Source organism: Danio rerio, chromosome 2 (assembly GCF_049306965.1).
Source record: "Danio rerio strain Tuebingen ecotype United States chromosome 2, GRCz12tu, whole genome shotgun sequence".
Lineage (NCBI taxonomy): Eukaryota > Metazoa > Chordata > Actinopteri > Cypriniformes > Danionidae > Danio > Danio rerio.
In genome coordinates, this window is record NC_133177.1 from 13800104 (window position 1) to 13944282 (window position 144179).

The 144179-nt window shown below is 38.3% G+C and overlaps 2 protein-coding genes and 1 long non-coding RNA gene across 9 annotated transcripts in view; 2 read left to right on the top strand and 1 right to left on the bottom strand.

Moving 5' to 3' along the window:
- Nucleotides 1-7345: 7345 nt before the first annotated feature.
- nmur1b (neuromedin U receptor 1b) lies at nt 7346-50496 on the bottom strand. Its single transcript, XM_693381.7, has 3 exons — nt 50293-50496; nt 13308-14193; nt 7346-7890 (listed from the first exon to the last, which is right to left on the bottom strand). Exons 2-3 carry the CDS (start codon nt 14170-14172, stop codon nt 7541-7543), a joined length of 1215 nt encoding a protein of 404 aa, XP_698473.4. The 5' UTR covers nt 14173-14193; nt 50293-50496; the 3' UTR covers nt 7346-7540.
- Nucleotides 50497-86895: 36399 nt separating this feature from the next.
- LOC141379233 (uncharacterized) lies at nt 86896-90472 on the top strand. 2 transcript variants are annotated; one of them, XR_012395672.1, is made up of 8 exons: nt 86896-86982; nt 87084-87140; nt 87266-87321; nt 87733-87792; nt 87896-88015; nt 88392-88506; nt 89158-89269; nt 90228-90472. It is a non-coding gene; the product is annotated as an uncharacterized lncRNA (long non-coding RNA). The 2 variants fall into 2 exon arrangements; XR_012395673.1 differs by lacking the exons at nt 87084-87140; nt 87896-88015; nt 88392-88506; nt 89158-89269; nt 90228-90472 and having other exon boundaries at nt 86949-86982.
- A 3421-nt stretch (nt 90473-93893) lies between these two features.
- Nucleotides 93894-144179, top strand: part of cfap57 (cilia and flagella associated protein 57) — a 328197-nt gene continuing 277911 nt past the window's right edge. For all 6 annotated transcript variants that reach the window (XM_073923815.1, XM_073923822.1, XM_073923828.1 and 3 more), the window contains exons 1-6: nt 93894-94147; nt 97631-97941; nt 125374-125624; nt 130368-130533; nt 130625-130777; nt 143007-143146. In XM_073923815.1, the coding sequence (XP_073779916.1) occupies nt 93994-94147; nt 97631-97941; nt 125374-125624; nt 130368-130533; nt 130625-130777; nt 143007-143146 (1175 nt within the window). In that variant the 5' untranslated portion in view covers nt 93894-93993. The remainder of the gene's footprint in view (nt 94148-97630; nt 97942-125373; nt 125625-130367; nt 130534-130624; nt 130778-143006; nt 143147-144179) is intronic.

The following is a 144179-nucleotide window of genomic DNA, read 5'->3' on the forward strand; positions in this document are numbered from 1 at the left end:
GTCAAAGGCAACAAGTCTCAAGTCAAGTCCAAAGTCCTATAGTTTGATTTTCGAGTCTTTTCGAGTCTTTTTAACAGAAAAATAAAATGTAAAAAGATTATGTATGCCTCAATGAGGCAGCATTAGACCAACAACTCCTGTATGCTGCAAAGTAAAATTGAGTGAACTTGGTATTTTGTCAATTGAATCTCGTGTGTGCTGAAGAGATGGAGATGCAAATTTGTCTAGCAGCAATGTAAAATTGTGGCACATATTGTCAATGAAGTAGGCTACTTCATACAAACAATAACGTTTTCTTCACATAACAATGAAGAACTTATTAATAATTAACTTATTAATAAGAATTTATTAACAATAACCAAAATACTAAATCAGACTTACATATTACATTTTTTATCTAATAAACCATAACATTTTGGCTGTATGTTATATGATGAGATATTTCCAGTTACAAACACTTAAAGACACAGAAAATAGATGTTGGATGTAAAGAATGCATTTTGTTTTACAAACATTTATTAAACATCCAAAAGGTGCACCTTTCTAATCAAATAAAAAAAACATTTAAACCAAAATATAACTAACGCAAGCAGAAATGTAACTGTGATAAAAATAAGGAAAAACTTGATTAGGTATTATAGCCTACTGTACTATTCACTCTTTAAATAAATCTCATTTTCAATCCCATTTTATCATGTCAACTAAAATAAAGTGAACACGTCTCTGCTGTCTTCCACATTATTGATGAGATTGTGGAGGACATTTTCCATGTCATCCTCTTCATTTTGAGGAAAAGCTGTTCCACAGGGCCACTGAACACATCTATTGGCATGGACAGTGTTTTGAACAGTACTATAGTAAAGTACTTTAATTAATCTGTTGGGGTCATATTATAGTTGCTATGGTAACACAAGTGTTATATAAACAAATGACCCAGTGCTGTAGTTTTTTTTACAATATAGGGTATATTATACTACAATTCACCACACTTTACTGTAGAAAAACTACACTGTATTTTATTTTATCAGTTCACTATTCCTAATACTAAAGTATGCTAAAGCTTTCATTAACAACTTGTAAATAATACTAGCCTAAAACAGTATACCTAACTCTCAAAAACATTAGTATTTATTATAGAATTTAACTTAACCTCATAGTTTTTTGTGTATTGTTACTAAATAGTGTAGCAATATATAAACCATATCAACATTCTGGAATAATCAATTTACCATGAGGATCTCTGGAGAGCAAAAGCAGGAAAGGTTTGAGGCGCCAGTGTGGACAAAAGTCAAGCAAACGCAGAGAGACTGAATACGCGTGCGAGAGACCAGCCAATGAGATTGAAGTACCTGCCCACTGGTGAAAGTAATGCCAGAGCCAATCAGATTTTTCTTTCTTTTTATAAAGAACGGGGTTCGAATCCCACTTAGGCACTTGTAAACTATAATTTTAGACCATTTTGTCAAAAATCACTACTGAAAAAACAGCTTGAATCAGCCTAGGCTGGTTGGCTGGTTTTAGCTGGTCGACCAGGCTGGTTTTAGAGGGGTTTTGGCCATTTCCAGGCTGGTTTTCAGCCATTTCCAGCCTGGTCTTAACTGGTCAGACTGGGAGATGACCAGCTAAAACCAGCTTGACCAGCCTAGCCAGGCTGGGAGCCCAGCCAAAACCAGCTATGTCCAGCTTAAACCAGGCTGGTCAAGCTGGTTTTAGCTGGATTTTGCTGGTCAGTTTCCAGCCTGTTTCACCACGCCCTCAGCCCTTGGAACGACCCCTCGTTCCTACAGGCCAGTGTGCCTCTAGGACAGGCGTCCAGCCATGTTGTTGTTTCAACAGATGCTTCCAACACGGGTTGGGGGGCCGTGTGTCGCGGGCATGCAGCTGCGGGCCTGTGGAAGGGTGCCCAGTTGCATTGGCATATCAATCGCCTAGAGCTGTTGGCAGTGTTCCTCGCTCTCCACCGCTTTTTACCGGTGCTGGAGCGGCAACACGTGCTGGTCAGGACGGACAGTATGGCGGCGGCGTCATATATCAACCGCATGGGGGGTATGCGCTCTCGCCGAATGTCTCAGCTCACCCGCCGTCTGCTCCTCTGGAGTCACCCGCGGCTGAAATCACTGCACACCATTCACGTTCCAGGCACGCTCAATCGTGCGGCCGATGCACTCTCACGACAGCTGTTATGCCCTGGAGAATGGAGACTCCACCCCGAGTCTGTTCAGCTGATATGGGCGCGGTTCGGGGAGGCCCAGATCGATCTGTTTGCTTCCCCCGAGAACGCTCATTGCCAGTTGTTTTTTTCCCTGACCGAGGGCTCTCTCGGCACGGATGCACTGGCCCACAGCTGGCCTCGGGGCATGCGCAAGTATGCATTTCCCCCAGTGAGCCTGCTCGCGCAGTTACTGTGCAAGGTCAGGGAGGATGAGGAACAGGTTCTGCTAGTTGCGCCCCGTTGGCCCAACCGGACCTGGATATCAGAGCTCTCACTCCTCGCGACGGCCCTCCCCTGGCGGATCCCTTTGAGAGAGGACCTACTCTCTCAGGAACAGGGCACCATCTGGCACCCTCGCCCCGATCTTTGGAACCTCCACGTGTGGTCCTTAGACGCGAGGAAGACTTAGGTAACCTACCGACTCTGGTGGTTAATACCATCACTCAGGCTACAGCCCCCTCCACGAGGCGCGCCTACGCCCTGAAGTGGAGTCTATTCACTGAATGGTGCGTCTCTCGCAGAGAAGACCCCCGAAACTGCCAGGTTAGTGTTGTGCTCTCTTTCCTTCAAGAGAAGTTGGACAGCAGGCTGTCGCCCTCCACTCTCAAGGTTTATGTGGCTGCCATCTCCGCTTATCATAATGCGGTAGCTGGCGGCACCGTGGGAAAGCATAACCTCATCATCCGGTTCCTAAGGTGTGCTAGGCGAATTAATCCATCTCGCCCCCCTCTTATGCCCTCTTGGGATCTCGCCCTCGTTCTCACGAGTTTGCGAGCCAATCCCTTTGAGCCTCTCGAATCAGTATCTCTAAGATTTCTGTCCCTGAAGACAGCTCTGCTGGTTGCGTTGGCCTCCATCAAGAGGGTCGGGGACCTGGAGGCATTTTCGGTCAGTGACTCGTGCCTGGAATTCGGGCCGGATTACTCTCACGTCATCCTGAGACCCCACACGGGTTATGTGCCCAAGGTCTCCTTTAGAGATCAGGTAGTGAACCTGCAAGCGCTGCCCCTGGAGGAGGCAGACCCAGCCCTTTCTTTACTTTGTCCAGTTCGCGCTCTGCGCATTTATGTGGACCGTACTCAGAATTTTAGATCATCTGAGCAGCTCTTTGTCTGTTATGGCGGTCGGCAGCATGGAAGTGCTGTATCGAAACAAAGATTATCCCACTGGATTGTGGATGCCATTTCACTCGCTTATTCGAGTCGAGGTCAGCCGTGTCCCCCGGGAGTGCGTGCACACTCCACTCGGAGCGTTGCATCCTCATGGGCGCGTGCACGCGGCGCCTCTCTAACAGACATCTGTAGAGCTGCGGGCTGGGCAACACCCAACACGCAAGGTTTTACAATCTGCGAGTGGAGCCGGTTTCCTCAAGGGTATTAGGTAACCCTTTGGTGATTGAGGAAAAAACACGGTAGGGTGTTGAGACACGCTTGCTGCGCCATTTTCCCTAACACGGAGATACGTGCGCCCTTTTATCAGTCAGTAAAGTTCCCCGTCAGGTGAGCCCTGCCGATTCCTCCGTGGCCCCCAGCACTGACTCAGCGAAGGAGTCACTTGCTGGCCCACTACGTTGTAGGTCTGCCCGCTGGTCAGCCCGCGTTTTGGGTATAGGTGCCTGCTATGCGTGATCCTCACTAGGCGATCCCATATGCTTGTTCCGCCACGGCTAAGTCCCCCCCCTGGGCGGACCCGTGTCTTCCCTCTGCGCTAACCACTCTTTTGTTATGCGTACTCCCCCTTTTTAGGGCTAGTCCATATGTAAATCCTGCCATCTATCCCCCCTTGGGTAACGGATGGCCTCCGCAGCGTTCTCCCTATCGGGATTGCACGCTTCCCAACGTAATGTCGTATTTTCCTAGAATTATCTAGATGCTCACGACTTACCAAAAAATATATCTAAATCCGTAAGACTTCTATTGAAGTAGAATAAATTAGGGCCAGGGACACGTTGGAGGACCGTGCCTCCCATGATGTGGGTGCGTCACGCTTGCTTGACTATCCCCTCATCGGGGGCGTTGGTAAGCTGCAGTCATTATGGCGATTTCCATACTTCTCCCATTCGTGGATTTCAATCAATCCACTCTATGGCACTGAAGTTCCCCAACCGAAGGGTAACGTTCGAGGTTACAGAACGGAACGGGAACGGGAACGGAAGTGCCATACTCCGTCGCCTTAATGACTGTCCCTTAGCTGTTTGAATGTCTCCTTAGCTTAAAAGGATGGTGTTTGCTCGCTTCAGGTGTGCTTATATGCTGGGATAATTGGCGATGCAGCACACCTGCGCAAGCTTACGCTGCCAATTCATTTTCTTTCATTGGCCTCAATACTCTCCAGACAAGCAGCTTCTGATCCGAATCTCCCATTCGTGGATTTCAATCAATCCACTCTATGGCACTTCCGTTCCCCTCCTCGGGGAACGAAAGGTTACTTCTGTAACCTCGAACTATCTCATTGAGTGATGGAATAATAAAGGTAAAACTTTAATTGAATGATCAGTCAAGTGTTTCCAAATGAAATCTGTTAAAATAAGAGTCCTACAAAACAGGAACAAAGACACTCATGAAACAAATGTGATTGTAAATTGTATTTTTTATTAGATGGTTGGTTTTAAGTACTTTAAAAATAGTCGATAATCCTTAAATATAGAGGGAGAAATAAAGAAAAACAAACAGAAATTCAACAATATAGATGCATTACATTACAATCTCACAATACAAATTTTATTAAAAACCATATAGAGGACTAAAATATTGCTAAAAGGCATAACATCAAAAATAATACAAATACCTTTAAGGTTTTAATTACTAAATAAAATTAATAGTATCAATCCAAAATATGAAAAATGTAACACTTTACAATAAGGTTGTATTAATTAAGTTTATGTATGTACTAATGTGAACAAACAATGCAGTGCAGTTCATTACAGTATTCGTTATTTTATGCTTTAATTAATGGAAATAAAATTATTGGTTAATTCTTGTTAAATCACAGTGCATTAACATTAATGTTAACAAGCATACCTTTAAATTGTAATAATGCAATAGTAAAAGTGAAACTATAATTAATAAAGGTTTAAAAGTATAGTTCATTATTAGTTCATGTTAGTACATAGATTAACTAAAAAAACCTTATTGCAAAATGTCACCAAAAATAACAATAACACTTTTTTCACAGTTTTAAGAGCTTTAAAAATAAATGATATATATATATATATATATATATATATATATATATATATATATATATATATATATATATATATATATATATATATATATATATATATATATATATATATCTAGTTATTATGGCATGTTACTACTAATTAAATAGTTAGAAAATACTGTCAGAGGATACTGTCAGAGCAAAACACAAAAATAAAACTTAATATGCGCATTGACACAAACGACCTAGTGCAAAAACATAAATTACAGCCATGTTCATTCATAATTATGTGAAATAAATCACGAGAGGGTAAATTTGGTTTAAAAAAAACTGAAGTTCATTGACTTATGCACAACAGTAAAACAATGCTTTTGCACAACAATAACACATTGCGAGTAGTAAAGTCTCTTTCCTTTGACAGATGTTGTAAATCCGCTGAATAAAACAAAAGAAGCAGATCTCGGATGTGTTTATTTCACTCTCCAAGTCAGAATGAAAATGGCATCTTCAAATTTCCCGCTGGTGCAAAAACACGGAAGTGCGCCACAAAGCACTGGTCGAAAGTATGCGCGCATGCTCTCTGTCTCACACACAGACACACACACACACATACACACACACACACACAAACACACACACGCAGAGATAGAGCGTTCCGTGTCAACATACTTTTTATCTTTGGGCTTTTTATAGAAAGTAGCAAGTCTTTACAAGTCAATAGGCGCAAGTCCAAGTAAAAGTCTGAGTCATTCATGTTCAAGTCCAAGTCGAGTTGCAAGTCTTTTCATATTTTGTCAAGTCGAGTCTGAAGTCATCAAATTCATGACTCGAGTCTGACTCGAGTCCAAGTCACATGACTCGAGTCCACACCTCTGCCGCATTAACATGCTGGACCCCCAGACTTGCAACGCAGTGCTTGTGCCCATCATCCAGGGACAGGAAATCACCGCATCCAGAAACAAACGGTCGGAGCACCATCCTGATAAGGACGTGCTGCATGACTGTGCTGCGTTTTTAGAAAATTTGCAACTTTATACGCACCGCTCTGGAGGACCAGACCCAAAGAACGACAGGCAAAGGAGAAGCCCAGCTCGATTGCTGCCGCCGCGTGTACACACTCTGGACAGGGAGACCACTCTCGTTCGCTTGAAATCGCAGGATAACAATAGGAGGAACTCTCATCGACTCTCTCAGAAGGCTGTAGAAGTCTCTGAAGCAAAAAGGGTGTCTCATCTTGCTTTTACTGTGCTTTTATGCTAAATTGATTGCAACAATCATCAGGTACGCAAGCTGACGCTGCCAGTTCATTTGAAATTTCATTGGCCCATTTACATACTCTTTCAGATGATTGGCTTTCTGAACGAAATCCCCATACGTGGATTAAAAATCCACTATAGCATTGAATATCCCCATCAAAAGGGGAATGCATGTTTTCTCTGAGTTCACGTGGGTTTCCTCCAGGTTCTCCGGTTTCCCCCACAGTCCAAAGACATGCAGTACAGGTGAATTGGGTAGGCTAAATTATTTGTAGTGTATGAGTGTGTGTGTGAATGGATGTTTCCCAGAGATGGGTTGCGGCTGGAAGGGCATCCGCTGCATAAAAACGTGCTGAATAAGTTAGGGGTTCATTCCGTTGTGGCCACCCCGGATTGATAAAGGGACTAAACCAAAAAGAAAATTAATGAAATTAATGAATATTCAATATTCTGTGCTAAAGCATACAACCACTTAGCTATTCTCATATATAAATCATATAATTTGTTTATGGTTATTATTTACTATAGGCTATTTATTAAGAAAAGCAATAATAATAATTAATAATAATAACAACAACAATATCAAATATATATAATACAAATATATATATATATATATATATATATATATGTGTGTGTGTGTGTGTGTGTGTTTGTGTTTTACTGTTTTTATTGTATTTCTGCATAAATCAATGCAGATGCACATTTTGTTGCATAAGAACATTATAAGATTTTTAATCTGTATAATTTTTTCTTCTTCTTGTAAACGCACCCACTGACGTTATTAATCTTTTTCTTGCTTGCTTGCTTACATAAACAGTCATTAATTTAACTTCAAATAAAACATTTTGACATCAGCACTATAAGTGCGTTGGTATTCAGAAACTGCAAGAATACCTTGCATTTTTTAGAGTGTGTGTGGCAGCTCACGTGGGTTGAACTTTACAGAAAATGAGACTGTATTGGAGGCAGAAAAAGAGGCAGAAACAACACTACGTAATGTGACCCTACTCATTGAGAGCTGACGATGGTCTTTTTGACACACCACCTCACGGAACATTTCTCTGAAGCGCGAAGACATGAGGTTATACAGGATGGGATTGACCACTGAGCTCAAGTAGAAGAAGACACCAGATAGAAGATGCACATACTCAAAGATGTGGTGGTTCTCTGCAGTCCAGTCATCAATATAGCTCCACATTACACGATCAATGTGAAAGGGAGCCCAGCAGATTCCAAACACAATCACCAATGCACCTGTGAAAGAGTCAGCACAAAAAAGTAACTGTAATATAAATTACATCAATATACTATGTAAAAAAGTTTGTTTTTATATTTTTGAAAGAAGTATTCTAGATTTACCAAAACTATTTTTATTTAATAAAATATACAGTATAAACAGAATACTTAAATATATATTATATTATTTTATGCTATATTAGACTGCATCTGGAAACTATTCACAGAGCTTTAATTTAACCATATTTTGTTCTTCTTACAGCTTTTTTTAAAATATATGAAATTAATTATTTTTCTCACATCATGGAGATAGCGTGAAAGATTCGCAAATATATTAAAATGGATGGGGAGCATCAGGGGATAACTGTTTTCAGATCTCTCGAGAGAAATCAGGCTCTGGGCTACACAAGGACAATCACAAATCCTCCACAGCCACTCCTTTTTTATATTGGATGTGCTTGAGGCTGTTGTCATCTTAAATGATGTCCTAGTCTTAGCAGGTTTTTAGGTTTTCATTAATGATCTCTGTACATTAATTACTGCTTTTATCTTCCCCTAAATCCACTGAAAAACTTCTTCACATCATGATGACAGCACTATGTTTCACTGTAGGGCTTGCATTGGCCAAGTGATGCTTAATTACTCTAGACAAGGTGTTCAATTGTTGTTTTAAAGACCAAAAATATCTGTTTATCATGGTATGAGTGTCCTTACGGCAACTTTTTGGCAAACTGTAGGTGGCTGTGCCTTTTACTCAGGAGTGATTTCTGTGATTTCCATCTACTATACAGGCATGAATGGTGGATTAATGTGGAAATGGTTCTTCTGGGAGATTCTTATCGTAGAGAATTATTCAAGCTCTTTTAAAGTGACTGTAGGATTCTTGGTAGGGTTGTGTGATAAATTAAAATCAAAATTGTTTTGAAATCTAGATTTATCAAAGCTGCAATTATCAGACTCATAAAAATATGTAGATTTTTTTACTTGTTCAAAATACTTAAATAAAATGAGCTTATACAACACAAATCTTCTACAGCTACTCCACAGCTATACTGATGACACTCAGATCTACTTAGCCTTACTGCCTAATGACTTCAGCCCCATTGACACCCTCTGCTAATGCATTGATGAAATTAACAGTTTGATGTGCCAAAACTCTCTTTAGTTAAACAAAGAAAACTGAAGTCATTGCATTTGGGAACAGATAGGACATTCTTAAGGTGAATGCGTATTGACCTAAAAACAAGGTCAAGAATCTTGGTGTTATTCTAGAGACAGATATGAGTATCAAAGCAGTAATTAAATCAGCAAACCATCTCAAAAACATTGCAAGAATTAGATGCTTTGTCTCCAGTGAAGACTAAGAGAAACTTGTTCATGCTTTTATCACCAGCAGTGTGGATAACTTTATTGGACTCATTACCGGAGGAAACGACAGTAAGACAGTTAAAGCTCATCCAGAACTTCATTCATTGATTTTCTTTTCGGCTTAATCCCTTTAATCCGGAGTCGCCACAGCGGAATGAACCGCCACTTATCCAGCATGTTTTTAAGCAGGGGATACCCTTCCAGCCGCAACCCATCCCTAGGAATAATCCACACACACTCATACCCTACAGACAATTTAGCCTACCCAATTCCCACGCAAATGCCAGCGACCTTCTTACTACGAGGTGACAGCACTCCCTACTGCGCCACTGTCACCCACTATACTATATTATATTTATTATATCATATTATATTACATTATATTATTTTATATTATATTAGATTATTTTATATCATATTATATTACGAACAGAATCCAAGTCTAATAAAGGCCACCAAACCACAGTTAGTCGCTAAAACACTTTAGCATAATTGGTTTGCAGATGTGTTTTACAAAGCAAAATATTATCATATTTTTAAGAGTGACTCGAGTGTCCAGGAACACTCGTAAAATGTTTATTTCTATAAAACAAACTGCTACCCCTGGAATGTATCTGTGGTGTTTATGAATTTTAGAATGCTTGACTAGATCTAAAATATTTTGTTTATATCTGAGTACCAAAGTACTTGCTAGAATTTTTGAGGATGGCCACACAGTGTAGTGCTGACCCATGGTTACAATAAGCCAGATGTAGTCTCTTGCTGTTCCTAAATCAGATCCTCTTTGTATTTACAATAACATGACACGAGGCTGATAAAACACAGATGAGTATTTTTTGTTTATCATTACAGATTATTCTTAACAAAGTTTCATGAGGTTTCTTCAGCTATAAAACCTTGCACACAGCACAAGAATGTGCCATTGTTACGAGTAAACTAAACATAGATTTTTATTTGTTTCGCACATGTAGGCTACTTGCTGAATTATTTCAAGGAATAAATTGCAATATTTCAAGAAGAATTAATTAAATGAATAAAAACTACATTATTTCATTTATCAGAAACAAAAATTTAACATTACACTGAATTCATAATTTTTTTTGTGTGCCACCCCAAGATTTGGTGCGGCCTCTTCTGGCCACCCCTAAGAAATTTTTCTGGGGGCGCCACTGGTGAAAACAAAAAAACATATAGCCTAGCATACGTTAATGCTTTTAATTTATAGTAGGTTATTTATTAAGTATCTGTACTGTATGACATGGTCCTGTTGGTTAGAACATTTCTGCAGCGGTTTGCACAAGTCAAACTGTAAAAGTAGACTTTTCAAAAAATAAACAATATCCTATTTAATCATCATCATCATTAATATTAAAAATAAAATAAGATTTTTTTCATTTCCTAATAAATAGTAAATATTAAATTTCATTTCCCAACAAATTGTCTCATTATTTACTTATTTTTATGATTTTTAAATAATATTAGAATACGTGTTAGCTTTTGTAAGTGATTTATGTTTTAGAATAGAATATGTAATGTTCTCAATAATATTAGTAAAGGAAACTGAGAAATTATGGCTATTAGTATTATTAGTAATATACTTCTATAAAGAAGTTACCACCCCTTTTAGAGCATCATTATGAGTGTTTTATGTTAAACCTAATGTGATTTATCTGCGACAGAGAAACAGAACGACACTATCGTTCTTTTCTCAAATAATGCATCGTACTATGATAGTTCAGCCACGAGTTACGTCATTGTTTGGGAAACGCACCATAGGCTAATTTTTACGAATTTGTAGGAGTTCTCTCATATGAAAATGTACAATTTTAAAAAAGGTGTGGCACCAAACCCCACCCTTACACCCAGCAAGCAAATTGTACTAAAGTATATAGTAAAGATTTTACGTATTCATATGAATTAGCCACTAAATTAAAAAGTTACGAATTGCTGTGATCGTGAATCATTGTGTTGTGTCAGTGCCTTATTCAAAGGTAGCTTGCACTTCTGAGATGACATCATCAATTCTGAAAAGTAAATAAGAGATTTTAAAGCACAATATGCTGCCTTCTTTTCCAGGGACGTCCATGCATAAATCAACAAGACAATGCAAAACCACGTTCTGCACACATTACAAAGTCCTGGCTGCAAAGGAAGAGTATACTGGTTGTAAGAGGCTAAATTATCAAAAAGTTTGTTTATAAGACAAAACAATTCTTTTTGACTCAAGAAGGTCCATACTGACTCCAAAGAGAGATAGTGATAACATCAGGGCCTGGTGTGTGGACTTTGGGGGTTTTATGATGTGGTCACATGTTGATTGGTCAGTTTAGAAGTCTCAGCATTTGGGTTTTAGTCACATTGTCAAGAAATATACAAAATAGGTGTAAAACCCTGCTCTGTCTATTTTCCTGACCTGTCTTTTCCTGGTCTGCTTCTCTCCTGTTCTGCTCCTCTCCTCCTCTGGAGTCTATCTTCTCTGACTCTACTGCAATTAAGCTAACTTCTGAGCCTGCTCTCTTTGTCTCTCTCTCTCTCTCTCTCTCTCTCTCTCTCCCCCTGTGTCTCTTCTTCTACCTCTGGTAACTTTAATTTTGAGTACTGAATTTGAGAACAATTTCTATCATATGTTTTATCATAGGCGAGGCAGTGGCGCAGTAGGTAGTGCTGTTGCCTCACAGCAGAAAGGTTGCTGCGTCGCTGGTTCGAACCTGGGCTCAGTTGGCATTTCTGTGTGGAGTTTTCATGTTCTCCCTGCCTTCGCGTGGGTTTCCTCCAGGTGCTCCAGTTTCCCCCAAAGTCCAAATGCGGTACAGGTGAATTGGATAGGCTAAATTGTCCGTAGTGTATGAGTGTGTGTGTGGATGTTTCCCACAGATGGGTTGCGGCTGGAAGGGCATCCGCTACGTAAAAACTAGCTGGATAAGTTGGCAGTTCATTCCGCTGTGGCGACCCTGAATTAATAAAGGGACTAAGCCGACAAAAAATGAATGAATGAATGAATAAATGTTTTATCATTTCATATTTTATCATTTTATACAGTTATTTTGTAATTAATTCAGTTGTAACTATAGAGAATTATTGTAATTAAACCATCTCATTTTCAAGTATTTGTGAATTACTTTCGATTTAACATCAACATTTAATTGTTCCATATTGCAATACAATACAATCACATAATATCAATGCTCTCCCACATATATAGCTATTAATACTGCCCTTATTTTTGTTTTTGGTATAAGATTGCAGAGGAATGATTTGAGAAGAATGTACAGTTTTTTACTATCATACTGATAACTTTTTAGTCATTCGGCAGAACTACATTTCAAACCGCTGTGGTTAAAACCCATTACTACAAGGTATATTGAGACAATGGTACAATGCTACTTTTACTGAGAACTACTTACACTTCTGTTTGTCCAAACCAAACCAGATTTTAAGAGTACAATAAATTTAAACAATAAATTAAATACTAAAATTTCTAATCTAGACTTTTTCACATTAAATATAAATACAATTTGGAATTCTAAAAATAAGGCAAATCAGGGTTTAGAAAAGTTAAAAGGGTTAAAAGACATCCCACCAAAAGACCACCAACTCTTAACTGACCTAAAACATGATTGTTATGTTTTTTTTAGAAGGATGTGCTCTAAAAGAGCGTATTTATATTTTGCTGCATTTTACCAAAACAAACATAATAATCAAAACAATCAATCTGTTCTGATTCCATTTCATTTGAACAAGGTTTAAAATGAACAGGCTTTGTTCATTCAGCAGTACTCTTGTGTGTTACACCGAATCCTCACTTGTGGTGAAGTGCATGCCATAATTAGAGTTTTGAATTAATCTTATCCCACGTCACATTTGAACTAAGGGTGTTGAACAATAATACAGATGCACTCTACTACTATAGTGTAAACAGGACGTCAGCTTAAAAAAGGTCACAATCTTACCAGATAAAAATTGTTTTGTGTCTCAGTTAGTATATAATAAAATAATTGATATAAAAAATAAAGTTCATCATTAAAATGCACAAATCTTAACAGCAGTTATGCTGAAATAAGACTTACAAAGCATTTTTGTGACTTGTCGATGACGTGCCCTCTGATTGACCCCATCCTGATTGAGCACGATCTTTGAATCAAAGCACTCCCTTTCCCGGTGCAGCTGTAGGCCAATCAGCACATACAGCACACTGATAGTCAGCATCGGCAGTATGAAGAACAGCAGTGCTGTCACTTGCACCAGCAGGTTGTAGATCCACCTATCGTGTACCACTGTACACACACCTGATTCTGGGAAAGTAAGTCCAAAACGGGGTTTTAACATCTCCACACCATGAATACTGGTATTGGGCAAGGCACACAATAGAGAGACAGCCCATAACACAAGGATAACACGCTTTGCATGAGCACTCGTCGCAACATGTTTGGTGTGCAGAGGATGAATGATAGCTCTATAACGTTCTGCACTTAAGGCTGTAACATTGAGAACAGAGGCAAAGCAGACTGTCTCAAAGAGACAGGTTTTGAAGTAGCAGCCAGAAATTCCAAACAGAAAAGGATAGTTGCTCCAGAGCTCATAAAGCTCCAGCGGGAGGCCAAGCAACAGCACAAGGAGGTCAGAAATGGCCAGGCTGAACAGGTAGTAGTTTGTCGTTGTGCGCATGATGCGATGACGGGTAATGACAATACAAGTTAGGATGTTGCCCACCACACCTACTACAAAGATGAGCAGGTAGGTGACACATATAGGCAGAAAGAAAGGTGAACGACAGGGTCCAAGGTATTTCTCCAGGTAGGCACTGCGGGATAGACAGAGGTCTGATAGGTTTGCTGTTCTGTTTTGACATTCTTCTTCTTTGGTGGAGCACCATGACGTGTTCACAACAACTGTGAACAGTGAACTTGGAGAGGAGCAGTTGTACTGTATCATTGATTATCAGATGAAAATTACCTATAGGGTTACAAAAAAAGACATACAGGTCAAATGCTTAAACTGTTATGTTCCACAATTTCAACAAAATATCATGTGGCACTTCAAATAATAATGAAATGAAATAACTTGCATTTCAAAAATTTATTTTGATTGATTTTAAAAAATCCTAATATTATTCACTCTTATTTTATTTATTTAGATTTTCAATTATATATTATTTTATAATTATATACTTATATTGATCGTTGATCATGCTAACTAATTAACCAGGTTGACACATGGAACCCTACAAAAATAACTAAACGGGTAAAATTTCACATCGAAAAAAAAAAAAACAATGAATTCAAAAGCAAGGTACTGGAACTTTCTACATATACACTTGCATATTTTTACATTATTTGTCATTTGTAATAATACATATACATGTTATATTTCAATTGCATAGTTTCTAGTTTTGAATAGGATAAAATGTACTGTCATTATATTGCATTATTTTTATATGTATTTAATTTCCGTCAAATTCATAAAACAAAGTGCAGTACAAAATTTAAAATACAGTACATTGTGCCCTATTTTATATATATATATATATATATATATATATATATATATATATATATATATATATATATATATATATATATATATATATATATATAAACTAATAATTCATAGGCCCCCTCTTTATGGTCTTCCTGCAGTGTAAACTCATTCTATTCCTGTCTACTATTAAAAGTCATGAGGTAGTTTAATGAGAACATAAACACTGCATGTTGGTAGAGTCTTAGTTTTGTTCACAGTCCTGCAAGGCACCAGGGTGCATAGTTTTTTTGAGAGAACACAATGTACGCCACAACAGTGCTATCATTTCAGTCACTGTGTGTACATTATAAACAGTAACAACTATGTCTTTTGTGTACTTTCATGTAAGTTTCATAAACTGAGCAAAACAAACTGAATAAACATATTAATTCATGATTTGAGTTATTTAATATGTGATGCTACAGAGTCCAGGGCTTGTCCTGAAGTGTCGGGTAGTGGATAGCTATAAAAAGCTCAGCAAGTTGCTTACATTTTGTTATTGAAATGCTACATTTGTTCCAATTATGTAGGTTGACTCTTAACTGTCTGGGGTGCATTTCCAAAACAATGACGTAGCTTGTGGGTGAACTACCATAGTCGGATGCATATTTGGGAAATAAATAATTTAGTTCTAAGTGTTTCCCTAAATCATACTCTTTCACAAAACCATTGGTTTAAACCATGTAAAATAAGGCATTAGAAGACATGTGATCAGCTTTTACTGTTATGCAGATGATATCTGGTTGTATAATACAACAAAACCTGATGAACCTGATGGCCGGCAGCTAGCTCTCTGCAACTCTCACATGGTCGCCCACTGAAGCTAAGCAGGGCTGCGCCCGGTCAGTACCTGGATGGGAGACCACATGGGAAAGCTAGGTTGCTGCTGGAAGTGGTGTTAGTGAGGCCAGCAGGGGGCGCCCAACCTGTGGTCTGTGTGGGTCCTAATGCCCCAGTATAGTGACAGGGACGCTATACTGCTCAGTGAGCGCCGTCTTTCGGATGAGACGTTAAACCGAGGTCCCGACTCTCTGTGGTCGTTAAAAATCCCAGGATGTCCTTCGAAAAAGAGTAGGGGTTTAACCCCGGCATCCTGGCCAAATCTGCCCACTGGCCTTTGATGGCCATGATGGCCTCCTAACCATCCCCATATTCAATTGGCTTCATCACTGTCTCCTCTCCACCAATTAGCTGGTGTGTGGTGTGCGGTCTGGCGCAAAATGGCTGCCGTCGCGTCATCCAGGTGGATGCTGCACACTGGAGGTGGATGAGGAGATTCCCCCCACTGTGTAAAGCACTTTGAGTGCCCAGAAAAGTGCTATATAAATGTAAGGAATTATTAATTATTATTATTATTATTATGTCTGAAATGTGTAAGTTAACTAAGTGTATTAAAGATGTTAAAAACTGGATGACCTACAAATTATTATTATTATTATTTTTTAATTTAGACAAAACGGAAGTATTACTTATTGGCCCTAAATCCTTTACACAGTAGATCACAGAAACTTAACTTTTGAAAATCATATCTCCCATGTCACAAAAACCACCTACCTGAGAAATATCGCTAGTTATGAAGTATATTTATTTCAGATGCAGAAAAGCGAGTTCATGCCTTTATGACTTCTTAGCTGGATTACAGTAATGCTATGTTTGTTGGTTTCCTAGCATCCTCTAATAATAAATTTCAGTTAGTGCAAAATGTATCTGCCAGAGTTCTTACCAGGTCTAGAAATATGATCATATCACCCCAAATTTTATCCTCCTTACACTGGGAGCCTGTTAACTTCCGTATTGGTTATAAAATATTGTTTATGTAACCAACCTTCTGTCTGGCTATACTTGAACCGGCTCTTTAAGATCTCAAAACTCAGGGCTTCTGGTAATACCCAGAATAGCAAAGTCTACTAAAGGAGATCGAGCCTTCACATTTATAGCTCCAAAACTCTGGAATAGCCTTCCTGACAATGTCTAAGGCTCAGACATACTCCCTCAGTTTAAAAACAGATTAAAGACCTAATGATCTTTTTAGTAAAGCAAACACGCAATGCATCACATTACAGTATGATGCATGAGTAGGCTCCATGGACGTCTTAATGCACTAGACATTTTGTTAGAAATACTCATTTGCTTTATGTTTTTGTTTCTATGTTTGTTTATATAACTACTAATCTCGAGGCCACACACACACACAAACACACACACACACACACACACACACACACACACACACACACACACACACACACACACACACACACACACACACACACACACACACACATTCGCACACACACATACAGTTAAAGTCAGAATTATAAGCCCCCTTTGATTTTTTTTCCTTTTTTTTATATTTCCCATGTGATGTTTAACAGCGCAAGGACATTTTCACAGTATGTCTGATTTTTTTTTTCTTCTGGAGAAAGTTCTATTTGTTTTATTTCGGCTAGAATAAAAGCAGTTTAAAATTTTTAAGGGCAGAATTATCTGCCCCTTTGAGCTATATATTTTTTTCATCATTATACTGTATGTATTATTTTTCATCATTATACAATAACTTGCCTAATTAGCCCAACCTGCCTAATTAACTTAATTACAGATTTTACAATTGCTATGACACTTTTTTCAATACATTTAACAAGTTTCCTAAACTCTTAACACAGTTAGCACAACATCCGTCTTCGTGGGCTATAGAATTAACACATTTCTTTTTGTTTTGAAACACAAAATGCATTCAGTTAACACAAATTTAAAATGCTTTAACTTCTTTTACACACAAGCACAACCAAGAACAAAACAATGTAATTTTACAGTCAAATTTACAAATGCTTTAACACAGTATGTCAGAACAGATAACACCATGTTCTAAACAGAAATTATATAGGATAAAGTCAAAGTGAACAGCTGTTCTAATTGTGAATTGAAACACATATATATTCCCTGTATTTTATTCAATTGCCAATGAGAAACAGCATATTGCGGTCATATAAATAAATAAATAAATTTATATGTATATATATATATATATATATATATATATATATATATATATATATATATATATATATATATATATATATATATATATATATATTTTTTTTTTTTTTTTTACAGTTATTAATGAGAAACAGAATATTGCGGTTATATAAATAAAAAAAAATATATATATATATATAAGGAATATATATATATATATATATATATATATATATATATATATATATATATATATATATATATATATAATATGCTGTTTCTCATTGGCAACTGTAAAAAAAAATTATATATATATATATATATATATATATATATATATATATATATATATATATATATATATATATATATATACATTTATTTATTTACTGATTCCCATCTAGAAAGCACACTCATGTCTTGTTTTGGTTTTTCCAATCACATGATCATATGTTGTAATAGAGGACTCTTGAGGTTTTTGAAAGGAACAGTGAGCACATCAAATAACTCTGTCACCAATTCGTCCATGTAAGATTATGCAATACAGTCATTACTGTACTATACACAGTGTGTTTTGCAGTAAACTACTCTTTAAACATGGAGTTCATTAGAACATACAGTACATATACAGTGCAGCATTTGCATACACTGTGTCTAATTACTTTCAGAGAGTCATGAAGTTGGAGGCCAATCAAGTACCACATGAAATTTTCAATGTTGACAAGGCTGGGGATGTCGCCGTAGGAAAAACATAATAGGCCAAAGGGCCACAGTTACCATGCAGGGCCACAGAAGATATCAAGTATAATGTGGATGAGAACATGTGGCAAGAATAGAAGATTACTTTGTTATTTTATTATAATTGTGGTGCTTTTTCTGTTTGCAGTGATGTCCCTCTGCAAAAAAAGTCTGTACTGCAGCAATTCTGTGTCTGTATTTTTTTTAACATAAACTACACTTTATAAAGCAATTTTTTTTTCTTCGTTTTATATAGAATTTTTGCAGTAAAAGAAAGAAAATGCATGCATTTACTTAACCCAACGAAACAAAACTGTAACAAAACTTCAAATATAAGGGCAGAGCTGACACATTAACTAATGGAGTTTCTGTAATGTCAGCTGATGATAGTGTTTTTATTGTCAGTGTATTCTGATTGACTGAATGTTTATGTTGGAAGAGAACATGTGTTTGTGTTTTGAACAATAATTTCATTTTGAAAAATGTTGGCAGTGTTTTGTTAGACATTGTGTAGTGTGTTCGTTTATTATTGTATTTTGAAAAGTAGTTTAGAGGTTTAGTTTATAATGTGTGATTTTGAGCATGAAATTAACTGTTTTGCCAATTGTGTATTTTAGGTGTGTTGCTGCGTTAAGAGTTTAGCAAACTTGTTAAATGTATTGAAAAAAGTGTCATAGCCATTGTAAAAAACTGTAAGCAAGTTAAGTCTTTAAATGTCACTTTAAGCTGTAAAGAAGTGTCTTGAAAAATATCTAGTAACATGTTTAGAAATGTGTTGAAAAAATCTCTCTATTAAACAGAAATTGGAGGGGGGGGGGGGGGGTAAACAGGGTGGCTAATAATTCAGGGGGCTAATAATTCTGACTTTAACTGTATACTATAGATCCCACACAGATATTATAATTATATTATCATCTTGCAACAATGCAAAATTTAATATCATGTTATTATATGCAATAATATTTTGTATATTCAATGTGAGATAATAAATGACAGCATTTAAGCAGTTTATTAAAATACACATTTTAAAAATATTTCCCAAGTGCTGTTTCTAAGCGCTTTAGCTTCTGTAAGTAATTTCAATGGTTTTAAAGGGCACCTAGGTTACCCCTTTTTCCAGATTTAATATAAGTCTTTTGTGTCTCTGTCTCCAGAACATGTCTGTAAGGTTTCAGCTCAAAAGACACATCAGATTATTATACCTTTCATAAGTTTCTATTTTATAGCTCTGAGCAGCAGGTTGCGATTTTGGTGTACTGGGCCTTTAAGGCTAGTCCTTCACGCCCACTATTTCCACCTGCCTGTCAGCGTGCCTTAAAGGGCCATTTTTTTTTTTTTTAAATGTATCATAATGGGCATTGAGCTCTGTTATCAGAGGCAGGAGTAGGCGGGGCCAGCAGAGCAGGGAAGAAGGAGGTGAGCGAACAACTGTTGTCAGTCAGCTCACAAAAAGACATAAACCGTGAGGAGACCCATGATTTTATAGTTCACAAAGTTAAAATGTAAAGAAATAAATCGTATTTTAATGCCCTGCTACATTTGTTATTCATGGTTTCATAAACACACATCCACAATTTATATCATTATAAAGGTAATCGTGTTCATATAAACCAAGCGGCAACCTCCCGCTCTCCCTCAGGAAGCCAATACGGAAGTAACTAAAACTGCAATTCATTCGAAATTCCGCTAGTCCTGGCCGCTCCTGGCTCCAAAACAGAGCAAATTTCAATTGAGCCCACTGTTAGAATGGCCAACTTTACAGCAGAAAAAAAGGTGTTTACAGCCTGGTACAAAAAAAGATTTTGGTTAATACAGGTAATATTACCCTTTATGACAACTGTGAGGGGGGTGAATTTTTTTATAACTCATCCGTTTCCTTTATTTTAAGTTATATTAAGTTTGCATAATTAAGGGCGTGGTCACTTGATTGACAGCTAGGTCTCGCTGGTCGCCGTCACGTCACCTCTGAACTCGGCATATTTATCGTATTTCTGTGTTGTTTTATATGGCTTTACACAGTCAACTGCCTTTTGGACTTGTTTCCCACAATTATTAGATGGCATAGCATGCTGAGGGCCTCCGTTTCCCATGTGAGTAAAGTTATATACTTATCTACCATCTCTATACATGTATTTGTTTTATTTAAGATCATTTATCGTTTATATTTATATTTAGAGCTGTTAATGCACTCCAGAATCTGTCAGATTGATTAGCTGTAGGCTCTAGAACAGTCATTAGGGGCCTCATGTACGAAGACTTGCGTGAAAATCTTACTAAAACATTGCGTACGCACAAAGCTGTAAATGTGCGTACGCAGAAAAAAATTCAGATGTATGAAACACTACGTACGCCGAATCTCACGCATATTCTTTTGTACATCCAATTGAACGTGAAACTGAGCGCAACATGCACGAGCACAAAACCCCTCCCTGCCTCCTCCCCCGTATGAATATGCTAATGACTATGCTAATGGCAAAACCCAACGAAAAAGCAATGGCAAAAGCAAGCAAAAAGAGAAACATTGAACAGAATGTGAATTGGAGGTGCTGCTTTCGGAGGTAGACCGGAGAAAAGCGGTGTTATTTGCAACTTTGTTCTCCGGAATTAACAACAAAAGAAAAAAATAGAGTGGGAGAGTTTAGCTGATGCGGTCAACACAGTTGGGTCTGAACATTTCGCACTGAATGCATTAAAAAAAGGACATAGTGTGGTTTATATCTGTAAAATGTTGCAGTATGCTTAACAGTCTCAGTGGCGCGCTTGTTAGACGCATGTGATCATGAATAGATACGTTCGAGCATGAACTCGGTTCGATTCCAGCGTCTGATAAACTCTTTCTTGTTTTTCCCCCCGCTATATATCAGATTTTGCCAACTATTTATCACGAGAAAGACAAGTAGGAATCATCAATAAGTTCATATCAATAAGCATCATATTTTATTTGCACATTTATTAAATGGAAATGTTTCTGATTCACGCATGCAAATTCATCTTCAGATAGTGTCTTTATAGCAATGTGTGTGCGGTAGATCGCTCAGATTACATTGGGAAAACAGGCGACTGCTGCAAATTGTGCTTTAATGTTTAGCTGGTCAAATGTATGGTATGGAAACCTTATATACCTGCTGAACCGTCTCATACAGCTGCCATTGCAAGGCTCAGACACTTTGTAGAGAGGAATTTAACACAACTGCCTCTAGGAGTCGCCAATGGAAATAAAACAGACACGCACAAAAAATGTGCGTACGCCTGCCAGAAAGCTGCCGTGAAGCTGCGCACATTCTTACGTTCAGTTCATTGTTAGTAAATCCAAACGTGAGCGATTCTGAGCGTGAAACCTGGCGTACGCAAAGTTTTTGTGCGTACGCAGCGTTGATACATGAGGCCCCTGAAGCGTTGTCATACAGTGTTATGCTGGATTTTATCAATAGTCTTACAGTAACTAACACAGACTATATCTGAAGTGTTAGTAAGTAATTCGCGTTTTCCTCCTGTTGAAAAACGTCATAAGAACAATGTTTAGTGGCTCAATGTATTACAGCAGTGTTTTTAAAAGTCTAAACACTTTATTGATATAGTGTACAACCAAGCACAAGTGGTCAGAATACAAACGAGTCACTGGTGATAAAGCATTAAGCATTTCTCCCAAAGTAAAGTGTGTCTGAACGGTCTGAACCAGGTCCAAGCTAAATGCTAGCAGGTGTCTGTAGCTCCGCTCACTCTCCGCCTCTTTGCCCTTGTTTGGTATCCCGCCGTGGGTGTGATGACGCGTGACCAAAATGGCGACGGTTGGCCGCGCCTACTTGTGGCTTCTTTTGCGCTCTTCAGAAACCTATGGGTGACGTCACGGATACTACGTCCATATATTTTACAGTCTATGATATAAACACTATAAATGAGGACTACTCCCTCAATCCCAGGGTCTGAATGCAGACTCAGTGCAGTAGGTCTCTTGCCCTGCCTGTTTCAACCATTAGCCCTGCTGGTAATCTGGAGGATTTAGGCGAACACAGCAGCACGGCGATGTGTCTAAATCAGAATGAACTACACTGATAAAGGACAAAGTCCGCTATTCTCCACCATACTCATACTGATCTCCCAACAAAAATGCTTGCTGCACACAAACAGCTTTGCTGTATTGGCCCTGACAGGATCGCGGGGGAAAGGATGCAACAAACCCCGTTGATCATGGAGATAAACACATACGAGTGTTCATAAACGGCTAAATACTGTGTGCCGTGTGTCCGTGGACGCAGTCTTACCCAGTCATCAACATAGGGTTTCACAGCTTGGCACTGCCAGGTCTGACTGTGTCTTGCCTTCGGCTCTTCTTGTAGGATAAGAAAACTCAGCTATAATGAGAACTCGACGTGTCATCTTTGCAACTTGCAGTTTTGCACTGCGTCACCAATTTTAAACCCGCTCCTAAAATCATTTTAAACCTGAAAGGTGAAATTAGCTGACAAAAGCTCAAAATTATCCAGTTTTCCCCACAATTAAAGCTGACAGGTGCTAACATTGTCTGATCCTCAACACACACAAATCTGTTAAAATCCCCAAAAAAGTACTCAAGTTTCTTGAACCTTTAATCTTCTTCTTCGGCTGCATCAGACAACAGACAGATATGAAGTAAGAAGATCTCATGTAACTGTTGTGTTCAGTTACAAAGAAGTTCCACAAGGGGGAGCTGTAATAGTAAAATTTAGAAATGTAGAATAAAGAGAGGAGAAGAAGTGAAGACTGAGAAAGCTCATTTATTCATTCATTTTCTTGTCAGCTTAGTCCCTTTATTAATCCGGGGTTGCCACAGTGGAATAAGCCGCCAACTCATCCAGCACGTTTTTACACAGCGGATGCCCTTCCAGCCGCAACCCATCTCTAGGAAACATCCACAAACACATTCACACAAACACCCATACACTAGAGAAAATTTTGCCTACCCAATTAACCTGTCCCGCATGTCTTTGGACTTTGGGGAAAACCGAAGCTGAGGGGGATGACTGGCCTAATACTAGAAAGCGTGCTTATTTGCTTCATTGCCTTGGGACAGAAACCCAGCGAATCTTCTACACTCTTCCAAATTCGCGTATGACATATTCGTCTGCTCTAGCTGCACTCACTGCACATTTCGTCCCGAAAGTTCATATTATTGCAGAAAGTCACAAGTTCAGAATGAGAGAGCAAAGACATGATGAAAATATTATGCAATATGTGGCTGCGCTCCGTGATATAGTGTCTTTGTGTGCATTTGCTGATAAAGAAGAGGAAATGTTGTGGGACTAAATTGTTAAAAAAGTGCATAACAGCCGAATTCGGGAACGTTTATTACTTGAATCCAATTTAACTTTGGATAAAGCTATACAAATCGCAAACCAGCTGGTAAATGTAATGGCCATTGCAAACGAGTTTACAAAACATGCTGAAATACCGGTACAGAGACTGTATGTGGAAAAAAGAGAAGCAAATGCGCACGAGCACACATTAAAGCAATAGAGTTGGATGAGAGCACAGCACGAACGCAGATGCTACCGCTGCAATTCAAGCAGTCATTTAGCAAACTCCAAACAGTGCCCGGCTATAGGTAAAACATGCAAAGCTTACAGTAAAATGGGACATTTTGCAAAAGTATGCTGGTCAGGACGGAAACAAGAGATCAGAGAAATTAAAATCCCTGAGCTGACTGTTCTGTATATGACCAGCACATCTCCAGCACCAAACAAAATGTTATGTAATGTTCAAATGAGCACACTGTCCAGCACAACAATGCAAGATCTGATTGTGGATACAGGATCCTCTGTATCTTTGTTGCCAGAGTGTATATACAAGCAATACTTTTCTGATTTGCTGATGTACGTCACAAATTCTAAGGATAATCCTCCTGTGCTGGGATGCATTAAAACTCAGGCAACACACAGAAATCGCTCAGTACTTGCTACATTCATGGTTATGGACTTAAAATCTTCCTTGGATCTGTGTATAAAGGGAAACATTCGAGGTTACAGAAGTAACCCTTCGTTCCCCGAGGAGGGGAACGTAAGTGCTATAAGTGGATTTGATATTTGTGAAAATCCACGAAATGGGAGGATTCGGATCAGAAGCCGCTTGTCTGGAAAGTACTGAACGGGCCAATGAATGAAATGAATTGGTAGCGTAAGCTTGCGCAGGTGTGCTGCATTGCCAATTATCCCAGCATATAAGCACACCTGGAGCGAGCAAACGCCATCCTTTTAAGCTGAAGAGACTTTCAAACAGCTAAGGGACAGTCATTAAAGCGACGGAGTATAGCACTTCCGTTCCCCTCCTCGGGAAACGAAGGGTTACTTCTGTAACCTCGAACGTTTCCCTTCGGTTGGGGAACTCCAGTGCTATAAGTGGATTTGATCTTTGTGAAAATCCACGAAATGGGAGAACTATGGAAAGCGCCATTATGACTGCACCTTACCAACGCCCCCGATGAGGGGATAGTCAAGCAAGCGTGACGCACCCACATCATAGGAGGCGCGGTCCTCCAACATGTCCCTGGCCCTAATTTATCCTACTTCAACAGAAGTCTTACGGATTTAGATATATTTTTTTGGGAAGTTGTGAGCATCTAAATAATTCTAGGAAAATATGACAGTACGTTGGGAAGCGTGCAATCCCGATAGGGAGGACGCTGCGGAGGCCATCCGTTACCCAAGGGGGGATAGATGGCAGAATTTACATATGGACTAGCCCTAAAAAGGGGGAGTACACATAGCAAAAGAGTGGTTAGCGGAGAGGGAAGACACGGGTCCGCCCAGGGGGGGACTTAACCATGGCGGAATAAGCATATGGGATCGCCTAGTGGGGATCACGCATAACAGGCACCTATACCCAAAACGCAGGCTGACCAGCGGGCAGACCTACAACGTAGTGGGCCAGCAAGTGACTCCTCCGCTGAGTCAGTGCTGGGGGCCATGGAGGAATCTGCAGGGCTCACCTGACGGGGAAATTTACTGACAGATAAAAAGGCGCACGTATCTCCGTGTTAGGGAAAATGGCGCAGCAGGCGTGTCTCAACACCCTACCGAGTTGTTTCCTCAATCACCAAAGGGTTACCTAATACCCTTAAGGAAACCGGCTCCACTCGCAGATTGTAAAACCTTGCAAATGTGTTTTGTGTCACCCAGCCTGCAGCTCTACAGATGTCTGTTAGAGAGACGCCGCGTGCACGTGCCCAAGAGGATGCAACGCTCCGAGTGGAGTGTGCAAGCACTCCCGGGAGATACGGCAGACCTTGACTCGAATAAGCGAGTGAAATGGCATCCACAATCCAGTGGGATAATCTTTGTTTCGATACGGCACTTCCCTGCTGCCGACCGCCATAACAGACAAAGAGCTGCTCAGATGATCTAAAATTCTGAGTACGGTCCACATAAATGCGCAAAACTTGTACTGCCACGCTCGACCCTCGAACGCAAACCGCAGAAATTGGCGGTGGCGTGGAAGAATGGAGACATGGAAATACGCGTCCTTCAGGTCTATGGCTGCAAACCAATCCCGAGGACGAACGCATCGGTGAATGCGCCTCTGCGTGAGCATTCTGAACAGCAGCTTGTGCAGACAGCGGTTCAAAACGCGCAGATCTAGGATTGGTCGTGACCCACCGCACTTTTTGGGTACGATGAAGTATGGGCTGTAAAACTCTCGGCTGGAGGAACTGGCTCGATTGCACCCTTCGCCAAGAGGGCAGCAATCTCCTCTGGCAAGACAGGGGCGGACAGGGGGTTGCCCCTGGAGAAATATACGCCCGTGAACTTGGGGGGCCGTTTCGCAAACTGAATCACATAACCGAGTCTGATTGTGCGTATGAGCCACCGGGAGGGGCTGGCCCGGGCTAACCAGGCAGGCAGAGCCCTCGCTATTGGAGTCATCGCTACAATCGCTGACGTACCAGCCGTGGGGCAGCGCGGAGTGGGTGGGCTGATCCGCGAAGCACGAGGGTCCCGCGGAAGAGCTGGAGGAGAGCGATTCGCTCTGGTTCCGCACCCTGACTCCGGAGAGGGGGCTGGAGGGCTGAGGGAAGGGAGACCGTCCCCCCAGCCCTCGTGAGCCACTGGCGAAGCACGTAGAATCTGCGAGCCGGAAGGCAGCGCGTCCTGGACTGGCAGAGTTCGTGCTGTCACATCCGGCGAAGGGGAAAAGTGCTCTTTCATTGATGTTTTGGTGGCACTGAAAAGTACCGTTGTAATCGGGGCCCTGCCCTCCAGTTGGTAAAGAGCAAGTTTCCTCTTCTCCGGATGGCCTGTCTCAGGGACGCTTCGCGGTCCGTTTACTTAACGGCGCCCTGGGCAGGGGGGGCTGCCTGCTTTCGAGGTGTACGCCGCGCCAGGGGCGGCAGGCAGGGGCGGGGCAGCACTCGTTGGGGGGCGCCCTCGGCGAGGAGCAGCGAAGTGGATGGCACGGCGGGCGGAGCAGGCTTACGGCCACGCCGATAGATGACATTGCCCATCGCATCCAACTACTCTTTCACCGCCTTGAATTCCTGGGTGAATTCACTGACGGTGGCACCAAACAGGCCAGCCTGGGATATGGGTGGGTCAAGAAAGCGAACTTTGTCAACATCGCGCATATCGGCCAGGTTTAGCCAGAGGTGGCGTTCCTGAACCACAAGTGTGGACATTGTCCTCCCCAGCACACACGTGGCGGACTTAGTAGTCTGAAGAGCATAGTCGGTCGCGGTGCGCAGCTCATGTAGTAAGCCTGGGTTGGACCCACCCTCGTGCAGCTCGGCCACGCTTGCGCTTGGTAGCGATGGTAGGTGGCCATCGAGTGCAAAGCAGAAGCAGCCTGGCCCGCAGCCTTATAAGCTCTGGCTCCGAGGGAGGCAGACAACTTACAGGCTTTGGACGGGAGGCGGGGCAAACCCCGCCACGTAGAGGCGCCATGCGGACAAAGATTGACCGCGATAGCGCGCTCCACTGACGGGATCGCCTCGTACCCCCTGGCAGCTCCGCCATCAAGGGCGGTGAGAGCAGAGGGACACGCAGCTCGGGCAGAGAAAGGTGCCCTCCAAGACTGCGTGAGCCTACTGTGCACTTCCGAGAAGAAGGGGACGAGAGGATTCGAAGGCTTCGCCTTCTGGTCCTCTACGTAGCACCCATCTAGTCGGTCCGGCCGCGGAGCTGGGGGATGAACCAGCTCCAACCCCACGGCCGAAGCAGCCCGGGAAAGCACGGCTAACATGTCTGGTTCAGGATCCGATTTGATGGCGCTCACCTGCCCGGAGGGGGCGAGCGGGTCCGGATCTTCGTCGGACAGTGAAAGCCCACCCTCCGATGCCGTGGAGGACATCTGATCTCCGGTGTCAGCGAGCGTGAGAGCTACCATCTGGTTAGACGGATCACTCCCACTGCCCGAAGCTTGGATGGAGCGCCGTGAGGAGCGAGAGGTCCACGAGCCCGTGGGCGGCGGATTATCTCCCACTGGAACCCCCAGATCTGTCCGAGCGCCCGCTGCTTTTTTAGAACAGGAGGCAACTGGGGTGGCTCACTCTCTTACGAAAGTTAGCCGCGTTCTTAGCTGTGCAACGGTCATAGCATCGCCCGCGAGCACCGCATTAACATGCTGGACCCCCAAACATGCAATGCAGTGATCGTGTCCATCATCCGGAGCCAGGAAACCCCCGCATCCAGAAACGCACAGTCGGAGCGCCATCCTGAAAAGGACGTGCTTCACGACTATGTTGCTCTTTTAGGAAAGTTGCAACAATATGCACCGCTCTGGAGGACCGGACCCAAAGAACCTCAGGCAAGGGAGAAACCCAGCTCGACCGTCTGCCGCCCACTCTGGACCGGGAGACACTCGTTCGCTCTGAAGTGCTGAATAGCAAGAGGAACCCTCATCAACTCACTCAGAAAGGATCTGAAGCGAAATGGATGGCGTTTGCTCGCTCCAGGTGTGCTTATATGCTGGGATAATTGGCAATGCAGCACATCTGCACAAGCTTACGCTGCCAATTCATTTCATTCATTGGCCCATTCAATACTCTCCAGACAAGCAGCTTCTGATCCGAATCCTCCCATTTCGTGAATTTTCACAAAGATCAAATCCACTTATAGCACTGGAGTTCCCCAACCGAAGGGGAACACAGTACTTGCAGCTAATGAATCTGTGTTACAGGTGTCAAACTCCACATCAGCAGCTTTTGGATGTGCTAGGAAGTTTGTGCATAAAGTGAAATTGCGTGACAATGTAACTCCTGTGCAACAAAAACTGCGTCGATTACCGTTTTCTGTGAGAGATGCTGTGTCAAAGGAACTGCACTGTTTGCTTCCAGCAGATGTCATCGAAAGAGTAAATGCTTCACCTTGGGTATAACCAATTGTAGTGACCCAGAAGAAATCTTGAGATATCAGAATGTGCGTGGATCTTAGCGAACCGAACAAAGCAATTGTTGTGGACAGTTACCCCATTCGACACATGGATAGACTGCTTAAATGATTATTTCTTTCTGAAGTTTGAGCCATTTGTCTTAATTTTTTCTGCTGCACTGACTTTTCTATAACTGAATCAAATGTTTTTTTTTAGTGAATCGATTCAGTCTCGATCGAACCGACCTGATGAACTGACTGTGCTGAACTCTATTATTTGAAGTGAAGTCATCGAACTTATCTGTTTTAACTGTTTTACGTGAACTAAATCTAATGCTGTGTTCACACCAGACACGGAACGCGCGGATTTTTTAAAGAAAATAACAGTGTTTATGTGTTTTATGAAGGCTGAAAAACAGCAATGATACGTTTAGGGCCGTGTCAGAGTCCACTAGATCCTTTCAGAGGTGAATCCACCTCTATGAGCTCATAAACTCCTCCAGAAACATAACCTGGACGATGGAGGCTTTCAGCAGTGCTTTTGACTGAGCCCAGCTCAGTTTGAAGCACTGTTGTGGTGTCGGCTGGAGGATTTCCCACAGGACACCAACAACAAGCGTACATCACAATTACGGCCCCACAAAAGCAAGCTCCTGATTGGTTAATGCAGCGCGAATGTCCACTTAAGTTAAGATTTTTGAACTCGAACGATTCATGCCGTGCCATTCGTGCAATCCGTGTCATTTGCACCGCGCCATTCGCGCTTATCGCACTGCAGGTTGTCTATTTGCGCGTTTGAATTGATTTAACATGTAAATCACTTGCGTATGAACGCAGCAAGAGGAATCATTTACACAAACTGAATCTTTTTTTTCTTTTCTTTAACTGGATCTCTTACATTTACTACACACTTACTGAACTTAACCTTGTGATTTATAATCTCCTGAATGGATAATTTTTAAACACATTAAAGTTGTAAAAGGTATATTTGAACTGTTTTGATGTTTTAAGTTCCTTCTGTCAGTCTGTTATCGTAGTGTTATAGTGGTGGGTGCACCCAGTAGTTGTCAATGAATAATTCATGTTTATTGCTTAGAAACTGTACATTATTGTGATTTAATTCACAAAATGACACAATTGTAAATTAATTACACATTGTATTTTCATTTAATTCCAAGAATTCAACACAAATTTCAATACAGATTTATTCATAAAAGTTTAAGTTGTCTAATTGCATCTCCTAAGACAAACCTACTGGCCTATAGTTAAAATTAGCATAAAGTGTACATTATTGACATGAGTGCTACACACGCACACACACACAGACGGCGTGCACGTATAACTTTGTACTCTTTTTGGATGCAAATTTGACAAGATACAGGTTAACATCCACTGCTGTATGGATATCTGTTGTGTTAATGTACAAAATAAACCCGATTTAATGTCCATAAACCGAGATTAAAGCATTTTCTTTTATAATTGGTCTGACGCAGCTGTGTTGATAAGGTAAATCTGAAGTAAATCGCTGTAATTCATTACAAACATGCATTGTCTTCAAAACATTTTAAACTTGTAAAACCCACTCTTGATCACATTTGATGATGATTGATGATCCTAGCAAACTGAACAGATCTTTTATTCCAGGTTCCTTTGTGCACATCCTGTCTTGATGATTTGATTATACGCATTACTACAGAGACATGTTTATACTCAGCTGTCAATCAATATTGGTGGCCAGGGGGACCGCACTCCTACGTCAAGTTACGGTCGGCCTCAAAACTGCTCCAATTGGTCCACCGTTTTTATGATGTTAAATTGAAAAATTAAAAACTTTTTAAACAAACTTCATTCTTAAAGTCAGATATATGTAATATTTTTGCTGGAAAAGTGAAAAAAACAACAACAACAATATTACTATATTGTAATCAATATCACGTTTGCTCTAGTTCGGTTCAGCACTCGAGTGACACTGAATAAGATTGAACCGTATTGAACCATTTGCTTAGGAATTATTTTATCACATGTTCACGAGCACATTCAGCAATATGCAATTGGTGTATAAATGCAGTATAACAAAACAAAATGGTAATGAATCATATTGTTGTGTCTTACAATATTATATAAATAAGAATCGGTTTTAGGCGGATTTGGCTCTTTACTGTACACTAAGGGAACCGATTCATAGAACCGAGCCGACTCGACTTGACCTTCACCACGCAATTAAAAAAAACAAGCCAATAAAATAACCATATTTGTGAAACTGGAGCACAAAGCCAGTATTATGTTCTTAGCAATAGCAAAAAATTTTATATAAAAAAATCTGACATTGTGAATTTTATTCATTTTTTTGCAATTATAGTAGGCCTACGATATACTGTACATTATCTGTGAATTACACCAAATAAATTAATAGCGCTAGAAAGATTCACTTCTCACTATTAGCAAACAATTAACTATGACTTTTGCTTCAATAAACTCCAAATTTGCTCCTTATTAATAGATATTAAGGTGGCTTAGGTATTGGGCCTCTGTCATCTGTCAGCACGTTAGTGATTTCAGAAGGCGTGGCTTTGGACGACAGGGGAGGGATTTTATAACCTGTTATCATTCGCCTGGGAAGTTGAGCAGTGAAGCCGAAATCATGTCGCGTTTCCACTGTCGGGCTAGTAGCTCGCAGCGCATCACGCAAACCTCGCCCCCAGAACATCCTCCAAATCAAATGTCACACAACCCGCCCACTTCAATGCGAATCAGGCAGATAAAGCACACCATCACATCATCACGAGAGCATTAAAATTAAGACAACTTGACAACAAGACAATTTAATTAATATCATCGTATCCAAATACTTTATAAATAATATTTCAAACCTTCTCCATTGTTTATTGTTTTTAGAAAATATCTAAAATCTTTTTTTTTTCAGATTGGCCTTTGTAAAATGAAAGTTTAATATGGCCTAATATGGTTTATGTAGGCCTACATATCTAAATTGTTATAGCTAGCTTTTGTTTGTTTTATATGGGTTTATTTATTTAATGCGGTTTTATTGTATCGGATATTTGTAATTCTTTAAATTATATTTCAATATAGCTTAGGCTATTTTATCAAGATCTGGCACTATTGTTTTGAGTCTGCAAAAGTGGACACTTAATTTGTTAAGATTTATGTATTTCTGATGTATTAATATTGTGTATTATCTACAAAACAAAACAAAAAAAAAAGAAAGAAGCCGCTCGCGGTGGAAACGTAACTAGCCCTGGCTTGCCCTGGCTCGCTCGCTTTAGGCGCTATAGTGGAAATGCGGCCAGTGGTAGGAAGTCTGAGGGGCCAGCCGGCTGAGGATTCCATTTGGTCATAAAACTTAGTTATTTTCAATATTTTCTGATGACATAGCAGTAAACAAATCGGGACAAGGAGGCTCATAAACACAGAACAAAAAAGTCAAATTCTGGACCTCTTGCAGTGGGTGATTGTTTTAATCAGTAACATTCGCCTAAATCACAAGAGAAACTTCTTTGGCTCTCGGCGAAGGCGGTCGCTCTTCTTCCCGCTCCGTCCCATATCTCTCCTTGCTAGCACCTCTTGTCTCGTCTTATTCTATCTCTGAGGCTCTCCTTGTCCTGCTTTCCAAACAAAAAAGGAATTATGGATTTGATCAACTGGTCTCTGAATGCAATTCACACTATCTTCTCAATGAGATAGCTGGGCTCCGGGGAATCCAGCTGTCCTGCGGGGACGCTCGCAGCTAGATACGTGATGGACGGGTGGGAGAAGTGGAGAGTCCTGTGTCTAGCTGCTCTGTCTCTGGAGGATATTGAAGATATCTACCTATTCGGAACTTTGATAACAGGGTTTCTGCTGATGGGCTTATGCGGGGCCCTGGGATATCGGAAACTGATAAAAGCAGTCAGCGGAGCTCAAAACCCCACCAGACTGGCTGGCTTGATTGAAACACTGATGGGTTGGGTTGCGAATCAGACTATGGTCCTTGACCGCAAATTGGAAACAATCGAGGTGAAGCTTGCGGCTCTGCAACAAATTTTGGCCAGATCGAGAGACGAGTGATGGACATTAAATATCTGTGAAATTGGCAGATATTGACCTAAAGTTGAAGTATCTTACTGTCTTTTTTTTCGGCTCTCCTCTTACTCCTGCCAGACGGCCTCGGCTGGAAGTAAACAACTCCCTGGGATAAGCAAGATAAGCGGACGCTCTGAAATTCCTGCCCCTGTCAAGGACACCTGCGGGACTCTGGACTATGCAGGCTCACACACACACAAACATATCTACAGATAAACATTCACCACCGATCCCCATCCATATGCCTTTGTGTGCTTTTACCCACGTGGGGCATGGGTGGGACTGTGACTTGCGCCTTGAAATAGCTGCTGGACCGGTTGGCTGCCCGCACTCAACGGACTGTTTTCCATTACCCCTGTTTCCATCCCCTGTGTCTATGTTGTGTCTTGCCGGTGTGCTTATGCTAAGATAGGGCTGTTTTTCTCCCTTTTCTCACTTTGTCCTAATCAAGGGCAAGCTGAGGGGGTGTTTTGGAACTGTCCAAATGTATCTTTCTTCGTTTCTAAATGCTACCTCCTTTGATCTGTCTCCCCTGAAAAGTGTGATGTTTTGTGTATGGTCTGGGGGGTCCAACTTCGCTATATGAAACTGTAGTGACAAATAAAGGCTTGATTGATTGATTGATTGATTGATTGATTGATTGATTGATTGAGAAACAAACCTGCTTATCCGCTCAACTGTCACATTTTTAACTGACCATACCTCAAGCCACAATCCAGTAGGTCTATGCCTAGACGTGTATTCGATAAATATTTATATTTAAAGCTATTTAAAAAAATCTGACTATTCAGGGCCGACATAACCAGTCTAAAATTTTTCAGCAACGCAGGAAGTGCAGTATTTACTGATAGAGTAAGCCTCAAGTTAGCATTAATTTCCCGCTAGTTAGGTTAACATTAGCCATTGTGGCAAATTGTTTTAATATGTAATTATTTAGGGCATTAATGACTTACTGTATGAGCAAAAAAAAGATCAGAAATTTATTACTTACATCATTACGCTTCCTTATTTTCGGATATCTGAAAAAAATTCAGCAAATTGAGCTGCCTTTTCATGGCTGCCTACAACACAGCATCCGATTTGTTGTTGAAGTGTGCGGTGGGCACAGGTGTCACTATCACTATCAGTGGTGGGAGTGGGCTTTATATCCAGGGTCTTTAGGATTTCATACTACCTCAGCTTGCTAAATTATTTTTATACTATTTCATTGGGACAATTTATCTCTCTAAATCATTAATTTTTCTTAAAATTTTTATATTAAATGCCTAAAAATAAAATAAATATAGACTTGCAAACATAAGTAAAAAGTGAGATCCTCTTCCACTTGCATTGTAGCCTACCCTTCCCTTCAAAGGTACTCGTAAAGGTAGTCAAGGCTACTTTTTATGTAATTTAAATATTAGGCCTGCTAGAGTTCTTTTTTTTTTTTAATCGCCATAAAGATGTGTTATACGGTACGGGAGTATGCTCAAAGAAAAGTAGCCAGTTAGTTTTTACTTTTTAAAAACCCATTTGGTTTGTTGGAAAAATCCTTTTTTTTTTTTTTAAACAATTTTTGTTTGGTATAAGTTTTATAGGCCTATTTAGTGTATTTTTTGTTCAGGTTTCAACAAAAGCAACGAAACATTTGAGGTGAGTTATTCAAGACATATTCTCTTGCTTCTAAACAAAAGGCCAGAACTTATTGTCAGGATTTGTTTAAATAATTAAATAAGCTATCACTGTGGAAGTCGGTTAACATTTAGCATAGGCTTATATTCTACTATCATTTTAAAGGCAAAACAATATTTATGTTATTATTAAAGTGTTTTATTTTTCTATCTTGTAATAGGCAGAGAGTTAACTAAATATTGTTTAGCAAAGCGGCATATAGCCTAACATCAACTAGCTGTGCTTATGAGACATCCGCTGCAAATTCACTCATGCACAAATTTATAACACTGAAAACCTGACATCACAGGCTGACTTTCACCTTTTATTTGCAAATTTCACCAATTATTTGTTTTAATAAATCTTATTTGTTAATTGTCAAAATCTTATTTGTTGTTTACATCAACCTTTCATATATTCACTTATGTAAGTTTTATTTTATTTTTTTAAATTAGGCTACATTTGAAAGAAAATTGGGCATTTTATTGAGATTTTTTGTGAAACAAAAACTAGTTAAAATGTGATTCTAAACGTCTTAAAATATGTAATTAGGCCTATTTGTATGCAGCCCCTCTTCTTGGTGTAAAGTTTATTTCTTGTTAAAGATGCGGGCGAAAGAGAGATTGCATGCTGCAGATGACCATGCAAAAACAGAATTATATACAAATGCCTGTCATCAATTCAGATTTTGAATATACCTATTTAAACCTGAACTAGCCTACATTGTCATAGAAAACGAAACCACAATCTATGGTGAATCGTGCCTCTGTAGCCTAATGTACCAGTTGGTTTTCATTCAGTGTTCAAAGAAAGTTTAGTTATATACATTTACGAGTGACGTGACGGCGAACTTAAATTTGCGTCATCATGAGTTGAAAAATAACTTTTTTCGACTCTCGAGGGGAAATTATAGCATGAAGTATATCTAAAAACAAAGTGAGAGGGACATGTCCCCCTGTCCCCTCTGGGAATTGCACCGCTGTCGGTAATTGTTTAAAAGTTAAATTCTGTCCGTTAAAGGATTGTTTTGTATAAATTTATGTGTAGTGTGTTTAATTTAAAATAATTAACCAAGTAACTTTAGCTGTAGGTTCTTATGTCACACTATTGGTTAACAAATGGTTTGAGCGCTGTATTTTAAACTAGAAATAACATATGCCAGGCGTTCATTGCAGTGTTTGCAAGGTATTAAATAGTTTAAAGAGTATTAAAGAGTTTATCTTGAGTGAGTTTTGACCATAGTAATGTTACCTGAAAAAAAAACAAAAAAACATCATACATCAGTTTTATGACTAATGCTTGACACTTGAATTGAAGGTATAGTTCACCCAAAAATGAAAATAATTATAATAATAACTATTTCAAAATAGTTAGTTTTTTTTTTTTTTTCTGTTGAACACAAACCCAGATATTTTTTGAAGAAATTTGGTTTAAATATGGATGTCAGTAGTCACTGGTTTCTAAATACTTCTTCAAAATATCTAATAAAAATATCAAAATACCCTTTTAAATATTTTATTCTGAGACTTTTATTTATATTTGTCTTGTCATATAGTCCTTCTAGCTCAGATTGTGATGGACCTGGGGCCTGTTTCAGAAAGGAGGTTAACTGAAAACTCAGAGTATTTTAACCCTGAAATAAGAGAAACTCTGGGTTTTCCGTTTCAAAATGGCAGGTTTGTTAAACTCGAGAAATCAGGGTAAGTCAAGCCTGTTTCTAAAAGAGAGTTAACTTTAACTCAGAGTCAGTTACTGTGGTAACTTACTCTGTGAATCTAACCTGGTCAGAAGCAGGTTTTATTCTCTAAACTCAGAGTTTCTGTCTGTCTCCTCCCCTTTTTTTAAAGATGAAGCGGTATTTCTCACCTTAGCCTTACGTTTCCACCCACCTATTTTAATGCTCATTTTGGATACGTGCATAAAAACGATTGATAGAAACGTCATGATGCACATAACTTTTTAAAATATGCATAAAAAACGCACATAACTGAGTAGGATAAACTTTTATTCGATAGAAAATGTGCGCATAAACTACGATGGAAACACTTTTACTGAACAAATTACAGTATGTACATTAAAAAAAAGATCATGATCATATGATAATGAAAATGTGTGTAAATGGAGGCTGAGAACACTGTAACACGTCTTAAATATTGTTTTAGTCATTCTAAAATGCCTTTACTGTTTCAGTATTAGTGTATATTATTAATTACCTCCGAACGTCTGGTGCGTGTCAAGAGTCTCCGCGTCTCATGGCTTCAAACGCCCCCACGTGTTCATTGTGTTTCAGCATTGTCTTCTGACATCGAGGCACAAGTACATTAATTAGGCTAAATAAAGAATTAATTGACGCAGCTTCTTCTACCACAGTAAATTCTGTTTTTACTGTTGATATTTGGTGCCAGTTAAATCAGGAAATGACAATTTTTTTTCTTTTTGACTCGTTGGATGGAATTTTATTCGCATCTTTTATGCAATATTCCAGTTTTGCACATAAATTTATGTAATATATTTGGATGGAAACATAGCTATTGCCTTCATTTTAGTCATACACAGAAGAACTGTATTAGAATGGCTTATGCTTTTTTAATAAATGATTAAATTGAATTTACCTTCGATATGCACTGTAACTAGATTAATGGGATTATTATTCTTTCTAAAAATTATTTTTAGTACTGCTTACCTTCTAAATGTTATATTAACCTCTATCACTTGATCAATAAAAAAGGCAGACACACAAGTGCACTGTTAAATCATTTAAAACTAATAAATGTATAAAAAAAAGTTTAGAAAAAAATATATAAACTTCACAAATTACATTACTTATTTTATTATACTTAAATATTTAAATACTTAAAAAGTTAAATTAGGCATTATCTTGAGCAGCTGTTTTCCCACGCTAACTGGTTGATGGCTGCTTCTTTTCAAATATATACACTCATATTTGCTATAACTTTGCATGAGAACATCAAGTTCAGCTGGAGAAAGAAATGGTGATCTCTTTTATAACATATTGCCATAGTCACTCGTAATGTCTGCGCTCCACTGATAATGCCTTTTTATAGTCACGGTGTGCGCGCTTAACTCAGAGTTGGTCTACTCGAAGTTGATTGACCCAACTCAGATCAGCTGTTCTGAAACCGAAAACTCAGAGTTTTTAATCTCTCGGTAAATCAACTAAGAGTTCAAGTTTAAACTCTGAGTTGTTTGAACCTCCTTACTGAAACAGGACCCTGGAATGCGACACCAGTTACTCTTAAGTCAAGAACCAAATAAAGTAGTAATTTGAGGGATCTGCAGCTAAACTAACTGAGGGAGGGAACCTTTAGGTAAAAGCACCTGCTTTATTTAGATAAGTATTTTATTTGAGAGAGTTATTATTTTTTTATTATCTAATAAATTATTATCTAATTTTGTTTTATGTATATACTGAATAGAAGTCATTTAAATTTACCAACAAAAGATTGAACATAAAATATCTATAAATTGTTGGTCTTATTTTACTTGTCTTAAACAGGGGTGCTCAACCCTGTCCTGGAGATTTACTTTCCTGCAATTTTAGCAATTTTGAGTTTAGCTCCAACCCTGATCAAACGCAACAAAACCAACTAAATAGGATCTGAAGGAGCACTTGGTAATTAAAGACAGGTGTGTTTGATCAAGGTTGCAGGTGAGCTCTGCAGGCAGGTAGATCTCTAGGAACAAGGTTGAGCACCCCTGCACTGTAAAAAATTGCTGTTAAAAAACGGTCAGATTCTACGGTAAAATAATGTTTTTTCACTAAAACAGTAATATTCTGTTAAAAACAGTGCATTCTGTGTAAAATTTTTGTTTTCGAGAAAATAACCAGCAGCAGAAAACTGTGAGCTAACAGAGTTCAGATTCGACATTTTGAAGTCTGTGTTTAAAATCACACTTTGTGCCCTTGTTCACTATTCCATCAACTAGTTCACCAATATAGTTCACCTGACAGAGTTAATGAACACTAATGAGTGAATTCAGACACTGATGAACACCTGCTGTTAATAATCACAATTACTGAAGGAAAGAGAGACAAGAAACACAAACAACACTTGAGTTACAACACTAAATAAAATAGAGTAAAATAAAACACTTTTAGTCTCAGCAGAGGATCATTAAACAACTCCACAAACAACAGCAGACACACTTATTACTGACTGATTTGACTTCCATACTATTCTCATTGAGATCCAACAGAAATTAAGGTGTTTTTCGTGTCACCGTAATGGAGTGAGGGGCTGGTTTAGTTGGGCTCTTCACCCTTGAACTTATTAATTCAGACTCTCCAATTACTATAATAAAGAGTTTACAAAGTGCTTGTATTATAGTAATCAAGTTGGAAAGTCAATAAATAGAGAAATCTATTTGTCTGAAATTAGTTCTGATAAATGTTTTGTTATAAATCTGGAAGGAGGGCCCCATCCAATAGATTTTATGCTTAGTTGCAGGTATTAATTTAATTGATAAGAAGTGAAAACAGAAAAGATACCTCCGTAATTACTTAACAGTTAGGAAATAACATACAAAAACAGTTCAGTTATGACAACTACACACTCAGACCTCATGAATCTGACCTTGTATCTCAACAATGGTAACATCTCAAATGTTTCATGCTGCAATGCATGCTGGGAGTGGCACGGTACAAATATCCCAGCATGCATTGCGGTATAAATAAATGTTGTATAATGGTCTAACAGTTTTCTTTATTTGTGTTTGATTCTGCTTTTGTTTATGTTTCGACTTTCAGTTGCCTGTTTGTGAGTTAAACTGTTAATTTTGTTAGTTGTCACCATTATTGAGGTTCATACGCTGATTATTGATGTCTCTTTGAGTGCGATTTACACCATAGAGCAGTGTTATTGTCCAAGATATACTTAAAAACTTCCAGAAATCATTGCCATATATAGAAATATAATATAAAACAGTAGATTTAACATTGAATAGGAGCAGTAAATTTTATTATACTAAATGAGAACAGACTCTGCCATTTATTAGCAACATGAACATCACCAAATCTTATTTAGGTTTTTGGCTGACTTGCCACAACAAAGGAGCTTTTTAAACAAAGTTCTTAACAATTGCAGCAGCCAAGACATATAAATGTTAAAAATGACAGGACTAAGAGCCCAACTAAAGCAAACTCTGTTCTCCATGATGGTGACGTAAAACTTTAACTTTTTCTCAAGAAGAACTTTAGAAGATGTTATACAAAAATACATGTATTAAGTAATAAGTGTAGCTGGTGATGATGTTTGTAGAGTTGTTTAATCATCCGCTGATCATTTAAATGATTAAATCATTTGTTGTTCTTCAGGTTATTTCATTATAAAGCTGTGACTAAAGTTTTGTACGTTCTGTTCTTGTTTTTTCCTTTCAGTATTTCTTCATTTGTTCATCGTTAATCCTCAATTATCATTTAATTAGTCAGTTAATTAATGAATTTACTTCAGCTTTGCTACATGTTTCTTGAACACTCAGTAGTGTGGACACTTCAATAAAAACTGAAATATATGCTCTGGGGTTTAAAGGTGTGAGAGGTACAAACACAGTGTAAAAATGTATTTTAACAGTAATATACTGTTAATTTACACTACGGAAATAGACTGTAAAAAAACAGTAGATTGCTGGCAACCACAGCTGCCAGTAGATTACCGTTAAATCAAGGAAAAAACAGTATTTTACTGTAAAACCTGAAGCTAATTTCTTCTGTGTGTCACCGTTGTGGAGGAGAGTAGAGCCAGTGTATGAGTTAAAGATGAACAATGAACTGCTGATGTTATACTGCATGTTTCTTTATTTAAAAACATCAGCTGTTTAGTTGCTGATGCAGTCAGAATCTATCTGGGGATTCCAGATTTACATGTATGTGTGCTGTTGTGAAAAATAAGACATTAGAGTTAAACTAAACTTTTCTAATTAACTAAAATAAGTGATCATTATAAGTATGCTTCTAAGCATATATAGCACATTACTTCATAAACTCATTCAGCAGTTGACCAAGTTGAGGCAGTTGCTTTCAGTGAGCAAAATGAGTTAACTTGAGTATTGTGTAAATCAATGTAGTCCATGTATTTTTACAGCAACATACTGTAAAATAACAGTACATTGCTGGCAACTGCAGCTGCCAGTATTTTACTGTTTTTTAACGGGACAATTTTTAACAGTGTGGTCTAAAAGCTCAAATATGCTGTTTCCGAGTCAAGGCTAGATGTAGTTCAGAAATAGATTCATTAGGATCAATGCTTAAAGTAAATGTTTTCTTCTCTCTGTAGACTAAACATGCTTAGTATCTCTCATATTTTAGTAAATTGTTTCTTTTGGTTACTTTTCACATCTATATGTGGGTAAGCATGTATTTAATTAATAAAATTATTTTAAACAACTTGACTTAACCAACTGACTCTGTTATCTAGCTGCTGGAAAAAAAACCCTGTAAAATAACAGATTTTCTATTTTTTTACAGTGTGGGTGAATATATTACCTTGATGTCCAACAAAGGCTGCACAAGAGCTCATTTGATAGCACATATTCTGTCCTGTCTACATCTCTGACGACCTGGAAGTGCTTCGACAACAGTGAGTAACACTCGCAATTTAGATCTTAATCATAAAATTCGCTAGATATTTGTCTCTCCTACTTAGGGTGAACAAACCCTTTATACATTTATACAAACAAAACTGCTTTAAAATGTGCTGTCCCTCGAGCATCCGCCTGTTGTTTGTAGCTTTAGCCTGCTAGCGTCGCTGGTCAGCTAAAGCTACCGACCTCTTTTACCATACACTTTTGACTTACTGGCCTTGCTCTTTACCCTGTAAAATGTCGCTTGTGTCTCTGTCCTTGTGTGCAGGAGAAGCATCGATGGAGGCGTTGGAGCTGGAAGAAATGGAGTCCCAGATCCGCACTCTTACGGTGAGGCGGACGCGGCTGCAGGAACAACGGGCTCTGCTTGTTGTGCCTAACGCTAAGGCCGCCTCATCATCTAGGGTAAGTGGAAATTACAACCACATCACTCCCTCTACCTCAACCCCGCGTCCTTCTCTGTCCAGGCCCAGCGCACCCGGGGCGCGGCATGGCCAGCCGTCGTTCACGCCGACACCCGGCTACCACGGCGCCTGGGTGTAGCCGCGTAAGGTGCTTGCCAGATCCCGGGGCAGAACGTCTCCTCCTCCCGTGTTCGAGATCTCCACTGAGAACCGCTTCTGCCCTCTCCACGAGACGGGTCCCGATGTGGCCATCATCGGTGACTCGATCGTTCGTCACGTCCATGCCGCCTCCTCCAAAGGTAATAAAGTACGTACTTTCTGCTTTCCTGGTGCCCGTGTAAGAAATATTTCTACACAGATTTCAACTATCCTGGGCGCTGCCGAGAGCCCTGGTGCCAACCTGATCGGGACGGTTCGACGCACCTCGCCTGCCACGCAGATCATCATTTCTGGGCCGCTTCCTACCTACCGCCGAGGAAATTAAAGGACTTTTTGCTCTGAATGAATGGCTATTAACACGGTGTAAAGAACAGAAATTGCTCTTTGCTAATAACTGGAATCTTTTCTGGGAGCGTCCTAGGCTCTTCCGTGCTGATGGCCTGCACCCCAGTCGAGCCGGAGCTGAACTCCTGTCGGACAACATCTCCAGATTACTTCGCACCATCTGACAAGCAGGTAAAAATTCACAAAATTATTTATTTATTTATTATTATAGCCACATAGACTCTTGTTCGTCTCACTTAAATATCAGTAATGCATATCTGGCGAATCCTATAGAGACTGTGTCTGTTCCTTGTATTATTAGATTAAGAAATAAACGTACTGTGTGCTCCAGAAAATATCTATTAAGAATCAAACCAGAAAAACCGGTAAAAAGTGAAAATACAAATTTCGTAAAGCTTGGTCTCCTAAACATCAGGTCACTTGCACCTAAAGCACTTATCATAAATGAAATAATAACAGATAACAATCTTAATGCACTCTGTCTCACTGAAACCTGGCTGAAACAAAATGACTATATTAACTTAAATGAAGCAACTCCTCCAGGATTCTTATATAAACATGAGGCTCGTCAAACTGGTCGTGGTGGTGGAGTTGCATCAATCTTTAGTGATTTCCTTAATGTTAATCAGAGAAACGGACTTATGTTTAGCTCCTTTGAAGTATTAGCGCTTAATGTTCAGCTTCCAGATACTATGCAAAAACCTATGTTATCTCTCGCTTTAATCACCATATATAGACCGCTAGGACCCTACGTCAAATTTCTAAAAGAGTTTTCTGATTTTATTTCTGACTAACTAGTCAAAACTGATAAAATGCTTATTGCTAATTTAACATCCACATAGATGACGCTAACGATACATTAGGGCTCGCGTTTATGGATTTAATACACTCACTTGGGATAAAGCAAAACGTTGTAGGTCCAACCCATCGCTTAAAGCATACATTAGATCTAATTCTGTCTTATGGAATTGAGGTTATTGATGTAGACATTATACCACAAAGTGATAATATTACAGACCACTACCTCTTACTATATAAGCTGTGTTTACCTGAAATTAGCAAACCCCCTCCAATACTCCGCCCTAGTATAACTATTGTTCCTTCAACCAAAGATGAATTTATAAATAACTTTCCTGATCTTTCTCTATTTCGTAATGCACCCGCAAACTCAATTGACCTTGATGTAGTAACCTGCAGTATGGATGCCATCTTTACTAGCACACTAAATACTGTGGCACCCATCAAATTAAAAAAGGCTAGTGAGATTAAAATTACACCCTGGTATAATAGTCATACTTGTGCGCTCAAAACAGCAACCCGCGCCCTGGAAAGTAAATGGTAAAAAACTAATTTAGAGGTGTTTATAATTGCGTACAAAGACAGTTTGTCCAGCTATAGGAGGGCTCTAAAATCTGCCAGGACCGAGCACCTGCGTAAACTGATAGAAAATAATCATAACAATCCTAGATTTTTATTTAACACCATCTCTAAATAAGCAAATAATCAGTCATCCTTGGAACAAATTGTTCCACGGCAAATTAGTAGTGATGACTTCATGAATTTTTTCAGTGATAAAATAGAAAGCTTTAGACAGAAAATAGGAGATGCCAAAGTTTCTGCACCAGCTTATACTTCAAATCCTGTAAATATTTCATTGAATCATAATAATAACCTACACTGCTTCAAAATCATAGAACAGGAAGAGCTAGATAAAATTATAAATAGCTCTAAACCAGCTACGGGTATGCTGGACTCAATTCCAACAAAATTACTGAAAGAGCTGCTACCTGCTATAGAAGAACCTCTTCTTAACATTATCAACTCTTCTTTATCTATAGGCCATGTTCCAAACTCTTACAAGCTAGCTGGTATTAAGCCTTTTATTAAGAAACCGCAACTGGACCCCAACAACTTAGCTAACTATAGGCCTATTTCAAATCTTCCATTTATGTCTGAAATACTAGAAAAAGTTGTTTCTACTCAATTATGCTGCTTTCTGCAGATGGACAAAATTTTTGAAGTGTTTCAGTCAGGTTTCAGGGCTCATCACAGTACAGAAACCGCATTAGTGGAAATAACCAATGATTTACTCTTAGCTGCTGACCAAGGGTGCATCTCGCTATTAGTTTTACTCGATCTTAGTGCGGTATTTGACAAAATTGACCACAATATCCTCATAAATCGCTTAAAGTCTACAGGTGTCCAGCGACAGGCTCTACAATAGTTTAAGTCATACTTAACTGACCGTTACCAGTTGTGAATATTAATGGACAGCCTGCACAAGTCAGCCCAGTAAAGTATGGGGTGCCTCAAGGATCAGTTTTAGGCCCTTTGCTGTTTACAATTTACATGCTACCACTGGGAGACATTATTAGAAGACAAGGGATCAGCTTTCACTGCTATGCAGATGATACTCAATTATATATTTCAACTAAACCTGACGAGACGCCTGAACTGTCTAAACTAACTGAGTGTATCAAAGACATTAAAGACTGGATGACCAACAATTTTCTTCTCTTAAACTCCGACAAAACAGAATTATTACTTATTGGGCCTAAATCTAGTACACAGCAGATCTCATAACTCAATCTACAATTAGAGGGATACAAAGTTAGCGTTAGCTCTACTATAAAACATCTGGGTGTCATATTAGACAGCAATCTAACTTTTGAAAACCATATATCCCATGTAACAAAAACTGCCTTCTTTCATCTGAGAAATATAGCTAAATTACGAAATATGCTATCCATCTCAGATGCAGAAAAGCTAGTCCATGCTTTTATGACTTCGAGGCTGGATTACTGTAATGCTCTATTTGCTGGCTGCCCAGCATCCCCTGTTAACAAACTTCAATTAGTACAAAATACAGAATCCAGAGTTCTTACCAGGTCTAGAAAATATGATCATATCACCCCAATTTTATCCTCCTTACACTGGCTGCCTGTTAAGTTTCGTATAGAATTTAAAATATTACTTCTCACCTATAAAACTCTAAATAATCTAGCTCCTGTTTATCTAACCAACCTTCTGTCTCGCTACAATCCAACTTGCTCTTTAAGATCTCAAAACTCAGGGCTTCTGGTAGTACCTAGAATAGAAAAATCGAGTAAAGGAGGTCGAGCCTTCTCCTTTATGGCTCCTACAATCTGGAATAGCCTTCCTGATAACGTCCGAGGCTCAGACACACTCTCCCAGTTCAAAACTAGATTAAAGACCTATCTGTTTAGTAAAGCATACACTCAATGCATCACCTAGCGGGTTCCACACAGGCTTCTGCATCTTGCTTATATACACTATGAACTGCAGCTATGCTAATTATTCTCTTTATTCTCTATTTTCAACTGGGGATACTCATCCTGAGGTCCTCAGATTATGCAGAGTCACTGATTGGATCCAAGACCAGCAACGAGATGATCCCAAGGTTTCCATATCCGGGACCAGACCATATCCTGAGCTGCTGCTGCTGCTGCTGCTGCTGCTGCTGCTGCTGCTGCTGCGCTGATGGTCATGGGGAGTGGAGAACATGAGTCTGTTTCCAGCGACGCTCCAGGGACAGACGAGTCTTCGCTGAGGCCAGCTTCCAGCCTCCACCGCGGTGACTGAAGCTCTGCACAAGACTTTTGACCAGCGGAAAAATTAAAATGGTTGTGCCCAACTGAGTCTGGTTCTCTCAAGGTTTTTTTCTTCACTCTCCTATCAGGTGAAGTTTTTTCCCTCTCCGCTGTCGCCACTGGCTCGCATGGTTCAGGATTGGTAGAGCTACGCATCGATGAATTTGCTCTTCAGTGTTTGAACTCTCAGTAATGATTTTAAATCACACTGAACTGAGCTAAACTGAACTGAACTGAACTTAAACACTAAAAACTGAACTACACTGTTCCAGTTACTATGACCATTTATGTGAAGCTGCTTTGACACAATCTACATTGTAAAAGCGCTATACAAATAAAGCTGAATTGAATTAATACATCTTCATATTATCATGCAAACAGGATTTCTGTAAGCCTATCTTTAATGTAAGTTTGTAATTAGCAGTGATTGTTTTAGAAAAATAAGTATTTTAATTATACTTAACGTTTTACTGATGCTGCGCACAGTAACGTCATAATAATTTAATTGAGGAAATGTCACTGGAAAGCTGTTCGTAAAAAAAAAAAATGAACAAAATGACTTGATAAAAGATTTGATTGTCTCACTGACAAGCCATCATTGCTGCATAGTGAAATACAGTAATACGAATTGACCGCAAAATATGACCACAAACATTTTATGAAGTAGGCTAGACTACTCTTCAGTTCTCTGCTTAACTTTAACACATTTGATTGTGTCCACCTCTCGGCAGATTTTGCCAAAAATAATGGTTTGTGATTACTTTGTTTTATGCAAACCAATTTTCAGTAACTAATCGTTAGCATTATTTAAAAAAAAACACCTACAGCTTTCATGTTCTCTAATGTAATCTTGTCTGTAAGTTAGAAGTGGATTAATACGTGTTAAGCTCAAAAGTACTTAATTAACATGAGTCACGTTAAATTCGATTATTTTATTTATTTATTTTAAATATGTAGCCTCTTAAAGTTAGAATGAACAGTGTTAACCTGTCTGAAATCCATGGAAGCGCTAGTAGTGTGGTCATGGAATCAGATATTCAAGCTATACAGAGTCAGACACTTGTTATTAAAGTTAAGATAAGACTGTGTTTTACACACCTGTGTGGACACTTGACTAGTGACCTTCCAGAACAATGATGTTTTCCTCATTAACATTAGTGTAATTGTGAATTGACAACAAACTGTATTTCACCAACAAAAACTGTGTTTTATATATATATAAAACAGCAGTGCGGTGTTTTGTTTCTAAATGAATTAAATTGTTTGAGAGGTGATTAGTTTTTATTCCAGGGATTGATTTTGCTTGACGTTTTTGCAGGATCATCAAAAGTGCTGCTGCCCTTTTTTACTTTTCCTTTTCCATAACGTCATCTGGCCTTTATCATTTATAAAAGACAGGTCTTGTAGCAGTATTTTCACCTGTATCTAAAAGACTCTCTGCCCTCCACACTGGACCCACATCAGTTTGCCTACCGTGGCAACAGGAGCACAGATGATGCAGTCTCTATAGCACTGCACTCTGTACTCACACACCTGGACAATAAAAACACTTATGCACGAATGCATGTTTGTGGACTTCAGCTCAGCATTCAACACTGTCATACCCTCCAAGTTACTGATCAAACTAAGAGACCTGGATATCGACACATCACTCTGCAACTGGATTATGGACTTTCTGACTAACAGACCTCAGAATGTTAGATCAGGTCACATCTGCTCCACCACCGTCACACTCAACACTGGTGTACCACAGGGCTGTGTGCTGAGCCCCTTCCTCTACTCCCTTTTTACCGTTGACTGTAAGCCTGTTAATAGATCCAACACCATCATCAAATTTGCAGATGACACCACAGTAATTGGTCTAATCAGCAACAATGACGAGACGGCCTACAGGGAGGAGATACAGCATCTGGCCACTTGGTGCACCGACAATAATCTGCTCCTTAACACCAACAAGACCAAGGAGCTCATTGTGGACTTCAGAAAGGGACGAACAGGCTCACATGATCCCATCCACATCAATGGGATGGCCGTTGAGCCTGTCTCATCCTTTAAGTTCCTGGGGACCCACATCTCAAAGGACCTTTCCTGGACCACCAACACCTCCAGCCTGATCAAGAAGGCTCACCAGCGCCTATTCTTCTTAAGGCAACTGAAGAAGAACCAGCTTTCATCAGCCGTCTTGGTGAACTTCACAATAGAAATAGAACAATAGAAAGCATCTTGACCAGCTGTGTCACAGTCTGGTATGGAAGCTGCTCTGTTGCTGAGCGTAAGGCCCTGCAGCGGGTGGTGAAAACTGCCCAACGCATCACAGGGACCACACTGCCAGCCATAGAGGTCATCCAGAAGAAACACTGTTTGCGCCGAGCACGCAGTATTCTGAAGGACACCTCTCACCCTGCTCACAGACTGTTTTCTCTCCTGCCCTCCGGCAGGCGCTTCAGGCTCCCCCGGACAAAAACCAGCAGACTGAGGAACAGCTTTTTCCCCAGAGCTGTCTCCCTCCTGAACTCTGCCCCACACTGACTCTTCTGCCCCCCCAATACACCCCCCACTCTCCTCTAACTTAAACTCCTCGCAATAACTGCACTGTTTAACATTTGCACATTTAAAGTTTGCACATATTCACTGCACCACATTGAACTGTTTACTTATTGAACTGTACATATCCACTGCATATGGACATTTGTAATTATGTACACACCCACCATACATATACACTTGTAATCATGCTTATTTATCTGCATACTACTGACTATTAATAGCAACCTGTACATATATTCATATATTGTAACATATACACTTGTAATCATGTTCATCTATCCCTGTACATATATTCATATATTGTAACATATACACTTGTAATCATGTTCATTTATCTGCACACTACTGATTATTAATAGCAACCTGCACATATATTCATATATTGTAAATCTGCTCATAGCTTATCTAACCTGTATATAATTTTGATAGTACATCCATCTGTAAATATCATCATAGTTTTTCTATAACTGCACTTTATAACTTATTCCTGTATCCTGCAGTTGCTGCTATTGCACTGCTGGTTAGACCTAAACTGCATTTCGTTGCATTGTACTTGACATTGTAATGACAATAAAGTTGAATCTAATCTAATCTAATCTAATTAAAATTGTAATACTTTTTGATGCATTAATGCATAATGCGTTGAATGGTTTTAAATATTAATTGTTCATTAGTGTTCTGTTACTCTGTTATATTGAATTATTGTTACTGTTTTAGCATGGTTTACAAAAACTTTTATAAGTTTAAAGTCAATTTTTTAAAAATTTTTTTCTCATTATAAAATGTTACTATTAAATAAAATAAAATAACATTTATTAACTGTAAAATACTATACAGTAATGAAAATAATGTTAAAATACTTTAGTCATGAATAGTAAAAATGTACAATAAAATACTGTTTTCAGTTTTGCAGTATGTGTACCACTACTGTAATTAGTGTTACAGTAAAAAAAAAAAAAACTGAAAAATTATGTATTATATTTTACAGTAAATGTAATACCATTGTAATTAATATTACAGTAATTCTACTGTTTTATGAAACGCAGCAGCTACTGGATCATTGTTGCCAGTAACTTACTGTTAATTTAACAAGATTTTTTTTTCAATGAAATCGTAGTATTCATAATTTAAAGGCTTAACTATTTTATCAAAGGTAAGTAGGCAAGTTATGTTAATTAGGAAAATAATTGGACAACAGGAAGGAAGCACCATAGAATATAGCCAAGGAAATATGCTTTTAACAACAGATTTAGAAGTAGTTTCAACCAAACAAGTTTGTGACACTATTTGTTTCCAATGTTCATTGGCATGATGGATTTAGGAAAAACAAGAACTTGTGATCGTGTTGGCTATATTGTTTTGTGTAATGCACCCCGATTAGGGAAATTTTAAAATGTGTAATAAAACATTAAGTATTCTATATGTCATATTTCAAATATTATACCATAATTTTTATATTTGAATAATATAAATTTAATTTGTACATTTTACATTGATAGTTTAGTTTCTAGTTTTAGACAAAACTGCACTTTCAAAAGGACTACTGCAAAAGAAGGACAAGGTTTAATTTAATTTAAACCCAAGAGACAACACAATTACAGTTTAAATGAAAATACAAAAAAATAATAATAATAATACAGTAATACAGTTTAAATCCTGTAAAACAAAGCCATTTTTTATTTGGTAACAGTACATAGCATAATGTATATTTTAAAAGTACATTTTAAAAAATGACAATGTAACTTTCTATTTTACATTGCATGAAACTACATTTTATTTTATTTTTTTTATTTAATTGATTGATTTTCATAAACAAATATATATATTGTAAAATATTTTAGTTTTTTTCTCTTTACTTTGTTGTCAGGTATTTAAAATGGTATTTCCATCTAAAATCCTTTACCGTTATTCTAATACAAAATAGACAACCCACTGCCTAAATTGTTAAAGTTTATTATTTAACAGTTAAAGAATTAAATATTAAATTAACTATTAAATAAACTTATTAATATACAAATTAGATGAAAAAATAAAAGAATATAAAACTGTATCTTAACCAGTATCTGTAATTGATGTTGCAATGTAACCTACCTTATTAAAATGTTGTTTCTCAGACGTATTCCTAAAGGACTGCTTCTAATGACTGTCTTGCCTTTCAGTTCGTCCTCACATATCCCTCCTGTTTCATGCTGTAATCTGACATTGTGCTGTAACGCAATGAAAAGAAACAATACATACACATGTAGACTTCCTTGACTTGCTCTCTTACTCACTGTTTCCTTCTCGGTGTAGTGAGATGAATGATCTGTCAAGCCTCTTATACGCGTTATGAACTGAACTTTCAGTGTGTAATATTTCACTAAAGCAAATGCTCTAGTGACGTAGTCATTCACTGGCTTTAAACAAAGAACAGTACACATTTATTCTCACCCTGTTATGGCATCCATGTTTATATATAGTGGGGCTCAATTTTTTAATGATTAAAAAAATTAAGATCTAAAATAAAAAAATGATAGTTAGCAAACATAAAATTCTTCTTATTTTTTCTGCTTATTATTATTAAATGTAATATATAGGATTGTACATTTGTTTATTAAATTATATTAAAAGCCAAAAGATAGTTAGGATATTATATTATATAATTCTGAGCACATCACTTGCTAAACCTAATCAACTCTTTTAGTCCACTTGACAGATCAAATAGCCCTTTTCATAAAAAATAAGTGGATTTGAACACTCAGTGCAGCAGAAGGAATGCTGTTTGCACTTTGATGATTGGTCAAATATTAGACTTCTTGGTCAGACCATCTGATAGTTATTTACCAATTAGTGAACTCTCTATTAGTATTAAAAAGCATTTTTATTTCTAACATGTATACAACCATCACTTTAATTCAATAATAATTACTAAGAATTGTACAGTTTTCACATCTCACAGAGAGAGGATTGTGGATGCCATCTTGTGGTAAAACAAATAAATTCATACAGGTATTTCTAACTGTTGAGAACATGAGCTGAACACTCATTGCAGTGGAGTGTGGGATTGATTTAGTGCACTTCAGAATGTCCACTACGGTTTTGGACACCAGTTCAAATGGCTGCTCCAGCAATTGCAAGGGTATTGGGGTATAGCACTATTTAAGGGTATTGGGGCAATTTCGGATACAGATCCAGTCACTCAGGATCCTTCTTATTATACTTCCTCATTTCCTCATTTCAAGTCATGAGCAAGTTTAAACACACTTGTATGATGTATGTTTTGCTAAAATGCTTTTAAATGTGCCAGCTGTTAATATCTGAATAATTCAATGTTATGAATAAATGGCAAGATAAAAAAATTACAAATCTGGTGTTTTGTGGAGCGCGAACTAATTACTATAGAAATAACTATCATTGGGCAGCATGGCAGCACAGTGGTTAACGCTGTTGTCTCACAGCTAGAAGGTGGCTGCTTCAAGCCTTGGCTGGGTCAGTTGGCATTTCTGTGTGAAGTGTACATGTTCTACCCGTGTTCACGTGGGTTTCCTCTGGGTCCTGACATGCAAGCAAAATCAGTGGTGTAGAATATTTAATTCCTCTGTCCTCGCATCTTTTCTGTCTGTCTTTCCCTTGCAATGCGAGGAAACAAGGATGCACAAATAAGAATTAACCCACCTGTGAAAAAAAAATCCCAATGGTTTTTCATCTTAAAAATTTGGCGAATTTTTCTAAAATCACTTCAACATTAGAAAAAAGTCTGTTTTCATATTTTCATGAAGGCTGTTCACATTTAGGGTACAACAATTGTACTTCTGGATAATTTTAACCATGCTTTATTTTAGAGGTTTAGTGAAGGCAGTTTATTTTCGACCCGAAGGGCAAACTATGTGTACAGAATTCTAGGACAACACAAGGGTTAAGAAGCATCTTTAATGTTCTGCTGTCAACTTACCTGACACTCTTCATGATCATTTTATGTTTTTGAAGTTCCTTGTCTTCAGTGCCCTCCTCTTCATCTCAACGGCAATAGACTATAAGATTAGCAATCTTTTAATAAGGTCTATTATTATCTGCATGTCATTTCATTAACTGTTCAATTAATGGCTTTATCCACTATATCCTGTCTCCAGTCCTAAAATGTGAAAGTTTTCTGCATAATTTTAATGGGAGGTCAACATATGGTATCAGAATGCCTTTGTTTCTGTTACACAGAGCTTTTCTTTCATGACATCATTCAAACACATGAGACTCCACAAGTTCAAAACCTGATGATCCATGGTTGATGTACTCTGCATGATTTCAGGATGACTCGAAAGCTTCAAAGAAGCAAACCTACACTTTGTTCAAAGGAGTTCATGTGCGCAGTCTAAGTAAAATTAGTTGCTTTTAATTTGTAAATAATACTTTTCCTTTGTATTGAACAAGCATAATTATTTAGTTTGTTAACTAATATACTTAAAAAAGATTTGATTGTCATTTTAACTTTTTGATTTGTTGTTTCATTTAATATATTATCTTACATCTTAAATATTCTAAAAGTGTATAATGTGTACTTTTTTTTACAAGTGTAAAACTAATAATAAAACTATATATCACAATTAAATAGAATCAATTAAATGAACACAAAATTTGGTCTGATTGCAAAAAAGTTGATATGTCTGTAGAATAGGTAATGTGCTTAAACTGCACTGACGAAACTAGAAGACTCTTTGTGATATTTAATAACCCTATAAGGAAGCTTGCAGCAGGCTGGCCGGGTCTTGGAAACTCTCCAGCACTTTAGCACAAGCAGTGGAAAAAACAGACAGACACTGTGCTCTGACAAAGGCTTGACTGCATGTTGGACACTATACAAGCTCTGACAGTAAACTTCATCTTCTTGAAGCAGTAAGGATACAAAATAATCTGTATTGTATGATTTCTGTAATCCAGCATGGCTCGTAAAAATGATAAATTGTTCATTTCAATGTTAATATAGCTAGGACCAGATTTATGAACCACTTGCATCAATATAAAAACTCTTTTTTTAGGATTTTCAAAAGACACAATGAATAATTAAGCCATGGTCACAAATTAGAGGGATGAAAGACTATCATGTGTTAAGAATGCATGTTTGTCTTTTGTTGTATTTACAGTACATGGTTTTGACTATCAGTTGTCCCACAACTGAACTAGGTGTTAAAGGCTTGGTATTTGCATGAGAACAGAGTGTTAATGTGTAGCTTGTAAAGTTTTTACCAGCTCTTATGTGAGTAAAGTAAGACAAGCAAGCTGGTTGCTTGTGGTGAACACACACACACACACACACACACACACACACACACACACACACACACACACACGTGTATATATATATATATATATATATATATATATATATCAAAATCAAATCACTTTTATTGTCACATCATCAGCAGCACGTGTGCTATGATGAGTAAAAAAGCTTAGGTGCTGGCTCCAGACGGTACAAAATACAGACAGTGCAAATACAACGACAGTGCAAAATACAGACAGTGCAAACACAACGACAGTGCAAAATACAGACAGTGCAAAATAAAATGACAGTGCAAAATACAACAGCATACTCTCCCTATGTTGTAAATGAGGGCGATGCCAACCCTCTTGTGCACCACCAGAGGGAACCATCGCCAGAATTCTGATTCGACTCACGGACTCAAAATCCCATAAGCCCTGCTACCTGGCACTGATTACGGTCCAGGTGCAACTCATCAGCTCTCGTGTATATATACCGCACTCACGCTCCGGTTCGTTGCGAAGTTTTGATTTGCCTGGCTGTCATTTCTGAGCGTTCCATACTCCCTGCTTCGGACTGATCTGTGTTTCTGACCCTGTGCTTGTTCTACGATTACGAAAGACATCTGCCTGCCCCTGATCTCCAGCCTGTTATTCTGACCAGTAAGATATCTGCCTGCCTTTGAACTTTTGCCTGTCCCACGTTCTGTCTCCTGGATTGCCCCTTTGTGTTTGTTTGTATGTGTGCTCTTAATAAAGCTTGCAAATGGATTCAATGCCTTCTGACTCATCACAACAGAAGACTTCGCCACTACAGAATCCAGCAGCTTTAGCACAAGTCTCGACTGAACTTTCCGCTCAAGCCACTCAGTTAGCCACCCATCATCAACAACTCACCCATCTAACTTCTCTCACGGAGGAACTGGTGAGAGCTATGCAGCAACTCCGCCATCCGAATCCTGCAGTTACCCCGCCTGCTACCATGACAGCTTCTCAACCAACGCATGTCTCCAATGCTCCGGCTACCGTAAGTCCCCGATTAGCTTTTCCTGAAAAGTTTGATGGGTCACCTTCTCGCTGCAAAGGCTTCTTATTGCAATGCAAACTATTTGTTAACCAACAACCTGCATTATATCCCACTGATTCTAGTCGGGTGGCTTTTGTATGCAACCTATTAACGGGGAAAGCGCTGGAATGGGCTACAGCGATATGGAAGGAGGAGGAATGTAACTATCCCACATTTGAAACTTTTCTCAAGCAATTTCGGGAAGTGTTCGAGCACCCAGCAGATGGGAGAAGCCCCGGTGAGCAGTTACTTTCTCTTACACAGGGGCGTAACACAGCTGCAGAATACGCCCTGTCATTTCGCACTCTCGCCGCTCAAACTAACTGGGTTGAGGATACACTGAAGACACTATTCAGACGGGGTCTGAATACCAATCTACAATCTGAATTGGCTTGCCGTGACGAAGGAAAGAAATTGAACGAACTCATTGAACTTACCATCCGTCTTGATCATCTGATTCGCAGCCGTAGAAATCCTCGCACACAGCTCCATGTTTCAAGTGACACGCCCCCTGATGAACCCATGCAACTGGGTTTCACCCGTCTCACCCATGAAGAAAGAATGCATCGATTGCAAAATCATCTATGCCTGTACTGCGGTCAATTAGGGCACAGGAAATCCACCTGCAGCGTACGACCTCAGACACCAGTTCAATCGGTGAGTCCTTCCCATGTTCCTGCACTTTTCAGTGTACTGATTCCTGTGATTATTAAATTTGATAAAAGAATGATTAATACTACGGCTCTTGTCGACTCTGGATCTGCCGGAAACTTTATATCTAAGAAATTTGCTTTATGTCACGAACTATCTCTCAGCTCATATGATTCCTGTCTTGCAGTGGAAGCACTAGACGGTCGTCCTGTGGGTGAAGGACGCATCCGTATGATTACGAATAAGCTACAGTTACAAGTTGGTGTTCTACACATTGAAGAAATGCAATTCTACATTATTGATTCAGTTAATCATCCACTGGTGTTGGGACTGCCCTGGTTAAGGCGACATGATCCTCATATCTCCTGGAGGGACGGACAGATATTGCAGTGGAGTGAGTCATGCATGAAACAGTGCATCCAGCCCATTCACAAAATTCCATTACGAACCACCAATGTGTTACCTGAACTCGTTGATGAACTAATCCCCATTGAGTACCATGACTTACATGAAGCTTTTAGCAAACAAAAAGCTACTCAACTTCCCCCACATCGACCAAGTGATTGTGCTATTGAGTTAATTCCAGGTTCAAGTCCTCCAACGGGTCGAATATTCCCTCTGTCACAACCTGAGCACAAGGCAATGTCTGAATATATCGACGAGGAATTGGCCAAGGGTTTCATCCGACCTTCTACATCTCCTGCTTCAGCTGGATTCTTCTTTGTAAAGAAGAAAGATGGCAGTTTACGTCCCTGTATTGATTACCGAGGGCTCAATGAAATCACCGTAAAATTCTGCTATCCATTACCCCTCGTACCTCCTGCCCTGGAACAATTAAGAAAGGCTAGATATTATACCAAGCTTGATCTTCGCAGTGCATATAACCTTGTCAGAATCCGTGCTGGTGACGAGTGGAAGACCGCGTTTTCCACCACTAGGGGGCACTATGAGTACACGGTAATGCCCTTCGGCCTGTCAAACTGTCCATCCGTGTTCCAATCTTTTATGAACGATGTCTTTCGGGATATGCTGGATCGCTGGGTCATCATTTACATCGACGACATCCTCATATATTCAAACACGATGAAGGAACATGTTGAACATGTACGTATGGTGTTGCAACGCATGATTCAACATCGTCTGTACGCCAAATTAGAGAAGTGTGAATTTCACCAGACACAGATCGCCTTTTTGGGATACGTCATCAGTGCAGAAGGGATTACCATGGATGATACGAAGGTACAGGCAGTTCAACGATGGCCGTTACCCCAGAATCTCAAGGAGTTGCAGCGATTTCTAGGTTTTGCCAACTTCTATAGACGGTTTATCAGAGGCTTTAGTTCAATAGCCGCACCGTTAACAGCCATGACCAAACGAAATTCCCACAAACTATCCTGGTCCTCTGAAGCACGCCAAGCATTTAGCGATCTGAAGACTCAATTCACCACAGCTCCTATTCTCCGTCATCCCAATCCAGACCTACCTTTCATTGTGGAAGTGGATGCATCCAACACAGGAGTCGGTGCTGTGTTATCTCAACGTCAGGGTCAACCATCCAAAATGTATCCATGTGCCTTCTTCTCCCGTAAATTGACCAGCGCAGAACGAAACTATGATGTGGGAAATCGCGAATTACTGGCAATGAAATTAGCCCTGGAAGAATGGAGACACTGGCTGGAGGGGGCTAGTCAGCAATTCACCATATTAACTGACCACAAGAATCTGGAATATCTTCGCTCAGCCAAACGTCTAAATCCCAGACAAGCTCGTTGGGCTTTGTTCTTCACCAGATTCGACTTCATTGTCACCTATAGACCAGGGAGTAAAAATAGTAAGGCAGATGCACTATCCAGGCTATCAGAGGATAAAACCCCAATTAGTGATGAAACCATTATTCCTACGAACTTACTAGTGGCTCCAGTACAGTGGGACATACTTACCGAGATCCAAGAGGCCAACCGAGAAAACAACCCTCCAGTAGACTGTCCGAATCACCTGATTTTTGTACCCAATAACATACGTACCAGATTACTGACCCATATTCATGACACTCCCAGTTCGGGGCATCCAGGCATCACTGCAACTTTGGAGTTAGTCAAAGCCCGTTTCTGGTGGCCGTCCCTCACGAAGGATGTAATTAATTATGTTCAGAAATGTAAAATTTGCCAAAGCACGAAGGCATCTCACCAAACCCCTGCTGGCCTGTTACAACCGCTACCGGTTCCGCAACGGCCCTGGTCCCATATAGCGGTGGACTTCATTACGGATCTCCCTGTTTCCCAGAACAACACAGTCATTCTCACGGTGGTTGATCGTTTCTCCAAGGCTTGTCGCCTAATACCGTTGCCCAAATTGCCCTCTGCCTTTGAAACCGCAGAAGCCCTGTGCAATCATGTATTTCGAATGTTTGGCTTACCTGATGATATCGTCTCAGACAGGGGATCCCAATTCACTTCTCGGGTATGGTCCGCTCTCTGTAAAAATCTAAATATTAATGTTAGTCTCACCTCAGGGTACCATCCTCAATCCAACGGCCAAACTGAACGTATGAATCAAGAAGTCATTCGATTTCTACGTTCCTACTGTCATCAGCAACAGCACGACTGGAGTCGCTATCTGATGTGGGCAGAATATGCACAAAATTCATTAATAAAGCCAGCCACGGGTATTACGCCATTCAAATGTATTCTTGGCTACCAACCACCCCTGTTTCCATGGTCCGGAGAACCCACTGAGTTACCTGCTGTCACGGATTGGCTGCAGCGGAGTGAGGATGTCTGGAACCAGGCTCACAGACATCTCATGAGGGCAGTCAGGAGGAGAGAGATTCAGGCGAACCGTCACCGACGCCAGGGACCCACGTATCAACCGGGGCAGTGGGTGTGGTTGTCGACACGAGACCTTCGTCTGAGATTGCCCTGCCGCAAACTCAGTCCCAGGTATGTAGGGCCATTCAAAATTGTACGCCAGATTACTCCAGTGTCTTTTCGCTTAGCCTTGCCTAATCATTATCGTATTTCTCCTACTTTCCACATGTCATTACTCAAACCCGCTGGTGGTCCACGAGAGGAGGCGGTTGAGGAGGAATCGGAAACCAGGACCCCTCCACCTGTCATGATCGAGGGCGAGGAAGCTTACCTCGTTCGAGAAGTGCTGGACTCTCGACGTCGGGGTGGCGCCCTCCAATATCTGGTGGACTGGGAAGGGTACGGTCCAGAGGAACGGTCCTGGGTGAATGCTAGAGATATTCTAGACCCAACTCTCACGGAAGAGTTTCATCAAAGGTTCCCAGAGAAACCAGCCCCCCGACAGCGCGGTAGACCCCGGCGTCAGGTGCCTTCTCGCTTCAGGAGCCGCTCGCAGGAGGGGGGTTCTGTTGTAAATGAGGGCGATGCCAACCCTCTTGTGCACCACCAGAGGGAACCATCGCCAGAATTCTGATTCGACTCACGGACTCAAAATCCCATAAGCCCTGCTACCTGGCACTGATTACGGTCCAGGTGCAACTCATCAGCTCTCGTGTATATATACCGCACTCACGCTCCGGTTCGTTGCGAAGTCTTGATTTGCCTGGCTGTCATTTCTGAGCGTTCCATACTCCCTGCTTCGGACTGATCTGTGTTTCTGACCCTGTACTTGTTCTACGATTACGAAAGACATCTGCCTGCCCCTGATCTCCAGCCTGTTATTCTGACCAGTAAGATATCTGCCTGCCTTTGAACTTTTGCCTGTCCCACGTTCTGTCTCCTGGATTGCCCCTTTGTGTTTGTTTGTATGTGTGCTCTTAATAAAGCTTGCAAATGGATTCAATGCCTTCTGACTCATCACAACACCCTACCACCCAACAGGTAATAATAATCCAACAGGTAACCCATAGATGGGTCAATTTGGCACCGACCTTCTGTTGGGTTATTTTAACCCAATCCATTGGGTTGATCTGGTTACCCCAACAATTTGAATTACAAAAATAACTAATTTGTTGGGTTATTTTGCCAAAAAGTGGCTAAACCACTATATAATAATAAATTATTATTATGATCATCATCATTATTATTATTATAGTAGTAGAAGTCACCTTCATTATTATAGTAGTAGTAGTCATCTTTATTAGTAAATAAAAAACACAGCTTTTAATACAATGGTAATGCTTTATTTAAATCCATGAATTTAGTGCCACGCTTCCCACAATAACAAACGCCTGAGAGCAGTTTAGTTCATCCCCAAGCAGCAGGACAAGAGGGTTCTGTCTGTTGCTCCTCCTCCTCTAAGTTCTGAACGAAAGACAAGTATACACACACATGAATTAAATAATCTCCAAAGTTTGTCATAAATAATGCACCTAGAGGTCGCAAATCAACAAATTCTTGTTTTGCCTCCTGGTGTGAGGGCCGAACCATCTTGCTGCACAATCTGTATGGCAGTGGAGAAAGGATAGCTGGCAGCGTTGATAAAGCACCATCTCCAAACGGGATCTCCAAGGCTGTCTTTATAGCAATCAGAAAGCAAAACACAATAATTAAACTTAAAACAAGCCCCTTATATCAAAGGTGGAATGCTAAAAATTAAGATTAAAACAGCTGTTATGCAGGATTGTCTCACCAGATGAAATATTTGCTTGAACTGGTAGATTCAAGGCTCTCTTCTCTTTTTTGCAATACGAGAGAATCCACAGTGATGCATCTCCCCAAATCTTAAATAGTTTCTTGGTGTGTGGGTATAAAATACCTGTCCTGAGCAATCTAAAAATAAATAAACAAAAACAGCACTTAAATAGACTTAAACAGTACAGTGGATTTATTAAAAGGTACATTTCACACAAAAATGAAAAAAAATAATAATAATAAAATAAATAAATAAAAATAATCAGTAAAGCACCCATACACTCACACTACGGCCAATTTAGTTTATTAAATTTACCTATATTGCATGTGTTTGGACTGTGGGGAACTTGCAAACTCCACACAGCAATGCCAACTGACCCAGCTCCAGGACATGATGGATTCGCCTCTGCTGCTGAATGAGTGTATGGGCGTTTCACCGATTCTTGAGTGTATTCGTAATTTACTCACCCTTAAGTTGTTGATTAATTTTCTTATTTCTGCTGACCACAAATGATAACTTAAAAGGACAAAGCATATCAAAAACTTGATAGTCCCCACTGACTTCAACAGAGGGAAAAAATGCTATGGAATCACACTGTGGCCTTATCATGGTTTAGTTTCCTACTCCTCCATATACCAAATCATGTTCGCTCCAACCTTAAAACAGAAATTTTTAATTGTTAATTTGCACATGTATGCTGGACCAAATAACAACTAAAATAATGTACTTACCCAGTTTAGCAGTGGAGAAAAGATAACTGGAAGGCCCAAAATCGTCATCTCCAGGGGTACCTTAAACAGATAGAGAAAAAAAAAGTGAAAATATAAAAATGTGCACTTTTAGCTGCACGATTAGTCTTTTATGGGAGTTCTTAAGGTGCATCACATTTTTCATATAACTTCAGGCATCTTTTGAACCACTGTGAAGGGTGTGACTTTCCACTAAATGTGAATGCCTTTTGTTATTCACACCCCCTTCCTTGAGGGAATTCTTGGATTATTTAAGGTAAGGTTTGAGAAAGACTCAGGGCGATTCTGCCTAACCAGATCAGCCCATAACATGGCTTGCTCCATGTTATGTATATTTCAAAGTCAGGATATGCATCTTTTAACCTTGGATTTATCTTTGATAATTTGATGTTTTGTATTGATCGTTTATGAATTGACTGATTGAATTGGCATAATATATTTACCTGACTAATAAATTGTTATGTTTTGAATTATTCAAACAGAGTTTGTGTTATTATCTTTAGTAGATTGTGGTAATTTCATAGCACCACAAGCCACTGTTCAGGTTAGTAGCGGACTAGAACACGGTAGACGGAGCATTGCGGCACGCTATACGATGTCTCTAGAGCTCCGACTAACAAATTGGTATTTATTCATGTATACTTAGGCTGTAAAAGGATATCTAAGGGGATAGTCCTTCACCCGATAAACTTATAATACTATTTAGATGGTATAGTGATTATTCAAAGTTACTAATAGTTTAAGTACGACTGGTCTGCTTAATTCTATAGTAATGATCATTATATGACTAAATAGCTCTGTTTGATTTAGGAGGTAGCAGACCTATGGGGACCGCATAAAAAATATTCTAATCCGAGTAAGTAGGGTTCTGCCTTTTTAGGATAGCGGTCAATCGCCACTGTTTAGTGACCAAGACTGACATGCTTGTGCTTAAGAAATTGTATACTCGGCCGGTACAAGATTCTATAGGAATCCCAATGAACGAGAATAACATAAAATGATTAACCGAAGAGAATATTCAATCATAATCTAAATTAATGTTAACGGAAACAAAATAACCTTCTTAATGTTTTATAATTGGAGTCAGATAAAACAGGGATAAATATATTAATATTCTAAACCAACTCATACTAAAATTGGAGTCAGATATGAGTTAAGTTTAATATAAATCAATATTGTGCACTGGAAAGACCGAACATGCAGTGAACCTTCATCCACCAGTGGATACTGTCATTGGACCAACTGGGTGGACCCTACACTCTTGATCACAGATTTCTACTGAAATAACTGGAACCTGTCAGTAAATTGTCATAACGCAACAATTAATATAAATTAGTTAATGTCTGTAATATCTCAATTTATTTAGTCAAATGTTTTAGGAGTGAAGTTCTGAACTGTGCTTAAACTCTATATCAGTCATCTGTACTTACCTGTGTCCTCATGTCTGAGTCTAATACCAAATTTACACTCAAATAAGGCACAGAAACACTTTTGAAAGAGGCACTTGTGTCTTTACACACTACCAGTGCTGTTCAGAGAAGCATGAATGCATTTACAGAAGAATTACAAATGTATAATTTGATTTAGGGAAATATGGTGATGTAAAGACACCTTTACAGTGTATGATACTGCTTAAGTGTGTGTATCTGTGCATTTTTACATCATGTACATACTACAAAATACAGAGCTGTTGTTTTCTCACCTCTCAACAAGATTATCAAGGAGGTCCAAAGCTCGCTCTGTCCAGCGCAACCTACAATGAACAAACAAACAAAAAATAAAATAAACCACAAATGAACATGAGCTGACAGACAACACTTATCAGTTGAGTGGTCACAGCGTCACTAAAATCTCAATGCATGTTTAAGGGCTTTGTATTTTTGTTTTTTAGCATATATTACTACTATAATTATACAAAGCTAACAGATGTTACAATTCTTATATATATATATATATATATATATATATATATATATATATATATATATATATATATATATATATATTAGGCTTATATTTAATTGCATTGCTGTATGACATATATAACATCTAACATTATCAGGGTGTGGTTTCATCCCTGTAGGTTAGTATAAGATGTAGGGAAAATGCAATTTTCAGGGCCTTTAATATAGTACACACAAACAGTAATAATAACAACATTTAACTTTCAATAGTTAATAATCAAGTACCTTGAAATGGATAACGAATCCTCTTCTGATAAAATATGATATTGCAAGCTTCTGCTCTCCTCTTGTCCAGAGTCAAGGTTGACTTCTTCTTGACTAACTTTACAGTCTACAGAAAGAAAATTTGCGATCCATTCAGCGCCCTCTAGCGGCGAATAATAACCAATAATAATATAAGGCTCTGATTCCGTACTTCTTGGGAAAACCAGCAACTTCCTGAATAAAATGAAGCACATATATGTGTCTATATTAGCATTTTGATGTTACAATATAGTTTTCTAGCGAAAGAACAGTGTTTTTTAAGACAACATACCTTAACCAAGACTGGACGCGACAAGATGTCTCCTCTGCGTCCTAAAGACGAGAAAGACGGCGAAATACCTCAAATATGTGTATAATTTCCTCCAAAACAGCTGTAGAGATGAACACGCGTTTGGTAGAGAAAGTGTTTTTATCCGCAAACAGATCGGCTATGAAGCGCGTGCTTGTATCATCAATAATTAAGAGTCCAGGTGAAACAGATAAAGAAAACACGACATGGAGAGGCTGATTTGATAAAAGCAAATAACAATAACTTACTGTGTTAGAGCTTAAATAAACTTTAAAGCGCAAAAACAGCAGCACATACGAATATTGATACAGCTGTCCTGTGTCAGCTCAATCAGTTGACTGTAAAAATTCTAAAATTTTAACCCAACTGGTTGAGTTATTAAATAAATAACCCAATAAAGGATTAAAATAACCCAACAAAGCACCAAATATTTTTAACTCAACCATTGGGTTAAATAAATAACCCAACGTTTTTTAGAGTGTAAAATGAATAATTGTTCACATAGTTGTAGGTAGTATTGTTTCAAGTATGGATTGGGTAAAGTGCAGTGCATGCTACATATTGATGGTGCGCAGTGAAGGTGAGGAAGGGTCTGTGTGGGATGTGTTAAGTGTTCATCAGCCTGACAGTCTGAGGGAAGAAGCTTTCCTTCAGCCGGCTAGTGCGTGACCGGATGCTGCGGAACCATCTGTCTGAGGGTAGCAGAGAGAAAAGTCTATGGCTTGGGTGGATGGAGTCGCTAATAATTCTCTTGGCTTTCCTCATGTTCTGCCTGGTGTAAATGTCCTGGAGGAGGGGAAGCTCTCCTACTATGCGTCCAGAAGTTCGCACATTTCTATGTAGGCCTGTGCGATTGTTGCTGGTGCTATTTCCATACCAGGTGGTGATACAGCTAGACAGGATGCTCTCCACAGTGCAGGTGTAGAACTAGCGGAGGAAGTGGGGGCTCATTCCAAACCTCCTGAGACGCCAGAGGAAGAAGAGTCATTGTTGTGCCTTCCTCAGCACTGCGTCTGTGTGAGTAGTCCATGTCAAATCCTCAGTGATGTGTACTCCTAGAAACTTGAAAGTGCTGACTCTCTCCACTGGTTTCCCGTTGATGGTGATGGGGGTGTGTTCTCTCTTCTCTCTCCTGAAATCCACCACCAGCTCCTTGGTTTCTCTGATGTTGGTTCTCCTCACACCACTGCGTCAGAGTGTGCATCTCCTCTCTGTAGGCCATCTCATCAATAGCCCCTTTTACACAGTGATACCGGTAAATATCTGGAAAATTTCCGGAACGACTTTACCGGTATATTCAAAAAAGCGCTGTTCACACAGGCGAGGACGTTACGGAAATTTTCCGGAAAAGAGCATTCACACATCCATTCCAAAAAAAACGGTAAATTCTGACATCATTCACCACAAATGAGCTTTAAACGGCTGCGCTTGTATTTGTAAACATTTGACTAAATTACAAACTCTGTGGATGATCAATATTTTGAACAACTTTCGCAGGATCACTTTCGCATGTCAAGATGTTCATAATATGTGCGTGTGCAGGCGCTCACTGGCTGTTTCACAGGCACACGCAAAGCTTGAAGGTAAACAAACAACGGCTTATCATAAGCATCTCATCGATGATTATTTACACAGTTGGCATTAAGAAGAACATATAAACGTGATCTGACTAATTTCTAGCAGCTAAATGTGTCTGGAAAAATATTCAAAGGCTTTTATTCTCACAAACCGCGCGGACGTAAATGCGTCTGACTGGTGTGTTTGGCTAAAGCAGACTTCTCACGTCAGCACGTTCTAGACGTGCACGCGCGTATTACAGCAATCTTCCTTCTGCATTCACACAGCGCAGCATTCCGGCAAATTGCCGGTAATGTTACAACTTCTCTTTCCGGAAAATAGCCAGAACGAATTTACCGGTATCTTCAAAAAGGACCTGTTAACACATACAACCTTACCGTGAAAGGGGCTATTATCTGTAATTAGGCCCACCACTGTTGTGTCATCAGCAAATTTAACGATGACGTTGGAGCTGTGTTTGGCTGTGCAGTCATGTGTGTACAGGGAGTACAGGAGTGGGCTGAGAACACAGCCCAGTGGAGCACCAGTGTTGAGGATCAGTGTGGATGATGGAATGTGGTTCATTCTGACCACCTGGTATCTGCCTGACCGGAAGTCCAGAATCCAGTTGCACAGAGAGCTGTGTAGACCCAGATCCTGGAGTTTCACCAGCAGCTTGGCAGGCACTATGGTGTTTAATGCTGAGCTGTAGTCCACAAACAGCATTCTCACAAAATTCTGCAAATTACATCATCAATAGAGAGGTTATTCCTGTATGCAAATTGCTGAGGGTCAGAGTACAGAGCAGATGTGCTTTTTAATCAGCTTCTCAAAGCACTTGGTGAAGGTGGGTGTTAAAGCACCTGTACGCCAGTCATTAAAGCATGTGGTTTTAGCTAATTTCGATATGGGCACAATAGTAGCTGTCTTAAAGCATGTGGGAACCACAGAGTGAGAGAGCGAGAGTTTAAAGATGTCCGAGATAACTCCCACTAGCTAGTGTGCGCATGCTTTAAGTACACATCTATGGATGCCATCTGGGCCCTTAGCTTTCCGGGTGTTTACTCAACGGAAAGATCTCAGAAACAGAAACAGAGAGTGTGCTGGCAGTTTCGGTTTTGGCCACAGCAGCGTGCAGTTTGTGCACGCTGTCCTGAGCTTCAAAGCGGGCGAAGAACAAGTTGAGCTCGTCCGGGAGAGACGCAGCAATGTTTACACTGGTGGGTTTTTTACTGTAATTAAGTCCCTTTTTGTACCTCAGCATTTCTGGGCTGTTCAAATGTTGCCATTGATCCATGGTTTTGGTTGGGGTATACATGGACAGTTTATGGACATTTCCTGATGAACACGTCAATATGGTCATCACACGCTGCCCGGAACATATCCCTGTCCACGTGATTAAAACAGTCTTGAAGTATGGAATCCGATTGGTCCGTCCAGCTCTAAAACATCCTGAGGGTGGGTGGTTCCCGTTTCAGTTTCTGCCTGTAAGCATGCAAGAGCAGAACAGAAGAGTGATCTGATTTGCCAAATGATGGGCGGGCGAGGCATTTGTATGCGTCCCGGAATGGGGAGTTGCAATGGTTAAAAATCCTGTCCCCACGCGTGTTTGTGGTGATGTGTTGATAGTATTTTAGAGCGATTTTCCTTAGACTGGCGTTGTTCAAGTCCCCTGTAACAATAAACGCTGCCTCCGGGCGTGCGGTTTCCTGGTCGCTTATGCTCCCGTACAGTTCCCTGAGTGCTTGCTCTGTGTTGGCTTGAGGGGGGATGTAGTCAGCCATAATTATAACAGCTGTGTAAATGGGCCAATGAATGCAATGAATTGACAGCGTAAGCTTGCACAGGTGTGCCTCATTGCCAATTATCCCAGCATATAAGCACACCTGGAGCGAGCAAACACCATCCTTTTAAGCTGAAGAGACTTTCAAACAGCTAAGGGACAAGGGACTTAACCGTGGCGGAATAAGCATATGGGATCGCCTAGTGGGGATCACGCATAGCAGGCACCTATACCCAAAACGCGGGCTGACCAGCGGGCAGACCTACAACGTAGTGGGCCAGCAAGTGACTCCTCCGCTGAGTCAGTGCTGGGGGCCACGGAGGAATCTGCAGGGCTCACCTGACGGGGAACTTTACTGACAGATAAAAAGGGCGCACGTACCTCCGTGTTAGGGAGAATGGTGCAGCAAGCGTGTTTCAACACCCTACTGAATTGTTTCCTCAATCACCAAGGGTTACTTAATACCCTTGAGGAAACCGGCTCCACTCGCAGATTGTAAAACCTTGTGAATGTGTTGGGTGTCACCCAGCCCGCAGCTCTACAGATGTCTGTTAGAGAGGCGCCGCGTGCACTCTCGGGGGGACGCGGCTCACCTCGGCTCTGATAAGTGAGAGATTGGCATCCACAATCCAGTGGGAAAACTTATTTCGGTACGGCACTTTCCTACTGCCGACCGCCATAACAGACGAAGAGCTGCTCAGATGATCTAAACTCTGAGTGCGGTCTGGATAATACGCAAAACGCGAGCTGGACAATAAAGAAAGGGCTGGGTCTGCCTCCTCCGAGGGCAGCGCTTGCAGGGTAACTACGTAGTATTAAAACGGAGTGGTTGGAACCTTGGGCACCTATCGCAAGTGGGGTCTTAGGACGTGAGAGAAAGCCAGCCCAATTACAGGCACTAGTCACTGACCGAAAAATGCCTCCGGGTCCCCGACCCTCTAATCGATATCAACGCGACCAGCAGAGCTGTCTTCAGGGACAGAAAGAAACTGAGTTGAGGATCGAAGGGATCTGACGCGGCTTGTGTAGCGAGGGCGAGATCCTAAGAGGGCATGAGAGGGGGCGGGGTGGATTAATTCGCTTAGCGCCCCTGAGGAACCGGATGATGAGGTTATGCGTTCCCACGGTGCTGCCAGCCACCGCGTTATGAGAGCGGAGATGGCAGCCACGTAACCTTGAGTGTGGAGGGCGGCAGCCTGCTCTCCAGCTTCTCTCGGCGTAAAGAAAGCACAACGCTGATCTGGCAAATTACGGGGGTCTTCTCTGCGAGAGACACACCATTCAGTGAATAGACTCCACTTCAGGGCATAGGCACGCTCGGGGAGGGGGCTCTAGCCCGAGTGACGATAATAGCCACCGCAATCAGAGGTTACCCAAGTCTTCCTCGCGTCTAAGGACCTTCAAAGATCGGCGAGGGTGCCAAATAGTGCCCTGTCCCTGAGAGAGTAGGTGCTCTTGCGAGGAGTGAGAGCTCTGACATCCAGGTCCGGTTGAGCCAGAGGGGCGCAACCAGCAACCTGTTCCTCGTCCTCCCTGACCTTGCACAGCTCACTGGGGGAAATGCGTATTGCGCATTCTCCGAGGCCAGCTGTAAGCCAGTGCATCCGTGCCGAGAGCACCTCGGTCAGGGAAAGAACAACTGGCAATGAGCGATCTCGGGGGAAGCAACAGATTGATCTGGGCTTCCCTGAATCGCGCCCATATCAGTTGAACAGACTCGGGGTGGAGTCTCCATTCTCCAGGACGTAAGGCTGCCGTGAGAGCGCATCGGTTGCACGTTGAGCTTGCCTGAATATGAATGGCTCCAGAGAAGCAGACGGCGGGCGAGCTGAGACATGTGGCGAGAGCGCATACCCCCCATACGGCTGATATACGCCGCCGCCACCGTACTGTCCGTCCTGACCAGCACGTGTTGCCGCTCCAGCACCGGAAAAAACTGTGGAGAGCGAGGAACACTGCCAACAGCTCCAGGCGATATGCCAATGCAACTGGGTGCCTTTCCACAGGTCCGCAGCTGCATGCCCGCAACGCACAGCCCCCCAGCCCGTGTTGGAAGCGTCTGTTGAAACGTCAACAAGACTGGACGCCTGTCTCAGAGACACCCAGGCCTGTAGGAACGAGGGGTCGCTCCAAGGGCTGAGGGCGCGGCGACACAGCGCCAGAGATGTATAAAGTACTAGAGACCCATACTTAAGTAAAAGTACAAGTGCTTTATCAAAAATTGACTTGAGTAGAAGTAGAAGTGCTCTTTAAGCACCATACTTAAGTGGAAGTACAAAAGTATTCAACATTTTTTGTACTTAAGTATTACAAGTAGTTTATTTCAAAATTTACTACTCAAGTACTGAAAGTAAAAGTACAAGTATTGTGTAATGTAGTTATTAAAGAAAGCAGTCAAAATACACTAATTGTTTTGTTTATTTTAAATATCTTTTTGGGGTACTTGATTAAGCAGAACGAAAAGAAACATGGCTTATGATACTGTTTTTCTCTGTAAATAGTTTCTATAGTACAAGAGCTCACATCGTCAGGCCCTTTTACCAGAAAATGCCTTCACTGATGAGATAATTCAGCATGTTCACTCACATACATACTCTCTCTCTCTCTCTCACACACACACACACTGCCCTGCACACACCTAAATGTACACTCTCTCCCCACTCTCACACATTCATACACTCTCACACACACAGTTCTCTCTCTCTCTCTCTCTCTCTCTCTCTCTCTCTCTCACACACACACACACATTTTTGTGAATTGTGGGGACATTACATAGGTTGCAATTGTTTTTACACTCTCTCTTACACACACACACACGCACACACACACACACAGACACAGACGCACACACAGGTACAATCACACTGTTGTTTTCTCTTACACATTATTCATTCTCACTCACACACACACACACACAAAGACACACTCACACTTTTGGAGTTTTAAAGTTTGATTGCTTTAAAATAAAAAGCTTTAAACTAAAAAAGCAAACTAAATCCTGCTTCACAAATTCACTTGATTTTGATTTTATTGTAAAAAAAAAAAAAAACAGGAAAATGTGTATATTACTGTGTTAAATGAAAAACTGAAATATTTTGTGGCTTATGGCTATGATTTAGTAATAATTTTTATTTATTTTTATTATGTTTTTAATGAAATTGGTCTTACAGTTCATATTTTCTGTAGTATATTTATTAATTCTATTACTTTTACCATAAACCAACATCTCAACCATTTGGTAGAGGCTGATATTTTAGAAATAATGTGATGTGTTGAATAAAAATGCACTGATTGTATTAACTAGCGACATTTGGAGTTAAGAAATGCAATCATAAAAGAAATTCTATTGCTTTTGTCTTGGTGTGACAGTTAAAGGGGTTTTTGTAATAAATTTTGTCCTTTAATACAGCAGTCAGATATACGAACTGTGCCCTTAATTTGACCTGCTCAAAGAAAACACTCTTCCTGGATGTATCAAACAAAACTCATGCACAGAAGACAGTAAGAGCATTTACAGCTAATAACCTCATGTCAATATTATCCCGCCTGCTTTTTGAGCGCTGACAGGCGGGTCTTACACGGCTATGATTGGTTATTGTCCTCAACAGAAAGGGCTTTAGAAATATAAGCGCTGTTCACCCATGGCGGGAAGAATACGCGATTATCACAGGTAATAGACACAGTGAAGAAAACTTGGCACGCTCATGTCTGGATCCACAGCTTTAACAGCTAAGAAGAGAGGAAAAGTTACCTTACAAACTGGCCAGCGGGTCAAATGTCCAAAGTGAGAGAGCGAGAGATAGGCAGAGGTGAAGTTTTACAACATTTCTCCCTAATAGTACACTAGCGGCTGGTATGCTGTGCCGCCTCGCCCTCGCGCCTCCGTCCTTAGCTATAGTATTGCGACATCGCGCATAGGAGATAAATGACGTCATCACGTAATAACCGGGTATGACCTATTACTGAACTGATATCAATCATTTTGACACCCCTAGTAACGAGTAACGATGCAGCACATAAAAAATCTATCGGAGTAAAAGTATTAAACTCATGTAAAATATGTACTTAAGTAAAAGTGGAAGTAGGAGAAAAAAATAATACTCCAGTAAAGTACAGATACTGCCTTTTAGTACTTAAGTACAGTAGTGAAGTAGTTCTACTTCGTTACTATACATCTCTGCACAGCGCAGTAACAGAGACTCGGTGTGCGTGCGCGTGCCATGCGCGTCTGGAGACTCGATCGTGAAGCCAGTGCTGAAGTGGTCTCATATAGAGTAATCCGAGCGGCATGAAGCGGCTGCGGATGCCATATGCCCCAGGAGCCTCTGAAATAGTTTCAGTGGGACCACTATTTTACTGTCGAGCTCTCTCAGACAGTACAGCATTAGCTGAGCGCGCTCTCCGGAGAGGCGCGCTGCCATGGTGACCGAGTCCAGCTCCAGCCCGAGAGAAGAGATCCTTTGCACGGGTGCGAGTTTGCTCTTTTCCCGGTTGACCTGAAACCCCAACAGGTGGAAGTGCCGGTGCACTTTGTCTCTGTGCATAATCAATTGCTCCGAGATAGGGCAAAAATCAGCCAGTTGTCAAGAAAATTGATTATGCAGACGTCCGCGAGCCGAAGGGGCGCTAAGGCACCCTCCGCGGGCTTGGTGAGGACCCGCGGAGACAGAGAGAGCCCGAAGGGTAGGGCTTTGTATTGCCAAGCTCGACCTTCAAACGCAAACCGCAGAAACTGACGGTGGAGAGGAAGAGTGGAGACATGAAAATACGCGTCCATCAGGTCTAATGCTGCAGACCAACCCAGAGGACGAACGCACCGGAGGATGCGCTTCTGCGTGAGCATTCTGAACGACAGCTTGTGCAGACAGCGGTTCAAAACGCGCAGATCTAGGATTGGTCGTGACCCACCACTCTTTTTGGGCACGATGAAGTGTGGGCTGTAAAACCCGCTCTCCATCTCAGCTGGAGGGAGCGGCTCGATTGCATCCTTCGCCAAGAGGACAGCAATCTCCTCTCGCAAGACAGGGGCGAACAGGGGTGTGACCCTGGTGAATACACACCTGTGACTTGGGGGGCTGTTTCGCGAACTGAATCGCATAGCCGAGTCTGATTGTGCGTATGAGCCACCGCGAAGAGCTGGCCCTTGCTAACCAGGCAGGCAGAGCTCTCGCTAATGGACTCATCGCTACAATCGCTGACGTACCAGCAGTGGGGCAGCGCAGAGTGGGTGTGCTGATCCGGGAAGCGTACGGGTCCCACGGAAAACCTGGAGGTGAGATATTTGCTCTCACTCTGCACCCGAGCTCCGGAGGGGAGGCTCAAGGGGTGGGAGAAAGGAGATCGTCCTCCTAGCGCTCATGAGCCACTGGCGAGACGCACCGAATCTGCAAGCTAGAAAGCATAGCACTTGGATTGACCGCCATCGCTCACTCAACCTGAGGAATCGCCACATACCCCCTGGCTGTTCCACCGTCAAGAGTGGTGAGGGTGGAAGGACACGCAGCACGAGCAGAGAAAAGTGCTCTTCAAGACCACGTGAGCCTACTGTGCACCTCCGGGAAGAAGGGAAGCAGCCCGGGAAAGCACGGCTAACATGTCCGTTTCAGGATCCGTAGTGACAGCGCTCACCTGCCCGGAGGGGGCGAGCGGGTCTGGATCATCATCGGACAATGAAAGCCCACCCTCCGATGACGCGGTGGACGTCTGGTCTCCAGTGTCATCGGGCGTAAGGGCTACCATCTGTTAAACGGATCGCTTCCCCCACCCGAAGCTTGGATGGAGCGCTTAGAGGAGCGGGAGGTCCGCGGACCCGTGGGCGACGGATTATCTCTCGCTGAAACTCTCAGATCTGCCCGATTGCCCGCTGCAGAGCAGGGGACAACTGGGGTGGTTCGCCCTTTTGCAAAGGCTAGCCGCGATCTTTACTGCGCAACAGTCATGGCATCGCAATGACGACATGAACTGCCCGCGAGCAGCGCATCAACATGCTGGACCCTCCAGGCATGCAACGCAGTGCCCGTGCCCATCATCCGAGGACAGAAAACCACCGCATCTAGAAACGCACAGTCGGAGCGTCGTCCTGAAAAGGACGTGCTGCACGACTGTGTTGCTCTTTCTGTGAAGTTTGCAACTTTATACGCACCGCTTTGGAGGACCGGACCCAAAGAACGCCAGGCAAGGGAGTAACCCAGCTCGACCGTCTGCCGCTGCGTTCACACCCTCTGGACCGGGAGAATGCTCTCGTTCGCTCAGAGTTGCTGGTCACAGCAGGAGGAACCCACATCGACTCGATCAGAAAGTCTCTGAAGTGAAAAGGATGGCGTTTGCTCGCTCCATATATGTGTGCTTATATGCTGGGATAATTGGCAATGAGGCACACCTGTGCAAGCTTACGCTGCCAATTCATTGCATTCATTGACCCGTTCAATAGTCTTTCAGACAAGCGGCTTCTGAACTGAATCCTCCCATTTTGTGGATTTTCACAAAGATCAAATCCACTTAATAGCACTGAAGTTCCCTAACCGAAGGCGAACCCTGACAGTTCAACAGCTGTGTCTGGTACCTCTGCAGATAGCCAGGCTTCTCTAAGACAGATAATGCAGCAGTTTCTTGTTACCCATTGGAAGGAAATGTGCACCCGTAGCTTGCAAAGTTTGTTGTCCAGTGACTGAACGTTAGCCAGCAGAATGGTGGGGAGCGGAGGTCGAAATCCAGTCTCTTCAGACTGAGACACCGGCTCAGCTGAGGAAATTTTCCCACTGGTTAATTGACATGTGACAACACCGTTAATACCGGTATCACTGTGGGGGTGGGTGTTTCCTCTTTTTTTCTACTTGTAAATAGCTTATAAATACATGCGTATACTTTTACTTTCAGTTTTGCGAGAATTGCTAACACGCGCTGCATAAGAGCATCATATACACTACACAGCATACAATGGCAACATTGCTGAACTCCACAGGACCAGTTTTTTTTTTTTTTTTGTTATTTGTGTTTTGTTTCTTTTTAAAATGCCTTTTATTTTTAAAATATTTCAAGTTAATATAGGATATTGGGTAACATAATCTCACTTTAGATTTTGGAGTTCAGTAATGTGGCGCGCAGTATCACTATTGACCAACACCACCCTGTAAGTTTACACACTGCATAGACTTCAGCTCTGGTGTGTTATGAATTTCATGTTTTAAATGACAGCGAGACATGCTACATTTAGTTTTTATTGTACAATATACATTATAACACAGTACACAATAAAATAATATTTTCTGAATGGCTTTCTATATAGCCGTTACGCTTAAATAAGCTAAGCATGTTTTATTAATATTAAAACACATTAACACAATAGCTGCCCTCTGATTTTTTACGTTTCTATATATTTTTTATTAAACAAAAATGCAATGAATTGTTGATTTTGGTTTTAATTTTATTTGAATTAACATAATTATTAGGCGACACAACTTCTACATAACATTGGCTCTGATTGCGTTTTGAACAGATATCGTACAGAAATACTTTTTGGCTCAAAGAAATTTATGCCTGTTAATTTCAGTGCTGTATTGTGACAGATTTTGCAAAGGCTTCAGCTATTTTACCTGTCAGCTGGTACCGGCCTCAGTTTTGTGACTTGACTTGTGTGGCGTCTGTATCAATGTCTGGATGACAGCGAGAGTGAGAGAGATGAGATTAGACCTCAGCTTCGATGTGTGGCCACATGTCACAGTTACTTGAAGGCAATTTTTTAACATTGGCTCATCTAAATGAACATTTCATTCGATTAAAAGCAGAAATATTGCCAGACAGAAGAAGCAACTTTCAGTTTTGGAAGAAAGCGGCTTCAGTGATAACATTAAATGCATAATAATCAAATGCAAAAAAGAACAGCTAAACTTAAAAAAAAGGGATCACTGCGGTTGCTGCGATGGTTGCTTTGTTTCCCTGCAGTTGGCAATGCAGTGGCGCAGTAGGTAGTGCTGTGGCCTCAAAGCAAGAAGGTCGCTGGTTCGATCCTTGGCTCAGTTGGTGTTTCTGTGTGGAGTTTGCATGTTCACCCTGTGTTCTCGTGGGTTTCTTCAGAGTGCTCCGGTTTCCTGCACAGTCCAAAGACATGCTGTACAGGTGAATTGGGTAAGCTAAATTGTGTGTGTGTGTGTGTGTGTGTGTGTGTGTGTGTGTGTGTGTTGTTGTTGTTGGGTGGGTGGTTGAAACTCTGAAATTAGTCAGAGGGTAATCAGTGATTAGATGATTAAAAGATTTACATGTTATCGGCCCAGAACAGCTACGTATAATCAAATGCATCTATCAATCAAAATGTAACCATGCCAGACCATAAAGGTAGCAAAAGACTCTACATAATCTACTGGATATAAAAGATTTCAGGAGAATTCAGAATGAATCAAAACTTAACATTTAATTTGTCTGGTAAATTGTATTCTGCCAATTACATAATAAAACCATCAGGAAGCCAATTCAGAGATGAGACTGTAACAATATGACATCCTTTAATCAAAGATATATCAAAGAATTATAGATGCATACCTGACCAAAGAAGTACATTGCAGCATAAGTATCAGAGATGCTGCAATTGGGTGTCTTTTTACAAGATCCCCCCGACCCATACCACATCTTTACCTAATATACTCAAGTTAAAACAAACAGCCTTAAATTCAAGTCAATAGAAGTGTCACAGAGACCCCTGCCTAGTGAATTTGAGGACTTAACCATCTCTTAGGAGGGAGAGCATCTGGCAAATATCTTACCAAAGTCAAAAACCAAATCAATATATACCAGTGAAATATTACTGTAAAATTAAGACCACTTTACTAATCACACAGAGACATTTAAAATGATACCAAACATGAATATAGTGCTGAAAGATACACCATTTTAAAACCTTGAACATTTTATGTGAAATGTGCTCTGATCAGAAGGTAACAAAATGATCAAGAAGGGGGACTTTCTCGCTTTACCCCCTGCTGTGGTGTAGCACTGATCTCTGTGTTTTCATTGTCAACAGTGACATGAATAGAACAGTTGAAAAGCTACTTTTCTGATCTTCTTCTCAGATCAGAAAGGCTATTGTTGTATTGCATATCAATTCTTATGGTCTTGTCTCATGAAATTCCATAACAGTTCTCAGGGTTTGAAATTCTTGAATCTTACAGTCCTCCCCTGGTCCCTTGGAGCAATTCTGAGCAGTCTCTAAAGGGACCACCACAAGATTATAGCCTTTGGATGGCTTAGGCGAGTGTTGGTGTTGGTTGTAGAAGCAATGTCATCACCTGAAATCACAACATTAAAAGCAGCTTTAACATTAAGATGGAGTTATATCGCTGAATCCCACAGTCTCTTTAGTTGTAAGCATGCTGTGTTGAGCTTGGGCTCAAGTGGCTGCTCAGGCATTTCTGCGATCAGCTTTGTTGCATTTGTGGCCATCTGTGGTGGTATTCAGTCCATAGAATTACAAAATTCAGTGCATTGATCAAACATGTTGCAAGTCTCATTGCACTTAGAGAAACATTCATGTGCATTAGATCCTCCCCAGATCATTTTCTGTTCCACTGGAACAGACATAAGGTGTGGTTCACAGGGCAGTTCATATTTTTTTTTCAGGTTAAGGAACAATGTCACTGATGATGCTCCACAGTATGCGAGACAGGTGGATAACATTTGAATGACCCTGCAATAGTTGAATAACAATGAGCTTTGCATAACTGTCGAATGGGTAAACATAAAATATAATAACCATGTTCACAGTGTGAGAGGTAAATAAGGTCTTACTAAGTCCTAAATTTAGTAGTAATAAATCCCCAGGTGCTTCACTCCCACGATGGCAACATAATTAAAAAAATATTTGATATGAGTAATTTGCAGGATTTCTTTTTAAATATACTTTTTTTTAAATAATTATTTAAAACTTAAAAAAAAATTCTTTAATATTTCCCAAACAATGTTTAACAGAGCAAGAAAATTTTAGCGCATATCTGATAATATTTTGTCTTCTGGAGAAAGTCTTAATAGTTTTATTTTAGCTTGAATAAAAGCAGTTTTTTATTTTTTTAAAAAACATTTTAAAAACAAAATTATTAGTCCCTTTGAGCTAATTTCTTTTTAATAGTCTACTGAACAAACTGTTGTTACACAATAACTTGCCTAATTGACTTTAAATGTCACTTTGAGCTGTATAGAGCTGTCTTGAAAAAAATCTAGTCAAATATTTTTTGCTGTCATCTTGGCAAAGATAAAATAAATCAGTATTTAGAAATGAGTTATTAAAACGATTATGTTTAGAAATGTTTTTAAAAAATCTTCTCTCCGTTAAACAGAAATTAGGGGAAAAAATAAACGGGGGCTAATAATTGAGGGGGGCTAATAATTCTGACTTCAACTGCATATATAAATTATGTTGTGTTTTTGATTCTTATTCAATTTTGATTCTTATTCAAAAGGTAAGTATTATATATGAATGACATACATTTAAAGACAAAATTATTCACCCTCTTTTGAAATTTTAATTATTTTTCAATTATATCGCAAGAGATGTTTAACAGGTCAAGGAAATTATCAGTATTTCTTATAACTTTGTTCACTTTTCCTGATTAACCAAGTTAAGCATTTGCAATGCAAGTTGAATATTATTTTCTTGCAAAATACCTTACAGTGTGTTTAAAACAAATCTTCCCCTTAAATAGCACTGACATACATTTTTGCAGAAGTTGACTGGAAAACTTCAAATGAGGTAAGTTAAAGTGTTAAGTTTATAGTTTAAAGGCTTTCTTAAATATATATGCATAAATTATTATTATTATTATTATTATTTTTATTATATTCCTACAGGTGTGGAGCAACACAAGGATCAATGCTGACCGATTTTTATTTATTTATCTTTTGCTTTAGATGGAGTTTGTTAATTAATTTATCTAGTTATTTTATTGGATATGTGATTGTGTTAAAGGGCCATGAAACCCCCTTGTTTCAGCAGGGTGTTTTCACACCTCTACTTTGGAAAAAGTCAGAAAAGTGGGCGTGTCTAGCTCTGTTTAGGGGGGAGTGTCGGAGGATCTAAAGTGGGATGGTGTGGGAGTGTCTATTTGGGCACGCGCGAGTTTCAGAGTCAAAACACACACACACACACACAAACACATACTCGGGAGAAAGTGATGGTGTTTACATGGACATCTGTAGTCGAATTATTTGCCAAATTATTAAATTGTGAACTTTAACTGCAGTTTGGCTCTTTCAATTAGGGAATTCATTCATGCCCCTCGCGACAAACGAGATATTCGATTTGAGGAACTGCTCTAAGCGTGTATTTTTCATGCAATGTTTGATACCGCACAGCGAATGAGAGAAAAAAAACCCTCCACATTTCCCAGAAACTTAGATACACAAAGCAGGCAATGTCAGAAAGCCTCAAAAAGTGTGTCAAAAAGTGTGTTATTCCGGTCACTAAATGCGGTGAAAATCCTACACAAGGTTAAAGTTTGGTTGTGGTGCTAACATGTTTACACTCGGTGCAATAGTTAACTTAGTTCGATACGAACAAACTGAATAAACAAAGAGCACCGGTCGCTCACTTACCAAATCTGTAAAGACAGGACTATCACCAGCAACTAGAGCCGCGTCTTTATTAAAAGAAGACTACAAGCGAATCCGGATCTCAGCGTTTGCAGATGAGAACAGCTCTCAGGTAAACAATAATCCTCCTTAGACACGTAAGTTATTGTTGTCGAGCGTCGCGTACATTGTAATCCACGCGTGACTCCAGCTGCTCTCTGACAGAGAGAAAATGAAAACAAAACTTAAACTATAAAAGCAACACTTCACGCTTGTTTTGCCAATACAACGTGGCGTCTCTGTCGTCTAAACACTGTGACAGTAATGAATATTTATAAAATTGCACAATAGAGCGCGCTGATTGGTTTGAACCAAGCCTTACTCATGCATTAATGCATCACACTTTAAGACATAATAAGACACACTCTGGCACAGATGTCCAGTCTGCACGCTGGAATACAACGCTATTATGTCATGACCGTGACGCAGCTTCAAAAATTCATTTCAAACCGGAAGTACGAATTTGCTTGAAATAACGCAAAAACAACCAATTTAAACTTTTTATCGAAATATATGTGTCCTAATAGTGTTTTTAGCAGTGTGGGACACATATACGACTGTCAACAGCTCAAAAAAAGTGTTTTGGTGTTTCGTGACCCTTTAAATGTTGGCAGTTGCCTTCTTGTGCAGACCTGTTGTTCATTAATTTTACCCTTTTGTTTCATTGTAAATAAAAAAATTATTCATATCTGCTTAATTTCTTCTTTTGTTGGACATTTTCTGTTGAATATTTGTTTGCTGCCAAAACAATAAAATACATTTGTTTGAAGAATGTATATGCTTTCCATTTTTTATAACAGTTAAGAATACTGATTATTTTTAGAAACACTACAATAACTATATATGACATATTGTTAATGTGTATGCATTATAATTCTGTGGGTTGTAACACTACAGTACAGTAATTAACTGTAAGCATTTTCCAGGTAGTTATCGCAACTGCTCTATTACAGTACTTAACTGGCAACACTGTTGCCAGCTACTCACTGTAATGGTTCAGTTACAGTAATTAACTGGCAACACTGTTGCCAGTTACTTACTGTAACCAAACTATTACAGTGACTAACTGTATAATACTATAAAAAATTCCGGTAAGGTCTAACAGTGTCAACAGTATGAAGCTGCAGGCCAGCTGCTCGCACAGACGGCTAGACCTGCACTTCCAGACCTTTACAGTGCCACCTGCTGTTTAAAAGATTGACTAACCTGAATTCAGCTGCTAATAAATTGTAAAACTATTTTTCTATTATAAAATATTATGCTATGATTGAATACATTATTATATTAAATATTAAACATACTCGATTTTTGATTTAAAGCATTAATTCTGTTGTATTTTTATTAATTGTATTTGTAAATAGATATTGCTCAGTTTCTTGAATATTTTCCATCATTTGTTGTTGTTTTTTTAATAATTAAGGATTTATCACTGTTTCGTATTGAGTTGAGGGGCTGAAGATTATCTTCATACACAATAGTACTCTGAGTAATTTTCTCACAACAAACTTGATTTTTGTGTACTTTTTCATGAGGTCCTACAAGTCAATAGAATAGAAAAATGGTGAAAAATAATAACTAGAATAATAATAATTTTTTACATATAAAATAACATCAAATATAATAAATGCTTTACAATCAGGGTATCTTCCGTCCAATTCATCTCCGTTTTCAAACAAAAAAGGAAAATAAAGAAAACTGACGTTTTTTCATTTTTTATTTGCTCACAAAAAACGAAAAAACAAGATTTTGGCTGCATTTTCATTTTTTTAATTTAGTGGAAGAAAATAGATAAACAACTTCAAAATTCATTATACACATGTAGGCGGAGCTGAAACGCCAACTTTGCTTTGATTAGTCAACCAAATCTGAGCTTGTGATGTTGCCTTCAAAATAATACCCTGCTGTGGACCAGCACCCAGGCTTCTAACTATTATTATTATTATTATTTAAATATATATATATATATATATATATATATATATATATATATATATATATATATATATATATATATATATACACACACATACATATACACTAAGTTAACATATTCTATCATTTGATCAGTTAGCAGGCTTACATCAATGACTACATCTTTGACAAACGCGCTGTAAAACTATAAAGTATTCTTCAGTAGATCTGTAAATGATGTATTTTATAAACTGATCATTAATAAGGACTAAGCTATTAATAACTGTAATTCTCCTGATGAAAAAGGCTTTATTAAAGTCCTGTCATTTTTAAGATTTTCTACAATTTAAGCAGAATTGGGTTAAAGAGAACTTAATTCAGAATGCGTGGATTTCTGTGCGCATCACGCACTTTACGAGCGTACTTCACTTTTTTATTATTTCATACAATAGTAAATGCATTAAATAAAAGGCAAACAGTTGGCAGCACCGAATGGCCTATATGCAATATTTATATGTGCAATATGGAACTGGACCCGCTGTATAACATAAACATTGTTTTAGAAAGTCTCGAAAGTCTGTGTGAGAAAACACATGTGAAATAGGCATTGCGGCAGACCGTATTGTATTGCCCTTAAACTTCTTTTAGTTCAGCTCTTAAATGAGTTGGCTACCTGAGATGTTGCTTGTGCCCAGACAACAATCCTATTGTATTTTATTTAAACCCACTTATTTAAAATATTCAGTGTAGCCCGCCCTGGGCTAGACCTATAAATAAATAAATAAATATATATATACAGTTGAAGTCAGAATGATTAGCCCCCCTGTATTATTAGCGCCCCCGTTTTTTTTTTTTTTTCCACAATTTCTGTTTAATAGAGGGAAGATTGTTTCAGCACATTTCTAAGCATAATAGTTTTAAAAACTTATTTCTAATAACATATTTATTTTGTCTTTGTCATGATGACAGTAAATTATATTTTACTTGATATTTTTCAAGACTCTTCTATACAGCTTGAAGTGACATTTAAAGGCTTAACTAGGTTAACTAGGCAGGTTAGGGTAATTAGGCAAGTTATTGTATGATGATGGTTTGTTCTGTAGACTATCGAAAAAAAATAGCTTAAAGGGGCTATAAAGTTTGTCCCAAAAATGTTTTTTTAAAAATTAATAACTCCTTTTATTTGAGCCGAAATAAAACAAATAAGACTTTATCCAGAAGAAAAAATATTATCAGACATACTGTACTAATGTCATTGCTCTGTTAAACATCATTTGGGAAATATTTTAAAAATATATATAAAAATCAAAAGGGGGCTAATAATTCTGACTTCAACTGTATTTGTGTATGTATATATATATATATATATATATATATATACATATATATATATATATATATATATATATATATATATATATATATATATATATATATATATATATAGAGAGAGAGAGAGAGAGAGAGAGAGAGAGAAGGGGAGAGAGAAATCAAAATCAATAGGAGGAAATAAAATAATTTAAAAAAATAGTACCCTTTGTTATAGCAGCTGAGCCCAATGTGTTTTTAATCTGGTCCCGCTAAAAGTATTAAAAAAACTAAACAATAATTAACAATAAGTGAACAATATTAATTATTATTATTATTGTTATTATTATTATTTTTTAGGCCTACGGTAGCTCGAAAACAATAATGCAAACCAGATGCTGCTCGCAAATGGCTGTCTTTGCTCAGCATTAGGTGCACAACAGCAAGATGTTTGGTAGCAAATTAATAGGCATATATTATTATTATTATTATTATTATTATTATTATTATTATTATTATTATCATCATTATTACATAGGCCTTGCACGAAAATAATCATGCAAACTAGGTGCTGCTCTGAAATTGCTATATTTGCTCCGTATCAGATGCAGAGCTGCAGGACGTTTAGTAGCGAACTAGGCATGTATTATCATCATTATTGTTATTATGATTATTATTATTATTATCATCATCATCATCATTGTTATTATATAGGCCTTACCCGGAAATAGCCTAATCATGCAAACTAGGTGCTGCTTGGAAATGGCTTTGCTCAGCGTTTGGCAGCGAACTGACCTTATTTTAATGACAAATGTCTAATAATACTACTAATTTATGTTTTTAATTAATTGATGCATACGCAATGAATGTAAGCCTGCTAACTGATCAAATGACAGAATATGTAAACTTAGCTTATATATATAATTAAATAATAGTAATAGTAAGAAGCCTGGGTGCTGGTCCACAGAGGGCTCTTATTTTGAGGGCTACGTCACGAGCTCAAAGTTGGCGTTTCAGCTCTGCCTACATGTGTGTAATGAATTTTGAAGATCTTTTATCCATTTTCCTACCCTAAATTAAAAAAAACGAAAATCGAGCCAAAATTTCATTTATCCGTTTCTTGTGAGCAAATGAAAAACGAAAAAACGGCCGTTTTTTTCATTTTCCTTTTTTTGTTTGAAAACGGATATGGATTGGACGGAAGATACCCTGATTCTTTACATTCTTGTTGGGGAGATTTTTCATTTATAGAGCAAAAAAGCTGGAAATATCTGAATCTTTGGTGCATTGTATTAGGGTTGGCAGAGACCCCCTTTTTAAATTGTACCATCAATCTGGGAAAAAATACACATCACAAGCAAATTATTTTTGATTTAACCTAAGAGAGCCCATATTGTAAATTCTATGCAGAGTAACTTATATTTTGATTTCCAAAAAACATATTTGTAATTATTACAGAACTTATTAATAATTGATAAACTGTTATTGTGTTACTGTTATTGTCTTTAGTAGCACTTTGTACTGTAGACCTATATAGCACTAAAATATGTTACAAATAATAATTTCATTATATATTATACATTTTATTTTAACATTTTTACTTAAACGTTTTTTTTGTTTTTTTTTTTCCAGAAAACATTGCTAAAATTTTTTTACCAGAATGGTACAATAATACATAAAATAAAAGCAAGCTGTAAATATAATAAAATAATGCAATTTTAATTTTGATCAAATCAAACACTGAAATAATTATTTGTTAGTGTAATATTTTACACCACATTGATTTATGCCATAAAACCTGGTAATTTTCAGAAATCGCTTTAAAAATCAATAACCTTACTTGCGTGTCTGATGTTGCTTGCAAGTGCTGGTCTGAGTTTGCAGTTGGGTCTCCGTACCTGCTGATTCACCCAACCCAACAGCAGGGGGCACTGTCTAAGAAAACTATAGGTCTGGAAGTGCAGGTCTGGAAGTGCAGATCTGTGAGCGCAAGTATGAGCGTGTAGTTGGGTCGGGACTTCCGGCAAGATGTCGCACTAAGAAGCAGCGATTGTTACGAGCTCTCACTTTAGTCCCAAGTTTGTTTGATTTGAATAGTTAAAGTTCACTCTCATCTGTTATAATTGTCAGTTAATTGTACCCAAATCCATTTAGAAGATGATTGAACTGGAGGCACACTGCTACGTGATGGACGTAACTTCAGGTGCGAGCAAAAGAGAGAGAGGTACTGATTCTGGTCCTCCAACACCATTTAAATCGCAGACAGTCAAAAAACCAAAAAAGCCAACAGAGAACAAGCAAAGTAAAGTGTCCAATTTGGCTATTCTCGTATTAAAACACTTGGAAACAAAATAGAGGATCAACACGAGGAACTAAGCATGCAAATGAAACAACACAGTGCAATGATTGCTAGCGTTGCCAAATTCGTCCAGATAAATGCACAGGGCCTAAAGAATGTAAAGACAAAATCAAGGTGATAGAAAAACAAATCGAAACACTCACGGAAGTCAACAACGACTTTAAAGTCTATTAATTAAAGAAGATGGATTTGTTTTATTTTTGGATTTTTTTAAGGCTTTTGACCTGGTGAAACATTCATTTATCTTTCGGACATAATCATTTTGGTTTTGGTCCCAAATTTATAAACATTGTTAGAATGATTTATAAATATATAAACAGCTCTGTATCTCTTACACAACTCTTACACATTTTTTGAAAAATGAAAAACAAATTCCGGGCGAGGCAGTGGCGCTGTAGGTAGTGCTGTTGCCTCACAGCAAAAAGGTCGCTGGTTCGAACCTCGGCTCAGTTGGAATTTCTGTGTGGAGTTTGCATGTTCTCCCTGCCTTCGCGTGGGTTTGCTCTGGGTGCTCCGGTTTCCCCTACAGTCCAAAGACATGTGGTACAGGTGAATTGGGTGGGCTAAATTGTCCGTAGTGAATGTGTTTGTGGATTTTTCCCAGAAATGGGTTGCGGCTGGAAGGGCATCTGCTGCGTAAAAACTAGCTTGATAAGTTGGCGGTTTATTCCGCTGTGGCAACCCCGAATTATTAAAGGGACTAAGCCGTCAAGAAAATGAATGAATGAATGAAAAACAAATTCCCTTAGCTCTCCAGTCTATAAGAAAATTCTCAGAAGCTTTAGGTTTATGTTTAAATATGTCAAAATGCGGGTTAATGGCCATCCATGATCACACCAATACATCTTTGTACAATATTCCAGTAAAAAAGGAAATTAAATATTTAGGAATTTGGCTATCCAAAAAAAAAAAACAGGAAATTTAGAAAATTTTAATTTTGACCAGAAATTTAGATAAATGTAAATTAATATTAACTAGTTGGTTACAGAGAGACATAACAATCTTTGGTAGAATCTTATTAATGAAAATAGAAAGCCTCTCTAGAATCATTTATCCATGTTTTTCCTTAGCAGTGTCAGGTAAAAAGATAAAAGCAGTAAACAAGTTGAACTTTAATTTTATTTGGTAAATGAAAAATCACTACATACGTAAGAGTGATATGATTAAAGATTATGAGGAGGGATGTCTTAAAACAATAAACTTTGATATAATGAATGGGGCCATTAAACTTAATCTTTCATTAAAAATGAACCTTCTTTTTGGTTTGAGATTCCTACAGTTATATTTAAGAAATGTGATGGTATTAGTTTTTATATTACAGAATGATTTTGAATTGTCTAAACTTACCTTAAAACTTTCTGCTTTTCATTAACATGTGCTATTATATTGGAAACTGACATTTAAACATAATTTTAGCCCACATAACATATCTATTTGGAATAATAGGTGTATTTTAGTGAATAGAAAATCTTTGTTTATTGACGAATGGTGGAAGAATAGCATATGGTCAATAACACATGTTATGGATAATTCAGGAAATATGTTGAGTCACGATGCTTTCTATAGAAAATACCAAATAAGTTGTTCCCCTAAAAGATATGATAAAACTATTAAGAATATACCATTGCAAATGGTTAACCTAGTAGAAGAACAAATAAAATATTTAACGATAAATCCCAAAATAATAAATCTTAAGATAGAAAATGTTAAGCTTACAGATATAAAATGCTCAAACTAATTTTTGACAGATTGTCTAACACAGTGCTGTTTTCCAGAACCTGTTAAGAGAGCTTATATTTTGTCTCATTATGATAAGAAAAATATTTATGATATTAGAAAAATAATCCTTTTATATCCTGTTAATCCTAAATGTAAAGAAGTGCACTTTAAAATTATAAATCACATTAATCCTGCACTGTAAACGATTTCTGTTGTTTTCACAGTATTATACTGCATTTCTCAACAGTTTTTTACTGTATAAGCTGTGCACAGTGTGTTACTGTATATATTGTTGTTTTCACAGTATAATAATGTATTTTCAACTTTTCTATACTGTGAACATGGTTAACAGTATGTTACTGTAGATTTTACCATGAATTTTGAGGAAAAATCAGTTACTGTGCATCTAAATACAGTACTGCAAATGACCAAGAACAACTCCAAACACACTATATATTATGATTATTATGTTTATTTATTTTTAGACAAATTATTTTGTGAAGTAAATAACCTAACCAGTTTCTTCAGACTGTTCAGTGCATTAAACTGTCCCTTGGTTTTTAATTTTTGGGTGCGCTGCACCTTCATTTTATAAGGTAACATGTAAATATTAAATAATATTTAATAAACATAACTTTGTGCTAAACCAAAACGTAAATTGGAACAAAAATAATTGATTCATGTAACCAAAGACTGTTAAACACACAAAATGATTTCAAAGTCAGCTTTAAATGTCAGAGTGACCAACCTGCTTTAGACGGATTCAAGAATATTGGGCACCCATATGGGCCACCGTAGAGGTCACATATCTCCGCATTTTCAAAACAACATTTTTAAATACGCACTATCTTAATAAATAAACCACAGACTTGAGTTTAAAACAACTACATTCTCGCATGAAAAACGGTTAAAACTGTATTTCATAACACATTTATTATCTAGTCATCATGTCTAAGACGGGCATGTCTCAATAATGTCAGGGCCGATTAAAGCATGAGGTTTGCCGGATACATGAGTGATGGATCGCCGTAAACAACTGGAGGTCAGAATCTCCCCTATCGGCAAAGCACACTTAAAATTAGACATGATATCTATAAACAAACCACAGATTTAAGTTTGGAAGAACTACATTCTCGCATAAAAAACTGTTAAAACTTCATTTCGTGACATATTAAACGCAATATTTATGATATGATCTGGCTTTTCTCATCCGCCTTTATATTTGCTTGTTGATGTGAAATGAACTCTTGGAGAAAAAAACATTAATTCTCAAAACACTTGAAGCGAACCTTATTCTTATTGTTAAAGTCTTATATGATAAAGATATATGTAATATTTTCGCTGGTAAAGTGAAAAAAAATTACTATTTTATCAATATCACGTTTGCACGGGTTCGATTCAGCACTCGAACGACACCGAATCGGATTGAACCGTTTGCTCGGGAATTATTTTATCACACGTGTTCACAAGCACATTTAGCAATTTGTGTATAAATGTGTGTGGCCGAGCAGTATAACGAAATAGTAATGATTCATTGTTGTGTCTTACAATAATATACAAAAAGGAATCGGTTTTAGGCGGATTCGACTCTTTACTGTTCTAAGGAGCCGATTCATAGAACCGAGCCGACTCGATTCGACCTTCACCAGGCAAGCAACGGCTCTCCTAATTTGAAATCAACCTGTCGCCTTTTCTTCCAGTGAATTCATCCTCGGTAAGTGTTTAAAAGTCAAATTCTGTTCGTTAAATGATTGTTTTGTGTATATTTCCGTGTACTGTGTGTGTAATTTAAAATAAATAACCAAGTTTCTTTAGTTGTAGGTACTTATGTCACGTTATTCAACGCCAGACCGTGTTTGTAGTGTTTGCGAGGTATTAACGTTAGATAACATACAGTGAGTTTATCTTGAGTGAGTTTTTGACCATAGTAACGTTACCTGAAAAAAAAACGTAACTTTTACTTGGGGTTAACTGCATTAATGTATTCTCTATTTCAGCACAACACTGAGATGAAGGCAAAGTCACCATGAAAAGTTAAACGTTTAACGTTAAGGTAAGCTCTGGTCTTCATGTGGTCATTATGACTAAGTTATCATTATGGTTAAATTTGTTAACTGTAAGTTAACTTAGTTATTCAAACTAAACTCCCAATGAAACAAGTCTAAACTGTTTTATTAAATTGAGCTGATAATAAAATTCAGTTGATGTCTTTTAAGCTAACGTTAATATTAACATAATTCATATTAATTGTCTATTTCTCACTGGTTAATGAGCTTATTGTATAACGTTATTGTGTCATTAATTGTACATTTTATTTTTGGTGTTCAGGTGTAGGGAATGATTTGTATACAAATTTATTTGAACCCCATACAGATTGGTATGGTTGTACTTTTTAGATGTAGATGATTTAGATGATTAAATGTTAAGTCTTATTTTACTCTTATTATATTTATCTTTTTTGCAGCTACAGCAATTGATGTTGAAAAACTGATGCTACCAATCACTCCTCACTTGATTATTCAAGGTAATGTTGATGTCTTCCTCATTTTGATTAGATTTTGAAATGTCAAGCTGTTCACAGATTTGTTGTGAGGAGTTTCATGTACAACCTCTTTTTCTTCTTCCAGTAGCGATGCAGTGGCACATTAGGTAGTACTGTCGCCTCAGCAAGAAGGTCGCTGGTTCGAGCCTCGGCTGGGTCAGTTGGCTGAATACAATGGCATAATGATTCTGCTTGCTCACAGGAGGTACTTGATTTAGTTTTCCTCAAGCGATACATCAGTTTTTATGAGTAATGCGTGACACTTCAATTGAAGGGACAGTTCACCCAAAAATGAAAATAATAGCATCTTTGGCATCCTCCACTTGTTTCAAATAGTTAGATTTTTTTTGTTCCATTGAACACAAACTCATATTTTTTTTAAGAAATTTGGTTCAAATATGGAAGTCAATAGTTACTGGTTTCTAACATTCTTCAAAATATCTGCATTAGTGTTCAACAGAAATTTTAATGGATTTAAAACACATGGAGTAATGGTGGCAGAAAAGTAAACTATCCTTTAAAATATTTTATTCTGAGACTTATTTATATGTGTCTTGTCTTTTGCCATATTGTCTTTCTAGCTCAGATTGTGATGGACCTGGAATGCGACACCAGATACTCCTAAGTCAAGAACCAAATAAAGCACAGATGTGGAGGGATCTGCAACTAAACTAACTGGAGAAAAGGAACCTTTAGGTAAAAACACCTGCTTTATTTAGATCTGAAGTATTTTATTTGGCATAGAGTATTATTTTTTTATTGTTATTCTAATTTTATGTTATGTATATACTGAATATAAGTAATTTAAATTTCACAAATGATTGAATATAAAATATCATCTAGATGTCTTATTTTTCATTGTCTTAAACAGGGGTGCTCAACCCTGTTCCTGGAGATCGAGCTTTCTGCAGAGTTTAGCTCCAACCCTGATCAAACGCAACTAAACAAACTAAATAGTATCTTAAGGAGCACTTGGTAAATAAAGAAAGGTGTTCTTGATCAAGGTTGCAGGTGAGCTCTGTGGAAAGGTAGATCTCCAGGAACAGGGTTGAGCACCCCTGATCTAAATGCTCAAAAATGCTGTTTCCGAGGCGAGGTTGGATGTAGTTCAGAAATAGATTCATTAGAATCAATGCTTAAAGTAAACATTTAATTCTCTCTGTAGACCAAACATGCTTAGTATCCCACACATTTTAATAATAATAATTTATTTTGGTTACTTTTACATCTATATATGGGTAAGCAAGTATTTAATAAATAAAATTATTTTAAACCACTTGACTTAACCAAATGACTCTAGCTGCTGGGAAAAAACATGTAAAATAACAGATTTTTTTTTTTTTACAGTGTGGGTGAACATACTACCTTGATGTCCAACAAAGGCTGCACAAGAGCTCATTTGATGGCACATATTCTGTCCTGTCTACATCTCTGACAACCTGGAAGTGCTTCAACATCCGTGAGTAATAAATCTTCATATTATCATGCATTCAGGATTTCTGTAAGCCTATCCTTAATGTTAGTTTGTAATCAGCAGTGACTGTTTAAAAAAAAATTGGTATTTAAATTATTCTTAACGTTTTACTGATGCTGTGCACAGTAACGGCATGATGATTTAATTTGAGGAAATGTCACTGGTGAGGTGTAATAATATTTATTTGTCTCACTGACATGCCATCACTGGATATTGAAATACAGTAATATGAATTGACCGCAAAATATTATCACAAACATTTCATGAAGTAGACTGCTTGACTACTCTTCAGTTCTCTGCTCAACTTAAACACATTTCGTTGTGTTGCTGCGCTTCTCGGCAGATTTTGCCAAAAATTAATGCTTAGTGATTACTTTGTTTTATGCGAACCAAATGTCAGTAAATTATCATTAGCATTATTTTTTTTAAATCACCCACAGCTTTCATGTTCTCTAACGTAATCTTGTCTGTAAGTTAGAAGTAGATTTTCACATGTTAAAAGCTTAAAAGTACTGGATTAACATTAGTCATGTTAAATTAGATTATTTTATTTATTTATTTATTTATTTTTAATATGTAGCCTCTTAAGGTCAGAATGAACTGTGTTCACCCCTCTTAAATTCGTGGAAGCGCTAGTAGTGTGGTCATGGAATCAGATATTCAAGCTATACAGAGTCAGACATTAAGTTAAGATGAGACTTAATTTTTTTATATACCTGTGTGGACACTTGACTAGTGTTGACTTGACTGATCTTTTCCCCATTAACGTTAGTGTAATTGTAAATAGACAACAATCTGTATTTTGCCAACAAAAACGATAAAAAAACAGTGTTTTATATATATATAAAACAGCAGTGCGGTGTTTGGTTTCTAAATGAGTAAAATAATTTGAGGCATGATTAGTTTTTACTTCAGTGATTGATTTTGCTTGTCATTTTTGCAGGATCATCAGAAGTGCTCCTGCCCTTTTTCACTGTCCCTTTTTCCACAACATCATTTGGCCTTCATCATTTCCTGTCTTGTAGCAGTATTTTCACCTGTTTTTAAAATTGTAATACTTTTTGATACATTAATTGTTGACTGGTTTTAATTATCAATTGTTCATTAGTGTTCTGTTGCTTTGTTATATTGAATAATTGCTACTGTTTCAGTATGGTTTACACAATAAACTTTTATTGTGAAGTTAAAGTTTCAGTTTCTTTATTTTTCTTGTATTTCTTGAACAGTTAAAATAACATTTGTGCAATTTTTGAATATTTTTGCTCATTATAAAGTAGCACTATTAAATACAATAAAATAACATTTAATAACTGTAAAATACTATACAGTAATAATGAAAGTAACGTTAAAATACCGTAGTTCTGCATGGTAAAAATATACAGTAAAATACTGTTTTCAGTTTTGCAGTATGTGTATCACTACTGTAATTGGTATTACAGTAAAAAAAGAAAACAGTAAAATGATGTATTACATTTGACAGTAAATGTAATACTAAAGTAATTAGTAATACAGTAATGTTACTGTTTTATGAAATACAGCAGCTACTGGATAATTGTTGCCAGTAACTTACTGTTAATTTAACAAGAAATCGTTTACAGTGTGCAAAAGAATTTCTAAGGTTAAAATTCAATATTGGTGACTCAAATGTATGCCAGTTTTGGAATGTAGATATAGAAACAACTGAACACTTGTTTTTCCAATGTAATGAGGTACAAAGATTTTGGGATGAAGTTTAAGTTTGGATACAACATAAAATATCTATAAGACTTTTCTTCTCATGGGAAATTATTAAGCTTGGCCTAATACTTATGGATAAAAAGATATCTTATATAATGAATAATTTGCTTTTGTTATTAAAGATCCCATATTATATATGAAATAGGGTCATATTTTAGTTGTAAGGGTCTCCAACAACAGTCTAATATGCATGCAAGGTTAAAAAACACTTTCATCGTCCAGTGATTCATTTGTTCCCAAACCCCTCCTTAGCCTGAAGCTAATCTGCGCAGATTGGACCAATGACAGTCTGTTGCGATTGGTCGACACTGACTGCCTTCAGCGAGAGACAGAGTGAAATGCCCAGCAGCTAATCAACATTATAAAAGTAGTCACAGTGCATACAACCTCGATAGTGTAAGGCATGGATTTTAGCTGCCAGTGGGTGAATGTAAATACAGACGATGGACTCGAAAATACTGACTACCAACTATTTTATTGAGCAAAAACTCCAAGAACTGGCGAGGAGATCTCCTAGCTTGTCAAACTCTGCTCTTTTCACAAACACACACACACACACACACACACACACACACACATTACCCTCCTCCACGGAACGTAAACAAAACGGCACGCATTGCATTTTTAACGTGGCTTTGCACGCGATATGAGAATATAGCGAGTTAACCTGATACAGTACACGTGGTTATAAGTAACGAATCACAACTAAATACATTTGAAAGCTAGAGAAAATAAGGCAACAACTTTAATCGTATGTACATACACCTGAGAAATGGAGGAAGAAAATTATCCATGTCCTGACATTTTCATCAGTACTCTTTACTGATCCTTTCTTTACTGATCCTTTCTTTAACTCTTTACTGATCCTTTCTTTAACTTGTAATGCTTCAAAGAACAAAGTATTCTTTGTAGCATGTAGTTTTCAGAAGTTTGCAGTAGTTTCCAACTGCTCAAGGGTTATAATGCTGACGTTTAATCTTTGGGTAGAGACTCAATAATATTCGTCTGCAGTGTGACTTCAATCTACCGGCATGTTTGTGTGTGTGGGTTTCTGTGTTAGAAGGCGGGGCCGCAGGTTTCAAATCTCCCATGTTTGCGTGTGAATAACTTGATTTCGTTATTACGTCATGGCGAAACACCTAATGACTCGTTATCAAGACGACTCATTTGAAGCACTATGAGTCATCTGTTTTATAGATGAATCAACAGTTTTAAACACTGTACACTTAAAGATTTAAGCCTTAGCTGGATATTTAACTTCACATAGAGCTGTGTTACACACTAAATGGAAGGGCATTTTCAAAAACCCATACTATGGGCTCTTTAAAATTCCATATTCACAAATGTAAATTTTTAAAAATTCCCCTAAGACTAGTGGTGTTTAAAAAAGAATTTGTGATGTATATGAAGACATTAAGAGAGATGAAAAGCCAAAAAGCAAAATATTTATACTCATCATTGGATGATTTTGTTTTCATATTTTAAGAACTTTTACTCCCCTGCTACCTAAGTTTCTTTAGCATTTACTTTTTGTTAAATTGTGTTATTTTATTTATTTATATATGTTGTGTCATTAACGAGAATGGAAAGATTGTGAATGTATGCAATTTGATTGTTAACTCAGTCTTTTGTGTAATTCTAAAAAGTATTAATGCCATTCTGTTACTGTTCAAGCATTGTTAATAATAAAAAAGCGTGTAGTTGGGTCTCTGGACCTGCAGCTTCCCCTTGCTCAACAGTGTAGGAAATTGATGAGTTGTCAAAAAATTCTTGCTAAGTTAACAAGTTCCCCAAGTCATCAAATAAGGAAAATAAATTTAATATATTTCTGTCGTACCAACAACAACAACAACAAAAAAAAAATAATAATATAATATATATATAAATATTTTATGTGGAAAAAGTTTACATATTTTCCAAGAGGGCGATGCAGTGGCGCAGTGGGTAGCACGTTCGCCTTAAAGCAATAAAGTCGCTGGTTTGAGACTCGGCTGCGTCAAAGACATGCAGTATAGGTGAATTGGACAAGCTAAATTGTCCGTAGTGTATGTGTGTGTGTGAATGTTTTTTTGTGTGTCTTCTTATCCCCTTTGTCTTTAAGTGAAATTAATGCTTTTTTAGTTTATGAGACTTATATATTTCCAAATAAATAAATAAAAAAAAAATATTTAGGCTATATCTTTCTTGATCTTATTATTAACAGTTAAGGACAATAAAGGATACTAGCTGGGAGAGACCTTCTGCTTTTAATATAAGAATTCTCCCATAAATAAATAGATCCCTCTGTAGCCATAGATTAAGGATATTCTGAGTTGTTTTATTCTAAATTAAATATTTAGTTTATGAAAAATGTATAGTTTTGTTTTTGAAAAAGTTATTTTTATTAATATATTAATCCAAAAATATAACTTTCTTTCGCTGGTTTACAATTTAACAGCAAGTCATTGCAGTCGCACAGAATTACAATTTCACATTTATCTAAGTTCGATTAAAGACCTGATCATCCGAAAATGTTTTATTGATTTTATGGCTTCGGTAATTTGAAAACTGTCTTGTAAAAATAAAGTAGTGTCGTCTGCCAGTTGAGAAAATTGTATTCTCTTAAAAATATCTATGCCTTTTAAGTTTAGGGTATTAATTAAAGTTATAGAAGGTAATTCTGTCTCTAAAATGAAAAAAGGAGGGGATAGGACATCCTTGTTGGACACCTGTATATCTTTGAGTAGTAAACCAACTTGATACATCTTTATAAAACATCTCAATTGTGTTAGGCAATGTTGAGCCAAAGCCAACTTGCGACCTTATCCCCAGAGCGAGACTGACGCATAGTGACGCAAGCACACTGCTCAGTTTTGTATCTTTATGTTACCGTAGTAACTGTAAACACTGGAGCGTCATACCATACTAGCGACACCCGACATCTCGCTAAATTTGTATTTTTCAACAGATTGCAGACTAAATAATTTTGCCAGATGGCTACAGTAGCGGCACCGTCTCATGTGTTCGGACTCCGGGCAGGAGTGAAGAATAATTTGTTGTATCTTGATGAACAAACCATCATATTTCCGTGTGGAAACAACTGTGTGCGCTATAACATCGATCAGAAATTCCAACGATTTATTCCAGGTAAGTTAACTTTACTCCAATATTTCATTATAGTAAACAACACATAGTAAACTTAATACACATACACTTAATGCATGTATTATAGACCTATTTATCTTACATGCAAACTATTAACGTTAGAAGCTATCTACGACAATCACATTGCTGCATAATAATTCAAATTAACGTTAAGGTTAGTCCTAAAATGAGAGAATATTGTTAAACGCTCACTTTTTGTAACGGAAAATAAGGTTAATTATCATTCATTCATTAATTTTCTTGTTGGCTTAGTCCCTTTATTAATCCGGGGTCACCAAGATTAATTATCACCAGTTGTCTTGAAAATAATTAACGTTATAATATTGGGGGATTACATTGTCCTAAAATATTGCTTGTGTTTAAGCAAAACAAAACAACTTCTTTTAAATTTTGAAAAAAAAAAAAAAAAATAGAGTCTTATATAAATATTCAGTACTAATTTAAATATGCAGTATTATTAATATTACTAATAATAAAATGTTAATAGCCTACGTCTGATGATCAGTGTCTTTTTATAACTTATGCTTCAGTGTCAGATCCCTGAAGCATATAAAAAAAAAACTAACAAATTAAAGCATGATGTTATATTTTACTGTATGTGAATGTAAATAAATAAATGATTTTACTTAAAATTTCAGTTGGAATTGATTACACATGTAAATCTACAAGTTTAAATTTAAAATGATTGTAATTTAATAAAGACGAGGCAGTAGCGCAGTAGGTAGTGCTGTTGCCTCACAGCAAGAAGGTCGCTGGGTCGCTGGTTCGAACCTTGGCTCAGTTGGTGTTTCTGTGTGGCGTTTGTATGTTCTCCCTGCCTCCGGGTGCTCTGATTTCCCTCACAGTCCAAAGATATGCAGTACAGGTGAATTGGGTAGGCTAAATTGTTCGTAGTGTGTGTGTGTGTGTGTGTGCATGTTTGTGTGGATGTTTCCCAGAGATGGATTGCGGCTGGAAGGGCATCCACTGCATAAAAACTTGCTGGATAAGTTGGTGGTTCATTCTGCTGTGGCGATCCCGGAATATTAAAGGGACTAAGCCGACAAGAAAATGAATTAATGAATGAATGTAATTTAATAAAATATACACTCACCAGCCACTTTACTAGGTAGACATGTCCAACTGCTTATTAACGCAAATTTCTAATCAGAAAGAGGGTTTAAGGCTGGTCTGTATTTTAGAAATCTACTGGGATTTTCACGCACAATCTTCAGGGTTTACAGAGAATGGTCCTAAACAGAGAAAATATCCAGTGAGCGGCAGTTCTGTGGGCGCACATGCCTTGTTGATGCCATAGGTCAGAGGAGAATAAACAGACTGGTTCAAGTTAATAGAAAGGCAACAGTAATAACCACTCAACACTTTGAACCTTGAGGTGGATGGGCTTCAGCAGCTGAAGACCACACTGGGTGCCAGTTCTGTCTGCTAAGCACAGGAAACTGAGGTTATAGCAGTTCACACTCTGGATGCGCAGCTCGGCGCTGCAACACGACGCGCACATGACAGTTAAAAGTATCGCACACCAGATGCGCACATTACAATAGTATCTGGAGGCAGCCTTTATGATGGAAGCTGAGATTGCATCACTCAGCGATGCAATGTCAGACACAATGCACTCATTGGAGTTTTCAGATTGCACTGCACCGAGTCTGTAGCCAGACCCCTCTCGCACATTCACATGATATTTAACATGAAACTATTTAGATGGCACTCTGTGGCGCGGCAGAAATATGAACAGCATGGCTGGGCACCACGGACACCGCCGGTGTGTGTACCCTGATAGAAACCTATGTTTAGAATTCTGAAATGCATGTCGTTGCATGGTGTGGCGTGGCTGCGTTCACACAGGCTCACCAAAATTGGTCAGTGGAAGATTGGAGATTGTTGCATGGTCTGATGAGTCTTGATTTCTGCTGTGACATTTGGATGGTAGGGTCAAAATTTTGCATCAACAACATGAAAGCATGGACTCATCCTGCCTTGTATCAATGGTTTTAGGCTGCTGGTGGTGGTGTAATGGTGTGAGAAATATTTTCTTGGCACACTGTGGGCCCACTAGTCCCAATTGTGTCAATAGCCCCTTTCACACAGTGATACCGGTAAATATCCGGAAAATTTCCGGAAAGACTTTACCGGTATATTGAAAAAAGCGCTGTTCACACAGGCGAGGACGTTACGGAAATTTTCCGGAAAAGAGCATTCACACATCCATTCCAAAATACCGGTAAATTCTGACATCATTCACCACATATGAGCTTTAAACGGCTGCGCTTGTATTTGTAAACATTTGACTAAATTACAAACTCTGTGGATGATCAATATTGTGAATAACTTTCTCAGGATCACTTTCGCATGTCGAGATGTTCATAATATGTGCGTGTGCTGGCGCTCACAGGCTGTTTCACAGGCACACGAACGTAAACAAACAACGGCTTATCATAAGCATCTCATCGATGATTATTTACAAAGTTGGCATTAAGAAGAACATATAAACGTGATCTGACTAACTTCTAGCAGCTAAATGTGTCTGGAAAAATATTCAAAGGCTTTTATCCTCACAAACCGCGTGGACGTAAATGCGTCTGACTGTTGTGATTGGCTAAAGCAGGCGTCTCACGTCAGCACGTTCTAGACGTGCACGCGCTTATTACGGGAATCTTCCTTCTGCGTTCACACAGCGCAGCATTCCGGCAAATTGCCGGTAATGTTACAACTTCTCTTTCCGGAAAATAGCCCGAACGAATTTACCGGTATTTTCAAAAAGGACCTGTTCACACATACAACCTTTCCGGAAAATTGCCGGCAATTTTCCGGAAAGGTCTGTATGTGTGAAAGGGGCTAATGCCACAGCCTACATGAGTAATGTTGCTGACCATATCCATTCCTTTATTACCACAGTGTACCCATCATCTGATGGCTACTTCCAGCAAGATAACGCGCCATGTCATAAAGCGCAAATTATCTTAGACTGGTTTCTTAATCATGACAATGAGTCAACTGTACTCAAATGGCCTCCACAGTCACCAGATCTCAATCTAATAGAGCGCCTTAAGGATGTGGTGGAATGGGAGATTTTGCCGCCAAGTTTGCAGCAATTGTGTGGATATGTTAATATAGACCAAAATCTCTGAGGAACATTTCCAGTACCCTGTTGAATGTATGGATTATCCATGAAGGATTAAGGCAGTTCTGAAGACAAAAGGGGGTAAAATCTGGTACTAGTAAGGGGTACCTAATAAAGTGGCCAGGGAGTGTATTTCTCGTCTAATGCAGAAAATGTTTATATGATATGAAAATACCATAGAAGGCAAATAGCAGATTTTAAATACACAAATTAATAAACACTGCAAATTATGTTTATGCAAACTATGTTTGAGATAAAATGTGACCTGGCCTCACATATTTTAGATCATCTGATTGCTGTATTTAACTCTATGGTAACCAGCATTTGTTTCCTGATCACAGGTACAGAGAGAAGTCAGGGCATGCATGCTTTGGCCATCAGCACAAACAGGCGCTATCTGGCTGTGTCTGAATGTAGAGAGAAAGCCACCATCACTGTGTTTGATTTAGAGCAAGAGCAGAACAGAAGGAGGAAAGTGTTGACCGGAGGAGAGATGGTGGTGGATGAGTTTGTCTGCATGGCCTTTTCTCCTGACTCAAAGTATCTGATTGGTCAGGCAGGTGGGCCAGACTGGACTCTTTTTCTCTGGATGTGGGAAAAGAAGAAGGTCATGGCTACTGTAAATATTAGCAACAATGGGCCCATCAACCAGGTAAATATGCTTATAAAAAAGTAGGGCTTGAAATTGGCATTCTTTTTAATTTCTATCATTTTAGACGGGGTCGGGCCGGGCTTTACTTGGGCAGTAAATGAACAGTTATGTGATGCATTTCGATTAGTGCGAGAAAGTAATTAAATGTTTCAAAGGTGAAACAAAAGATGACTGAGAAGTCAAAAAGAACGACTTTTGACTGTGGTCAGGCCAGCCACCAGTTCAGAAAGAACCTATCATTCTAGCTGCAAAGGTCTTTCAGCGGTCACTCATACACTGGGTATTAAGTAAGATCGCTAAACAGCACAGCAAGCTGACAGGGAAGATGATGAGGCCACTCGCTACATTGTAACTGCTGTCATGAAAAATTAAATGGACGTTCTTGGTTGGTAAAAGATGAACAAACAATCCTACCCATGAGTTGCAAAATTTGCCAGATCAGAACAATGGATCTCGGCCTGTAGCAGCAGCAGTGAAAGGGTGTTCAGTGCTGCTGGACGCACTATCCTAAGCGCAGGACTTCGCTAAAATCATTTACAGTGGATTCCATAATGTTTCTCCACAAAAAAACACGTAGCATAATTATGGTGAGTAAAGGGTTTTTTAAATTATCATTAAATTTTATTTAAACCATACAATCATAATGTAGGACAGAGTATACAGGCTAATGTTGGCATTAGGTAATTCTTTTAATATTCAGCTTCACCATCGCCTTAATGCCAGTTTGTGAAGAGAAGTGGCGAAACAAATCTTGCAGAGCCTTCGTCTTAATTTCTTTATTGGTAAAATTAGAATTTATTTTAATTTAATTTGTTATCAAAGACTTATTTTATAGGTGTGTTGGCCAATTTAAAGGCTAAATGTATGTACCTCGCCTATTTAGAGAGCTAGAATTTAGGATGTTACAGAGGACTTTCAACTTTCAAGTGGCCTATAGCCTACGTCTTTTACTTATAAATTATGTTAAAACATATAAATGACTCGTTGAAAAAAGGCAAAAGAGCTGTGTTCCTGTGAACATTTAAATAATGTTGGGCTATAAACAGGTTCGGGCTTTTTAAAGCTGTCAATCACAGTACACCTGTCGGACTCGGGCCGAATTCTGTCTTGCTTGGGCGCTATCGGGCCTAATTTTTATGGCCCGATTACATCACTACATTGAATTACTCCGCTCACATACAGCAACAAGGAGAGGACACTCTACAGTTTAATAAATATTCCTGCTTTTGGGCAACATAATGTACTTTTTTGGGGCTTTTTTGTCGAGAATGTAGTTGTATAGACTGCAAATATGCAGTTTATTTATAAGGATAGTGCCTATTTTTAAATATTTTCAATTTTTAAGAGACACCGCATCGACAGCCATTAGCCTGTCATTGAGCAGACAAAAATATGTTTGACATTGTCCATTAAGGGGTAGACAGAGACTGCATCTTACAGGCGAGGAAAACCCCAGCGTAATTTTAAACTACAGCTGATCAAATCATTATAAAACTGGTAAGTGGCTTTTTAAGTCGATCTCTCTCTTTTGTATTTTTTAGTGCTGTATTTATACCACAGTAATTGTAGTGTGTTGAGTGTGAGATGGGACTCATCTTAAAGTCTTAAAACTGGAGATGGCCATGTGTTTCTAATGCTTCTCCTGTTTTCACTATTGCAGACTAGTTCAGTAAATAGAAAGAAAGAAAGAAGAAATACCCGCATGTATTTTGCATTTTTCCTCATCGCAACCTGTAATATACTGTTTTCAGTATTCTGGTAGTGATTGCGTTGCTTTGGCTTGTTCGGGGCTAATTACTGGGAAATCTCTGTAGACTGAGATGGCATTTCATGCCGTTCAACCTTATAATCTTAAAATGTGAGCAAATACACTTTTTTTTGTCATCACTTTACACATTACCGCTAAGGAATCATTCAAATACTACCTCTAAAGTGAAGTTGGTGAGTTAGTACATCTCTGACATCAGCTGCGTATGTGAATGGATGGCAGAAGAAAGTAGTTCCTCTTACAAAAGGGTTTTGAGATTCTCTGTGTTTGATTTTCTTTTTGATACACACGATTATGCCGTCAAATTGTTGTTTAATTGCAAAATCACACTTGTAGCATTGCTACTCTTGTGATATTGCTCATTTATACAACAGTTCTGGAGTGCGTTTCCTAAAAAACGATGTAACTCGCAGCTAAACTATCATAGTATGATGCATCGTTTGGGGAACACACCCCCCTAAAAAATAATCCCACATCAAATTAAATCAAATAATAATTATAACATACATACAGGAGTAGGTCAGTGACATCAATGGGAGACCAAAAATACCGCCTCACTCCTCCACAGGGGCACGCGACAAAGTGTCCGCAAAGATATTCTTAATTCCCTTAATGTGTTTAATCGTCAAGTTTGGTTGTAAAAAAAGGATCCATCGCATTAAGCGTTGGCTCGGACTCTGCAATGGATGAAGGAATGTCAAAGAATTATGATCCGAATAAATAACCACCGGGGAACCTCCTCCCACATACACATCAAAGTGTTGAAGTGCCCAGATAAGCGCCAGTGTTTCCTTCTCAATAACAGAATAATTCAGTTGATACGAATTAAATTTGCATGAGAAATAACTTATTGGATGACTTAATCCATCAGAATGAGTCTGGAGAAGGACCGCTCCGGCTCCGACGTGACTTGCGTCAACTTGGATCTCAAAGGGAAGACCACTTTGGGGCGCTGCCAACACAGGAGTAGCAGTTAATAACAACTTTACATTCTCAAAAGCTTTTTGGCAATGTGGATTCCAATCAAACTTTGCAGAGTTCTTTAATAGATTAGTCAGCAGACAAATGAGCGATGAAAAGTTTGGGCAAAAGCCACGATAATAACTGGCCATTCCAATAAACCGCATCAGCTCTTTTTTGGTACACGGAATAGGGAAATTATTAATCACGCTGATTTTAACGCAAAGGGCGCACCATACCCTGGCCCACTTCCTTGCCCAAATAAGAAACAGTTGCCCGTGCAAATTCACATTTAGCCAAGTTCACGGTCAAATTAGCTTCAGCTAAACGTTTAAATAATTCTCGCACCCGTCTCATATGTTGATCCCAGTTTTCGCTGTAAACTATAACGTCATCCAAATAGACCGCGCAACCCTCTAAACCAGATACTACACGGTTCATTAACCTCTGAAATGTCGCAGGAGCGTTTCGTAACCCGAAGCTCATAACGGAGTAAGAATATAGCCCTGAAGGAGTTACAAAAGCAGTAATTTCCTGTGCCCTAGGACTCATTGGTATTTGCCAGTAACCTTTGAGTAAATCAAGTTTACTAACAAATCTTGCCGAGCCCACTTGATCAACGCAATTTTCCATCCTTGGGAGAGGAAACGCATCAGGTTTAGTGATCTTATTAATTTTTCGATAGTCCGTACAAAACCTTTCCGTTCCATCCGGTTTTTTTACCAGCAAACACGGCGATGGCCAACTCGAACACGAAGGTTTTGCGATGTTATTCTTTAGCATGTACTGAATCTCAGACTCTAATTTAATACGTTTTTCAAAAGGGACACGATAAAAACGCTGGCGTATGGGTGAAGCATCACCCACATCCACGTCATGCTCTATAAGATGCGTTTGTGATGGAACATCCCCAAATAATGATGGAAACTCTCGATCAAATGTGACAGCTCCGCTCGCTGCACAACAGTTAGGTGAGACAACAAATCCTCCAACTCTTTCAAAGTCTCAGAATTTTTTAATCGAGGTGGCACTACAGCATCATCTAAAAACTTACCCCCCTCCCGGTGTCCCGCGGAGGACTGTCCCAGCGCCTCAATCGCCAGACTGATCACCCCAGAGGACTTAATATCAGCTTGACAATCTCGGGAGAAAAAGGGTTTCAGCAGATTTACATGGCAAATTTGTTTTTTTTTCTTTCTGTCTGGAGTTGCAATTTCATAATTAAGATCAGACAATGCACGCACTACAGTATACGGTCCCACAAACTTCGCGCAGAACGGAGAGCTCACTAGTGACAGCAACGCCAAATCCTGATCCCCCGGTTTAAATACGCGCTGCTCAGACCGACGATCAAAAAGAGTTTTCATTTTAATCTGCGCCTTCTCCAAATTTTCTTTAGCTGCCTGACCAGCTAAAATCAAGCACCTTTTAAACCCATTCACATATTCAAGTAAACTTTTTGGTGGTTGTTTGCCTTTTAACTGATCACCGAGAACAGAAAGTATACCTCGAATTTTGTGGCCGAAGACTAAATCATTTGGGCTAAAGCCCAAACAAGATTGCGTGACCTCCCTTGATGCTAACAAAAGCCACGGAACCCCTTCTTCCCAGTCGCGATTTAATTCGACACAATACGCCCGCAAAAGACACTTCAGTTCAGACACTAACAGCAACCAAAACAGTATTCTGGTAGTGATTGCGTTGATTTGGCTTGTTCGGGGCTAATTACTGGGAAATCTCTGTAGACTGAGATGGCATTTCATGCCGTTCAACCTTATAATCTTAAAATGTGAGCAAATACACTTTTTTTTTGTCATCACTTTACACATTACCGCTAAGGAATCATTCAAATACTACCTCTAAAGTGAAGTTAGTACATCTCTGACATCAGCTACGTATGTGAATGGATGGCAGAAGAAAGTAGTTCCTCTTACAAAAGGGTTTTGAGATTCTCTGTGTTTGATTTTCTTTTTGATACACACGATTATGCCGTCAAATTGTTGTATAATTGCAAAATCACACTTGTAGCATTGCTACTCTTGTGATATTGCTAATTTATACAACAGTTCTGGAGTGCGTTTCCTAAAAAACGACGTAACTCGCAGCTAAACTATCATAGTATGATGCATCGTTTGGGGAAATCATGACGTAGTTTCTCTGTCGCAGATACATCGTTTGAGGCTATTTATTAAGAAATTAATATTATTATTTATTATTCATTAAGAAAAAAAAACATGCATTAATAATAATATTAGTAATATTTATGATGATGACGACTATTATTATTGTTATTATTATTATTATTATTATTAGGTAGAATATTGTTTATTTTGTTTTGTTATTATTTTTTTTTTAGAAAAGACTACTTTTACAATTTGACACATGTAAACCAGAAATGTGCTAACCAACAGGCCCATGTCATATACAGTATTGATACTAAACAAATAACCTACTATAAATTAAAAGCACTAATGTATGCTATGATTTGTGTTTTCACAAGCTTTGGAGACAGAACTTAAATTCTGCTTTTAAATAATAGGTCACTTATAGCTTTTACCATGAGCCCGACTGTGTTCCAAATGGCATCAATGTTTTCAAAGCGTACTGTGAATGAAGTACAATTGTAAACATGTAGATCGCTAAAACTGAACTGTAAAAAATACTTTGAAAGCAAATTACACATAAGAGAGATGACTTTAATGCTTTAAAAATAATAATTCCAAGTGTAAATGTAAAAATGTTCTAAATGAATAGGGCATATGGAGGATAACTGGGAATAGAAAACAGCCAGGAACTTTGTTTCTCCTACAGATCTAGACATATAGTTGCAAGCATAGAAGTTTGTGAAGGAGTTGGCGAATATTTGTTGGAACAACAGATTTGGGAAACTCTAAATCGACAAATTATGTTTCTAACAACGGATCTTGCGACCTTAGAGGGCTAACAGTGGTTTTCGGAAACGCACCCCTGGGTGGTTCTGAGGCAGGGCTTGACTCTTACTTTTTTCAAAAGGAGCACATGCACTTCTCAGTTGAAAATTTTGGGAGCGCAATAAAAACTATAAAATAAATAGCGTTTTACCTTAATAAATGTACACGAGGAGAAAAGCAAAACTGTTTCAGTTATTTGAATACAATAAGTACACCGGGTTTTACCTTACTGTAACAACTGTCTCTTTAAATAGTGTTTTATAATTATGTATAATATAAGCTGAATGAAGTTTAACTAGCGGTCCACGGCAGGACTAAGATCAAATTGCTCTAATGAAGGCCTTTCTTAACTAATCTAAATCAAGTCTTCAGTTGTGGGCATGCCTTGGCAGCTTCTTCTTGAATTTTTTATCTGGTTTCGAGGTAAAAAAATATCTTTCACACTGGCCAGCAGAAATAAGGAGTTATTGTTAGAAGTTTTTGTTAAGTTAATAAAAATGTGCAGCATAGTTAGTGCAAAAATCACATGACCAGAGCAGCTTAATCTGTGATTGTATCAGAAGAAGATTATGGTTGTATCAATGGTCCCAAACTTACATTATTTTATAATAATATATATTGTAAATATTATCTTTAAAATGTCAAATATTTATGCATAAAATAAAAAAATAAGAAATCCACTTTTCCACTATTACTATTCAGGAGCCATGTTCACCACTGACAGGGCAAATCTGCTATCTCTCTCTCTGCTGTGGTCTTGACTAACCAGATAATCAATAGTTTTCACTGTTCCTCTTAATAATGAAGCCAATCTAGGATTACAGTTTCTCAATGTTGCTTGTACCAATTCAGATTCAGACATTGCAGGGTTTATTTTTAGTGACTTTGCTCTTTAGACTTTTTTCATGGCTGCTGCATGGAGGGCGCCATAGCGACCAGCGTCTTCCGGTAGAATGCTAAAAATTTCCGTTTACAGTGTGTACAACTGGTAATTTGCGCTCCGAAAACGGGTTTCAATAACGTTTTTAATGGTTAACAGAGTGTTTTTGTGAAATGTGAAATGTGTCTGTTAAAGCCGTTATAAACTGTCACATGTGGTTCAAGTGCGTCAGTAATACGAGAAAAACGTTCTCCTAGTTCACGTGTCTGCCGTCAGAAATACAGTGTGCGTTCCCTGCCTGTCAGCCGTTAGCTCAGCGGCTTTTTAACACACACACACGCACACACACACGCACACACACACACACACACACACACACACACACACACAGAGAGAGAGAGGTTTAACAATACCTTTATTAAACCATTGTTCTTACAATCATGACAATGAACAATTCTCACATATCAGACATTTTGTCTCCTAAAATCTCAAAATCAATCCTTCAGTTTTATCAGTTACACAAAGAACTTCTCCTACTGACCAAATTTCAGAAAAATGTGCAATATCCTTTACTAATTTGTAATATGTATATTCAATCTTTATTCTTGCATTTATCATCCCTTTTGTGACCATTTCGGCATTTATTGGACCTGTACCCAACCTCTTATTTTTTCTGGTTTTCCATATTGCCAACTTAGCTGACCCTAATATGAAATTCAATAAACATTTTTTCCTCTTTTCGGAAAAATTATATTTTGGACCACTAATAAAATATTGATGAGAAAAACATTCTCCAAATTCTGTGAAACATTGTGTTAAAAAATTAAACAGTCACTCCAACCTGGAACAATCCAAAAACAAATGAATAATTGTCTCATCCACCCTACAAAACAAACACTCTTTTCCTACCACTGGATTAAGGTGTGCCACGTGCCTGTTTGTAGCTATAGCCCCGTGCATTAATCTCCATTGCAAGTCTGCAGTTCGTTTCTCAACAGGCTGTATATACAATGTCCTCCAATTTGCTCTAAAATTTGTCCCAAATTTATCTAACCACCTCCAAATCTTCACTCCTCTTAACTCGTTCTGGTGAGTGACTTTTACAGATGTTACATATAAATCTTTCTTTTTGATGTCTTCGAACTCACTCAACTTAGGATATTCAAATGATAGAATTGAGTGTCCAGCTTCTTCATGTACATAATTAATAACAGCAGAAACTGTAATAGGTGGAAATTTATAGTCCCCATCAAATTCTTTTGACAGCGCCTCTCTACATGCACCTGGCAGCACTGTCCACACCTCCTCCATGATTTTTGACAGAAGGTGCAGAGATCGAAGGCCAGTAGCACTTTGCAAATCCTCTGCTGTACTCCAGCCTCCACCACTTCTTAAATCACCCAGCTTAGTCACTCCAGCCTTTGCAAAACAGCTTTTTACAGACTGGGATGATAAAATCTTTGTCTTTATCAGTGGATTATGAAACAATGGTTCCTCCATTATCCATTCATCAGGTTGCAAAAAAATTCTATGTATCACAAATGTCTTTTTTCATGCAATGATCATTGATTTATAAAAAGATGTCAAGTCTGTTAGGTCCATTTCATTAAGTTGCAGTAAAAAAAGTTTCTTGTCATACAATAATCTAGACGTCTTTCGTAAAAGTGCACAAGCGATACTAGTCCATCCAACATTTTCTTCATATAACAGTCTCTTTGCTGCTTGTAATCGAAAAGCATTTATGCGACTTCGCACATCAATCAAGCTTTGTCCTCCTTCATATACTCCTTCATATACCTGCAGGTGCAGGAATCCATTTTTGACCAGACCAGAAAAAGTCCACCAATTTCCTCTGAATTTTCTTAATCAATTCCTCTGGCGGTTCAAGTACATTCAGTCTATGCCATAATATAGAGGCTATCAGATTATTAACAATTAGTACTCTGCCTCTATAGGACAGTTCGGGTAATAGCCAGTTCCATTTAGACAACTTGGCAACAACCTTTTCCAGTGTACCATCCCAATTCTTCTCTTTATATTGATTTTTCCCTAAAAACACACCCAACACTTCAATTCCTTCCTTTCCCCATTTTAAACCTTCAGGAAGTTTAGGTGGTCCATTTTCAATCCAAGAACCTTACACAAAACCTTCACATTTTAACAAATTTACCTTAGCTGTAGAAGCTTTTTCATACAGTTTTAAGTTTTCACACACACTTTTCACATCATTCTGACAGGTGATCAAATATTTACATCATCAGCATAAGCAGAGATGGAATACTTTAATCCTGTATTATCCCCTGGGATCTTTAATCCTTTTAACTCACTTCTCAACTTGCACAATAATGGTTCTATGTCTAAACTATAAAGTTGCCCTGATAGAGTACAACCTTGCCAAATCCCTCTATCAACAGATATTGGACAACTTAAACCCGCTCCTATCTTAAGCATAACTGCAGCCCCTTCGTATAACAATTTTATCCAAGAAATTATATTGTCTCCAAAACCAAATGACTTTAAAACATTAAAAAGATACTCGTGATTCACTCGGTCAAAAGCCTTTTCTTGATCAATAGATAAAAATCCAACATTTAGTTAATCTCTTATAGACAAATCAATTGAATCCCTCATGAAAAACAAGTTGTCTAATATGGTACGTCCCGGAATACAATACGTTTGCTCTTTTTCCACCACACTATGTAAAACATTCTTTATTCTATTAGCTAAAAATTTAGATAATATTTTATAGTCTAGACACATTAAGGATACTGGACGCCAGTTCTTTAACATACCAAGGTCTCCACTCTTTGGTAGCAGAGATAACACAGCCCTCTGACAACTAATTGGTAAACAACCTCTTTTAAAACATTCACAAAATACTTTATACAAATCTTCACCTAAAATATTCCAAAAAACTTTATAAAATTCTGCTGTTAGACCGTCCAGTCCTGGTGACTTTCCTGTGGCAAGCTGTTGTACAGCCTTCGAAAGTTCATCAAAAGTAATCATTACATCCAATGAGTTCTTGTCTTCAAGTCTTAGCTGTGGAAGATCTTTTAACAACCGATCTGTTCAACCAGTATCACAGTCCACCTTTCCAAAAAGTTCTTTATAAAATTTAATACCCATCTTTCTCATTTCAACTGGATCTGAGGTAATTGTTCCATTTTTTTTCTTTTCAAGTGAAGCATACATTTTTGTTTTGCTTCTTTACGTTCAAGTCCAAAAAAGTAAGCAGTTGGAGCATCCATTTCTTTGATTGAAGATATCCTAGCTCTCACAAGTGCTCCTTTAACTCTTTCCTCCAATAGTGACTTCAATTCAGTTCTCTTTCTTTTTAAAACATCTAAAGAATCACAATCATCAACCTCAATCATTTTTTTTCCAGTTCATTGATCTCATTCTCCAATTTCTTTATATTATTTTTCACAATTATTGTAGCATTGTAAGAAAATTGTTGACAAAAAAACCTTAATATGGGCTTTTCCCAATTCCCACCATTGAGTTAGAGTTTCAAAATCATTTTTTTTTGTCTCCAAATTTCCCAAAATTCACAAAAAATCTTTATCCTGTAATAATTTTACATTAAAATGGCAATAAAATTTTGGGTTTGAACTTTTTACTATATTGTAATCGAACGTAACCATATGATGATCTGAAAAAGCATTTGGAAAAATATTGGCATTAATAACTCTGTTCATTTCTGATTTTCTTATATATATCCTATCCAATCTAGCTCCCGTCACAATATAATCTACTATCTTTACCCATGTATATTGCTTCACTAATGTGTTTCTACTTCTCCATACATCTATTAAACTTAACTCATTTACAATATCAAGAAGTAATTTGCTAGACTTTGGATGGGATTCTTCTCCATTTCAATCTAATAAAAAGTTTGTTGTGCAGTTCCAGTCACCTCCTATTACAATACATATATTTCCATCATCTATTTCTTTAATTGCCTCATTTAATTTTAGAAATGTTATTTCACGATTTGCTCCTATATTTGGGGCAAAAACGTTAACAAAAAGGAATTTAATATTTCTTATTTCGGCCAAAACCAATAAAGTTCTACCGTTTTCTATTTCTTTTGTCATTAAAATATTTAAATCTAGTGACTTAGAGAAAAGAATTGCAACTCCCATACTAAAATTTGTACCATGACTTAAACTACATTCTCCTTCCCACCATCTATACCAATCAATTTCATTATTACTATCAGAATGTGTTTCTTGTAAAAAGACAACTTTCACTTCATTTAATTTTATAAACTCTAAAACCATTTCTCTTTTAACCCTATCTCTTCCCCCATTTATGTTTAAGGATCCTATTTTGACAGCCTCCATAAAAGGATTTCAGAAAAGGTAAAAGATATATAGTGAGAAAAAAAGAGAAAGAATCACCCATAGTGCTTTACTCATCCTAACTACTGTAAGCTAAGTTTACTTGAATTTCCTTTTTTTAGGGGTTTTCCCCTTCCTAAAACTTTCTCAATCTAAACCGTTTCTGCTTGTTTAATCTGTCTTCTCCAACCTTTTTCATCCAGTGCAAAACAGACCATTCAACAGACAAAGCATTATCATCATTTCCTTCCTCTCCTTCCACATCATCCATTCCCATCTGTCTATGCAGTGAAATCACTGTTTCTCCAGTATTACATTCTCCAGTGTCAACTAGCGCCACTTCATTGACATTCCCTGTAATTTCCACCTGCCCTGCTTCCTCCACATTTCTCACCAACACTTTTTCTTGGACCACTTTTATTTCTTTGTTAGCTTTTTCTGTCACCCCAGATATTTCTACTGCAGGCCTAACCTCATTCTCAACACTAACATTGTCCGATATTTCCTCCCCTTGATCAGTCCGATTTTCACCCATTTCTTCCACATTGTATTGAGTCACACTATCTGCGTCATTTTGACTTCTGTCAATCGTTACATTTTCTTTATGGGGACATAATAATCTGACATGCCCCACAAGGCCGCAGTCAAAACACCTCATTTCCCCTGTACTCGAATATAGCATGTACGATTTTCCATCATGCACGCAACGAAAAGACACATTTAACGTCGGCTCATTCAAAAACATAAACACCTGCCACCTAAATGATAAAACATGCTTCAGGGATTCATGTTTACATCCAAGCGGAATCATCTTGATTCCACTTGCAAGCTTTCCAAATCGCAATAACTCGCGTTTTATGTCATCATCGGGAATAAAAGGTGGCACATTTGAAATGGTTACTTTTACAGTTGGCGATACTAACGGTTGAACTATAATGAAAGCTCCACTTACCACTATTTCGCTTTCTACCAACCGATTGACCAGCTGCTCCTCCTTCAAGAAAACTACCACTGCCTTATTCATCCTGGACGCTGAAACGATATTGTCATGTCCAACTCTTTCAGCTACTTCCAGCAAAACATCCTCCACGACTACTCCAGCTTGCGCGATGCATCTAATGCCGTGCCGGAGTGACAGAGATGATGCTCGCACATCCATGTACGACGCCATCCCCTTACTCGCCACTCGGACAAAAAACTCTCAGCAAGTTAATCAAAACTTACTCTCAAACTTACGTCTACAGTAAATACAACCTATATAAATCAATACCATTCAAGGAAAATGTGAAATAAAGTGAAAAAAGTCCATAGATTTCCCCTCACTGCAACACCTCTTCCACTTCAAACTGGAAATTAGGTTAGAGAAAGAGAGAGAGAGAGAGAGAGAGAGAGAGAGAGAGAGCAAACCAGAGTACTGGCATGAAACTTAACAGGTATGATAGTTGTGCAATTTATAAAAATGACCAATAAAAGTCTGTTATTGATACTCTGCTGGCTGATTTGCTGTTCATTCTAATCGTGTGCCGTTTGTGTTTTATTTCGTGTGTTGTATTCACCACGGTTTGCGTTTTTCTGTCATTTCGAAATGACACTAGCCTACATTTTCACTTTGTCACAGTTATTAAATCAGTGTGTCAGTGGCACAGTACAGGCTAAGTGTGTTTGTCAAACATTTTGGTGAATTACATTTGTTTGGGCTAGTTATAAATTTGAAATAAAGAGAAAATGTTGACTTTAGCGATGACAAGGCTTCATTTAAACTGCAGAAGATGCCGTCTGACAACGAGGAGAAAATGCCTCACAGCAGCTGTTTTCTATCCTATTATGCTGCGTTCACACCAGACGCAGAACGCGCCTCAAGCGCGAGTGATTTACATGTTAAGTCAATGCAAACACGTAAATAGACATCCTAAGGCGCGATACGCGCGAATGGCGCGGCGTGAATGACGAGAATTGCGCGTTCGAAAATCTGAACTTCAGCGGACATTGGCGCCGTGTTAACCAATCAGGAGCTTGCTCTTGTGAGGGCGTGATTGTGACATATCGCCTGTTGTCGGTGTCCCAGGGGAAATCCCCCAGCAGACACCGACAAGAAGTTCATCAAACTGGGCTGGGCTCAGTCAGAAGCACCGCTGAAAACCTCCATCAGCCAGGTTCAGTTTCTGGAGGAGTCTATGAGCTTAAAGAGCTGGATGCACCTCTGAAAGGATGTAGTGGACTCAGACATGGCTCTAAACGTATTGACCCTGTTTATCATCCTTCATAAAGCACATTAACACTGTTATTTTCTTCATAAAATCTATGTTAGCCCTTTAGCTATGAAGCTAGAGTCACGGGGCAGACAGAAGCCCTGCCCATCACGCAAATCCGCGTCTGTTATGAAGTGAATTTGACACGCGAATGAAGCGGGGTTTGACGCGCGTATGAAACGAGTAAACTCAAATGTTCACGAGGCTATTTACGTGCGAATATCGCGATTTATCTGCGCGTTCCGCGTCTGGTGTGAACACAGCATAAAATCGCATTTCTTTAAATTATCAGTCCAGGAAATGGTGCTGATGGACAACAGTGTTAGTTCAAAGTGTATAAAAGCAGGTAAAATAGATTAAAACTATCGTTTCAAAGCTGTCCAAATGTGACTGTTTACACGCATCAGCTGCACTGCAAATTTTAGATAGTAGATTTAACTACCTTGGAGTTAAAATTAACATTCCCTCAGAGTTTATATGGGAACTACTATAAGTGTTAAAAATAACACTTTTGAAAGTGTTAACATTGTCAACACCAAGAGAGTGTTAATTAGCAAGCTCTTATTTTGTAAAATACCTGTTAAATTTCCGAAAAAGCTGTGGTTGCCAGAATCTTTCTGTGAAAAACATGGAAGTTTTATATAACTGTATTAATTTACAAAAATTAACCATATTTCATGAACTAATACATTGTTCATTTTACAAAATCATAGCTTAGTGCACCAAAATTTTAAGTCTTTAGATGCAATAATGTGTTCATGTGTGATTGCAATTAGCAAACAGATATTGACTGCATTAGTAACTACAGTTACCTTGCAGCATAACATGCAGCTTAACATCAAATATTCTCAGTTCATCTTGGACTTGAACAGAGACGCTATTATCCTCCACAATGGTGACACAAAAACCGTTTTGCTGTTTTTCTTTTTTTTTTTTTCATTTCTAGATTTTATGGAAAAATACCAGCAGCTGTGGTTGCCAGTAATCTGCTGTTTTTAACATTCATAAATTCAGTTTACTGAATATTTCTGTTAAAAACACATTCAACAGTCTGTATTTTTTATCGAACTCACATTGCAAATTTTAGATTTGGTAGATTTAACTACCTTAGAGTTAAAATTAACACTCCCTCAGTGTTTATATGGGAACCACTATAAGTGTTAAAATAACACTTTTGAAAGTGTTAAAATTTTAACACTCAGAGTGTTAATTAGCAAACTCTTATTGTGTAAAATATCTGTTAAATGTATGTCAAAATACTGGCAGCAGTGGTTGCCAGTAATCTGCTGTTTTCAACATTTTACATTCGTAAATTTAGTTTCCAGAATATTTCTGTTAAAAACACATCCCATAGTCCGTATTTTTCATTCGAACACACGTAAGCCTTAAATTCCAGAGCAAAATCCTAACTAGTGTCCTCACTACAGAGGGCTGAACACTCAGACAGTGATGAAGTTAATGAGACAATTAAGTGTCTAATTAAAGGATTATTGAGAATTATTGATGAACAACTGTTAACAAGCAGAATCACTGAAGGAAAGAAAAACACAAGCCAAAACCAAAGATGAAATCAACTGAGAAAAAAAAAAAACTCTAAATAAAATAATAATCAATAAAAATAGAACAAATTACACAATAAAAAAAATATATTTTTCAACATCTTTAAAAAAACTCATCACATTAAACAGCAACTTGTCATGGAGCTTCACCTATTACTGACCTTTGACTTTATTTCTGTCATGTAAACAAAAGCTCTTAATGAAATTTCTGTTGTTCATTTGAAGTCACCATGAAGGAGGACAGAGTCTGCTTTAGTCAGGCTCTTCAACTTCTTACTATAAATGTCTTTTATTTTGGCTGCTATAGTTAGTGTTAATCACACTATTTATACATATAGCATGGAAAGCCAAAAATAAAAGAAAAGTGTCAGTCTGAAGTGATTATTTATGATATCATAGCCATTTTTACCTGCTTGTTTTTTTAATTCAGTATCATATTAGTTATATGTGAGAAATAAATAATATACATAATTGAAACCACTGAAGCTTCAACAATTAATGACTTTATAACAGGTTTAAAAACACCATTTAAAATGAGAATGTTTGATCTATGGCAAAACTTCAAAACACCCAGACATCAACAATTTGTCTTTGAATCTCAATGATGGTGACAAACAAAAATCAAGTGAAAAAAACACTCTACTGAAATATCACCTCCCAAAAACAACACAAAATACAGGAAAAGAAAGAGATTGTAAAAACATAAAGCTGCATAATTTATTTATGCTGCAATGCATGCTGGGAGCTTTATCCTATGCTGGTACCCAGCATGCATTGCGGCATGAACTATGCAGCTTTTCTTTTTAGCAACCACGGTTGAGGTTCATATCCTGATTCTTGATGTCTGTGTGTCATAATGCACAAGTTGGAGCTTGAATGTTTAGTGCATGACAGTCTAATTATTAATTGCATCCTAATTGTTTGTTGAATCTTCTATGAAGAGAAGAGCAGCAGACTGCCAGTAGTATTGTCCCATGCAGTTTTAATGCGACTGTATTTGCATATTTTTATCAATCAACTTACTAAACACCTGAAATTATATCTAGAACAATTAAGCATGAACAGTATAGTTTCTCTTGACCTTTCTTGCTATAACTGATGAGTTTAAGAAACACAGCTATAACAGTTAGAGAAACATTAGGCTGCAAGCGTAAAGCTTCAAGAGCTCAAATAAGCAGCCTCTGATCTCCATGATGGTGAGGTCAAATGAAATATTTTTAATAAAAAAATATTCTTACCGAAATGAAGTCAAACTGTAATCAGTGAAGCTGCTTATGCTATTATTTAATGGAGTTGTTTAATCCTCTGTTTTAATTCAGTTGGTTTGGTGTGAGGCTGTGTCTGTAGTTTCATTTCCTCCTTCAATTTCTTATTCCTTTAGTGATTGTGCTTGTTAACAGCAGGTGTTCAACAGCAGGTGTCTGAATTCACTTATTTGTGGTCATTCGCTCTGTCTGGACTAAACTAATTGACCAATTTAAGGGCCAGGTGAATGAGGGTGTAAGGCGAGATCAGACACTCTGATTAGTTTCTCAAATATAAGGGTTTTCTACAAAGATAGATACATGTTACTCTGAATGACAAGGAGGCAAATCAGCTTCTATCGCCGAGAGCGTTATTTTACCTTTATCTAACTCTAGAATTATAACACTTTACTCTGAATTACCACAACACTAGAAATTTAACACCAATGAATTTGCTGTGTGCCGACTGTAAGTTCTTCGCATTCTCCTTGCGCATACACGCAAAGCATAATGGGTAATTTTGCGTAAAGGAGTTTATTATCTGGCCAAATCTTAAGAATCAGTGAGATATTGCTTGTATCAGTGAGTTATTGCTTGATAACTTGTAGTGCCTCTTTGTGTTAACACAAAAACAGTACAGTTTCAATAAAAAGGATGCATTGATTGAAACAAAAGACAAAGATGCAATAATCACACACACAAACTACTTATAAAAATGACTAAACTACTAACTAATAATTACAATCAGGCATCGGAAATAGCTACAAACTGACACATACTTAAACAGAACTTAGAACAAATTAGTTATTTTGTGGTGTTGGATGAAGCAATGAGAAAATGAATTGTATTATTGGCAGTCTAGAAGAGAAACTGCGTTACAGTAACTGCGTTACAGTTTCTCAGGTCAACGGGGTGGAAAATGGGCATTTGTGGTTAACAGTTAGCCTAACATATGTATGGTCTATCTGTTATGACCTTAAAAGAACAGTCTCTACACTGGAAACAACCACATATAAGCAAAACCTAATGCAAAAGTAAATAGAAGGTTTAATAAGCTTATAATTATGCTTCACTCAGTCGGATGATCAGTCCAGTGATGGTGGATCCTTTTCACAGGATGCCTTGAATGGCTTGCAATAGGATAAGATGTAAATTGTCCTTCCGTAGTTCAGTGTTCATGGAGATTCTTGGGTTATCCTAAGAAATACCGGGCAGATGATAAAAAATGCAGATTCTTGTAGCTGGAGAGAAGAATCTTGCTGAGCAAATGTACTTGCAAAAGTAAATTCTGGCTGTGCTGTTGTCTTTTCCTCGTCAAGTAGGGACTTAGAACATGGGTGTATTTGTAGAAGGTTTTATTCCTTCTTGCTGGAGGAGAGAGTGATTGTCCCCGCCTCTCAAACTGAAGTGACGGGGTTGGGTCGTTGCTCCTCCATTGTACACCCATCATGTCCCACCTTTCTATTTTGTGGAGCTTTCTGTTTTCTCCCAAAGTACACAGTTTTGTACATAGAAATTGTTTATTTATTTTATCGCAGAACCATCCCCAAGTTCTTGTGACAATGTTCTGAGCTCATAGAGTCCAAGAATGAATTAAGTTGGTTAAGGTAACACTCTTCTGTGTTTTCCTGTGTCAGTAGGTAGGATCCTGTTGATTATTATTCCGGATGGTAACTGTGAATGCACAGTTTCCTGAATGAGTATATAGTGTCGGGGTATGTTTTTCTTCAAGTTCTTGTATTTGCTTGTTTCTTTGTCCTAGTACGAGCTGGAACTGGTTTGGTGGCTTTAATAGCTCAGGTAATTTGCACCTTGATTCCAGACACAGAGAGTTGATGGGAACAGTTTGCATTGGTGATTAAATCAGCCTGTTAGCAAAAGGCCTGGGGCCTCATGTACAAAGACTTGCGTGGAAATCATACTAAAACGTTGCGTACGCACAAATCTGTAAATGTGCGTACGCAGAAAAAAATTCAGATGTATGAAACACTGCGTACGCCAAATCTCACGCATATTCTTTTGTACATCCGATTGAACGTGAAACTGAGCGCAACATGCACGAGCACAAAACCCCTCCCTGCCTCCTCCCCCGTATAAATATGCTAGTGACTCTACTTTGGCAAAACCCAACAAAAAAGCAATGGCAAAAGCAAGCAAAAAGAGAAAATTTGAACAGAATGTGAATTGGAGGTGCTGCTTTCGGAGGTAGACCGGAGAAAAGCGGTGTTATTTGCAAGTTTGTTCTGCGGAATTAACAACAAAAGAAAAAAATAGAGTGGGAGAGTTTAGCTGATGCGGTTAAACAGTTGGTCCTGAACATCACACTGAGTGAATTAAAAAGGAAATAGTGTGGTTTATAGATGTTGCAGTACCCTTAACAATCTCAGTGGCACAGCTCGTAAGACGCATGTCAACATGTTTTGACATGTTCGAGCATGAACTCGGTTCGAATCCAGCGTATGATAGACTCTTTCTTAATTTTTCCCCCGCTACATATCAGATTTTGCCAACTATTTATCACGAGAAAGACAAGTAGGAATCATTAATAAGTTTGTGCATCATATTTTATTTGCACATTTATTGAATGGAAATGTTTCTGATTCACGCATGCAAATTCATCTTCAGATAGTGTCTTTATAGCAATGTGCGTGCAGTAGATAGCTTATATTATATTGGGAAAACAGGCGACCGCTGCAAATTGTGCTTTAATGTTTAGCTGGTCAACTGTATGGTATGGAAACCTTATATACCTGCTAGATGAACCTGTCTCATACAGCTGCCATTGCAAGGCTCAGACACTTTGTAGAGAGGAATTTAACACAACTGCCTCTAGGAGTCGCCAATGTAAATAAAACAGACACGCACAAAAAATGTGCGTACGCCAGCCATAAAGCTGGCGTGGAGCTGCGCACATTCCCACTTTCAGTTCATCATTAGTAAATCCAAACGTGAGCGATTATGAGCCTGGCATAAGCAAATTTTTCATGCGTACGCAGCGGTAATGCATGAGGCCCCTGTTGATTGTGAATCGTCTACCCTCCAACTCTGGCGGTCCTGCTTACAAAACTACTTCGGTGGTCATTGAAGGTTCTTTGCATATCCATGTCTTGGCTCCATGTAACAAAAGGTTCCTGTTGTGGCATGCAGCCTTTGATTGACAATGTCTGTGATTCACTACAGGACTGTCTTCAGTTTATTTTTTGTTAGATTAGTTCTAAATTTGGGTTTAGTAGTAAATAATCTAATGTATGCACAAATATATTATTGTAAAGCTTCCTGTAGTAAATATACATTTAAAAGAGAGATCTGTTATGGGTGTACTTAGATATTCCTGAGTGGAATAATCGGGAGATGATCTGGGCTGAGAAGTAGCCTCACTTTAATATAAAGATATTTTCCCAAGGGGTCCAAGAAACACAAGTGTCAGGTTTCGGGAGCAAATTAAAAATCGTGCCGCTTGTGCATGTATGGCTCTACGTAGCCATTATTTTAAACTTTATGTGCTGACATTAAGCACATTTTGAATGTTACAGGGAGCCTGCAATGCATTGAAACCTTTTATTGTGAGCAACAATTGCTAGTAAGCGCATTCTCTCTCTGTCTCTCTAGTGAGTATGTGCAAGAACAATGTATTGTCTATTTAAAGGGCACATAGGTTACCCCTTATTTCATATTTAATATAAGTCCTTTGTGTCCCCAGAATGTGTCTGTAAAGTTTCAGTTCAAAAAATTCATTTGTTCATTCATTTTCTTGTCGACTTAGTCCCTTTATTAATCCGGGGTCACCACAGCAGAACAAACCGCCAACTTAACCAGCAAGTTTTTACGCAGCGGATGCCCTTCCAGCCGCAACCCATCTCTGGGAAACATCCACACACACTCATACACTATGGACAATTTAGCCTACCCAATTCACCTGTACCGCATGTTTTTGGACTGTGGGGGAAACCGGAGCACCTGGAGGAAACCCACGCAAATGCAGGGAGAACATGCAAACTCCACACAGAAATGCCAACTGAGCCAAGACTCGAACCAGCAACCTAGCGACCTTCTTGCTGTGAGGTGACAGCACTACTTACTGCGCCACTGCTTCACCCTAGCTCAAAACACCCATCAGAGTATTTATTATAGCAGTTTGAAGTGTCTGTATTGTAGCTGGGAAAAGTTTGTTGCTGTTTTTTTTTTGCACTGGGCCTTTAAGGCTAGATCTCACGTAACATTTGTGAGAAATAGTATAGTAAGAAATTTACCAATCAGTATTTGATGCATTTTTTTGTTTTTTTGTTGTTGCAACAATGAGTTCATGCACACACAACGCAGACACACACACACACACACACACACACACACACACACACACACACACACACACACACACACACACACACACACACACACACACACACACACACACACACACACACACACACACACACACACACACACACACACACACTGAATGGTGCGTCTCTCGCAGGGAAGACCCCTGAAATTGCCAGATCAGCGTTGTGCTTTCTTTCCTCCAAGTGAAGCTAGAGAGCAAGCTGTCGCCCTCCACACTAAAGGATTACGTGGCTGCCATCTCCGCTCATCATGACGCGGTGGCTGGCTGCACCGTGGAAAGGCATAATGTAACTCTAGTGAAATAGTTAAATAATTATTTATATTATTATTTAGAGCAGTATAATCATATTATTATTATATCTACAAGTCTTTATAAATATAATAAACAAAATAAAATTAATGTATACAAATGTAGTGTAAGGTAAAGTAACAACCAATCGTAGGAGTGGGTTGTTAGCTCCGCCCCTTCCAGCTTGCCAGCAGAGAGAGACAGAGCAAAGACGAGATTGGTTGGCAGAACAATAGAGAGGAGCAAACTTGAACAAAAACATTAAAATACGGAATGTTACGATTCCTAAACCGTTTAAAAGTGATTGTAGTTGTACTAAATCAAGTTGTACCTGCAAATTGTTATTTAGCGTGTTAGTGTGTTTAAGAGTGTGTTGAAGTCAGACCGCATGTTGCATTGCGTTTACAGTGCGCTGTACAGTACCATTTTGCAATCGCGCGTGTGTGAGAAGGCCATAGAGTGATATAGACATCACAAATTTGACAGGTATTCCATTATATTAGCTCATTTTATAGTATACATGTGTGTGTGTATGTGTTTTATTTGTTCCACGTGTTTTATATTTTGTATGTTTTTTAAATTATTTTGAACATATTAAACTTATTTTTATATTCTGGTCTGTGATAAGGCCAGTTTTTTTTCTGAGGACATTTTCCCAGTTTCCCTGGATTTCCTCGTATTGATGGCGAGCCTCCCATGTCGACCTGGAAAATTGTGAAGTACACACATTTCAGTTTATCCTCATTTCACCGGATAAAGTAAGAATTAAACAAAAAGTTAATTCCTTTATTGGACTGCAATTTTTCAATACAGCTGTAAGGACTGATTTTCCTGGAGGAAAAAAACAGAACGTGAACTTAATTGAACTGATTTCACCAATTTTAAGGTGAACAACGACACTGATTTATTTGTGTTATTTTATGGTTTCTTTTGTTTTAACTTGAATACATTTATTGTGATTTGTGTTTGATTAATGACAATTGTAAAGTGGGTGCACCCTGGGGATTGTGTATACATAGTTATGTTACTGATGTAAGTATTGTTTACCAAGAAAAATCCGAAAAGGAAAAAATTCATACAATCTAAAGTAAAATTATTTTTGTATTTAAAACTTTCAGTTTGTGTCTGGTTATTGCTCAGTTTCACCCCCACCTCCTTTTACTTACCTTGTAGTCTTCTGGTTTATTGTCTGGTCCAATAATAAATAAATATAGTACACCTGTTACAATAACCTCATCATCCAGTTCCTCAGAGGTGCTGTTGTAAATCCACTTATAGCATTGAAGTTCCCCATTCGAAGGGGAACGCTCTGGTTACTAAAGTAACCCTCGTTCCCTGAGGAGAGGAACGGAAATGCTATATAGCATCGCCATAATGATTGTTCCTTAGCTGTAAGTGTCAGTCTCTTCAGCTTAAAAGGATAGCGTTGCCTTGCTTTCTCTATGCTTATATGCGGAGTTGATTGCAATAAGCCACAGGTGGGCAAGCTTACGCTGCCAACTCATATCATTGGCCTGTTATATACTCTTTCAGACGAATGGCTTTCTGAAATGAAATACCCATACGTGGATAAAATCCACTTATAGCATTTCCGTTCCCTTCTTGGGTAACGAGGGTTACTTTAGTAACCAGAGCGTTCTTCAAACTGTGATTGAAAATCTGAACAGTGATCGGTCAAATGGTCTTGTGTGCAGTTCTACGATATTAGGGCTGAGCTTAGTGTGGTAGATGGTATTCTGCTAAGACGAGACCAGATAATTGTTCCAGAGAAAAGTGCAGAGAAAAGAGATGCTTTTCAGGATACATGAAGGGCATCTTGGAATCGAGAAGTGCAAGAGGAGATCCAGGGATTCAGTCTATTGGCCTAGGATCAATTCTAACATTGAGAAAATAGTCAGTAATTGCAAAGTATGCATAAAACATCAAAACAGACAAACAAGAGAACGCATGATCAAAACAGACATATCTCAGTATTCCTGGCAGAGATGGTACAAAGTTTCTGTGTGAAGTTTGCATGTTCTCCCTGCGTGAGCGGGGTCCTCCGGGTGCTCCGGTTTCCCCCACAGTCCAAAGACATGCGGTACAGGTGAAATGGGTAGGCTAAATTGTCTGTGTGTATGAGTGGGTATGGATGTTTCCCAGAGATGGTTTGCAGCTGGAAGGGCATCCGCAGATGACCCTAGATTAATAAAGCGACTAAGCCTAAAAGAAAATGAATGAATGAATGAATAATTTTCACACAATAACGTCACATTTGACGTTTATGCATAATTGATTTATCCTTAAAAAAAGTAATGTAGTGATTTGTTGATGGTACTGTTAAGTGATCACTAGATGGCAGAAGTATCAAAATATAGGTAGCAGATGCATTAAAGCAAGAAAACAGAAGGAATCTAAATGTGAGTGCTAAAGTTGTCGTAACATAAAATGTTACAAGCTAGTTTATTTATTTAATTATTTAATTTGCGAAGTGAACACCGCACAAAGCAACTGGGTTTAAAAGATCTGTTCAGCTCCCTGTGATCACCTGCAACTCAAGAATGAGTATTACAGATTTGCATGTTTCTATAACAATACATGTTTGTAATAAAGAAAAGACAGTAAAATCGCTATGTAATTTATGTAATTTACAACAGCCGCATTTCAGTACAATTATAAAAGACGTTTCAATTCCAGTTTGTGGATGTTAAATTAGGTTTATGTTGTACATTAAAATAAGGGATATACAGCAGTGTTTATTAACATGTATCCTTTCACATTTGCTGTGCCAAGCAGTGGAAAGTTAGACGCGCCGCATGTGTAAATGCTGAGTAGTTGATACAGGTACTGGTCATAAAATTAAAATATCTTTAAAAACTTGATTTTTTTCTATAGTTCCTTTCGAGAAGTGAAACTTATACATTATATACTTATAATAAACTTATATATATAATGTATACATTCATTCCACACAGACTGATATATTTCAAGTGATTATTTCTTTTAATTTTGATGATTTTGTTGACAACTAATGAAAACCCCAAATTCAGTATCTCAGAAAATTAGTTTTATTTTAGTTTAGTTTAGTTTACATTCCTTAGTTTTGTAAAAAGGTTCAGTATTGAAGGTGCCACAGTCAGCGATGGTTTAAGGTACTATGTCATCTGCTGGTGTTGCTTCACTGTGTTTTCTGAGGTCCAAGGTCAACACAGCTCAGGACGTTTTAGAGCACTTCATGCGTCCCACTGCTGACCGACTTTATGGAGATGCAGATTTCATTTTCCAACAGGACTTAGCACCTGCACACAGTGCCAAAGGAACCAGTACCTGGTCTAAATACCTTGGTGTCCCTGTTCTTAATTTTTTGAGTATTGGTCTTACTCAAAGCATCCAACGAGACTGCGACACCCCCGCCCCATGGCACCGCTAAGTTCAATAAAAGGACCACGAAGTGACCCGGAGACGGGCCATCTGGAGAAGAGGGGACCTGCTTTTTCCTCGGTGGGGGGCCGAGGATCATCTCATCAGTCCATTACAATGACTCTAAATTCATCACTGCCTTTTTCCGGGCTGGCAGGAAACAAATTCTCAACAAAAGAGCAGTTTCCTCTCTCCGGATGCGCAAACCTGAGCACTGCCAGTGTCGGATGCTCCGCCTTCCAGCTCGCAGTGCTGCGACCCTTCGCCTCAGGTTCTTAGAGTGCAGCAGAGCAGACTCCTTTCTGTCACTCCAGCCTCACCATGAGATCCAGGGAGGCAGTTAAGAGAAACTCTTATTTTCAGCTTCTCCTGGGGACGCACTCCCATCCCGAGCTGCCCCAGTGATCGCTCCGATGGTGCCATTTGTGCGTGCTCTGCCGGCCTGTTAGCGCTGCACAGCGCGTCGCGGTGGCTCATACGGACGGTCAGACTCGACTATGCGATTCAGTTTGCTATTCGCCAAGTTCACGGGTGTCTTTTTCATGAAGGTTATCCCAGAGAGCTCCCCTGTCTTGCGAGAGGAGATTACTGTCCTTCTGTTGAAGGATGCAATCAAGCAGGTCCCTCCAGCTGAGATGAAGTTCGGCTCTCAAAGTCTCCGCAGAGGGTGCTCTAGTGCCACTGCAGCTCGCAGGCTTCCGCATACTCAACTATCTCCTTCCCCCTCTTCCCCTCTAGGGTTCCTCTTCTCAGGCGAACCCTAGAGACTTCCTCCCAGACTCCCTGAGGTTCGGTGCCAGCTATGTGCATCCTCATTTGGTGATGCCATATGTATTATTACCACGGTGTGTTCTCCCTTATTAGGTTGTCCCGTGTCTTCCCTAAACCGCTACCCAGCTTAACATATGTAGCACTCCCCCTCATCAGGGCTAGTCTATATGTCTCTTATCTTCAAGGCTCCCCTTTTGGGTAGCAAGTGGTCTCGGCTGCGTGGCTTCGGGGACACTTTCCCAACGTACTGTCGTATTTCCAAAAATCCCAAGTCTATATTAGCTAGGTAAAAGCACACTTACGACCCCCAATTAAACATTAAACATTTTGTTCCCATGTAATGGTAATATGTTGGGCCTAGGGGACATTGGAAGGTTGCGCTCTTGGTGATATCAGTGCGCTCACGCTTGGCAAACTACACATCAGGAGGGTTTACGGGCTTGGCTGTTGTGGCACTTTCCATACAGTCTCCAAAAGCCGGTTTATACAGACACACGTAGAAGTTCTCTTATGAAGGGGAACGTACTGGTTATTTATGTAACCCACGTTCCCTGAACAGGGGATGGAAACGTGTGTCTCCACTGCTACAGCACCTGAGTCTTCAGCTGGGAGCTGAATGAACGGCTCTTCTGCAGGCAAATTCTGATGAGCTAACTCCAGCAGCCGACTGATATAGCCCTAATTGGCTCATCAGTTTCAGCTGTGGAGCTAAGCTCCTCCAATTCAATTGGCATTGTATTGACCTTATTCTCCGCAGACGAGCGGGCGCTGCCATTTGAACCTTTTTGGCACGAGACTTCCGGTCTCATTCACTTCCATTCATTTTTAGACATTAAAAACTGCTTGTTTCGCTGTTTGATGTTGCAAACTGATATTTCCTTGTTATATTATTCTACTTGGTCTGTATGGTGTTCTTGGGCCACTTCTCTTCTCCATCTACACGTCATCTCTAGGACCAGTCATCCAGAGACATGGATTCTCCTACCACTGCTATGCTGATGATACCCAGCTATACCTCTCTTTTCATCCTGATGATCCCTCGGTTCCAGCTCGCATCTCAGCCTGCCTGTTGGATATTTCACACTGGATGAAAGATCATCATCTTCAGCTGAACCTCGCAAAAACGGAAATGCTTGTAGTTTCTGCCAACCCGACTATACACCATAACTTTTCAATCCAGATGGATGGGGCAACCATTACTGCATCCAAAATGGTGAAAAGCCTTTGAGTAACGATTGATGACCAACTAAACTTCTCTGACCACATTTCTAGAACTGCTCGATCGTGCAGATTCGCACTCTATAACATCAGAAAGATCCGACCCTTCTTATCTGAACATGCAGCTCAACTCCATGTTCAAGCTCTTGTTCTCTCCAAACTGGATTACTGCAACTCTCTACTAGCTGGGCTTCCAGCTAACTCTATCAAGCCTCTTCAACTGCTCCAGAACGCAGCAGCACGAGTGGTCTTCAGTGAACCTAAACGAGCACATGTCACTCCACTGCTAGTCCGTTTGCACTGGCTGCCAGTTGCTGCTCGCATCAAATTCAAAGCTCTGATGTTTGCCTACAAAGTGACTTCTGGCCTTGCTCCTGGTGGTTCCATCCCAAAGAGAGAAGAAATCACTTTAGCGAATGCTCACGCTTAATCTGCCCAGTTGGTGGAATGAACTCCCTAACTGCATCAGAACAGCAGAGTCACTTGCTGTTTTCAAGAAACGACTAAAAACTCAACTATTTAGTCTCCACTTCACTTCCTAATCTGCAATTGCCTCTCTGGATATTACACTGTACCCAAAAAAAAATAAAAAATAAAAAAAAAATAAAAATACCAATACTACTAATACGTTCCTTCTTAGACTTTACAGACCTGAAACATGCCTATAGCACTTATTCATTGTTGCTCTTATATAGTTGTGTAAATTGCTTCCTTGTCCTCATTTGTAAGTCGCTTTGGATAAAAGCGTCTGCTAAATGACTAAATGTAAATGTAAATGTAGTCATGCAAACATTTGTTTGTAGAGCAAGTAGTTTGACCGTTTTTTGCCGTTTATTATTCCTTGTCATTTCTCCCATAGGCGACTAAAACGGAAGTTCTAAGACAATCGCGAAAACAGGTGAACTTCCGCATTTTAGAATAAGGTCAATTGGCCTGTTTTTATATCTTCAGAAGTGATTGGTGGTCTAAAGCACTCACAAAGTCTGTTTATACAGAAACACGTCTTTCTTCCCTATTCGGGAAACATGGGTTACACACGTAACCAGGACGTTTTCATTAGTTGTCATCAAAAATCATCAAAAATAAAAGAAATGAGTTTCACTTCTTAATAGGAATTAGTAAAATAAGTCAACTTTTTGAAGATATTTTAATTTTACGTCTAGCACCTGTATATTATATTTAAAATATATTACATTCCTAACTAGATAATTTTATTGCTGTTATTTATAATTTTGTAATAAAAAAATCGTAATTGCGACTTATTAGATTACACTTGGACAGCACAATGGCTCAGTGATTAGCACTGTTGCCTCACAGCAAGAAGATTACTAGGGTCCCGACTGGGCCAGTTTGCATTTCTTTGTGGCATTTGCATGTTCTCCATATTCAACCTGCTGTGATCTTTGAGTTGATAATTTGATTAAACATTTACTTTAATGTACAAAATTTTGCTTTTTTTTCTTTCCCGTTTATAGGTCAGCTTCAACCCTCAGGACAACTCTAAGATTTGTGTGAGTGGCAAAGGTGTGTTTAAGATTTTCCACTATGCTGGAGAAACCCTGAAACAGACCAACGCATTTAAAACAGACTCCCACAACTTCCTGTGTCACACATGGATGACCACGGAGCAGGTCTTAGCCGGCACAGAGACAGGTCAACTGATGATGTTCGAGTCTGGCCGTCTGCGTTGGGAGATCAATGTGACATCTGTGCAGAAAACTGAGAGGTAAGTGGAATAACCCAGAGGTCAAATACTGTTTATAGTGACATAAACATGACAGGCGTGACGCAGTAGCGCAGTAGGTAGTGCTGTCACCTCACAGCAAGAAGGTCACTGGTTCGATCTTTGGCTGGGTCAGTTGGCGTTTCTTTGTGGAGTTTGCATGTTCTACCGGCGTTCGCGTGGGTTTCCTCCGGGTAATGATAATGTCAACAGACTGGACTGTTTTAGCAACTGGCTGAATGTAAAGGAGGACAACCCAACTTACAGCAATACAACTTTACAATAATTAAAATTGTTTGTATTCAATACTTTATTGTTATTATAATTTTCCACTTTCCATATTTGCAATGCCTGTATATTGGCATTTTTTTGCAGTCCACTCAGAATCCATCTTGGAAATCTTTTTTTTTTCTTTATTGGCATTGATTGTTTTGAAATTCAAATGGCATTACCATGCCTGTGTTTTAATTTCAGTAATAAATATGGCTGTCAAGCCATGATCTTGATGGTTTATTGTGTGTATGTTGTTTACATAAAGAAATCTGTGTTACAAGTTAAACAAAAATTCTAATAAACATTTATATTTTTAATTTAAATAGTTTTAGTCTTGCGATTTGTATAAATTTTACATTTGAATAGCCAAAATTACAACTTTCAGTCCAAATGAGATTAATCGCGATTAATTTTCAAAAAAAGTGTGATTAATTAGTTAATTTTTTTATCAATTGACAGCACTTATATGTTATATTATGCAAAAACCATGCATAAATGTTTAATACTTTAATCATTTACATAATTGTTGATAACACATTATTATAGCACAGTTTGTGCAGTTTACAGTGTTATTAGACTTTTATTAGCCTGTTTATAAGACATTAAGCATGTCAGAAATTTTCCAGGCTGCCAAATCACCCGGATTAATATTTGTTGAATTGTCAAACGTTTTGTTTTGCTAGTTATTTTATTTTTATGATTAGGGGTAAATTATCTTTTGCTTTCAGTATAACAATAAATGACAATAAACATGTAAAATGATATTTAAACTTACACCGGTATTAGGGGGGCCACGATTCTCCAAATCCTCGATTCGTTTACATTTTCAATTCTTAAGTCATGATTCGATTCGATTTTCGATTATGAATAATTAATTAATTAATAACGAATTAATTATTTGTAGCCTACCATTTAAACTACCTGACCTGTATGGTCTTTGTTTTACCCATAAACAAATCATACAGTAAATGAATAAAGGCAAGTTACTCACATAATTACCACCTGTCAATCACTTTTTTCTTGTGAATAGGCAGTGATCTGTGTCGTTATAATGGCGTCGGTAAAAAAAGGTGCACAACCAACAGGAACCAGCCAACAGTATCTGAGGTGTTTGCTAAAATGACACAAGTTGAGTACAAGTGTGAAAGTAAAAGATTGAAGCAGTCTTAACTAGGTTAATTAGGTTAACCAGGCAGGCTAGGGTAATTAGGCAAGTTATTGTATAACGATGGTTTGTTCTGGAGACAGTCTGAAAAACAATTAGCTTAAGAGGCTAATAAATTTGACCTTAAAATGGTTCATAAAAAAATTAAGAACTGCTTTTATTCCAGCCAAAATAAAACGAATAAGACTTTGTTTAGAGGAAAAAATATTATCAGAAATACTATCAACATTTGCTTGCTCTGTTAAACATCATAAAGGGAAATATTTTAAAAAGAAAAAAACAACAAAGGGGGACTAATAATTCTGACTTCCACTGTATATATATTTACAGTAATTTTTTAAATGTTTTTAAGAAAACTTATTCAGTTCATCAAGGCTACATTTATTAAAGGTTAAAAATGTTACATTGTTAAATATGTATCAAAATTTTAAATAACTGCTTTGTTATTGTATGTAGTTTCAAATAAAATGATTACTCCAGACATTATTGCTTTTATTACTATTACTATTAATAAATATAATAATAATTAATATTAGTAATTTCTGAAGGATCATGTGACTGGAGTAATGAAGCTAAAATTTCATCTTTAAAATCACTGCAGGGTTCAACGCTAAGGATTTTTTCTACTGGCCCGATCGGGCCAGTGGTTCTGATTTTTACTTGCCCTGCCCAAATTTTCACTGGCCCCACCAAAAAAAAAAAAAAAAAAAGAGGTTAATAGCTATTTGAATGTGCGTGTATGTGTATATACACACACACACACACACACACACACACACACACACACACACACACACACACACGCACGCACACACACACACACACAGTTGATTTCAGAATTATTAGTCCCCCTAAATTATTGGCACCCCTGTTTATTTTTTCCCCAATTTCTATTTAACAGAGAACAGATTTTCTCAGCACATTTCTAAACATAATAGTTTTAATAACTCATCTCTAATAACTGATTTATTTTATCTTTGTCATGATGACTGTAAATAATATTTGACTAGATATTCTTCAATACACTTCTATACAGCTTAAAGTGACATTTAAAGGCTTAACTATGGTAATTAGGTTAACTAGGCAGGTTAGGGTAATTAGGCAAGTTATTGTATAATGATGGTTTGTTCTGTAGACAGTCTGAAAAACAATTAGCTTAAGAGGCTAATAAATTTGACCTTAAAATGGTTAAAAAAATGCTTTTATTCTAGCCAAAATAAAACAAATAAGATTTTGTTCAGAGGAAAATATATTATCAGACAAACTATCAACATTTCTTTGCTCTGTTAAACATCATTTAGGAAATATTTTAAAAGGAAAAAACAAAAAAAAAACAAAAGGGGGCTAATAAATCTGTAAATATATTTACGGTAATTTTTAAAATGTTTTTTAAGGAAAATTATTCAGTTTATCAAGGCTATATTTATCAATGTAAAAAAGGTTTAATTGTTAAATATTTTTCAAAATTGTAAATAACTGCTTTGTTATTGTATGTAGTTTCAAATAAAATCATAACTTCAGACATTATTGATTTTATAACTATTACCATTAATAAATATAATAATAATTAATATTAGTGATTTTTGAAGGATCATGTGACTGGAGTAATGAAGCTGAAATTCCATCTTTAAAATCACTGGAATAAATTAATAAATTAAATTATAAACTACTTTTGAACAGTTATTTTATAGAGCAACATTTCACAATTTGTATTTATGATGAAATAATTGCAGCCTTGGTGAGCAGATGAAGCTTAGTTTAACATTTTTAATCATACTGACCCCAAACTTTAGAGCCTTTTTATTTTATATAAAAATAGAATATTTTATAAGTGAAAATGTGCACTTTAATTTTAACAACCCACAGACATCGTCACCAAATATAAAGCCGAGGTCAGACTTTCTTATACATACAGAGCCTCATTTCAATTGTCAGGTTTTATAAAAATCGATCTATTTAATTAATCAATCTATTAAAGAAACGTTGGCTAAAATTCTGCATTATAGGCTTAAATTATAGAGAGACATAGCAGATGAACCGAGACTGCATCAGATCAATGTAAATCTTTCTTTCGAGCTGTCAGTGCGGAAATTAACAAAACAACAGGCCTAATACAACATATTATACTATTAAAATATGGAAAAATTAAGAGATAGTAATTTCGGTCAATTTTCCTGACGGATAAACCGAGATCAGGCTGGATAAACAGCTCTCTGTAATATTTCAGCATGCTTTCACTTTCGCATTTACCGGTAAGAATGACATCTCGCCCTGCTCTTCATTCTCTCTTCATATAGCCGTATATATGGCTATTACACGATCATAATACACTGTGATATAGCCTGGGTCGTTACTTCGTTGCATTGTTTTCTCACTACAATCGATCCACTCAATAGGGCAGAGACCGTCTCTTTCAGGCGATCTCGGACTGATTGATTTGGCGCGGATGCGAGCGCGACTGGATATATGCCAAACAAACCACGCTAACGGGGCAAACGAGACAAACCGAAACAAACGTCTATGTGTCAAAGCACCATAAGATTGTATTTGCACACAATTGACAGACAGTCGCAGCACGTAGCTCTGGCTCGATCTGTGAGGCATCAAGGCAGCACTGTACACTGACCCGAGCGTCTCGCACGCTGGCCCCGGGCTATCGGGCAGTCCTTATTGTCGAGCCCTGAAGGTTTAAGCTCTGTCGATGGGTCTCCTGCGTCTGCACAGTTCAACGAGCACTTCAACAAATGTGTTTTTCCCGCTTGGCAAGCCAAGCTGACGTGACATGGGGGCGTGGCAGCATTGACAATTCTATTTTTTGATTCGATAATCGAAATCGAGCATAAATTTCGATCGATTTCGATTAAAAATCGAAATCGTGACACCCTTAACGGGTATCATTTAATGCTGAATAAAGCATGTAATCAGTACCTGAAGTGATCATTGTCATAGTTTATGCTGTTATTTCAGCTGCAATGCCACGGTAAGAAACAGTTTCACAAAAAGAAATTTCAGGTGTTGCAGATGGTTAGGACAAAATCTCCTTTTAACATTTAACAAAATATTCCTTTTATCACATGTAGTCATGTGTTGTTAGGAAACAGTGTATGCTCGATAGTCAAACATGCTCCTGTTGGTGTCGACAATCGGACAAATTACATGGAGTCGAGCCAGGTGGAAAAACCTATTTCAGTGTTTTAAATTTGCACTGTCAATCCTACAGTATATTCTGCACTTTTGACATATCAAGTTTTCTGAATGAGAATTGCTTTCATTGTTGTATCTTCCCTGCGCTTCATTTTATCTTGCAGTGAGTCAAAACAGCAGTATTCAGATGAACCCTTCTCTGCGCTGCCACAGGTTACAGCCATCGTAAGTTATTCTAATGGATTTGCTTGCTCCATGGGTCAAGGAACTGTGTGTTTGTTTGAGAAAACCGAGAAGGCAGATCTCTACAAGAAGACCAGAGTCATAAAGGTGCCATGACATTGTAATGTTTTTGTTTTAGTATTAAAAACTTTATTGAAATTTTTTAACTGTTTTTTTTTTTTTTTTTTTTTTTTTTCAGATTCCTCCAAAACGTTTTAGTAACGATCTCAGTTTAACAGAGAAGCAGAAAATCAGCACTCTCTGCATCAGTCCATCAGAAGAGACTCTGGTTGCCAGCACAGACCTTGGACAGCTCTACAGCATCCATCTCTCCATAGCTGAGTTACAAAAGGTGCAGTCTGCCCAACTGTTGTAGACTAATGTCATTTTGTATTTTTAGAATTTTTCGGGTTTTTTTTTTATTTTAATTTATTAAATATTTTGTACTGATTGAAATGAAATTTAATTATTCTGTGTTCTTGTTATCTACTGTACTTGTATGTATAGAGGCTTTATGTAGTTTAATTTATATTTCAGTTTTATTTTTATTTTGTATGGTATGAAAAAGAAGCAGGATCCCTGTAAAGATATGATTGCCGTGATTGCTAAAATGGCACTGCACTTGATTCATAAATTAAACGAAATTATTGACACAGTGCTTAAAAGTGGCAAGAAGGCCCTTTTTCTTATTCTTCAGAGTGATTGGTCCCCAATCGGGGAGCATGGGTTACGTACGTACGTATGTACAAAATGCAGCTGTAAGAGCGAAGATTACATCTGTAACAATTAGATTTTGTAGCATCCTTACCTGGGTTTACAACTGGTATCACCATTGCTATTTTCCATTTTTTGGGTAAGATGCCTTCCTAATTATTTAGTATATGATTAAATTATTTCAATATTGCTTTCATGGCCACCTCTGGAAATTTTTTTTTAGCATACTATATCTAATCATATTTCTCCCAAGTGTTGAATAATTGGAAATATTGATAGCTATTTTTAATTTGTAAGTTTTAAAATCTTGATTCAAATAACTATCCATATGTTGTTTTTTCCTATGAACAATTTTTTATTTTTCCACTCAATTAATGTCTTCTTTTTGAAAAGATATAAACCAAATATTCAATGCTATGAACTTTTGCTAATGCTTTTGCAATAATTTAAGTTTTTCCGTTGTTTGTCACCACCCTTTTCTCCTCCTCTTTTATTACAGGAATTGATTCATAATTATCAATGCCATTAATTTTCCTTTTTTTTCCATACCACATGCATTCCAGTTTCTCTTCCAATTGTGTTACAGATTTACTGCCAATCCTTTCTCTTTGCACTTTTAATAACCCTTTTTGCAACTGCCCTTCTCTTCTGATATTCTGTAACTTCTCTTGACATTGTTCTTTTTTTAATTAGGGAAGTCTTATTTCTTTCTCCTTTTGTCATCATACATTCTTCTGACCACCATGGCACATTTTTCGTTCTTTCCATTACCCTGCTTGAATGCCAATCTTGTACACTAAAACCCAATCCCAATTCTACCCCTTAGCCCTTACCCTTCCCCCTACCCCTCGTGAAGGGGTAGGGGTGTCTCAATTCTCTTTAGCTTGACGGCGTAAGGCAAAGGGCAAGAGGGGAAAAACCCCTTTGAACAAAAATTTTTAGGACCACACTTGAAACCAAGAGGTAAAAAAATTTCCCCGAATACACCAGCCACAGCTGCAACCGGAAGTAAGGAGATGCAAAAATTAATCAATTTTAAATTAAAATAAAAATTTAAATTTATTAAAATTAAATCAATAAATGTGTTTGTTTTACCATCATGCTTAAAAAAAAAGTTTTTAAAATCGAAACCCGCTAAATTCCGCGATCCACAATCTCTAATAATAACTCCTGTACAGCAGTCCCAAAACATTCTGACACTCGATGACACTTGAATACCCTGTCAGAACAATCTAGTGGCTGGAAATAACCTTTTTATAGTGTCTGCTATAATGTCAATGTTGATTTTGTGTGTTTACATGATGAATGTGGCAGCTGTGTAAATGCACAGCATATTTACAATCCTATTGCCACATTAGATCGTTATGATAACATAATATATGCATTCAATGATTTCCTGAGGATAAATACCAAAAAAAAAAAACACGCACACACACAACTGGAATCACTACAGCAGTCTGATCTCATATGAAGCAAGAGATCGTGCTGACATGTGCTGTAGTGCTGTCCCAATTCTATGAGGTAAATTTTAAAGCCCCTCCCCTTAACACTCAGTCAGGGCTAGGGGTAGGGGTACAAAAAATAGAATTGGGATTGGGCCTATTTAAAGTTTTGTTTTTGTACAGTATTCTGGACCTCACATACTACAGGCCAGTGATCATTAATCATATCATTATCAAGCACATTCCAAGCGCACTTATCCGCTAAAACAGCTGATTTTATTGTAAGGTCTAGGCATGACATATTGTCTTCTATTATATCCATCCTTGTTGGCTTCCCATCATTCAAACATAAAAGTGAGTTTTCTTCCATAAACTCCTTCACAATTATCTCATTGCTGTCTGCATTTACATTTACATTTAGTCATTTAGCAGAATCTTTTATCCAAAGCGACTTACAAATGAGGACAAGGAAGCAATTTACACAACTAAGAGCAACAATGAATAAGTGCTATAGGCAAGTTTCAGGTCTGTAAAGTCTAAGAAGGAAAGTATTAGTTGTATTAGTATTTTTTTTTTTGTACAGTTAGTGTGATATTCAGAGAGGCAGTTGCAGATTAGGAAGTGAAGTGGAGACTAAATAGTTGAGTTTTTAGTCGTTTCTTAAAAATAGCGAGTGACTCTGCTGTTCTGATGCAGTTAGGGAGTTCATTCCACCAACTGGGCAGATTGAGCGTGAGCGTGAGCGAAAGTGATTTCTTCCCTCTTTGGGATGGAACCACTAGGCGACGTTCATTCAGAGAACGCAGGTTTCTGGAGGGCACATAGATCTGCAGAAGTGAGAGCAGATAAGAAGGAGCAAGGCCAGAAGTCACTTTGTAGGCAAACATCAGAGCTTTGAATTTGATGCGAGCAGCAACTGGCAGCCAGTGCAAACGGACTAGCAGCGGAGTGACATGTGCTCGTTTAGGTTCATTGAAGACCACTCGTGCTGCTGCGTTCTGGAGCAGCTGAAGAGGCTTGATAGAGTTAGCTGAAAGCCCAGCTAGTAGAGAGTTGCAGTAATCCAGTTTGGAGAGAACAAGAGCTTGAACAAGGAGTTGAGCTGCATGTTCAGATAAGAAGGGTCGGATCTTTCTGATGTTATAGAGTGCGAATCTGCACGATCGAGCAGTTCTAGAAATGTGGTCAGAGAAGTTTAGTTGTTTATCAATCGTTACTCCAAGGCTTTTCACCATTTTGGATGCAGTAATGGTTGCCCCGTCCATCTGGATTGAAAAGTTATGGTGTAGAGTCGGGTTGGCAGAAACTACAAGCATTTCCGTTTTTGCAAGGTTCAGCTGAAAATGATGATCTTTCATCCAGTGTGAAATATCCAACAGGCAGGCTGAGATGCGAGCTGGAACCGAGGGATCATCAGGATGAAAAGAGAGGTATAGCTGGGTATCATCAGCATAGCAGTGGTAGGAGAATCCATGTCTCTGGATGACTGGTCCTAGAGATGATGTGTAGATGGAGAAGAGAAGTGGCCCAAAAACAGAGCCTTGAGGTACCCCAGTGTTTAGATGCTGTAGGTTGGACACCTCTCCCCTCCAAGATACCCTCAATGACCTGTCAGAGAGGTAAGATCTGAACCATTGTATAACAGTGCCCGCAATGCCCAGTGACTCGAGCGTAGATAGCAGGATCTGGTGGGTGACAGTGTCAAAAGCAGCTGACAAGTCCAGCAAAATGAGGACTGATGATTTTGAGTCTGCTTTAGCCAGTCTGAGATCCTCCACGACCGAGAGCAGGGCAGTCTCAGTAGAGTGGCCTTTCTTAAAGTCAGATTGCTTGTTGTCCATGAGATTGTTTTGAGTAAGAAAGTCCAGGACTTGATTGAATACTACTTTCTCCAGAATCTTGGCCATGAATGGAAGCAGGGATACTGATCTGTAATTTTCAAGTAGCGTATGGTCCAGGTTGGGTTTCTTTAGCAGTGGGGTTACCCTAGCCTGCTTAAATAAAGTGGGGAATAAACCAGAGTCAAGAGTTGTGTTAATTATGTGAATCAGTGTTGGTATGACTGCAGGAGAGATGGCTTGCAAGAGATGAGAGGGAATGGGATCGAGTGGACAGGTGGTTGCATGGCTAGATAGCACGAGTTTAGACACCTCAGACTCAGAGAGCTGAGAAAAAAAGGTTAGTGTGTGTGGTGTTGGTGGTGTATCTTGCGTGTTTGTTGTAGGTGCAGCAAATTGAGCACTGATTTTTGCAGTTTTGGTGCAAAAGAATGTAGCAAAGTCATCAGTAGTAAGTGTGGAGGATGCGGGTCGAGGAGGAGGATAGAGGAGGGAGGAAAATGTTTTAAAAAGTAGACGAGGATTAGTGGCATTGTTGATTTTCAGACGGTAATATGTCTGCTTTGCAAAAGTAACCTCAGCTGAGAAAGAGGACAGAAGAGTTTGGTATGTTAAGAGCTGTGCAGGATTTTTAGTTTTCCGCCAAATTCTTTCTGCACCCCGAAGTTTTGAGCGATGCTCACGGAAAGCATCTGAGAGATAGGGTGCAGGAGGACTGGCACGGGCTGGCCTGGATGCAAGAGGACATAATCGGTCTATACATGATGCTAGTGTGGAGCAGAGTGTATCAGTGGCACTGTTCGTATCAAGTGCAGAGAGTTTGCAAGATGGAGGAAGAGAGTCTGAAACAATGGTGGATAGTCTATTGGGTGAGAGAGATCGTAGGTTTCTGCGAAAGGTAACCAGTGTTGGAGTGTGTGGCGGCTCAGGAGTAATGTGGATGTTGAGAGACAGAAGGAAATGATCCGATATTTGTAGTGGAGTTACTATTGTTTGATCAGCGAAGCAGTGTCGTGTGTAAATAAGGTCTAGCTGATTACCTGATTTGTGGGTAGCAGAAGTAGGTGCTCTTTTTAGGTCAAAAGAGGCAAGCAGAGTCTGAAAGTCAGCAGCTTGCGGTTTCTCAACGTAAATTTTGAAGTCACCTAGCACCAACAAGGGAGTGTCAAAATTAGAAAACGATGAGAGAAGAACATCCAGTTCATCTAAGAAGTGACCTAATTTACCGGGTGGGCGGTAGATGACAACCACATTTATGTAGAAGGGGTGGATAATGGTGACTGCATGGAATTCAAAGGAGCTGATTGTTGGCAGGGATGGTATCAGAGTAAATTTCCATTCTTTGGAAATTAGTAGTCCAGTCCCACCCCCTCTCCCTGTCTGACGAGGAGTGTGGGAAAAAGAGAAATTAGCAGAAAGAGTAGCATGTGTAGCAGTGTCCTCCGGCCTCAACCAGGTCTCAGTTAGAGCCATGAGATTATAGTCAGAATATGTAGCTATGGAGGTAATAAAATCTGCCTTGTTAACAGCTGATTGACAGTTCCAGAGGCCCATGGAGAGAGAGAGTTGTGAAATAGCAGATACATGTATTGAACAAAGGTTGTGAGGATTACGCCTGCAGTGTACCTCCCGTGTTCCTCCAACAGGAATTAGAAAACACATAATAAAAGTGCACTGACAAAAAAAAATAAGTGTAAAAATAAAGTAAAACAAGAAAGTAAAGTACTCAAGTGCTTTGTCGGTGTCTTTGCTCGGTGGAGTTGCGCAGATAGAGTCGATGGCACAGGTAGAGTCGATGGCGAAGGTAGAGTCGATGGTCTTTACACTCGTCGGTCTTCACACGAGGCGGTCTTCACACGAGGCTGCCGCGACCGCTGCCGCGGTGAACTAGTTGCTTATATAACCCCAAAGCACTAGCTGATTGAATTCAGCTGGACATGCCTCGAGAGTCAAAACAAGGGCCAAAACTGCGGCGGACGACGCAAAACCCTCTGCGTTCGCTACACAAGCTCTTATAGTAACCAAGGAAACAGTGGCTAAACACTTCTAGTATTATACACAACTGAAAGCAAGTTTAAATGTCCTACAACTTTACACAAACAGCTGAAAACAAGTCCTCAAACCATACACAACAACTGAAACAAGTCTTAAATGTACTTACAGGCTGCTGGTCTCAATGGTAAAGTGCTTCTCCTGCCGACTAAAGCTAGCGTGCTCACTATATAGTGATTACCTGGAGTTTGGACATGCCTCCCGAGTCAAAACAAGGGCCGAAACTGTGGCGGACGACGCGAAACCGTCTGTGTTCGCTACACAAGCTCTTATAGTAACCAAGGAAACAGTGGCTAAACACTTCTAGTATTATACACAACTGAAAGCAGGTTTAAATGTCCTACAACTTTACACAAACAGCTGAAAACAAGTCCTCAAACCATACACAACGACTGAAACAAGTCTTAAATGTACTTACAGGCTGCTGGTCTCGATGGTAAAGTGCTTCTCATTTATGCCCATTATGTGCATTAAAAATCCCCACATATAATTACTTTCCTCTTTGTATCCCCAATAATTTCTTCTAATATATTATTACTTATTTCCTTGCATAGAATATAAAAAATATGATTCTAATACCCTCCCATTACGTCTATGCTTACATATTCTATGTGATTATTTTTGTCTATCCTCTCATATACTATGGGCCCTATCATACAACCGGCGCAATGCATTACAAGGCCCGACGCAGTTGTTGTTTGCTAGTTTTAATTCGGCGCAAGAGTCATTTTAATGTTTTGCAGCACGCTATTTAAATAGTTAATGCATTTGCGCTCATATGTGCGTTCTGGTCTAAAAAAGGGGACGTGTTAATGCGCATTGCTTGCTTGTTGCTATTTTGAATAACTATAATAGACTGCACAATAGACCAGATCAAAGCAGGTCTAAAATCCAGCGCAGACTGCGTTAGTTGTGCGCCTCCCTTAAACATTGCTTAATACACACAGGATGTACAGCAATACGCAAATATCTTTACAAATGAAAAGGGATTAAAGGATTAAAATAATGCAAAAAATATTATTTTCTAGCCTTCATTAATACAAAAACCTCTACCTCCATGCCTTCTTCATCTCGGGGGCTTTTTTAGTTTATTCATAAAAAATTCCTTTGTATAATAATATATTAGTTGTAGTATTATTTATTATATGCATATTTATATTTGTTTTATTAAAAACAAGCTTAGATTTGCCCACCTGTCAGGTTTTAGACCATATGGGGCATAGTGTATTTGGAAAAACTGTTTTTTGAACACACTTCGTTATTATTGTTCATTTATTTGTTTCCTGGGAATTAGAACTGAATTTAGAAAAACTTTTGAAACAAATCTTTGCGCTTAACAAAAAAAATAATTATGTAGGCTAATGGATGTCTGTGCGTACAACACGTTTCCCTATCCACGAGAGTGAAAGTAAAGCCGGAGGAGGCTTATTCTCTTATTCTTACGCTGTAGATGCTCTGTTTAACTGTTTTCTCGCTATAGAAGAATAAAATTTCTTCACTTATAAAGTCCGCCATGTAAATAGCAAATGCACTATGGTGTGACACAACTGACTCTTAAAGGTAATAGGAGATGAGACTCAGGTTGGTTTATTCTTACACCTATAACTAATTATAGAATAAGCTCAACCCTGTTAGACCATGCACCGTGTTGCAAAGCAAATTTTTCCTTCCTTAAAATAGCAAAAGTGGATTTTGACATGCCCTTAATGCTTTTGCGCCCTGCGCCTTGGACTTTGCGCCTGGATGGTCAAAATAGCACCCTATATCTTCTTTAATAAAAGTTGCACATCCACCACCATTTTTGTTTTTTCTGTGTTTCTTTTCTATTACACATCCATTGATCCTAAAATCTAAGAAGCTATTTAACCAAGTTTCCTGAATACATATAATATCTTGTGCTCTTCCTTTATCAATAATACATATTTTTAAACTTTTGTCCATTTGCTATTAAGCTCCTGGCATTCCAGTCTAATAGTACAATATACAATATCCAATTATTTATCATTACTCTGACTTTCCACTCGTGAAGTGCCATTTGCATCAGTACAGATAAAAGGAACAAAGTCAATTTTGTTTATTACAAATTGTGATTATAAATCTTTTTATGGAAGATTTATTTCTTCCTGGAAATGATCTTCAACCCTATCTCCTTGATCATCACTTCTTTTGGTTTCTGCTGTATTCTTAACTTCACTGGTAGCTTCTCCTTAAGTTAAGTGGTGTACCCTTTATCTCTCTGCACTTCTCGGTCTTCTGATGTATGGGACACCCTGCATACGCTGCGCTGTGACCTACTCCACAGTTCCAGTATTTAATCTCAGCTCCTTCTTTACATTTTCCATTCTCAAGTACTTTTCCACATTTAGCACAATGCATTTTCCCTTTACAGAAGTTTGCAGTGTGACCCATGCGTTCGCATTGGAGGAATGTATTCTCGCACTGAATAACTTACAAAACCTAGCTTTAATCTTACCAGCAGTATGCTTCCTATAAACTGACTTATTGCACTCAAACTATCAAATCTTTTATTATCTTATGTTTGTAAACACTTAGCAGAAATGACTGTGCCTCCATTTAAGTTTCCTTTGATATCTTCCATACTGACACTGAGCGGTTCTTGTAAAATGACTCAACGACTTTTATTGCCAATTTATTTGCCACTGCATGTTCAAACCAACAGGCCCATAAGATATGAAGATACAGTCGAAGTCAGAATTATTTGCCCCCTTCCCAATATTATTTTTTAATTATTTCCCAAATGATGATTAACAGAGCAAGCAAATTATTAGTATGTCTGATTATATTTTTCTTCTGGAAAATTTTGTTTTATTTTGACTATAATAAAAGCAAGTTTTAATTTTTAAAAGCCCTTTTAAGGTTAAAATTATTAGCCCCTTTAAGCTATATATTTTTTCAATAGTCTACAGAACAAACCATTGTTTTACAATAACTTGCCTTATTACCCTAACCTGGCTAGTTACCCTAATTAACCTAGTTAAGCCTTTAAATGCCCTGTTAAGCTGTATAGAAATGTCTTGAAAAAATCTAGTAAAATAATGATAATAATTCTGACTTAATTTAATTAATTTATGGTAGGTTATTTATTAAGTATCTGTACTGTATATGACATGAGCCTGTTGGTTAGAACATTTCTGCTGTGATTCACGTGTCAAATTCTAAAAGTAAACTTTTCTAAAAATAAAATAAAACAACAATTTCCTATAATAATAATAATAATCACAATCATTAATAATATTTTATAATATTATTAATGATATTAGAATGCTTGTTAGCTTTTGTAAGAGATTTTATGTTTTAAAATAGAACATGTAATGTTCTCAATAATAGTTGTAAAGGAAACATTAGTTCTATATGAGCCGTTTACAAATATTTCAGTTAATGGAAAATGAAGACATTTTGTAAAACAATCTGGATTTTTGTAGAATGATTTTAGGAGTATCATAACTTAAAACTTATACTAAATATATGAAATAAAAAATAATAAACTTTTTTAAACTTTTTTTTTGTTTTTAAACTTGTATTTAATGTTTACAATGCAAATCCAATTAGATCTACTTTATTGGTAAACAAAGCAAGTCTCCTATATAATATAACTAGTAAAAGACAGAAAATATTACTGTACAAACTTTAGAAAAAAACATATGAACATTTTTTAAATTAGCTATTATATCAAGATAATATTAGTAAAATTTATTGAAAAACAGAATAAATAAAAATCTTTTTTTATTAATTTACTCGATGGGCTAATAATCTGCAGAAATCTCAGGATTTCTGCACGCGCATATTCTGTGTGGGCCTACTTATGAGATATAAAGTCACAATTTTTTTATAATTACAACTCTTATTCTAACAACTAAAATTTAGTTTGCAATAATGAGTTATTAACTTTCAAAAAAGAAAAAAAAATACATATGATACTTAGATGTTGACTATTTACCTTTGATGAGGCACATGCTTATAAATATATAATGAAGAAGTTGCTTTATTTATACTAATGTAGTCATATTGTTTAAACCAAGTTTCAGTGCATTAAGATTATTGTTTTTCGTTATTTTATTACCAATAAGTGCTTTAGGTGCTAGTGATCTGATGTTAAGAAGACTGGTATGTGATTGTTCTGTATAAATATGGATTTCCATATTTTCTGAGCTCAATGTGGCAGCTCCTGTAATTTGCTTAAATCATATATATATATATATATATATATATATATATATATATATATATATATATATATATATATATATATATATATATATATATATATATATAAAAAGGGAGATGGGTATCAGTGAGGTTCATCATCAAAGCAGATGACCTTATGGTTTTTCCTGTCATTATTCATCAATGTGCTTGTGCACAAGAAGGAGCAGCAACTGCTTCATTCCGGGCCTCATTCCGGGATTTAATTGTAGACCAACTCAAAATTCCAAGAAAAACAGTCATAACTGTGAAAATTACAATTATGTTTTTATTACATAGCATAAAAAAATGTGTAAAATAAGATACAACAGAAACTCAGAATTGCAAGAATAAAAAAAAAATAAAAATCTAAATTGCAACAGGGATTTTAAAGAATCATCAGGGTCTCTGTTTCTAATTACTGTGTCAAGTTTAGACACTCTATTTTTGTTTGGTTGTATTATATTTTTTTATAATTACAACTCTTATTCTAACAACTAAAATTTAGTTTGCAATAATGAGTTATTAACTTTCAAAAAAGAAAAAAAAATACATATGATACTTAGATGTTGACTATTTACCTTTGATGAGGCACATGCTTATAAATATATAATGAAGAAGTTGCTTTATTTATACTAATGTAGTCATATTGTTTAAACCAAGTTTCAGTGCATTAAGATTATTGTTTTTCGTTATTTTATTACCAATAAGTGCTTTAGGTGCTAGTGATCTGATGTTAAGAAGACTGGTATGTGATTGTTCTGTATAAATATGGATTTCCATATTTTCTGAGCTCAATGTGGCAGCTCCTGTAATTTGCTTAAATCATATATATATATATATATATATATATATATATATATATATATATATATATATATATATATATATATATATATATATATATATATAAAAAGGGAGATGGGTATCAGTGAGGTTCATCATCAAAGCAGATGACCTTATGGTTTTTCCTGTCATTATTCATCAATGTGCTTGTGCACAAGAAGGAGCAGCAACTGCTTCATTCCGGGCCTCATTCCGGGATTTAATTGTAGACCAACTCAAAATTCCAAGAAAAACAGTCATAACTGTGAAAATTACAATTATGTTTTTATTACATAGCATAAAAAAATGTGTAAAATAAGATACAACAGAAACTCAGAATTGCAAGAATAAAAAAAAATAAAAATCTAAATTGCAACAGGGATTTTAAAGAATCATCAGGGTCTCTGTTTCTAATTACTGTGTCAAGTTTAGACACTCTATTTTTGTTTGGTTGTAAGCCCCACAATTTTAAACCCCTTCGTTTCAGGTTTTGTTTTTCGATCATGAGTCTGAATGTAACTCTGTTAAGTTCCTGTCAAGTACCATCCCAGCAGTCCCACAACGTCAAAAGATGTTGGTATTACTGTAAGTTAGATGTAGGTCTTGATGTTGAGTGACAAAAATTCAATGTACATTCAATAACAACGTCAAATGACGTTGATATTTGGGTTTTATTTGGGTTACGTTGGTAAGTGACCAAAATCCAACCTCGAGCCAACATCTTCAGTCAATGTCATATTGATGTCAAATACTGATATTTATCAGGAATGGCAACCAAAATCCATCTGATAGACATCATAGTGTTAACGTCCATACAACATCAAGCTGTAACAGCATTATACATTGTAACGTTATTACATCTTTGATATTTGGTTGTTATTAGGTTGTATTTGAAGTTGACCAAAATGCAACGTCTGTCTGACGTTGTAAACTGATGTTGGATTTTAAGGTCAACACGATTTTCCTTTCCACCCAAAATCCCATATACTGTGATGTTGGGGAACAATGCAATCTGACGTTATATTGTTATATTGTTATTGTTCTGTGCCTGCTGGGATGCCTTGTATGCCTTTTTATCCCATTATTTACCCTTTTTTTAAATTTCTGGCAAGAGACTGTCAAAGAAGAAGGTGACAGTCTGTTACCGAAAGTTACACAAACCATTTATGAAGTTTTAAATATGGATAATTTTAAATTAAATTTAATTAAATTAAAAAGAGCCACTTGAGGCAGTTTTTATAATGGATTGATTCACTTTATTAGACTTCCTTTAGACTGTTGGGAAAAAAAATACAGCTATTGTCATTTAGTACTGGACAATCCCAAGATAAATTGAGTGTATCCAAAGCTCTCTATTTTTGATCAAACTAATGTGCTTTACTTGGCCTAACCAATCACAATCAAAGACTGGAACTATTCCTTTTATAGAGATGGTTTACTTTTAGTTCTGTATTTACTCACAACACTTGCAATGACTTATTTGTTATTTTTCTTTTTGTCTTATCAGGGGGAGTGTGCTTATTTTGAGTACCTGTCTCACTCATTCCATAATAACATCATAACCGGTTTATCCACCTGCATTCGCAAACCACTCATTGCCACAAGCTCCCTGGACCGCTCTGTGCGCATATGGAACTTCGAGACCAAGTATGTTTAGCTTTGTTAAAGAGACAAGGTGTTGTCTGCATTATTATTAATGTTTAATTAAAGAGGCAGTGATTTTATTTTTACAATCTTGTCAACATTTACTTGAAGTTCTGTCTGTGTAAACAGATTGTGTGAACAAATTAATACATTAAGAAGTGCCGATAACCCACTGATTTTCCCCAGATTACAGGCCAATCCATTGGTGAGCTTGTTAACTTTCAAATCGGCCAAAAATTCTTTAGTGTGAGAAAAAAAATTAGAGCATTCCCCTTCGGGTGGGGAACTTCAATGCTATAGTGGAATTAATTCACTTCTGGGAAATGTCTGGAAAACACCATAATGACTCCACCTTACCTCCATCTCTGATGAGAGGTTTGCCAGGCAAGCGTGAGCGCACCTGCATCATAGAGAGGCATGGTCTTCCAACGTGTTCCCTTGCCTTTACTTATCCCAGATCAATAAACGATTTTTGGATTTAAATTTATTTTCCGGGAGCCGCAAAACATCTAGATAGTTTCTAGAAATTTAAATTCGACAGTACTTTGGGAAAGCCTGCAGTTCCGATAGGGAGGATGCTGCGGAGGCCACCTGCTATCCATGGAATGGCTATTTCGCATTCACAAGTTTAGTTAATTTTGACTGACATGAAATCATAAAAGCAAATAATAATGGTATAAAACAACAGAGAGTTGTAAGAAAGCATTTGATGCATGTCCAAAAGCATTTGCAATTTGTTGGAAGGAATGAGAAACTGCTACTGTGATGTGCACAAATGACTAATTGTTTTGAAAAATGCATTAACTGTTGTGCACATGTAAATAGTGTTGTGAGAAATGTACCAAAGCGACTGAGAAAAACTGTAACATTTAATTTTTAACATTTAATGATAAATGGCTGGTCAACAACAGATTGAAGGGGAAACAACTTGAATTAATTGCAACATTGCAATACTGTGTATTGCATTAGCACTGTTATATCAAACTGTCATATAGCCCATAACAGTCTCTCATGTTTATTTATTTTTAATTTTGTG

What these genes read in the sequence shown, in the direction of transcription:
- nmur1b (XM_693381.7), bottom strand. Translation starts at nt 14,172, where the DNA reads ATGATACAGTACAACTGCTCCTCTCCAAGTTCACTGTTCACAGTTGTT. An exon ending in ACAAGTCACAAAAATGCTTT is followed by an intron (nt 7,891 to 13,307) that starts GTAAGTCTTATT and finishes ACTCTTTCACAG; the next exon opens with GTGCATTGGTGATTGTGTTT.